Source organism: Ranitomeya imitator, chromosome 2 (genome assembly GCF_032444005.1).
Source record: "Ranitomeya imitator isolate aRanImi1 chromosome 2, aRanImi1.pri, whole genome shotgun sequence".
In the NCBI taxonomy this organism is placed as follows: domain Eukaryota; kingdom Metazoa; phylum Chordata; class Amphibia; order Anura; family Dendrobatidae; genus Ranitomeya; species Ranitomeya imitator.
Window position 1 is genome coordinate 732,146,301 of NC_091283.1, and position 144,179 is coordinate 732,290,479.

At 46.1% G+C, this 144,179-nt stretch overlaps 1 protein-coding gene across 1 annotated transcript; it reads right to left on the bottom strand.

Annotated features, from left to right (window-relative positions):
* Positions 1–19,297: 19,297 nt before the first annotated feature.
* Positions 19,298–76,626, bottom strand: PCBD1 (pterin-4 alpha-carbinolamine dehydratase 1). The gene is made up of 4 exons (XM_069753208.1): positions 76,374–76,626; positions 32,183–32,314; positions 31,874–31,954; positions 19,298–19,788 (listed from the first exon to the last, which is right to left on the bottom strand). Exons 1-4 carry the CDS (start codon positions 76,374–76,376, stop codon positions 19,690–19,692), a joined length of 315 nt encoding a protein of 104 aa, XP_069609309.1. The 5' UTR covers positions 76,377–76,626; the 3' UTR covers positions 19,298–19,689.
* Positions 76,627–144,179: the final 67,553 nt, after the last annotated feature.

The window sequence follows — 144,179 nt, forward strand, 5'->3', positions numbered from 1 at the left end:
CTAGACCGGTTATTATCCCAAAAATTCCCCCTTGGGATCTAAATCTAGTATTGGAGGCTTTAACCAAAAATCCTTTTGAGCCCTTGCAGGACATATCACCTAAATTACTCACCCTGAAAACAGTCCTACTAGTAGCCCTAACATTGGCCCGTAGGGTAGGTGATTTACAAGCTCTATCGATATGCCCTCCTTACACTCAGATTCTTGATGACAGGATAATCCTAAGACCAGATCCAGCGTATCTCCCCAAAGTAGTCCAAAAATTTCATAGGAGTCAGGAGATTACGTTACCTTCATTCTGTAGTAATCCTAAAAATCCAGGGGAACAAAGGTTCCATATGTTAGATGTGAGGAGATCCATGTTACAATACATGACCATGACTACTCAGTGGAGGAAAGATCAAACCCTATTTGTAGCCTTTCAGGGTAATAAAAAGGGATGTGGGGTAGCTAAAAGTACCATTGCTAGATGGATCAGGGAGGCCATTAGTCTATCCTATTCTGCAAGTGGCACTCCGGTTCCTGACGGCATCAAGGCTCACTCCACCAGAGCTATGGCTACCTCCTGGGCAGAGAAGGCTGAGGTATCAATTGACCAAATTTGCAAGGCCGCTACCTGGTCCTCACCCTCGACTTTTTTCAAACACTACCGGCTAGACCTTTCCTCCTCTGCTGACCTAACCTTTGGTAGAAGGGTGCTTCAAGCGGTGGTCCCTCCCTAAGGTTTTTTCTTTCTACAAAAGTCTCTCAGGTGTGCCGTCATGGGGGAAGGGAAAACACCAAGGTTACTTACGGGTAGCCGGTTTTTCCGGAGCCCATGACGGCACCCGTATATTCCCCCCCTTTTATCACCTTTTCGGTGTGCACTATTGTTTTGGGTGCTTTTAGTTATTATAATGTGGTGTTGGATTGCCATGTGTACTAACCAGGGGGGCCTCTCATGCTCTGAAAACCAACTGAAGCGACCGAGAGGTACCGCCCTTTTATTTTCAGTAGGGGTTCCTGTCCTGGCTGGGCGGATCCTCTCTCAGGTGTGCCGTCATGGGCTCCGGAAAAACCGGCTACCCGTAAGTAACCTTGGTGTTTCGTCGTCAAGTGTCCCGCTGTGGCGGCATGATCGCATCGTGTAACAAAGGTGTGCACGATATTGTATACGATGTAATGGGTGGAGGAGCTTGATACGTAGGAGCGCACGACTTCAACATCGCAAATACGTCATGAAATTATCGCTCCAGCGCCGTGCATTGCGAAGTGTGACCGCAGTCTACGACGCTGGAGCGATAATAGAGCGACGCTGGAGCGTCACGGATCGTGCCGTCGTAGCGACCAAAGTGCCACTGTGAGACGTTACCCTTAGTATCTCAAGAACTGCCGTAAATTTTAAAACCACAGTAAATTGCAAAAGGGAAAAAAATATTTTTCATCTGTATTGTCCAAAATATCAGCAGTTAATAAAATTTACCAAAGTCAATTTCCGATGTTAATTATGCAAATTATTTTTTTTATAACTCTTAGACTGGAATAGGTAAGTCTCATCCAAAATACAGAATAAATTAGATTCCTCCCCTCCACAGGCACATTCTGTCCATGTGAATAACATTGATCCGAGTGCTGTATGTGTGAGGTTAGTTTTGGGTTTTTTTTCCACTGGCAGCAGAAAATGTGACCACTTGATTGGCTCTCTATTGCATTTGTGTCTCTTAAATATAACACACATACATCTTCTGATCAGTTACAGATCACTGTCTTCATGTAGGAAGCCATTGTTTTCGACAGCAAAAGGTTCTGTTTACACAGGACAATACACTGCCAAGAACAATGAGCTTTAAGATGCACCAAAAGATCCTTTTACCTGATGAGCCTTTGCTTATCTTTAGGTAGATTTGCTGTCTGTTTACACTGCACGAATAGGAATAGGGAAAAAAGCATTTCTGGGAATCATCATTTCCCATAATCACTTAGTAGGAATGTTTTTACTGTTCAATACATTAGAGAGCAGGAGGTGGAATAAAAAAATGCAGCAGTTTTAAGAAATCTGATCAGACACAGCCAGCGCTTATTGGACGAGGCGGCGTCCGTACAAGGCGTGGGTGCCATCTTTGAAACTGAGTGAACGCAGTCAGCCAGCACTTTTGTGAGGTTCCTCCTCTGAAACTGGCAGACTCAGCCAGTACTTGGCATAGGGAGCAGCAAAAAAGCGTTACATGTAACGTTTTTTGCTCCCGGCGGTCAGCCACAACACGGCGCAACCGTCGCACGACGGATGCAACGTGTCAATGCGTCGCTAATGTTAATCTATGGGGCTAAAACGCATCCTGCAAACAACTTTGCAGGATGCGTTTTTTTCCCATAAACGACGCATTGCGACGTATTGCAAAAAACGCTAGTGTGAAAGTAGCCTTAGCCGTACTCCCAGGGACCGCGATCTTATAGCCACGGGCCAGTCTGTGCATTGCAGGTTCTGCTCATACTGTATTGCATAGACATCTGCATTAGCCCTTACAATTGCAAGATGCCTTTTAAAGACAACCTTAATGCTGATGTGGTCCTCAGTGAAAGAGTGACATCCCTGGACTACACCATGCAGTAAGAAAAGGGCTGAGAGGTCAGATCATGACTTGTTGTTTTCATCATCATGTTTCTGCCCCTGATTTTGTCGCACCATTCTGTACCCTGGTTATAGACACTTATGGGCTATTCAGATTTGCTCAAATCCTATTAGAGGACCAGTAAACTTGCTAACATGTAATTCTCTATATTCATAAGCTCTGTCTAATGCCACCCCCACCACTGATAGCTTTTTTTTTTTTGCCCATGCACAGTGGACACTGAATGCTGTGGGTGGTGTTATACCGAGCTCAGCATTGGCAGAACAGAAGCTGGTAACAATTTAGAACTACAGCAAGCAATCCAGTAGGTGACACAGCTGGAGTCTGCGTCTATGCAGCTACATTATATTCCTCTCAGATGGGGCAACAAAACATGTTGCCAGATTACCTCTAAATATCTGGAAGGCCTTGGCAGGTGCATTGTGTAACACCCCAGGTAACCTGTTAGTGATGTTGCCTTCCTTTCAGGGAGGGTGGTGTCATGCCTGTAAGCAAGGAGGATTCCCTTTAACAGGTAGTACACCTCCATGCAACACATTCTGAATCCAGGCCAGAAGGGGAAACTCTTAACCCGGATTCAGGGGAGCTCCCCCAGATATAGATATTCTGGTCTGGAGGAGGAGTTGGACAGTTGATCCAGGGAGTTGTTGAGCGGAGAGAGGAGTGGGGCCATGCAGCCACGTGTGGTGCTGCAGCTCCAGGACAGAAGAGAAACAGATGGGTTGCATTGATAGCAAGTGTGAGAAGGGAGAAGCAAAGGAGTTTGAAGGGGAATAGTGACCGGGTACCCTCTGAGCTGAAGTGCAGGAACCTGAGGCTGTGTAGTACTTCACGTCCCATAGCAGAAGCGGAGGGCAGAAGACTTTATTTAGTCTGTCCGCACCCACACCCGAAGGTGCAGCAGTACACAGAGCCTAGGTCGTGATAGAGACCCTGTAAAAGGCATGCATTGCCCACCATACGGGTACTGTCCCAGGACAGGAGAGAGGGAGGACCTTATAAGCGAGCCACAGGCGGCAAGGAACTCGCATAAAAACGTGAGAAGGAAGGCTTACGAACCTCACCTGGGAGAGGGATCCACCATTGCCTCCAGGCCGACTTGACCTCACCTCAACTGTTGCTGGTACCATGGACTGTGACTGTCTACAACAGTAAACCAGGTAAAGAGACTTCAACCCTGTGTTCTCCGTTTATTTTCCGGCACTGCACCATCCTTGCCAAACACACCGGGAGCCCTGGGGACCCAGCTTCACCTGGGGGAAGCCATACCAACCCTGCTGCCATAACACCACCCCAGAGAACCCCTTTAAGCAGCGTCGGTCACTCCTGACCGAGTACCACAGGTGGCGTCACAAATTATTTCACAAACCCTTTTAAACACTGTCCCTTTTACTTGGGTGCCCAGGGCCACGGACCGGATCACTGCTGCCGTGACACATCCCTTTAAGTACCGGTACCCCACGGCACTGGCAGGCGTTCCACATTGTACCAAGGAAGTTTGGGAGAGTTTACTTCTGCGCTGCTCTACTTGCTTGACAGATCTTTTTCGGATGTACACACGTGAACGATCATTCAATCACCCGAAGCGGTATGTGGAGAAGCTGAGATGGGACTGCATTGGACTAGTCTAATCTCTCCCTTTGGTCCCCGGCCAGAACATCAAACCATGTTTTTCTCTGAAACAGAGAAAGCTCATCTAGCTCGTATTCATTGTGCCTGTGGTTTCGGCTACACGAACTGACTGACAAATCAATGGATCAGAAGTATTTAAAGGAAAGCTGTCTGCTTATTGTTAAAGAGTTATTCCCTAATCATGGGATAATGGTTAACGTGCCTATTGATCAGGGTCTGACCTCTGGGATCCTGAGAACTGGTCTCTACAGCCTCACACTGAATGGAGTGGATGTGCACATGCCTGGCCTCCGTTCCATTCATTGCCTATGAGACTGCCGAGTACAGCCCTTCGCTATTTTAGGTAGTCTCGTAGAAAATGAATAAAGTGGAACTCAAGTATATGTACATCTGGTTAGTTCAGAGCAGTGCTCTAATCTCGGGATTGCTAAGGGTCACAGTGGATCCACTGCAATCAGCAAGTTATTCCCATCTCATGTTCTAGGTGTGTATATTGTATTAATTATAGGATCAAGTGTTCTCATGAGTGCGCTTTCCCGATAATCGGGTAGTGTAAACAGGCTGCCGATCACCTGACAACAGCAACCTAGAAAAATGATCATTTGTTGGGTCAAATGATCTTTGTTTGCCCAAATAGTCATCATTCTCTCGGCTCTTGCACACTTCCGTGTCTCTTATATGTGACAGTTTTCACACATAGACCCATTCTCTGTGCACATTTCAGTGTGTTTCCGTGGAACATGTGTCCATGGGCAAAGCGCGCTGACAAGTTTCTTTTTTTTACAGTGGGCTGACTTGGGCTGAAAGGTGGCAGATGAGGTTTAACAATGATAAATGTAAGGTTATACACATGGGAAGAAGGAATCGATATCACCATTACACACTGAACGGGAAACCACTGGGTAAATCTGACAGGGAGAAGGACTTGGGGATCCTAGTTAATGATAAACTTACCTGGAGCAGCCAGTGCCAGGCAGCAGCTGCCAAGGCAAACAGGATCATGGGGTGCATTAAAAGAGGTCTGGATACACATGATGAGAGCATTATACTGCCTCTGTACAAATCCCTAGTTAGAACGCACATGGAGTACTGTGTCCAGTTTGGGGCACCGGTGCTCAGGAAGGATATAATGGAACTAGAGAGAGTACAAAGGAGGGCAACAAAATTAATAAAGGGGATGGGAGAACTACAATACCCAGATAGATTAGCGAAATTAGGATTATTTAGTCTAGAAAAAAGACGACTGAGGGGCGATCTAATAACCATGTATAAGTATATAAGGGGACAATACAAATATCTCGCTGAGGATCTGTTTATACCAAGGAAGGTGACGGGCACAAGGGGGCATTTTTTGCGTCTGGAGGAGAGAAGGTTTTTCCACCAACATAGAAGAGGATTCTTTACTGTTAGGGCAGTGAGAATCTGGAATTGCTTGCCTGAGGAGGTGGTGATGGCTAACTCAGTCGAGGGGTTCAAGAGAGGCCTGGATGTCTTCCTGAAGCAGAACAATATTGTATCATACAAGTTTTAGGTTCTGTAGAAGGACGTAGATCTGGGGATTTATTAAGATGGAATATAGGCTGAACTGGATGGACAAATGTCTTTTTTCGGCCTTACTAACTATGTTACTATCTTACAGTCAGCACGGGCCGCAAAACATCCCACACACGTGCACTCGGATGATACACAAGGATATCATCCGTGCGACACGCATCGGCACCAGAGAAGAAGCGGTACAGTAAGTGATGTTCCCTGGCACCGGGTTCTGAAGACTGCTTTCATCATTCTCCCCTGCTCTGCCGGTGATCAGCGCGAGCAGGGGAGAATGATGAGTGTTGCAAACAAGTAAGAACAATAAACAGCAGGAGCGGCTGATAGGAGTATTCCTCACCCGCTGCCTGCGCTATACATAAATAAAAAAATCCTGTGTGGGTTCCCCTATATTTTCTATAACCAGCCAGGCAAAACTCACTGCTGAGGGCCCTATGCTGTTTTTAATTATTTTAAAAAAATCAAAAAAATGTTGTTGGGTCCTCCCCATTTTTGACAACCAGCCTTGCTAAAACTGACAGCTCAGCTGGTATTCTCAGGCTGGTAAGGGGCCATGGATATTGACACCACCCCCCTCCCAGCCTAAAAATAGCAGCCCGCAGCCAATTCTGGTGCTTTGCCCAGCTCTTACCACTTGCCCTGTGACTGTGGCAAGTGGGGTTCATATTTGTGGGGTTGATAACAATTCTGTATTTTCAGCCCACGGCTTAGTAATGGAGAGGTGTCTATAAGGCACCTCTCCATTACTAATCCTATGGTTGTATGGTAAATAAAGACACACAGAATAAAACAATTGTTTTTATTTATTTACAGCGCAGGAGTCGGCTGATGAATACTCCCATCAGCCGCTCCTGCTGTCACTGTTATTAATGGCAGCAAGTGTAGGCTGATGGGACTATTACTCCTATCAGCCACCACCTGCTATTATTCTCACTTGAATATAACTCTCATCATTCTCCCCTGCTCGCACTGATCGCCGACAGAGCAGGGGACAATGATGTAAGCTGTCTTCAGCACCCAGCACTGTGGAAGAGCATTTATTGTAGCGCTTCTTCCCTGGCACCCGTCCGCATGGTACTGATGCAGAACACTGTTGCGACACGTGTGCTGCAAGTATTACACGGACACTGTCATCTCCGGTACCGGTGTAACAGGCCAGTTTAACCCCCCGCCCAGAATATACCCGGGGTTAAAGTGGCCTAGGCCAGATTATACCCCGGGTATATTCTGGCCTAGCCCAAACTATACCCCAGGGTATAAATTGGACTAGTCCAGTTTATACCCCTCTGGGCCAGATTATACCCCGGGTATATTCTGGCCTAGCCCAAACTATACCCCGGGGTATAAATTGGACTAGTCCAGATTATACCCCTCCAGGTCAGAATATACCCCAGCTGCTGAAGATCAGGCAGCGCACAGGGGCCCCAGGCAGCCCACAGGGGCCCCAGGCAGCGCACGGAGCCGCAGGCAGTGCACAGGGGCCCCAGGCAGCGCACAGGACCACAGACAGCCCACAGTGGCCCCAAACAGCGCACAGAACCCCAGGCAGCCCACAGGGGGTCCCAGATAGCGCACAGGGGGCAGAGACAGTGAGCAAGGGGGTAAGAGAGCGTGCAAGGTGGGGAAATGGACAGAGCGCATGTCCCCTGTGCGCTGTCTGGGCCCCCCTGTGCGCTATCTGGGACCCAGTGTACGCTGTCTGGGCCCCCCTGTGCGCTATCTGGGACCCACTGTGTGATGTCTGGGGCCCTGCTCTTGAGTATATCACTCAATCCTAGTTTCACATTTGTGTACAGCCGTGCACATGCGTACGCTCTCAGTGAAGCCTTGACCACTGCTGCGCCCCGCCGGTTAAGCTCCACCGACGTTCTTTTGATGGTGCTGCAACCCGCGGCGAAGGCAACAAGCTGGATTTTCTTGCACTCACCGAATCGTCAAAACAACGCATGCAGACGCAAACGCAAACATCCGCAGGACCTGCGTACCCAATGATAAAGATGGGGTACGCAGGCCGCATGCAAACCTGGGCGGAGCTTAATTGGCGGGCTCGACAATGGGCTGGGCTTCACTGAGAGCGTACACAGCCGTGCGCAAATGTGAAACTAGCCTAAGATGTCTAGGGCCCCTGTGCGATGTGTGATGTCTGGGGCCCCGTTCTTGAGTACATCGCTCAATGGTTCTCATAAGCATGAAAAATCGGATCTTTAATATGCTTTAATCCTTAATATACTCAAGAACGGGGCCACAGACATCACACAGGGGGACCCAAACAGCGCACATGGGATCCCAGACAGTGCATAGGAGGCAGAGACAGCGCACAGGGGCCCTGCACGCTGTCTCTTCCCCCCGTGCACACTGTCGCTTCCCCCTCCTTTGTGCACTGTGTCTGCCACCCTGTGCGCTGCCTGGGGCCCTGTGTGCTGCCTGGATCCCCGTTCACTGTCTCTTCTCCCCTTGCACACTGTCACTTCCCCCTCCCTTGTGCACTGGCTCTGCCTGGGGCCCCTGTGCTCTGCCTGGGGCCCCTGTGCTCTGCCTGGGGCCCCTGTGCTCTGCCTGGGGCCCCTGTGCTCTGCCTGGGACCCCGTGCTCTGCCTGGGGCCCCGTGCGCTGCCTGGGGCCCCTGTGCGCTGCCTGGAGCCCCTGTGTGCAGCCTGGAGCCCCTGTGTGCAGCCTGGGGCCCCTGTGCTCTGCCTGGGGCCCCTGTGCTCTGCCTGGGGCCCCTGTGCTCTGCCTGGGGCCCCTGTGCTCTGCCTGGGGCCCCTGTGCTCTGCCTGGGGCCCCTGTGCTCTGCCTGGGGCCCCTGTGCTCTGCCTGGGGCCCCTGTGCTCTGCCTGGGGCCCCTGTGCTCTGCCTGGGGCCCCTGTGCTCTGCCTGGGGCCCCTGTGCTCTGCCTGGGGCCCCGTGCTCTGCCTGGGGCCCCGTGCTCTGCCTGGGGCCCCGTGTGCTGCCTGGGGCCCCTGTGTGCAGCCTGGGACCCCTGTGTGCAGCCTGGGGCCCCTGTGTGCTGCCTGATCTACAGCAGCTGGGGTATATTCTGACCTGGAGGGGTATAATCTGGACTAGTCCAATTTATACCCTGGGGTATAGTTTGGGCTAGGCCAGAATATACCCGGGTATAATCTGGCCTAGGCCACTTTAACCCCGGGTATATTCTGGACGGGGGGGTTAGTCTGGCCTGTTACACCGGGAATAAACGGATGGAATATATGCTGTCAAAAACAATGGCGGCCTATTTGCAGTGAACAATCTATATAATCATTCTGTGCGCATATTAGTATGTGGGCAACCTGATCTAAACCTGATTGGCTAATATTTACCAATAGGTGGTAATTTAATGCCACGCATCGGCTAACAATCATTCTCATTTTCCAACTATAGTATACTAAAGAAGAGATTGGGGTAGAGTTGAGCGACCTTGACCTTTTTAGAGTCGAGCCGGGTTTCGCGAAACCCGACTATCTCAAAAGTCGAGTCGAGTGGAATCGGCCGATTATCGCGAAAAGTTGGGGATCGACCGACACGAAACCCAATGGAAGTCAATTGGGGGTCATTTGGCTAAAGTTGTGGGGGGTAGGGCTGGTTCAAGCAATTAGTGGGCCCAGGACATCTGGACCACGTCACGGCAGTGGAGAAGGGAGAGGTAAGTATTTCAACTTTGCAAGTGCTGTGATCCTGAGCAAGCAGGGGGGGCCCACTCGTTGGCATTGGCACTGGCACAGGGCCCCTCAAAGTAGAGCGGTGTGTTTGCACGGCGGGGGCGCCTCCCACCGGCAGCAACACTTTTGCGCACTATGAGAGGCCCTGTGCCAGTGACGTCGCCAACGAGTATTCCTCCCCCCACCTGATGAAGGAACCTGCACCTCCCTCTTTGTCCCCGTGTAATGTGGTATGGTATGCGGGAAGGGGGACCTGACTTTCAGCAGGGTCACAATCTTGCAGTGTAGCGTGCACGGGGAATGTTGCGTTATGGGTCAATGTACCAACAGACTCATCTATCACTGGCTGGGCAATGGGCAGGATGAGGGGGAAACAGATATGGGCCCAAAGAATAAAGTGGGCTAAATGCAGTTCAAAATTGGTAACAGGACTAACCAGGGGGCATTGCTTTGTTCAGTGGAGGACAACTGGAATGAGAGGCTGACACAGAGAGTAGTCCCAAATCAGTAAGTATTCTAAATGCAGTTCAAAATTGGCAACAGTAGTAAACCAGCGGCACAGCTTTGTTCACTGTAGGAGAACAGCAAGGAGCGGCAGACACAGATAGAAGGCCCCAACCCAACTAGTAGGCCTAATGCAGTGTTGTTTTCAACAACTACTTAAGAAGAGCCAGAAGATCGAAGCAATGGAGACGAAACCTGGGGAACACCTTGGAGTGGAACACACCGTCTCTACACTCCATACCCAATTTGTAGGCCTAATGCAGTGTAGTTTTCAACAACTACTTAAGAAGAGTCAGAAGATTGAAGCAATGGCAAGGAAACCTGGGGAACACCTTGGAGCGGCAGACACCGTTAGTAGGCCCTACCGAAGTAGTAGCCCCAATGCAGCTCAGCTTTTTTCAAAGGAGTACAGCTGTATTGAGTGTCGCAGACAGACACAGGTAGTAGGCCTTAAACCAAAAATGTGGCTCAATGCAGTTTAAAAAAGGTTACAGGGGTCAGTGGAGGACAATTTCAATTATGGACCGCAGACAGACTTTGTACGCCTACTATTAAAAAAAGGATGCTCTATGCAATTTAAAATAGGTTCCAGGGGTCCACGGGCAGCAGTGGTGTGGTCAGTGGAGGAGTATTGGAAGGAGGGACCGCAGACAGGCGTAGTAGGCCTAACATAACAAAATTGGGCTGTAGGCACTTTAAAATTGGTTCCAGGGGTACACGGGCAGCAGTGGTGTGGTCAGCGGAGGACAATTTGAATTAGGGACTGCAGACAGACTTTGTAGGCTGTCCCCTGTGGACCATGCATCCAACACATTAACCCAGTGCGCCGTAATGGACACGTAACTTTTTGTGGACATGCCTACTGGTCCATGCGTCTCTTGTCAGGTGCACCTTTCTACTGTTTGATTGCCTGAGTGCTATGACAATGCAGACTTTTTCATGCCGGTGGAGGGCTGGGATGGCTTTTCTCGCAAAAGAAGTGTTGACTGGGTAGCTTGAACCGTGGTACAGCGTAGTTCATCTGGGCTTTATAAATATAAAACAAAGAAAAAAAAGTAGGCTCCATGCACTTTCAGCTGGGTTCCAGGGGTACACGGCCAGCATTGGTCTGGTCAGTGGAGAACTATTGGAAGGAGGGACCGCAGACAGGCTTAGAAGGCCTAACATAATAAAATTGGGCTGTAGGCACTTTAAAATTGGTTCCAGGGGTACACGGGCAGCAGTGGTCTGGTCAGTGGAGGACAAATGTAAGGAGGGACCGCAGACAGGCGTAGTAGGCCTAACATAATAAAATATGGCTGTAGGCACTTTAAAATTGGTTCCAGGGGTACACGGGCAGCAGTGGTCTGGTCAGTGGAGGCCTAGTGGAAGGAGGGACCGCAGACAGGCGTAGTAGGCCTAACATAATAAAATATGGCTGTAGGCACTTTAAAATTGGTTCCAGGGGTACACGGGCAGCAGTGGTCTGGTCAGTGGAGGACTAGTGGAAGGAGGGAGTGCAGACAGGCTTCGAAGGCCTAACATAATAAAATTGGGCTGTAGGCACTTTAAAATTGGTTCCAGGGGTACATGGGCAGCAGTGGTCTGGTCAGTGGAGGACTAGTGGAAGGAGGGACCGCAGACAGGCGTAGTAGGCCTAACATAATAAAATTTGGCTGTAGACACTTGGAATTCTCTTGCAGGGGTACACAGGCAGCATTGGTGTTGTCAGCGGAGGCCGATTGTAATGAGTGTCTGCCAGTTAGTAGTCCCAAACAATAAATACAGTGGGGCAAAAAAGTATTTAGTCAGACAGCAATAGTGCAAGTTCCACCACTTAAAAAGATGATAGGCGTCTGTAATTTACATCATAGGTAGACCTCAACTATGGGAGACAAACTGAGAAAAAAAAATCCAGAAAATCACATTGTCTGTTTTTTTTTAACATTTTATTTGCATATTATGATGGAAAATAAGTATTTGGTCAGAAACAAAATTTAATCTCAATACTTTGTAATATATCCTTTGTTGGCAATGACAGAGGTCAAACGTTTTCTGTAAGTCTTCACAAGGTTGCCACACACTGTTGTTGGTATGTTGGCCCATTCCTCCATGCAGATCTCCTCTAGAGCAGTGATGTTTTTGGCTTTTCGCTTGGCAACACGGACTTTCAACTCCCTCCAAAGGTTTTCTATAGGGTTGAGATCTGTAGACTGGCTAGGCCACTCCAGGACCTTGAAATGCTTCTTACGAAGCCACTCCTTCGTTGCCCTGGCGGTGTGCTTTGGATCATTGTCATGTTGAAAGACCCAGCCATGTTTCATCTTCAATGCCCTTGCTGATGGAAGGAGGTTTGCACTCAAAATCTCACGATACATGGCCCCATTCATTCTTTCATGTACCCGGATCAGGCGTCCTGGCCCCTTTGCAGAGAAACAGCCCCAAAGCATGATGTATCCACCACCATGCTTTACAGTAGGTATGGTGTTTGATGGATGCAACTCAGTATTCTTTTTCCTCCAAACACGACAAGTTGTGTTTCTACCAAACAGTTCCAGTTTGGTTTCATCAGACCATAGGACATTCTCCCAAAACTCCTCTGGATCATCCAAATGCTCTCTAGCAAACTTTAGACGGGCCCAGACATGTACTGGCTTAAGCAGCGGGACACGTCTGGCACTGCAGGATCTGAGTCCATGGTGGCGTAGTGTGTTACTTATGGTAGGCCTTGTTACATTGGTCCCAGCTTTCTGCAGTTCATTCACTAGGTTCCCCCGCGTGGTTCTGGGATTTTTGCTCACCGTTCTTGTGATCATTCTGACCCCACGGGGTGGGATTTTGTGTGGAGCCCCAGATCGAGGGAGATTATCAGTGGTCTTGTATGTCTTCCATTTTCCAATTATTGCTCCCACTGTTGATTTCTTCACTCCAAGCTGGTTGGCTATTGCAGATTCAGTCTTCCCAGCCTGGTGCAGGGCTACAATTTTGTTTCTGGTGTCCTTTGACAGCTCTTTGGTCTTCACCATAGTGGAGTTTGGAGTCAGACTGTTTGAGGGTGTGCACAGGTGTCTTTTTATACTGATAACAAGTTTAAACAGGTGCCATTACTACAGGTAATGAGTGAAGGAAAGAGGAGACTCTTAAAGAAGAAGTTACAGGTCTGTGAGAGCCAGAAATCTTGATTGTTTGTTTCTGACCAAATACTTTTTTTCCACCATAATATGCCAAAAAAATGATAAAAAAACAGACAATGTGATTTTCTGGATTTTTTTTTCAGTTTGTCTCCCATAGTTGAGGTCTACCTATGATGTATATTACAGACGCCTCTCATCTTTTTAAGTGGTGGAACTTGCACTATTGCTGACTGACTAAATACTTTTTTGCCCCACTGTACATGTTAATGTCTCGCATTACAACAAAACGAAAACATAAAAGGGTGCAATCATTAGGTACAGGGGTGGGCTCCTCTGCGTAGTTTCAGACCTAGTAATTTGGCGCAAAGTATTTACTTGGGTAAATATAGGACACTGCCCCTGACCATCATACATGTCAACACAATGGTATTGTCAGTGGCAGGAATTTAAGGATGTCAGCGCATAGACTAAACATTGGTGGAACTGTGAGAGATAATTGTGTAAGTGGTAGAGCAATGTTTGAGCTGGGGGTGGGGGAACTCTCTTGTGGCCGGCGGTACAGGCCCAGGGCCCCTCATGTTACAACAGTGTGTCTGACGTTGGGTGCACACCACCACCGCCAGAGACACTTTATTGTACTATGAGGGACCCAATGGCAGTGCCGTCGACCAAAAGCGGGCACACCCACCTCTTCAGACAAACAGCACTCTCACGGGTGCTGGCGCCAAGTGGCGATACCACGGCCCCGTGTGGGGAGTTTGGCCATTTAGGGAGGTGTAAACATGTCGTATGCTGGACAATCATCTGCTGCAAATTACGAGATTGGAAAAGTCATTCAGAGTAGTCCACAGGCAAGACCTTTTCATAGGAAAGCTAGGTGTCGGCCGGGCAAGGTGGGGCAAAAGAATTCGAAATCCAGTTGTGGTTCATTTTAATGAAGTTTAGATCATCAACATTTTGGGTAGCCAGACGAGTCCTTTTTTCGGTTAATATTGAACCTGCAGCACTGTATACTCTTTCTGATAGTACACTAGCTGCCGGGCAAGCAAGCTCCTGCAATGCATATTCTGCCAATTCTGGCCAGGTGTCTAATTTGGATGCCCAGTAATCAAATGGGAATGACGGTTGAGGGAGAACATCGATAAGGGATGAAAAATAGTTAGTAACCATACTGGACAAATGTTGTCTCCTGTCACTTTGAATTGATGCAGCAGTACCTGTCCTGTCTGAGGTCATAGCAAAATCACTCCACAACCTGGTCAGAAAACCCCTCTGTCCAACGCCACTTCTGATTTCTGCACCTCTAACACCTCTGGTCTGCTGCCCCCTGCAGCTCGTGTGAGAACGATCACGGGCGCTGTGTGCTGGGAATGCCTGAAGCAAACGGTCAACAAGAGTTGATTTTTTGGTTGCTAATATTAGTTCCAAGTTCTCATCTGGCATAATATTTTGCAATTTGCCTTTATAGCGAGGATCAAGGAGGCAGGACAACCAGTAATCGTCATCGTTCATCATTTTAGTAATGCGTGTGTCCCTTTTGAGGATACGTAAGGCATAATCCGCCATGTGGGCCAAAGTTCCAGTTGTCAAATCTGCAGTTGTGCTTGGTTGAGGGGCAGTTTCAGACAAATCTACGTCACTTGTGTCCCTCAAAAAACCAGAACCCGGCCTTGCCACGCCACCAATTTCCAGTGGCCCCGGAAAAGCTTCCTCATTAAAAATATACTCATCCCCATCATCCTCCTCGTCCTCCTCTTCCTCTTCGCCCGCTACCTCGTCCTGTACACTGCCCTGACCAGACAATGGCTGACTGTCATCAAGGCTTTCCTCTTCCTCTGCTGCAGACGCCTGATCCTTTATGTGCGTCAAACTTTGCATCAGCAGACGCATTAGGGGGATGCTCATGCTTATTATGGCGTTGTCTGCACTAACCAGCCGTGTGCATTCCTCAAAACACTGAAGGACTTGACACATGTCTTGTATCTTCGACCACTGCACACCTGACAACTCCATGTCTGCCATCCTACTGCCTGCACGTGTATGTGTATCCTCCCACAAAAACATAACAGCCCGCCTCTGTTCGCACAGTCTCTGAAGCATGTGCAGTGCTGAGTTCCACCTTGTTGCAACGTCTATGATTAGGCGATGCTGGGGAAGGTTCAAAGACCGCTGATAGGTCTGCATACGGCTGGAGTGTACGGGCGAACGGCGGATATGTGAGCAAAGTCCGCGCTCTTTGAGGAGCAGGTCGGATAACCCCGGATAACTTTTCAGGAAGCACTGCACCACCAGGTTTAAGGTGTGAGCCAGGCAAGGAATGTGTTTCAGTTGGGAAAGGGAGATGGCAGCCATGAAATTCCTTCCGTTATCACTCACTACCTTGCCTGCCTCAAGATCTACTGTGCCCAGCCACGACTGCGTTTCTTTCTGCAAGAACTCGGACAGAACTTCCGCGGTCTGTCTGTTGTCGCCCAAACACTTCATAGCCAATACAGCCTGCTGACGCTTGCCAGTAGCTGCCCCATAATGGGACAACTGGTGTGCAACAGTGGCAGCTGCGGATGGAGTGGTTGGGCGACTGCGGTCTGTGGACGAGCTCTCGCTTCTGCAGGAGGAGGAGGGGGTGCGAACGCCTACAGCCAACTGTTTCCTAGACCGTGGGCTAGGCAGAACTGTCCCGAAATTGATGTCCCCTGTGGACCCTGCATCCACCACATTCACCCAGTGTGCCGTGATGGACAAGTAACGTCCCTGGCTATGCCTACTGGTCCATGCATCTGTCGTCAGGTGCACCTTTGTACTCACAGATTGCCTGAGTGCATGGACGATGCGCTCTTTAACATGCTGGTGGAGGGCTGGGATGGCTTTTCTCGAAAAGAAGTGTCGACTGGGTAGCTCGAAGCGTGGTTCAGCGTAGTCCATCAGGGCTTTGAAAGCTTCGCTTTCAACTAACCGGTAGGGCATCATCTCTAACGAGATTAGTCTAGCTATGTGGGCGTTCAAACCCTGTGTACACGGATGCGAGGATAAGTACTTCCTTTTTCTAACGAGAGTCTCATGTAGGGTGAGCTGGACTGGAGAGCTGGAGATCGTGGAACTAGCGGGTGTGCCGGTGGACATGGCAGACTGAGAGACGGTATTGTTTCCGCCGGTGCCCTAGATGCAATGTTTCCTACTACGAAACTGGTGATTCCCTGACCCTGACTGCTTTGGCCTGGCAAAGAAACCTGCACAGTTACTGCAGGTGGTGCGGAAAATGGTGGCCTTACAGTGACGGAAGGGATGTAGCGTTGCTGACTAGCTTCATTGGCCGAGGGTGCTACAACCTTAAGGGACGTTTGGTAGTTAGTCCAGGCTTGCAAATGCATGGTGGTTAAATGTCTATGCATGCAACTTGTATTGAGACTTTTCAGATTCTGACCTCTGCTTAAGATAGTTGAACATTTTTGACAGATGACTTTGCGCTGATCAATTGGATGTTGTTTAAAAAAATGCCAGACTGCACTCTTTCGAGCATCGGATCCCTTTTCAGGCATTGCAGACTGAGCTTTAACCGGATGGCCACGCTGTCCTCCAACAGGTTTTGGCTTTGCCACGCGTTTTGTGCCAGATACGGGCCCGGCAGATGGAACCTGTTGCGATGTTAATGCCTGCTGCGGCCCCTCCTCCTCCGTTTCAGAACTACTGCCGCCTGCACCCTGTTCCCCCAATGGCTGCCAATCGGGGTCAACAACTGGGTCATCTATAACCTCCTCTTCTATCTCGTGTGCAACTTCGTCTGTGTCACCGTGTAAGTCGGTGGTATAGCGTTCGTGGCGGGGCACCATAGTCTCATCAGGGTCTGATTCTGGATCAGTACCCTGCGAGGGCAATGTTGTGGTCTGAGTCAAAGGAACAGCATAGTAGTCTGGCTGTGGCTGTGCATCAGTGCACTCCATGTCCGATTCAACTAGTAATGGGCATGGCCTGTTAACTGTTTCACTTTCTAAGCCAGGGACGGTATGTGTAAAGAGCTCCATGGAGTAACCCGTTGTCGCCTGCTGCATCCTTCTCTGTTGTTGTTTTTGCTGAAGAGGACAAGGAAGCGACTTGTCCCTGACCGTGAACATCCACTAACGACGCGCTGCTTTTACATTTACCAGTTTCAAAAGAGGAGGCAAAAGAGCTAGAGGCTGAGTCAGCAAGGTAAGCCAAAACTTGCTCTTGCTGCTCCGGCTTTAAAAGCGGTTTTCCTACTCCCAGAAAAGGGAGCGTTCGAGTCCTTGTGTAGCCAGACGACGAACCTGGCTCCACAGCTTCAGACTTAGGTGCTATATTTTTTTTCCCACGACCACCTGATGCTCCACTACCACTACCATCATTACCAGCTGGCAATGAACGCCCACGGCCACGACCTCTTCCACCAGACTTCCTCATTGTTTTAAAAATGTAACCAAAGTAACGGTATTTGTTGCTGTCAAACAACTTACACGGTGAGCTATAACTTCAGTATGATTTAGATATCCCTTTACAGGTGGGTGAGACCGCAAGGAAAATCAGGCACAATGTTACACACTCTGTTTTCTGTGGCACCAAATGAGAGAGATGCCACACACGCAGGACTGTCACTCAAGCACAAATGTCAATATTAATCTCCCACTCTTTTTTTTTTATTTTTTCAGGGAGAATTTAGAAACCAAATAAAAAAAATAAATAAATAGGCTTTCTATGGCCCACTATTTGAGAGAGAGATGGCACACTCAGGAGTCAGGACTGGCACACAAGCAGAAAGGCCAATATTAATCTCCCACTCTTTTTTTTTTTTTTTTTTTTTCAGGGAGAATTTAGAAACCAAATATAAAAAAAAATAGGCTTTCTATGGCCTACTATTTGAGAGAGAGAGATGGCACACTCAGGAGTCAGGACTGGCACACAAGCAGAAAGGCCAATATTAACCTCCCACGTTTTTTTTTAATTTTTTCAGGGACAATTTAGAAACCAAATTTTAAAAAAATAAATAAATAGGCTTTCTATGGCCCACTATTTGAGAGAGATGGCACACACAGGGATGGCACTCTAGCAGAAATGCCAATCTTAATCTCCCACAACTTATTTTTTTAGGGAGAATTAAAAAAAAAAAAAAAAAAAAAAGGGACTGTGCTACAATTACTATCTCCCTGCAGTAATCTCAGCCAGGTATGGCAGGCAGCAATAAGGAGTGGACTGATGCACAAATTAAATAAAAAGTGTGGACAAACAAAAAAGATAGCTGTGCAGAAAGGAAGGAACAACAGGATTTGTGCTTTGAAAAAAGCAGTTGGTTTGCACAGCGGTGTACACACAGCAATGCAGCTATCAGGGAGCCTTCTAGGGCAGCCCAATGAGCTACAGCGCTGAGGAAAAAAAAATGTAGCTTCCACTGTCCCTGCAAACAAAAGGTGGTGTTGGACAGTGGAAATCGCTACAGCACAAGCGGTTTTGTGGTTAATGGACCCTGCCTAACGCTATCCCTGCTTCTGACGAAGCGGCAGCAACCTCTCCCTAGGCTCAGATCAGCAGCAGTAAGATGGCGGTCGGCGGGAACGCCCCTTTATAGCCCCTGTGACGCCGCAGACAGCAAGCCAATCACTTTAATGCCCTTCTCTAAGATGGTGGGGACCAGGACCTATGTCATCACGCTGCCCACACTCTGCGTCCACCTTCATTGGCTGAGAAATGGCGCTTTTCGCGTCATTGAAACGCGACTTTGGCGCGAAAGTCGCGTACCGCATGGCCGACCCCACACAGGGGTCGGGTTTCATGAAACCCGACTTTGCCAAAAGTCGGCGACTTTTGAAAATGAACGATCCGTTTCGCTCAACCCTAATTGGGGGTAAATGTTCCAATCAAAAATAAAAAAACAACTCCTTTTGGCCATGTTCAGACAAAGCATAATTACTTTACAATGTGTTTAATAGTTTAAGCAAGCTGGATGTGATTTTATGAACATTCTGTGCTTTTAAAGATGCTGTTGAAGTGTGGGTGTCATTTCATTACAGGCTTCTTACACACAAAAAAAAGCAAGAATCACAAAAAAAAGGGGCAAGGACCAACAACAATGCAATGATCAGAGCAGATTGCTATTGCGCGTTTTGTTGCATACACCTACAGAGAAAAACCTGCAGTGGTTTCACATGTGGGGACATGGCCTAACAGCATTGAAAACAGGAAATGTTTCCTGAGGTAGGGGTAATTCATTAACCATGGATAATTACACAGCAGAAAAATAAGACATTTATTAAAATTCTTGTATACTTTACATTGGATAAAATATTACATAATATATTCGCTATAAAATGACTAGTAATACTGTTATACATCAAGAGGTAAAGACTGTGGGAAACATTTTTTTTTTCTTCTCCAGGACATGACATAACTACAGCTTTAATGCACAACGTCGGCTTTGGCAGAATAATAGCATACACTATAACCTGAGCGCTCCTGTCATTAGGGTAGTGATGGCTCAGCCACTGGCCGCACAGCTTGGAGAATGTTTAGGTTTTAAGACTTGCACAAATGTGGGTAGTCACATCACTAACATGTCAGTCAAGGACTTTGGCTTCCTGTGAAAATCTGGTTGCATGGTGGTGCTGCCCCCTCTTGTTAAGACAGAGTGGCTGCAACTTGTTCAATAAAGCTGGCAAGGTTAATGTCTCTCTCCGAAAGACCTCCGCATTCATGGGTGCTCAGTGTGATGTGTACCTGGAAAACAGAGAAAGTGACATTACAATAATTTCTTGCTCATTTAATAATTGATCCTTCTCATACACAATTTTAGTAACACTGATTCCTCAATACGGAATAGTTAAAATAAACTTCTATGTAGTTTTGTTACAGTATGTCACGTTAGAATTGAATTTATACATATACACAAAATAAGAAGTTATGGTAATAAATGAAAACCATAAAGCCTTCTCAGATTTTACTTTATGTGGAAGCCAACTGTTCTGTAGTGCATATTAAAGAATTAATCTCATTAGAGGGAATCTGTCTGTAGAATCAACCCTCCTACGCCGTTCACATGGGCATGCAGGTCATAGGAAGCTGAATAACATGAATACCTTGATATCTGTGATCCGTTGTCTTACTCCTTGAGAAATTTGTGTTTTCCTAAATATGTAAATTAGCCGTTAAGATCTATGGGACGGACAATGATCTGCATGAGCATCTGCCTCCACAGGTTTGTTTTTTTTGTAAATGAAAGAGAACATTACCAGTGTGAGACATGTAATAACTGACCGTATGATCTACATGTCTCACACTGGTAATGCCCCCTTTCATTTAAAGGGACACTGTCACCTGAATTTGGAGGGAACAATCTTCAGCCACGGAAGCGGGGTTTTCGGGTGTTTGATTCACCCTTTCCTTACCCGCTGGCTGCATGCTGGCTGCAATATTGGATTGAAGTTCATTCTCTGTCCTCCATAGTACACGCCTGCGCTGTGCAAGATTGCCTTGTGCAGGCGTGTACTACGGAGGACGGAGAATGAACTTCAATCCAATATTGCAGCCAGCATGCAGCCAGCGGGTAAGGAAAGGGTGAATCAAAAACCCCAAAACCCCGCCTCCATGGCTGAAGATTGTTCCCTCCAAATTCAGGTGACAGTGTCCCTTTAAAATAAGCTCTGGCGCCAGATTCCCAGATCCATGTGCAATATGTGGTTTGTTGCAAACTTAGGCCAGAAAAGCTCCTGTGTGAACTTAACCTTAGGCCGGTTTCACACGTCAGTGGCTCCGGTACGTGAGGTGACAGTTTCCTCACGTACCGGAGCCACTGACACACGTAGACACAGTGAAATCAATGCATCTGTGCAGATGTCATTGATTTTTTTGCGGACCGTGTCTCCGTGTGCCAAACACAGACATGTCAGTGTTCGTGGGAGCGCACGGATTACACGGACCCATTAAAGTCAATGGGTCCGTGTAAAACACGTACCGCACAAGGACGTTGTCCGTGTGCAGTCCGTGTGCCATTCAGGAGACAGCGCTACTGTAAGCGCTGTCCCCCCCCACTGGTGCTGAAGCCGCGATTCATATCTTCCCTGCAGCAGCGTTTGCTGTAGAGAAGATATGAATAATCGTGTTTAAAATAAAGCTCCATGTGCCCACCCCCTGTGCGCCCCCCCCGCTGTTATTAAAATACTCACCCGGCTCCCTCTCTGGCTGGCGCTGCTTCCTGTACTGGCCACACTTTCTACTGTATGAGCGGTCACGTGGGGCCGCCCATTACAATCATGAATATGCGGCTCCACCTCCCATAGGGGTGGAGCCGCATATTCATCACTGTAAATGAGCGGCCCCACGTGACCGCTCATACAGTAGAAGGTGCGGCCAGGACAGGAAGCAGCGCCAGCCAGCGAGGGAGCCGGGTGAGTATTTTAATATCGGGGGGGGGGGGCGCACAGGGGGTGGGAGGGGGGTGGGGTCATGGATCTTTATTTTAAACACGATTATTCATATCTTCTCTACAGCAAACGCTGCTGCAGGGAAGATATGAATCGCGGCTTCAGCACCAGATGCAGGGGACAGCGCTAAACTTTAGCGCTGTCTCCTGCATGGTGCGTGTGGTACCCAGTGGGCACACGGGCAGCACACGTGTGCCACACTGATGTGCCACAGAAACGCACCGGCACACAGACACGGATAATTCCGGTACCGGAATTATCTGGACGTGTGAGACTGCCCTTAGTCATAGTCCCTGTATTGTGCTACAGAACTGCAAACTGATCATGGGATGCCAGATGTTTGTCGCCTAACAACTTCATAGAGGATAGGTCATCAAAATCTACATTCTGGACAAAACCTTTAATACATTTTATCATATTAACCCCTTAACAACCAGAGGTATTTTTGGGGTTTGCATTTTCATTTTTTTGCTCCCCTTCTTCCCAGAGCCATAACTTTTTAATTTTTTCGTCAAAATGGCCATGTGAGGGCTTGTTTTTCTTACGGGACTAGTTGTACTTTTGAACACCACCATTAGTTTTAACATATTGTGTACTGGAAAACTTTTCAAAGTGCGGTGAAATTGCAAAAAAAGTGCAATGCCATAGTTGTTCTTTGTTTTGCTTTTTCACTGTGTTCACTAAATGCTAAAACTGACCTGCCGATAGGAGTCTCCATGTCAGTACAAGTTCATAGCCACCAAACATATCTAGGTTTTTTTTTATCTAAGTGGTGAAAAAAAATGGCCAAACTTTGTAAAAAAAAAATTGCGACATTTTCCAATACCCATAGCATCTCCATTTTTTTATGATCTCGGGTTAGGTGAGGGCTTATTTTCTGAGTGCTGAGCTGACATTCTGATACCATTTTGGTGCACATATGATCTTTTGATTGCCCGTTATTGCATTTTAATTAGTGATGAGCAAGTATACTCGTTGCTCGGGTTTTCCTGAGCACGCTTGGGTGGTCTCCGAGTATTTGTTAGTGTTTGGAGATTCAGTTTTCGTCGTGGCAGCTACTTGATTTAAGGCTGCTAGACAGGCTGAATACATGTAAGGCCGGCGTCACACACAGCGTATGAAAATACGGTCCGTATATTACGGCCGTAATACGCTGAAAAGTCCCGAAAATAGTGGTCCGTAGCTCCTCCGTAGGCAGGGTGTGTCACCATTTTTTGCGCATGGCATCCTCCGTATGTAATCCGTATGGCAGCCGTAATGCGTGTTTTTATCGCAGGCTTGCAAAACCGACATACGGCTATACAAGGGATCCATGTGTAAAAAAAAAAAAAAAAAACCCATATATATATATATATATATATATATATATATATATACTATATATAAACTAGCTGAAGAGCCCGGCGTTGCCTGGGCATAGTAAATATCTGTGGTTAGTTATAGCACCTCACTTCTCTTATTTTCCCATCACGCCTCTCATTTTCCCAATCACATCTTTCATTTCCCCCTCATATCTCTCATTTTCCCCCTCCTCTCATTTTCTCCCTCACGCCTCTCATTCCCCCCTAACACTTGTCATTTCGACCTCACATCTGTCATTTTCCGATCACTCCACTATTTTCCCTCACTCCTCTTTCGACCCCACATCTGTCATTTTCCGATCACTCCACTATTTTCCCTCACTCCTCTCATTTTGCACTCACACCTTTTCATTTTCACCTCAGAATATACATGTTTGTCATCTCCCTTATATATAGTATACACCTGTATGTCATCTCCTGTATATAGAATATACCTGTATGTCATCTCCCCTGTATATATAATATACCTGCTGTGTGTCATCTCCCCTGTATATAGTATATACCTGCTGTGTCATCTCCCCTGTATATAGTATATACCTGTATGTCATCTCCTATATATAGTATATACCTGTATGTCATCTCCTTCTATATATAGTATATACCTGTATGTCATCTCCTCCTGTATATAGTATATACCTGTGTCATCTCCCCTGTATATAGTATATATCTGTGTGTCATCTCCTCCTGTATATAGTATATACCTGTATGTCATCTTCTATATATAGCATATACCTGTATGTCATCTCCTCCTGTATATAGTATATACCTGTAGGTCATCTGCTCCTGTATATAGTATATACCTGTGTGTCATCTCCTCCTGTATATAGTATGTACCTGTATGTCATCTCCTCTATATAGTATATACCTGTGTGTCATCTCTCCTGTATATAGCATATATCTGTGTGTCATCTCCCCTGTATATAGTATATACCTGGGTGTCATCTCCTCCTGTATTAGACCTCGTTCACACATTATTTGCTCAGTATTTTTACCTCAGTATTTGTAAGCTAAATTGGCAGCCTGATAAATCCCCAGCCAACAGGAAGCCCTCCCCCTGGCAGTATATATTAGCTCACACATACACATAATAGACAGGTCATGTGACTGAGAGCTGCCGTATTTCCTATATGGTACATTTGTTGCTCTTGTAGTTTGTCTGCTTATTAATCTAATTTTTATTTTTGAAGGATAATACCAGACTTGTGTGTGTTTTAGGGCGAGTTTCGTTTGTCAAGTTGTGTATGTTGAGTTTTGTGTGGCAACATGCATGTAGCAACTTTTTGTGTGTCGAGTTGCATGTGACAGGTTAGTGTAGCAAGTTGTGTGCAGCAAGTTTTGCGCATGGCGAGTTTTGCGCATGGCGAGTTTTATGTGTGGTGCCTTTTGAGAATGTGCAAGTTGTGTGTGAGGCAACTTTTGCATGTGCTGCAACTTTTGAAAAAGCAAAAAAAGAATATCCAGCTCAACGAGAGTGAAAAGTAAAAACTTGGTACTTTATTCACTTCATGTAGAAGCAGAGGATAAAAACATCAGCACAATAAGGATAAGAACACTATCTATCTACGCGTTTCAGGTGGCAAAGCACCCTTAATCATGATATCTAGTGTCTAGCCTGTTCCGTGCTTTTTATGTAAGAATCCATTGAACACACCGGTGCAATGGTCAGGTGGAAAAGTAATCCACTGAGAATGAAAACACCTGGTGGTAAATGTGAACCAGCAATTGGCCACATGAAACAAAAAGTTCACGGAATAGGCAGAAATAGAAAAAAAGAAACACATATGTACTTTAACTGAACATAATACAAGAATATATGGAACACAACAAATCTTGTCACTAAAATAATGTAACAATAATGATCTTATGCAACGACAAATGTCCAAAATGCATAAATACGCAAACTGCATGATGGTAAATTTTTCTTGAGATGGAGAAAAACAGAACTTGAGCGGAATCCGAAGAGGAAGACTTCATTGGATGATCAGCATGCATGTCACCTTAGTCAGTGTTAGGAGCTGCAACTTTTGTACATGTGGCAATTTTTCCGCGTGTGCAAGTTTTGCGTGTGGCAAGTTTTCCATGAGGTGAGTTTTGCGTGAGCCTAGTTTTTGCATGTGGCGAGTTTTGCGCGTGGCGAGTTTTACGCGTGGCGAGTTTTGAGCGGCGACTTTTGTGTTTTGACTTTTATGTGGCGAGGTTGGTGTATGTGTGGTGAAATGTGTGCTGAGGGTGGTATAGGTGTTCAAGCACGTGGTAGTGTGTGGCGCACTTTGTGTGTGTCCATATCCCCGTGTGTGGTGAGTATCCCATGTCGGGGCCCCACCTTAGCAACTGTACGGTATATACTCTTTGGCGCCATCGCTCTCACTCTAAGTCCCCCTTGTTCACATTTGCCTCCAACACTGGGGTTAAAATTTTGCCTCACAACATAGCCTATGATGCTCTCAGGGACCAGACGTGTGACTGTGCAAAATTTTGTGGCTGTAGCTGCGATGGTGCAGATGCCAATCCCGGACATACATACATACATACACACACACACACACACACACACACACACACACACACACACACACACACACACACACACACACACACACACACACACACATTCAGCTTTATATAGTAGATATATATATATTAATATTTCATCCAGCGCGGTATAGCAGAAAGCCGGTAATTCAATTACCGGCTTTTGCTTTCTCCTTCCTAAAACCCGACATGATATGAGACCTGGTTTACATGCAGTAAACCATCTCATATCCCCATTTTTTTTGCATATTACACACTACTAATGTTAGTAGTGTGTATATGCAAAATTTGGCCGTTCTAGCTAGTAAATTAAGGGGTTAAATGGCGGAAAAAATTGGCGTGGGCTCCCGCACAATTTTCTCCGCCAGAGTGGTAAAGCCAGTGACTGAGGGCAGATATCGAGATCATAAGAGGGCGCCCTCTGCTGGTTGTCCTCATATGAACTCGAGCCAGGGAGCTTTCTAGGAAAGTTCCCACGATCTAGGAACAGCCAGCAGAGGGCGCCTCACCGCAAATTAAGCTAAATATAGGTCATTGACATACTTTACCTTCATTCGCTGGGGTTTTGCAGGCAGGAGTAGCGCTGCATTAACAGAACTCCTGCCTGCAAAATATTTTAACCCCTTCAGATGGATTTACATCGTTGGACCTTACAGATCCTCGGAAGGTATGTATATTCTTGGTTTTTTGTTTTTTTTTTGATTTACAGATCGAGGGTCTTCAGTGAGTGGATTGAGAGTAGAATAAATTAATACAACAACCTTTGTGTTTTTTTTCATTAAATTAATTTTTAATAATGTGTGTGTGTGTGTTTGTTTTTTAACCCTTTACTAGTATTGGATTAATAATGGATAGGTGTCATAATTGACACCTCTCCATTATTAATTTGGCTTAATGTCACCTTACAATAGCAAGGTGGCATTAACCCTTCATTACCCCATATCCCACCGCTACACGGGAATGGGAAGAGAGTGGCCAAGTGCCAGAATAGGCGCATCTTCCAGATGTGCCTTTTCTGGGGTGGCTGGGGGCAGATGTTTTTAGCCAGGGGGGGGGGGGGGGCAATAACCGTGGACCCTCTCCAGGCTATTAATATCTGCCCTCAGTCACTGGCTTTACCACTCTGGCGGAGAAAATTGTGCGGGAGCCCACGCCAATTTTTTCCGCCATTTAACCCCTTAATTTACTAGCTAGAACGGCCAAATTTTGCATATACACACTACTAACATTAGTAGTGTGTAATATGCAAAAAAAATGGGGATATGAGATGGTTTACTGCATGTAAACCAGGTCTCATATCATGTCGGGTTTTAGGAAGGAGAAAGCAAAAGCCGGTAATTGAATTACCGGCTTTCTGCTATATCGCGCAGGATGAAGTATTAATATATATATATACATATATGTGTCTCAATGACATAGATATACTAGCTGAAGAGCCCGGCGTTGCCTGGGCATAGTAAATATCTGTGGTTAGTTATAGCACGTCACTTCTCTTATTTTCCCATCACTCCTCTCATTTTCCCAATCACATCTTTTTAATTTTCCCCCTCACATCTCTCATTTTCTCCCTCACTCCTCATTCCCACCTAACACTTGTCATTTCGACCTCACATCTGTCATTTTCCGATCACTACACTATTTTCCCTCACTCCTCTCATTTTGCACTCACAACTTTTCATTTTCACCTCACACCTCTCATTTTCACCTCAGTATATACATGTTTGTCATCTCCCTTATATATAGTATACACCTGTATGTCATCTCCTGTATATAGTATATACCTGTATGTCATCTCCCCTGTATATAGTATATACCTGCTGTGTCATCTCCCCTGTATATAGTATATACCTGTATGTCATCTCCTCCTATATATAGTAAATACCTGTATGTCATCTCCTCCTATATATAGTATATACCTGTATGTCATCTCCTCCTGTATATAGTATATACCTGTGTGTCATCTCCCCTGTATATAGTATATATCTGTGTGTCATCTCCTCCTGTATATAGTGTATACCTGTATGTCATCTTCTATATATAGCATATACCTGTATGTCATCTCCTCCTGTATATAGTATATACCTGTAGGTAATCTGCTCCTGTATATAGTATATACCTGTATGTCATCTTCTATATATAGCATATACAGGTCCTTCTCAAAAAATTAGCATATAGTGTTAAATTTCATTATTTACCATAATGTAATGATTACAATTAAACTTTCATATATTATATATTCATTATCCACCAACTGAAATTTGTCAGGTCTTTTATTGTTTTAATACTGATGATTTTGGCATACAACTCCTGATAACCCAAAAAACCTGTCTCAATAAATTAGCATATTTCACCCATCCAATCAAATAAAAGTGTTTTTTAATAACAAACAAAAAAACCATCAAATAATAATGCTCAGTTATGCACTCAATACTTGGTCGGGAATCCTTTGGCAGAAATGACTGCTTCAATGCGGCGTGGCATGGAGGCAATCAGCCTGTGACACTGCTGAGATGTTACGGAGGCCCAGGATGCTTCAATAGCGGCTTTAAGCTCATCCAGAGTGTTGGGTCTTGCGTCTCTCAACTTTCTCTTCACAATATCCCACAGATTCTCTATGGGGTTCAGGTCAGGAGAGTTGGCAGGCCAATTGAGCACAGTAATACCATGGTCAGTAAACCATTTACCAGTGGTTTTGGCACTGTGAGCAGGTGCCAGGTCGTGCTGAAAAATGAAATCTTCATCTCCATAAAGCATTTCAGCCGATGGAAGCATGAAGTGCTCCAAAATCTCCTGATAGCTAGCTGCATTGACCCTGCCCTTGATGAAACACAGAGGACCAACACCAGCAGCTGACATGGCACCCCACACCATCACTGACTGTGGGTACTTGACACTGGACTTCAGGCATTTTGGCATTTCCTTCTCCCCAGTCTTCCTCCAGACTCTGGCACCTTGATTTCCGAATGACATGCAAAATTTGCTTTCATCAGAAAAAAGTACTTGGGACCACTTAGCAACAGTCCAGTGCTGCTTCTCTGTAGCCCAGGTCAGGCGCCTCTGCCGCTGTTTATGGTTCAAAAGTGGCTTTACCTGGGGAATGCGGCACCTGTAGCCCATTTCCTGCACACGCCTGTGCACGGTGGCTCTGGATGTTTCCACACCAGACTCGGTCCACTGCTTCCTCAGGTTCCCCAAGGTCTGGAATCGGTCCTTCTCCACAATCTTCCTCAGGGTCCGGTCTCCTCTTCTCGTTGTACAGCGTTTTCTGCCACATTGTTTCCTTCCAACAGACTTACCATTGAGGTGCCTTGATACAGCACTCTGGGAACAGCCTATTTGTTGAGAAATTTCTTTCTGGGTCTTACCCTCTTGCTTGAGGGTGTCAAGGATGGCCTTCTTGACATCTGTCAGGTCGCTAGTCTTACCCATGATGGGGGTTTTGAGTAATGAACCAGGCAGGGAGTTTATAAAAGCCTCAGGTATCTTTTGCATGTGTTTAGAGTTAATTAGTTGATTCAGAAGATTAGGGTAATAGGTCGTTTAGAGAACCTTTTCTTGATATGCTAATTTATTGAGACCGGTTTTTTGGGTTATCAGGAGTTGTATGCCAAAATCATCAGTATTAAAACAATAAAAGACCTGACAAATTTCAGTTGGTGGATAATGAATATATAATATATGAAAGTTTAATTGTAATCATTACATTATGGTAAATAATGAAATTTAACACTATATGCTAATTTTTTGAGAAGGACCTGTACCTGTGTCATCTCCTGTATATAGTATATACCTGTATGTCATCTCCTCCTCTATATAGTATATACCTGTGTGTCATCTCCCCTGTATATAGTATATACCTGTGTGATCTCCTGTATTAGACCTCGTTAACACGTTATTTGCTCAGTATTTTTACCTCAGAATTTGTAAGATAAATTGGCAGCCTGATAAATCCCCAGCCAACAGGAAGCCCTCCCCCTGGCAGTATATATTAGCTCACACATACACATAATAGACAGGTCATGTGACTGACAGCTGCTGTATTTCCTATATGGTACATTTGTTGCTCTTGTAGTTTGTCTGCTTATTAATCAGATTTTTATTTTTGAAGGCTAATACCAGACTTGTGTGTGTTTTAGGGCGAGTTTCGTTTGTCAAGTTGTGTGTGTTGAGTTGTGTGTGGCGACATGCATGTAGCGACTTTTGTGAGAGGAGTTTTGTGTGGCAACATGCGTTTAGCAACTTTTTGTGTGTCGAGTTGCATGTGACAGATTAGTGTAGCAAGTTGTGTGCAGCAAGTTTTGCGCATGGCGAGTTTTGCACGTGGTGAGTTTTATGTCTGGTGCCTTTTGAGTATGTGCAAGTTTTGTGTGAGGCAACTTTTGCATGTGTTGCAAATTTTGTGCATGTGGCAATTTTTCCGCGTGTGCAAGTTTTGCGTGTGGCGAGTTTTCCATGAGGTGAGTTTTGCACTTGTGGCGAGTTTTGCGTGAGCCTAGTTTTTGCATGTGGCGAGTTTTGCGCGTGGTGAGTTTTGAGCGGCGACTTTTGTGTTTCGACTTTTATGTGGCGAGGTTGGTGTATTTGTGGTGAAATGTGTGCTGAGGGTGGTATATGTGTTCAAGCACGTGGTAGTGTGTGGCGCATTTTGTGTGTGTGTTCATATCCCCATGTGTGGTGAGTATCTCATGTCGGGGCCCCACCTTAGCAACTGATCGGTATATACTCTTTGGCGCCATCGCTCTCACTCTTTAAGTCCCCCTTGTTCACATCTGGCAGCTGTCAATTTGCCTCCAACACTTTTCCTTTCACTTTTTTCCCCATTATGTAGATAGGGGCAAAATTGTTTGGTGAATTGGAACGCGCGGGGTTAAAATTTCACCTCACAATGTAGCCTATGACGCTCTCAGGGTCCAGACGTGTGACTGTGCAAAATTTTGTGGCTGTAGCTGCGACGCCTCCAACACTTTTCATTTCACTTTTTCCCCATTATGTAGATAGGGGCAAAATTGTTTGGTGAATTGGAACGCGCAGGGTTAAAATTTCACCTCACAACGTAGCCTATGACGCTCTCGGGGTCCAGACGTGTGACTGTGCAAAATTTTGTGGCTGTAGCTGCGACGGTGCAGATGCCAATCCCGGACATACACACATATACACATACACACACACACACACATACACACATTCAGCTTTATATAGTAGATATATATACACCTTATTCTACCTATTCTACTGTAAGCTGTCAGTGTGATTTTACTGTACACCGCACTGAATTACCGGCTTTTCTCTCTAACAGCGCTGCGTATTCCTCGCAAGTCACACTGCTGGTCCGTGTGTAATCCGTATTTTTGGGGCTTCCATAGACTTTCATTGATGTTTTATTTGTGCAATACGGTGACAAACGCAGCGGCCGTAGAAAGCCATATAATACTGATCAGTTTAATACGGCAGATAGGAGCAGGGGCATAGAGAATAATTGTGCCGTATTTTTTGCGAGTTTTACGGACGTAGTTTCTGCGTTCTTACGTCCGTAAAACTCGCAAGTGTGACGCCGGCCTAAGGAATGCCTGTGTGTTAGCCTGAATACACGTGGGAATTCCCTATCAAACAGCTGAGGCAACTAAATCTCCGAGCACTAACTTATTTTTTCTTCATTTTTTAAATTTTTTTATATAGCGCTAAAATATTCCACAGCGCTTTAGTTTGTAGACATTATCATCACTGTCCTCGATGGGGCTCACAATCTAAATTCTCTATCAGTAAACATGCTCATCACTAATTTTAATGCAATATCGTGGTGTCTAAAAAAAAAACGAAATTCTGGCATTTTGCCTTTTTTTCCCTCACGACTCCGTTTAGAGATCAGATTAATCCTTGTTTTTCTTGATAGATCGGGCGATTTTGAAAGCAGAGATACCAAATATGTGTATGTTTTAGTTTTTTTTTTATTGTTTTCTGTTGAATGGGGTGAAAGGGGGGTGATTTGAACTTTTTTTTGCACTTCTAGTCTCCATGTGAGACTAGAAGCTGCCATAACCCGACTGGCTCTGCTACATACAGGCGATGATCAGATAACCTATATGTAGCAGAATTACTCACTTGCTATGAGCACCAATCAGTGGTCAGCGCTCATAGCAAGCCAGCAGAGACAACCATAGAGGTCTGCAGGAGACCTATGGTTGTCATGCCAACCCATCGGTGACCCACGATCACGTGACGGGGTCACCAATGGGAGGATTTCCGTCACGATTGCCGGAAGCGCACGTTAAATGCCGTTGTCAGCATTTCACAGTGGCTTTTAACGGGTTAATTGCCGCTGGTGGATCACGATTACACCGCTGCTGTTCCAGGCACATGTCAGCTGTTCAAAACAGCTGACATGTGCCGGGAAAGATGTGGGCTCCGCGCCGAAGCCCACATCAAAGGGAGGGCGTCAGACATCAGCGTACTATTACGCCCGATGTCTGGTAGGGGTTAAAATGTCCTTACCTTGTTGTAGATATTAAACCATTCAGGATGGTGATCTAATTTTTCAGCTTGTAATGCAACTCTGGTCATAAATCCAAAAGCCTGAACATAGACCAAGAAAGAAAGAAAATAAAATTATTGTTAAACCTCTTTTTTTTTTTTTTATGGTCAGCATGTAGAACGTCTCTCATAATCCTCATGACAAAGGCAGGCCTTCAACAACCCAAGTCATTTTTTTCTAATAGGTATGTTTTAAAACTTGAGATGCCAAATTGCAAAGGTTCTAAACTTCAAAAATATCATGTCCTTATTGCTTTGTTTCAAGCTTACCCTATTGAAATCCTTGAAGTGGAATTCTTTGCATATAGCATCTCTGCCATCCAATTCATTCCACCCAACTGCTCTGAGGTTGGGCAGGAGCTGTTCTCGTTCTTCTCCACTGAGTCTGTGAGCTTTTCCGGCCTTTCAACAGAGTAAAATATTTATTACTAGAACATGTTAAAACATAGGTACATTGGATTATCATTAACGTGCATAGGTTCAAATTACGATAATTTAGTTTTTCTTGGTAGTGGAAGAGGAAATATTAGTACCTCTACGTGGTGTGACATTAGTGAGAAAAGACTGCCATCTGCTGGCTGGACAAAACCAGGCAGAAACAACTGGCACCAGAAGAATTGCAGGGTGGGGGCAATTCTTGTCCTGGACCTGGTCAGGTGCCTTGCATGACAAAGTTTTTGGATATAAAAGCTCTGAGCTCCAAACTGCAGAGGGATTTGGCACCAAAAAGAGGCGCGGTGCAGACTTGGACCACAGACGACGCTGAAGCCAGTGTGACAGGCAACAGAAGACCGAGTGCACCACCAAGGCAGACAAGGTCCAGATGATGCCTAGCAACCCAATTTACTCCAGTCAAGATACAGAGTCCACACTGCACCAGTCAAGACCAGAACCTTCACCCCATGCCGGATAAGTCCCAGAGGCCAGACGGTTACCCGCCGAGAATCAGGACCCAGTCCTCTCTGCCCAAGGCCTAGGAGACGCCTGCCGCAGACCAGAACAACTGTAGTTACAAAGGGACATCCCTTGTGAGAATGGCCATAACTTCCAGCCATAACATGCGGTACAGAAGTTGGCCTGGGTTAGGACAACAGGTTAGGTTGTGTTCAGTTGGGGCACAGGAGGCTCAACGCTCTTTGATACTTTGTCAGGAGGACTTGCGGCCTAGCGGGAAAATCCGGGAAGCCCTGCTAAGACCTTTGTTGCAGGAAGAGCGAACATGGTAGCTCTCAGAAACGGGTGTAGTACCCTTGTATAAAGAACATTAGCATAATTCTTGAGAGACTTCCCCATTATTATAAATGTACTGTTGTATGGGTTTATTGCTGTTTTGCATTGTTTGATATCATCAACTAACCCCTAACTACTGTAATTTTTCTCTGTATTTGAAAGAATTAAACCGTTCATTGATTGTCCCTGCCTCGTGACTTCTGTGCGTTGCATTCGGTCACCTGCTTACAGTGGAAGGGAGTAGAGGGTGATCTGGTTTGAGGGAGGACATTTCACTGAGACATTGAGGGTATGTGCACACGTCCGGATTTCTTGCAGAAATTTTCCTGACAAAAACCGGACATTTCTGCCAGAAAGCCGCATGCGTTTTTTTCACATTTGACGTGTTTTTCTACGCATTTTTATGCGTTTTTTCCCAAATGCATAGAATTGCGGGAAAAACGCAGAAAATCTGCAAAAATAATGAACATGCTCATTTTTTTACCGCGATGCGTTTTTTTTCGTGGAAAAAAACACATCCATGTGCACAAAACATGCAGAATGCATTCTAAATGATAGAATGCATAATGTATGCGTTTTTAATGAGTTTTTATAGCGTTTTTAGCACAAAAAAACCTGAACGTGTGCACATAGCCTAAAAGATAATCTTTTATTGCATGGCGATTGGGAATTCAGTTTCTGTTACACTTTAGTAACCAACAAACGTAATTCATGTCTAAAGTGGAATGTGTTACGCAACTTGATGTAAAAAGAAGCATACGGGTCCTTTTATTTTCATGGGGAACATCTGGGTTCCCTTATGTGCCTGTTTTTAATTCACATAAACAAAAGTTCCACGTGAAGCGCTTTTTCTTCCATTGGCACATAGCAAAATATAGATGCCATAATAATCAATGGGGCTTTTCAGGTTGCAGATACGTGGTGACTTGATCAATAGGGCATTCGAACAGAAAAGGCATAGCTCTGCATGCACTGCACTCAGCAAATTGTAGGCCAAACCTGGGCAAACGTCGGCCCTCAGGCCACATCCAGCCCTCTGATAGACACAGCCAAAGGCGCAGAAAGGGACTAATCTACTATTCTGAATTTTGTCAGAATTGTCATTTCAGTAGTAGCCCCGCCTCCCGTGGGAGCTGTCTTCATCAGTAGATGCGGGGCAGCTGAGCTGGCTGTTTCAAAGCTGCTCAAACTTCTACAAGAGAGTTCAGGAGGAAAGTTGGGACTACAATACCCATCTGCTGCATGTAATGGGCAAGTAGTCGGCTAACTGGAGAACTATAGTGTAATAAATTTAAAGAAGCACTCACATCAAAGTTTTTATCCTCTTAATATATTGCAATTATTTTGTAGAACAGTGTACTTACAATTGCTCATTTTGCCTTTCTACCCAGCTACTTTGTCTCTCTTCTCTGCTTTATGCAGAAACAGGAAACCTATTTTCCCTGCATGACCCATTCATCTCTTCAACTCCTCACTCAGCTGCTCCACCTCTCTCTATGCTCTACTCTCTTTAGAGACAGCAAGGGAGCGCACAGTCACTGCAGTCAAAGGAATATAATGATGAAGTTCATACTGAGCATGTGTCAGAATTTACAGCCAGCGCATATTCCGCAAAGCAAGGACTAGCCCAGCCCCTGAAACTGTCGGCACTGATGATTCTCTGCTTCAGGGTGGGGACAGCAGCTGCGTCATTTAAGTATCCCAGTATGTAATGTATTGGAATCTCAAAAAAAAGTTATTGTATGTACAAAAAACAAGAAAACAAAGTCATTACTAAGGCTGGGTTCACATTAGCGTTCAGGGGCTTTGCGGAGGGCTGCATACGTCCTCCGCTAAGCCCCACCTACTTCCACATACTTCTGCATGTGTCCTGCGTACCTATCTTTAACATTGGGTACGCAGGACATGCGGATGTGTCATTTTGACGCACCCGCCGTCCGCACAAAACACAAGTTGTTGTGTTCTTGTGCGGTCGGCGGGTGTGTCAAAACAACGCATCTGCATACATCCGCATGTCCTCTTTTTTGTCTTCAATAAATTTTGTACCATATTTTCTATTTTTGTCTATTGGACCACACAGTTTTCTTTCTGGTTACAATGTTAAAGATAGGTACGCAAGACGCATGCAGAAGTATGCGGGGCTTAACGGAGGACGTACGCAGCCCTCCACAAAGCCCCTGAACGCTAATGTGAACTTAGCCCTAGAGGAAACGTTAGAGTATTTTTAATTGACATATATTAGAAAAGACATTTAATTATTAAATTAAATCGATATACATTTAGTATGAAATTCACCTTTGGTTTCTGACCACCCCTTTAAGTTCAGCCAATTGGTTCAGCTTTCTACAGCAGTACCAGTTTCTCATGTGCCCCCATGGGAAAATTAATTGCCCACCCCTGCTCTACGCAAAGAAATTTAAAGGCAGAGCTTTTTTTTTTAATAAAGAATCATTGAGGGGGTCTGCTTGTTGCACTAGACATTTACAGTATTATTGAAGTAAGTGGCCTGTTGAAGGGAAGTGCAAGCTGTGTGTATTTGCCCCAATAATACACCTAGTGCAGTAGCCAGCCATGCATTGAGAGATGAACAGGTGTGATGTTGTTTACTTATAGTTAAGACTTTATCACCTTGTGATTATCACTGCCAGACTACACTAGTCCAACCACGCCTCCTCATGTGATAAGCAGCTCCTTATTAATAGCCATTGTAAATGCAGAGTCTGGTGTGGGTGGGGTTAGCTTTCTCAGCTCTGCTGAATTGTGAAATCTAAAAGCTTTGCGTCAGAACCATTGGACACAGTAAACTAAGTGATACATTGATGGAATCAGGGTCTCTTTTCCTATATCAGGCTGCTCTGAGAGGAGGTAGCAAAAAACTGCTGACAGATTCCCGTTAAAGGATTTTCTTACAAAAACTATTTATCACCTATTCAAAGACAGACATCGATGATTAGGTGCCTCAGTGATTACTAGACTGGAGGTCCTGAGTGACCTGTTCCGCCTCATTTCACAAATGCAGCAAGGAGAATTTCAGAGTAGTGATGAAGCATGGGTAACAGGGCTCCATTCAAAGTAGGACTGATGGAGACCGCTAATTACTTAGCCCCATAGACAGGCCAAACCAATGCTCCATTGGGTCTTGCCCTCACTGTGTTCTGGTTCTTATAAGGGCTCTCAGCAGTAAAGCCCCGAGTGACCAGTCACTGATCACCTATCAAGTGGATAGAGGCAGGTATGGACTGGGGCTGAAATTCAGTCCTGACATTTGAAGTCACACAGGTCCATGTTGTCCCTGTCCCCAAGCACCAGATGGGATATATTACTAATATTACCCTGGATGGAGGAAAGCAAGATTTACTATAAAACCAATATTTCTAATGATAACCATGGCCTGCTGGGGTAAGTGACAGAGTTAGCAACTTTGTGTTCCGTCACAACTCTTAGGCTAGGGTCACATTGCATTAGCAGCAGCCCGTTCAGCACATACGCTAACGGGCTGCTGCTAGCGCAAGTGCCTGCGCTACATCACGCTAGCGCAGATGGAGCTTCTGCTAGCTCCATCTGCGCTAGCAGTGACGGACCCAGAAACGCTGCTGCCCACGTCTCGGGTCCGTCACTCAATGACGGCGCATCACTAGCGCACGCCCATTGTGGGCGTGCGCTAGGCGATGCGTCCGACATTGCATTCAATGGCGGCATTAACGGAGTACGTTACACCGCGTTATGCTGCGGTGTAACGTACTCCGTTTAACGTTGCCCCTGAACGCAATGTCAACCAAGCCTTAACAGTATGGGTGTCTTGAGATCACCGATTCTGAATTGCCAGATGGCCAGTCTGGCCCTGGATAGAGGATTCACTTTCATTGTAGGAAAACCTCATTAATGATTGCTCAAGGTTAGGGACTGAGATGGTGAGGAACATTCTGAGAGCCCAGCCCTGGTCCCAGCCTATGATTAGGCAGCATATCCCTTTGGATGTGACAGTTACTGTATTTTTTCACTATATGGCCAAGCATGAGAGATGTGGCGTATGGTTACAAAAATATGTCTTCTAACCACTATTACAATGACCCAAGAGATCAATAGAAGAAAGTTTTAGAGCAAAAAATAAAGATGGTTAAAAGGATGGACATTCTTTCAGGAGGCAGCAGATGACATGCTAAGCAACCTCAATATTTCTCACTCTCTCTTTATGCTTAGCTATTTCTTCTGTGTCTCTGGTACCGGTGAAACCGCACACAATTCTTAGAAAAATATGGATCCATGTTCTAGTCATAGTTATGAATTCCCCATATAGAATATTACTGTATAAACGTGAGCGATTCCAAGCAGTATGTCATGTTAGTGTAAGCTTTGTCTGCCATAATAAATTAAACTGGAAAAGGTTTCACAATAGTACATTGTTCATTTTACTCCGAGGCTCAATGAAAAAGACAGACGTTTCTGTATCTTGGCAACTAGATGAGAAAATAGATACTGCTCCGTCATCACACCAATGGATGACTATAATGAGGGAGACTGGAGAACAATAAAGGGAACCGGACAGTAGGATTTTGTACCATAAACCAAACACATCTAGGTTGGATCACTGTAATAGATTGCATATATACATTCTTTATTGTAATCTTTCCTTCCACCCCAAATTATTCCCTTATCCAATTGTTATGCACATGAGGCTTGGCCATACACTTACAGCTCTTCATCCTATTTTCATCTTTTCCCACCAGTCGAAGCTCCCCGACTGACCGGTCACTCTTGTGTGAGTGGCTTGCCTTTCCCATTCAAAAACTTGCACAGGCGGTGCCACTCCTGGTGCCAGCCATCTTCTCAGAGGGGGTGGCATATGTGCAGATCCATATTCCTGAACTCTCTGCATCATCAGCATGAACCCCCTACCGGAAATGACGGCACCTACGGGAGATTTCAGACAGGGGAGGCAAATCACTCAGACAAGAGTGGATCTGTCAGTCAGGGAACTTTGGATGGCAACAGGAGGGGAAAGATGAAAATAGGATGGAGAGCTGTAAGCAGGGCCGCCATCAGGGCATTACTGCCCTGACTGGCGTATGGAGCCCGGTCAACAAAGGGGGCCCGCATCGGGCCCCGTCTCTTCTGCTGATCGGGCCCCAGTGGCAGGATTTACTGAACCCTGCGTCCGAGACGGAGGATTCAGTTAAACTACATTGCCGTGCGGGCCCACATGGCAATAGTTAAAGCCGGCAGCCAATAGGAGGCTGGCAGCTGACATCAGCGCGCACGTCACCGGCGTCTGACGACATCGCTATTCGCCGGGGAGTGCGTGCTTTCAGTTTGGAGGGAAAATCACTCGCCGCAGGAGCGCGGCAAGGTAAGAGGAAAGGGTTTTTTTTAATTTATTGAAAGCGGCAAGCCGGCAGGATGGAGACAAGTGTCAATCCTGCCAGGGGCAGAATAGAGACAGGGTAGAATGGAGACAGGGGGAAGTGTGAAAGCTATCGAGGCATGATTGGAGACATGGGGGCAGAATGGAGACATGGGGGCATGATTGGAGACACAGGGGGCATGATTGGAGATGCGGGCCGAATGAATGACATGGTGGCAGGATGAAAGATGGGGGCAGGATTGGAGACGGGGCAGGATGAAAGACATGGGAGCAGGATTGGAGACATGGTGGCAGGATGAAAGACATGGTGGCAGGATGAAAGATGGGTGCAGGATTGGAGACATGGTGGCAGGATGAAAGATGGGTGCAGGATTGGAGATATGGTGGCAGGATGAAAGATGGGTGCAGGATTGGAGACATGGTGGCAGGATGAAAGATGGGTGCAGGATTGGAGACATGGTGGCATAATGAAAGATGGGGGCAGGATTGGAGACATGCTGGCAGAATGAAAGATGGGTGCAGGATTGGAGACATGGTGGCAGGATGAAAGATATGGTGGCAGGATTGGAAACATGGTGGCAGGATGAAAGACATGGGGGCAGGATTGGAGGCATGGGGGCAGGATGAATGATGGGGCAGGATTGGAGACAGGGGGCAGGATTGGAGACATCAGGCGGGATGGAGACAGATGGTGCAGGTTCATGGGGCAGTATAATGGGACATATGCGGCAGGATCATGGGGCAGGATGGATACTCATGAGGGCAGGATGGGAGAACATATGGCTGGAGCCAGGAATGAGACACACGAGGGCCAAGATGGGGAATATTATTACCATAGGGGCTAATTAAGGGATATTATTACTGCAGTGATGTATTTATTTTATTTTTGAGCATACTGTTTTAAAAGGGGAGGCGGTCCTGTTACTGTGCAGAGCAAAACTATGTCGCCTTTTTTCATTTGGTGTAGTGTAGAAGTTGGGAAAAAATAAGTAATGTGTTCTGCAAGTGGTGCTCTAGCTAACTGTGTTATTTCCTGCAGCGACATCGATCTGTGCTGGATGAAGATGAAAGACTTCACCTAGAGGCGTCATTGGTGAGCCAGTGTGTTACTTATACACTGATACTATACACTGTATACTATATACAGAGGTCCTGTGTATAATGTCACCAGTGATCACTGTATTGCCTTTACACTGACACTGCATACTAAGTACAGATCTCCTGTGTATAATGACACGTATGGTGATATTAGTATTGTGTTTTTTTTATTATTGATCAGTGTTGTGGTATTCAGTCACTATGTGGTGGTAATATGTCCGGCCATGGTGTGGTAGTATTTGTTCCTTGTATGTGGTATTATTGGTCACCATGTGGTGGTAATATGGTGTCTGGTCATGGTACGGTGTATTTGTCCCTTGTGTGTGATATCATTGGTCATTTTAAAAATTTAAAAATACCCCTAAATTGTATTGCATATATTACCAAATGTTTAATAGGTTACAGTAGGACCCGGCCAAAAGAGTCTATCGTGTCGTGGTGGCAGCTTAAAAAATCTTTTGGCCAAAACAAAGGCTGCTGGTTACATGTGTGATCTGGTGATAGGAACTGTTAATGTGTGACTGGTGAGAAGTGGAGTTTTTCCCAAGAGAGCAGTGGGGCTGTGGACAGTTCAAGGGGTGGAGGAGGGGCTGTGGTGGAGCCTGGGCAGAGTCTCAAGGGGGCCCCGAAAATTTTGCCAGTATGGGGGCCTGAAATTCCTAGTGGCAGCCCTGGCGGTAAGGGCAGGGCCAAGCCCCCTGCCTTGTGGCTCATCTGCATAACAATTGAATAAGGCAGGGGTGGGCAATTAATTTTCATGAGGGGCCACATGAGAGACCGTGACTGTTGTGGAGGGCCAAACCAATAGGTTGAAATTAAGTCTACTCAATATTAATATTGATATATTACAGATATATTTATTGATAACTATATTAATTGTATCACTTAATATTGAGAAGTATGCTGACATCCCCCTATATATTGTTTCAACCCGAGTACAGCCCCTTCTGTATATCGTATGAGCCCTCCAACAGCCCCTTATATACTGCAAGAGCCTTCACAGCCTCCCTCATAGGCGACAAGAGCCCCACACAGCCTCCCCCATATACAGCATGAGTCCCACATAGCCTCCTATATACTACATGAGGCCCCCATAGCATCTCCATATACTGCTTGAGGCCTCTATAGCCTCCCCATGTGCAGCATGAGACCCCATAGCCTCCCCATATGCAGCATTGTCACACCATGGCCTCGCCATATGCAGCATGTCATCCCCATAGCCTCCCCATGTTGTGCATGTCACCCCCATAGCCTCCCCATGTCCACCCAAACATCTCACATATGAAAAAAAAAACTACATACCTGGGTCCCATTCCCCGCCGCTCTGCTTCTCTTCCTGCCTCCAGTGCACTGACTCTCCGCAGTACACAGCTGACACAATGAAATGACATAATCGCGTCAGCTGTTTCACACACTGATTGGTGGAAGAACCTCTCAGGACTCCCTTCCTCCACCAATGCAGTCAGCGCCTATGGAGTCAGCGAGCGGGTGGGCACAGTGCGGCCCGTGGACCTCTGGTTACCAGCCCCACGGCTGTCTTGGTCTGTGGGCCGGACTGAGAAAGCCAGAGTGCCGGACTTTGCCCAGGTGTAGAATAAGGGATTACTTTGAAATGGAAGCAAGATGTGTTTGTGTACTGTTACAGGAAACCGTGACTTCAGACGTTAACCCATGATTATGAAACCCACATTTTATTTATGTTCTTTTCTAAGTAGAACATATTTACATAAAGCATGACACTGTAAGAAATAAAAAAGCATGAAGAATGGGGCACATTAACTTGACCAAATTCTCCATCCCATTCAAAAATAGAACAGATTTCAAAGGAACTTTTAAAGAGAAACTTTTTTTTTATTATTTAAATTATCCTCCAGACATTGCAAACTTAACCCCTTAAAGTTCAATGTTCACTTTTGTGCTTTTGCATTTTCTTCCCCGTTTCTTCCAAGAGGCATAACTTTTTAAAAATTTGCTGCAAAGTACTGGAAAGAGAAAAAAATAGTCCATTGGCATTGAAATTTATCAAAAACAAAACCCAAAACAAAAATAGTTTACTGGCAAATTTTTCAGTGACCATTGTGGCCTTTTTAGACTCTTCCTTCCCGTTTTTTCAGGAAGAGTTTTGAGAAATGCTCCATATTAACATGGAGCGCCCCCAAGGCCCGTGGGGTACACGGTACCGGGTCCTGCGGTACACAGGGGGATGTCACGGTGGCTGACCCGGTCCATGGCCCTGGGACGTCCTTTTAAAAGGTAAAGGTCTTTAAAGGGGAAATGTTCACGACGCCACCTGTGGTATTCGGTCAGGGTGACCAACGCTGCTTTAGGCCGGTTTCACACGTCAGTGGCTCTGGCACGTGAGGTGACAGTTTCCTCACGTACCGGAGACACTGACTCACGTAGACACATTGAAATCAATGTGTCTCTGCACATGTCAGCGTGTTTTCATGGGCCCTGTGTCCGTGTGCAAAACACGGAGACATGTCAGTGTTCATGGGAGCGCACGGATTACACGGACGCATTAAAGTCAATGGGTCCGTGTAAAACACGTACCGCACACGGACACGGTCAGTGTGCCGTGCAGGAGACAGCGCTACAGTCGTGTTTAAAATAAAGCACTTTTTTCGTGTTTAAAATAAAGATCCCTGTCCCCACCCCCCTCCCACCCCCTGTGCGCCCGCCCGCTGTAAATAAAATACTCACCCGGCTCCCTCGCAGCGTCCTCTCCGCGCCACACCTTCTCCTGTATGAGTGGTCACGTGGTGCCGCCCATTACAGTCATGAATATGTGGCTCCACCTCCCATAGGAGGTTTTTGCCGCGGTTTTTTCCGGACACTTCCCAATGCATTTTGTAGGGGGAAATCCGCAAAAAAAACGCAAAATTAATGAACATGCTGCGGTTTTTACCGCAATGCGTTTTTTTCGCGGAAAAAAACGCATCATGTGCACAAAACATGCAAAATTCATTCTAAATGATGGGATGCTTATTGTATGCAGTTTTTTTGTGGTTTTATAGCGTTTTTATCGGGAAAAAACGTGAAAAAAACGCAAAAAAACGCAACGTGTGCACACAGCCCCCAAAAAAATCATTCAAAATAAAAACCTGATATAAACAATAGGTAATTTTCTTATAATAGCTTTACATTAGGATTTTGTTTGTATTACACATTTACCTTAATTTGCTTCCTTCTCTCTTAAATACTATATTTCAGTGATGCTTCAATGCCATTTCATGCCTTTTAACTGTTTCTTAGCAAGATCCATACACTATATTCAAACAGTCCGTGTATAGGATTTTCCCTGTTTCAGTATTGGGTGAGGAGCAGAGAGGCTCAGACAGGGCCTGCCCCCAGCTCTGACATTTCAGGGAAAATAAATGGTAGGCTACTTTCACACTAGCGTCGGATTCGGCCCGTCGCATTGCGCCGGGCTGAGATTCCAACGCTAGCGTTTGATGCGACGCACAACGGGTGCAGCGGATGCATTTCTCCGGCGCATCCGCTGCCCCATTGTGAGGTGTGGGAAGGTCGGGGCAGAGTTCTGGCCACGCATGCGCGGTCGGAAAAAGCGGTCCGTCGGCAGCAAAAAAACGTTACATTTAAAGTTTTTTGCTCCCGGCGGTCCACCACATCACGGCGTAACCGTCGCACGACGTGTGCCAATACGTCGCAATGCGTCGGTAATGTTACTCTGTGGGGCAAAAACGCATCCTGCAAACAACTTTGCAGGAAGCGTTTTTTCCCCTAAACGACGCATTGCGACGTATTAAAAAAAACGCCAGTGTGAAAGTAGCCGTACTTGAGAAATCTGTCCAGTGACTATCGCCAGTTTAAAAACTTGTCCAACTCTACCCCTGGCAAGCTCTTCTCACTGTTGCTAGAGATGATTGACAGCCAGGTCTTTCCAATAGCGAGAGATCTGTTACTCACTTCTCATCTCTTGGAAAGGCCAACTGAGGGTAGGGCCGGGCTATTCTCATCCCTAACTTTGGATCCCAGTCAGATTTTCAAACTATATCATTATCTCTGAATGGCCGGAGCATTTCAGAATAAACTGTACTTGACTGCAGTTGTGCAGCCAGGATTTGATTCACACTACTGCGGTTTGGGTAGCAAGAATCAGATGACAGGTTCCCTTTATCAGCCTCTTTTGAATCAACTAATAGTAGGAAAAAAACAAACAAATAAATTAGAAAAAAAAGAATATTCACCATCTGGATCGATGCCTTTCCTCACCACTCAGGCCTTCCCCAATCTCCTGGCATCAGTATTCAAAGTTGTCACATGAATGCTGCAGTCAATCAGCTGATGATGATCAGCTGCAGCCTCCATATTTCGTCCAAACATAATAAACCACGATGAGCAGATATACAAGATAATACATTAAATCAAATCTGGATATTGATGTTTTACTGGACTTTCAGGAATAAGGATTTTTTTTTCTTTTTCCTTCTGCATTGATCCATTACTGTTTCCTATGGAATATTATCTACAACTTTAAGGCTGTGGTCAGATAGCTGTATACTCTCATATGTGAGAGAATCAGGTTAAATGTGCTAATGACAAATCTAATCATACTCTGTCACAGCTAGTGATGAGCGAATACGTTCGGCACTAATAGTTACTCATATGAATAGTACAGTATTCGAGCTATTCGTTACTCGGTGAGTAATCAGGTATTCACCTCGGTATATTCGAGTGACCCGCCAGCGTGTTTGGCATTTTATTTTCAGCCATTGAACATGTTGGGCTGGCTTCCCAATCACAGTAACGCCGGCGCCATCTTTAGTGTGGCAATACTGTGATTGGCTGGCCTTCCAGTGCCATAGGGAATATTTAAGGGTATGTGCACACATCTTTTTGAGGTCTGCGGATTTTTCCGCAGCGGATTTGTGAAAACCGCAGGTAAAAGGCACTGCGTTTTACCTGTGGATTTCCTGCGGATTTATTGCGGATTTTGTGCGGATTCCCCTGCGGTTTTACACCTGCGGATTCCCATTGTAAACTGTTGCGGAATCCGCACAAAGAATTGACATGCTGCGGAATGTAAACCGCTGCGTTTCCGCGTGTTTTTTTTCCGCAGCATCTGCACTGCGGATTGCGTTTCCCATAGGTTTACATTGTACTGTAAACGCATGGGAAACTGCTGCGGACCTGCAGCTGCGGAAACGCTGCGGATCCGCAGCAAAATCCGCAGCGTGTGAACATAGCCTAAAGGCTGCCGGCACCATCTTGCGCACATTGCAGTCGGAAACATCATAGGGAGAGTGTATTTTCAGCATAGGGAAAGTGATAGGAGGTTACAGTGAGCTTTATTCCAAAAAGCTCTTTTAAGAGTTGAAAATTGTCAAGATTACTTGTTTGTTAGGAGGGTAATTATTATGGAAAGATTTAATAGGAGGGAGGTTGGGTGAAAGGCAGGCAACTGGGTGTTATCATTGCAAGTACATGCTGCAGCTCTCTGCTATTTTCCATTTAAAATCTACTATATAAAGCTGAATGTGTGTGTGTGTGTGTATGTGTGTATGTGTGTGTGTGTATGTCCGGGATTGGCATCTGCACCGTCGCAGCTACAGCCACACGTCTGGACCCCGAGAGCATCATAGGCTATGTTGTGAGGCGAAATTTTAACCCCGCGCGTTCCAATTCACCAAACAATTTTGCCCCTATCTACATAATGGGGAAAAAAGTGAAAGGAAAAGTGTTAGAGGCGTCGCAGCTACAGCAACAAAATTTTGCACAGTCACATGTCTGGACCCTGAGAGCGTCATAGGCTACGCTGTGAGGTGAAATATTAACCCCGCGCTTTCCAATTCACCAAACAATTTTGCCCCTATCTACATAATGGGGAAAAAGTGAAAGGAAAAGTGTTAGAGGCGTCGCAGCTACAGCCACAAAATTTTGCACAGTCACACGTCTGGACCCCGAGAGCGTCATAGGCTATATTGTGAGGTGAAATTTTAACCCCGCGCGTTCCAATTCACCAAACAATTTTGCCCCTATCTACATAATGGGGAAAAAAGTGAAAGGAAAAGTGTTGGAAGCGTCGCAGCTACAGCAACAAACTTTTGCACAGTCACATGTCTGGACCCCGAGAGCGTCATAGGCTTCGTTGTGAGGTGAAATTTTAACCCCGCGCGTTCCAATTCACCAAACAATTTTGCCCCTATCTACGTAATGGGAAAAAATGAAAGGAAAAGTGTAGGAGGCAAATTGACAGCTGCCAGATGTGAACAAGGGGGACTTAAAGAATGAGAGCGATGGCGCCAAAGAGTATATACCGTACAGTTGCTAAGGTGGGGCCTCGACATGGGATACTCACCACACACGGGGATATGAACACACACAAAATGCGCCACACACTAACACGTGCTTGAACACATATTACCCTCAGCACACATTTCACCACAAATACACCAACCTCGCCACATAAAAGTCAAAACACAAAAGTCGCCACTCAAAACTCGCCACGTGCAGAACTCGCCACATGCAAAAACTAGGCTCTTGCAAAACTCGCCACAAACGCAAAATTCTCCACTTGCACACGCGGAAAAAATGCCACATGCACAAAAGTTGCAACACATGCAAAAGTTGCCTCACACAAAACTTGCACATACTCAAAAGGCACCACACATAATACTCGCAACGCGCAAAACTCGCCATGCGCAAAACTTGCTGCACACAACTTGCTACACTAACCTGTCACATGCAACTCCACACAAAAAGTTGCTACACGCATGTTGCTACACAAAACTCATCTCACAAAAGTCGCTACATGCATGTCGCCACACGCAACTCAACACACACAACTTGACAAACAAAACTCGCCCTAAAACACACACAAGTCTGGTATTATCCTTCAAAAATAAAAATCTGATTAATAAGCAGACAAACTACAACAATTGCACCATATAGGAAATACGGCAGCTGTCAGTCACAAGACCTGTCTATTATGTGGATGTGTGAGCTAATATATACTCCCAGGGGGAGGGCTTCCTGTTGGCTAGGGATTTATCAGGCTGCCAATTTAGCTTACAAATACTGAGGTAAAAATACTGAGCAAATAACGTGTGAACGAGGTCTAATACAGGAGGAGATGACACACAGGTATATACTATATACAGGGGAGATGACACACAGATATATACTATATACAGGAGAGATGACACACAGGTATATACTATATAGAGGAGGAGATGACATATAGGTACATATATATACAGGAGGAGATGACATACAGGTATATACTATATACAGGAGGAGATGACATACAGGTATATGCTATATATAGAAGATGACATGCAGGTATATACTATATGCAGGAGGAGATGACACTCAGATATATACTATATACAGGGGAGATGACACACAGGTATATACTATATACAGGAGGAGATGACATACAGGTATATACTATATATAGAAGGAGATGACATTCAGGTATATACTATATATAGGGGAGATGACACACAGCAGGTATATACTATATACAGGGGAGATGACATACAGGTATATACTATATACAGGAGATGACATACAGATGTATACTATATATAAGTGAGATGACAAACATGTATATACTGAGGTGATGAGGTGAAAATGAGAGGTGTGAGGTGAAAATGAAAAGGTGTGAGTGCAAAATGAGGAGTGAGGAAAAATAGTGGAGTGATCAGAAAATGACAGATGTGAGGTTGAAATGACAAGTGTTAGGGGGGAATGAGAGGAGTGAGGGAGAAAATGAGAGGTGTGAGGGAGAAAATGAGAGATGTGAGGGGGAAAATGAAAGATGTGATTGGGAAAATGAGAGGCGTGATGGGAAAATAAGAGAAGTGAGGTGCTATAACTAACCACAGATATTTACTATGCCCAGGCAACGCCGGGCTCTTCAGCTAGTACCTAATATTTGTATAGTAGTTGTGTGACTGGCACAATCTGGGTAGACATAATTGTACGTGACAATTTAGCAGGGGCGATAATTTTCATTACTCCGCATTTAAGGTGTGTCAGCAAGACTATCTCCCAAAAAATAGCCACACATTGCTAGATACAGTGAATTTGTACATAGGACCTTTGTAAGAGTACTTGTGAAAAAGCATAATGCATTACAGATGAGAAAGGGTGACCGACGTTAAAGGACGTGAATGTGGTGGTGCCTGCCAAGGCCATGTGACAGATCCGAAAGGGACTGTCTCTTATTCTAGCTTACTGTCAAAATTTGGTCAGCATGCTACACCATTAACGGACCCAGACAGGTGCAAGGATGTTGTGGTTTGGATGGCAGACAAAGGCTCCAGTGTGTTGACAAGCAGCACCACAAAGTCTTCCATACAGTCCAGTCTCAGTAACTAAGAGGCTGGGCCTCTGAATCCTCATCTTGGGCCTCTGAATCCTCAACCTGGGCCTTCTTCCTCCCACTATCAAGAGTCCCAGGAGACATATGACCCCCAACTCTAGCCACTCTGAGGAACTGTTTCTGTTCTCTTGTAATTTGTCAGGCCTCTCAACGTGCACCATTAAAGAGGGTCATGAGGAGGTGGAGTGCAGTGATCCCCAAACATTTGAGCACCCATGGCCAGGAGAAAGGCATGTTGGGGAAGGTCAATTGATGTCTGAAGAGGTGTAGAATAATCATGTGGCACAGTCAGGGGTGGATTAAGGGTAGCCAGGGCCCCGGGCTGTTCAGACACTGTGGGCTCCCCCGGTCATGTGACAGGGTCATGTGGCGGGGTCATGCGACGGGGTCATCATATACCTGAACCAGATTATTCCAGAAAAATAGTTGCTGTCTGAAACTATAACCTGTCAAACATCTATTGATCTAGTCAATTTACCCTTCAGTTAAGAAGAAAAAAAATAAAACAGTACTGTCACCATAAGTGCCAGTATTAACAGGAGATCTGTACTTAGAATGCAGTGTTTGTGTAGTGATCACACACAATACAGTGATCACCGGTGACATTATACACAGGACCTCTGTATATAGTATACAGTGTATAGTGTCAGTGTATAGGTAACACTGACTCACCAGTGACGTTTCTAGGTGAAGTGCTTCATCTTTCATCCAGCACAGACCACCATCACTTCATCCAGCCAGGACTTGTCTCTGCAGGAAATAACACAGTTATCTCGAGCTCCGCTTGCAGAACACATTACTTAATTTTTCCCAACTTCTACATGACACCACATGAAGAAAAAGAGGTGACATAGTGTCACTCTATGCACAGTAACAGGACCGCCTCCCATTTAAAACAGTGTCCTCAAAAAATAAAATAAATACATCACTGCAGTAATAATATCCCTTAATTGTATGGTAATTATAATATCCCCCATCCTGACCCCGTGTATCTCATTCCTGGCTTCAGCCACATGTTCTCCCATCCTGCCCTCAAGAGTATCCATCCTGCCCCATATGATCTGCCCATCAGTCTCCATCGTATCCATCGTGTCCCATGATCCTGCACGATCTGTCTCCAATCCTGCCCAATGTCTTTCATTCTGCCCCGTGTCTCCAATCATGGCCCGTATCTACATTCTGCCCATGTCTCCAATCCTGCCCCCAGTGTGTCCAGCATCTTTGCCCCCAGTGTCCAGCATCTCTGCCCCCAGTGTCCAGCATCTCTGCCCCCAGTGTCCAGCATCTCTGCCCCCAGTGTCCAGCATCTCCGCCCCCAGTGTCCAGCATCTATGCCCCCAATGTATCCAGAAAAATGATATATCATACTGGGAACTAGAATAAAGCTTAGTGAACATGAATCCCCTTAAAACAAACTTCATTATAACAATTTATCTAAAAACACACACCGACCCAGTGCTAAATGGCAGCAAAAAGTCTGCCTAAAAAATAGAAAAAGACCAAGGTGTAGCGCATACCCTGCAATAACCTTTCCTGTCCCCTGCCTGGCTGTGGAGGTTGGCACCGTAATAACGATTTTTTGGTGCCCCCACTAAATGTGGACTAACCCTCACTGCCCTATCTCACCCTACCATGCAGGTGGGAAAACAATATTATAAGAACAGAGATGAAGAAAAGCAAAAAAAAGGTTATTGCAGGGTATGCGCTAGACCTTGGTCTTTTTCTACTTTTTAGGCAGACTTTTTGCTGCCATTTAGCACTGGGTCGGTGTGCGTTTCCCCAATGTATCCAGCATGATGCCCCCAGTGTCCAGCATCCTGCCCCCAGTGAGTCCAGCATCCTGCCCCAGTGAGTCCAGCATCCTGCCCCAGTGGGTCCAGCATATTGCCCCCGGTATTTCCAGCATATTGCCCCCAGTGTGTCCAGCATATTGCCCCCAGTGTGTCCAGCATATTGCCCCAGTGTGTCCAGCAATCTGCCCCCAGTTTGTCCAGCATATTGTCCCCAGTGTATCCAGCATATTGCCCCCAGTGTGTCCAGCATTCTGCCCCCAGTTTGTCCAGCATATTGCCCCCAGTGTGTCTAGCATATTGCCCCCAGTGTGTCCAGCAATCTGCCTGAGTGTCTCCAGCATATTGCCCCCAGTGTGTCCAGCATATTGCCCCCAGTTTGTCCAGTATATTGCCCCCAGTGTGTCCAGCATATTGCCCCCAGTGTCTCCAGCATATTGCCCCTAGTGTGTCCAGCATATTGCCCCCAGTGTCTCCAGCATTCTGCCCCCAGTTTGTCCAGCATATTGCCCCCAGTGTGTCTAGCATATTGCCCCCAGTGTGTCCAGCAATCTGCCTGAGTGTCTCCAGCATATTGCCCACAGGGGGGTCCAGCATATTGCCCCCAGTTTGTCCAGTATATTGCCCCCAGTGTGTCCAGCATATTGCCCCCAGTGTCTCCAGCATATTGCCCCCAGTGTGTCCAGCATATTACCCCCAGTGTGTCCAGCATATTGCCCCCAGTGTGTCCAGCATATTGCCCCCAGTGTGTCCAGCATTCTGCCCCAGTGTCTCCAGCATATTGCCCCCAGTGTGTCCAGCATATTGCCCCCAGTGTGTCCAGCATTCTGCCCCCAGTGTGTCCAGCATATTACCCCAGTGTGTCCAGCATATTGTCCCAGTGTGTCCAGCAATCTGCCCCCAGTTTGTCCAGCATATTGTCCCGTGTGTCCAGCATATTGCCCCCAGTGTGTCCAGCATTCTGCCCCCAGTTTGTCCAGCATATTGCCCCCAGTGTGTCTAGCATATTGCCCCCAGTGTGTCCAGCAATCTGCCTGAGTGTCTCCAGCATATTGCCCCCAGTGTGTCCAGCATATTGCCCCCAGTGTCTCCAGCATATTGCCCCTAGTGTGTCCAGCATATTGCCCCCAGTGTCTCCAGCATTCTGCCCCCAGTTTGTCCAGCATATTGCCCCCAGTGTGTCTAGCATATTGCCCCCAGTGTGTCTAGCATATTGCCCCCAGTGTGTCCAGCAATCTGCCTGAGTGTCTCCAGCATATTGCCCACAGGGGGGTCCAGCATATTGCCCCCAGTTTGTCCAGTATATTGCCCCCAGTGTGTCCAGCATATTGCCCCCAGTGTGTCCAGCATATTACCCCCAGTGTGTCCAGCATATTGCCCCCAGTGTGTCCAGCATATTGCCCCCAGTGTGTCCAGCATTCTGCCCCAGTGTCTCCAGCATATTGCCCCCAGTGTGTCCAGCATTCTGCCCCCAGTGTGTCCAGCATATTACCCCAGTGTGTCCAGCATATTGTCCCAGTGTGTCCAGCAATCTGCCACCAGTTTGTCCAGCATATTGTCCCGTGTGTCCAGCATATTGCCCCCAGTGTGTCCAGCATTCTGCCCCCAGTTTGTCCAGCATATTGCCCCCAGTGTGTCTAGCATATTGCCCCCAGTGTGTCCAGCAATCTGCCTGAGTGTCTCCAGCATATTGCCCCCAGTGTGTCCAGCATATTGCCCCCAGTGTCTCCAGCATATTGCCCCTAGTGTGTCCAGCATATTGCCCCCAGTGTGTCCAGCATATTGCCCCCAGTGTGTCCAGCATTCTGCCCCCAGTGTGTCCAGCATATTACCCCCAGTGTGTCCAGCATATTGTCCCAGTGTGTCCAGCAATCTGCCCCCAGTTTGTCCAGCATATTGTCCTCAGTGTGTCCAGCATATTGCCCCCAGTGTGTCTAGCATATTGCCCCCAGTGTGTCCAGCAATCTGCCTGAGTGTCTCCAGCATATTGCCCCCAGTGTGTCCAGCATATTGCCCCCAGTTTGTCCAGTATATTGCCCCCAGTGTGTCCAGCATATTGCCCCCAGTGTCTCCAGCATATTGCCCCCAGTGTGTCCAGCATATTACCCCCAGTGTGTCCAGCATATTGCCCCCAGTGTGTCCAGCATTCTGCCCCAGTGTCTCCAGCATATTGCCCCCAGTGTGTCCAGCATATTGCCCCCAGTGTGTCCAGCATTCTGCCCCCAGTGTGTCCAGCATATTACCCCCAGTGTGTCCAGCATATTGTCCCCAGTGTGTCCAGCATATTGCCCCAGTGTGTTCAGCATATTGCCCCCAGTGTGTCCAGCATATTGCCCCCAGTGTGTCCAGCATATTGCCCCCAGTGTGTCCAGCATATTGCCCCCAGTGTGTCCAGCATATTGCCCCCAGTGTGTCCAGCATATTGCCCCTAGTGTGTCCGGCATTCTGCCCCCAGTGTCTCCGGCATTCTGCCCCCAGTGTGTCCAGCATATTGCCCCCAGTGTGTCCAGCATATTGCCCCCAGTGTGTCCAGCATATTGCCCCTAGTGTGTCCAGCATTCTGCCCCCAGTGTCTCCAGCATATTGCCCCCAGTGTGTCCAGCGTATTGCCCCAAGTGTGTCCAGCATATTGCCCCCAGTGTCCAGCATACTGGCCCGGGCCCCCTGGATTGTCGTTCGCAATAAAAAAAAAAAAGTTCTCCTCACCTGTCAGCGCTCCAGCGACGAAGCTCTCTCCTTGCAGCTGAAGCGCGCACTCGCCGGCGACTGACAATGACATCAGATGCCGATGACGTGCGCGCTGCGGCTGATGTCAGCTTCCAGCCTCCGATTGGCTGGCGGCTGTTAACTATTGACGTGCGGGTGCGCGCCCGCACATCAATAGCGTTTAACTGCCGCAGCGCTGGTAGGGGCCCGGTGAACAGATGAGATGGGGCCCGATGCAGTCCCCTCTGCCCACTGGGCCCATACGACAGTCAGGGCAGTAATGCCCTGATGGCAGCGGGCAATCTGAGCAGTAGCCCAGGGCCCCCCCCACATCACTGGGCCCTGGGCTACCGCCCAGATTGACCCCATTATAATCCACCCCTGGGCACAGTTGCCATCAGGTCAGCCTCAAATTGTAGCTCAGAAGGAGGATAAGATTTAGAAATTAGAAGCCAACGTGGTCGATGATGAGGCCACTGAACCAGCCTGGCACCGTGTCACACCTAGTGAGCATAGCAGTGCAGAGAGGGATGAATCCATAGCACGAGAACAGGCAAGAAGAGGTAGTGGTTTGCTCAGAGGTAGAACTCGGTAAACTGTTCCACAGACCTCCCCCCCCACTCGGCTAGATAAGAGGTCAAGAATGTATTGTTTCCCTCTATGGCAGTTTTCTTCTGAAAGTCCTTCAGATAAAACAACTGTAATTTGCAGCATCTGCCAAACCAAGTTAAGAAGAGGCAAGAACACTGCCAACCTGAGCACCACCAGCATGCAAAAGCAAATGGAAGCCAAGCACCCCAGTAGGTGGGTGGAACGCCTGGGTACCAAATCTGTGTCTAAGGCTGCGTGTCCACGTTCAGGATGGCCGGCGGTATCGTCGGAGCGGCAAACCCGCTCTGCCGTAAGCCCCGCCCCCTTTCTGGGACGCGATGATGCCGGATGTGTTCATAGCACACATCCGGGATCATCGTTCCCCACCATAGGGCCCTGTGCTATATTTTGCGTCGCCGCAAGATATACGGACATGCTGCGATCTGAAAAGACGCACAGCATGTCCGGAGTCGCAAGGCCGCCGTGTGCGTGTTACCACGCATAGTGGAGACGGGATTTCATTAAATCCCCTCCACTATGCTGTAACATCTGGACGCTGCAGCTCTATGCAGCGTCAGACGCGCAGCGTTTCCTGCACGTGGAAACATACCCTTAGGGTGAAATTACTGCCCCTTTCCCAATCTGCTGTCCATGAAGCAGGTACTGATGCCTCCTTCCCACAACAAGCGCTTGCACACACACAACAGTCGGCAACCACATCCACTCTTTTTATCCCAGAGCAGTGTTCAGCTGTCCCTGCCCCAGACATTCACTAGAAAGTAGAAATATCCAGCCACCCACAGGTCTAAATGCTAAACACCCACATTGACAGATTGCTAGCCCTGGACATGTTGCTGGTTCGACTTGAGGGAACGGAGCCTTTCTGCAACCTCTTGGCGGTGGCAGCCAAACCGTACTCGATTTCCAACTGACACTATTTTTCCCGGTGTGCCGTCCCCACGTTATATATAAGGACATGTCACACAAGATCATCTGTGCTCTGGCCAACGCAGATACAGGGAAGGTCCACCTAACCACAGACAAGTTCTTGTGGACAGGGACTATACATCTCCCTGATGGCACACTTGGCTAACCTGGGAGTCTGGGACAGAGTCAGAGGCTGGGACATCGCATATCTTACTCACACCAAAAATAGCGGGCCCAACTTCTATCAGGGTTTCTGTCTCCTGTATTCTATTTCCTGTATCTCATCCTCCTTCTCATCATCCTCAGCGGAATTAGCCTCCCCATCACTCCCCAGATGGGAAATCTCCAGGACTGCCTTGGCGAAGTGGCAGCACGCTCCGCTGAAGCTCATCTGTTTAGGTGATAAAGCTCACAACATAGCCATGCTGTTGAAAGGGATAAAAGAACAGACCAAGGTCTGGTTGTGTCTGATAATTGGCGTAACTTGGTGGAGGCTTTAAAGCTCGGCAAGCTGGTACACGTTCCATGCATGGCCCACGTGCTCAACTTGGTTGTACAGGAATTTTAAAAACATACCCTGACTTGCCTGATCTACTTGCCAAGGTACGCAGTGTCAGGGCACATTTCTGAAAGTTGTCTCAGTCTTTCGCCGATCTAGCTTTGCTGCAGCAGCACTTTAATTTGCCTCATCAACGACTGATTTGTGATCTGCCCACATGCTGGAATTAGACTTTCCATATGTTGGCAAGGCTTAGTGAGCAGCAGAGGGCAGTCTCTAATTCCAGCTTCTCAATCACCATCAGAGTAACACTCAGCCCCCACACATAACTGCCAAGTGGGTGTGGATTGCTAACCTATGTGAGGTTCTTCAAAACTTTGAGTACTGCACCACGATTGTAAGCGCTGATGACACTATTATGAGCGTAAACATCTCACTGCTCTGTCTATTAAAACGTTCGCTGCAGAATCTGAAAGAGGAAGCTTTGAATGGCAAGCAGAGCAAGATTGTACAGTGGATGATACCACACAGCCCAGCCTCACACAATATTCTCAGGCCTCATTGGGTGATGACGAGGAACAGGAGGAGGAGGAACAGGATTTTTTGCTCTGCACTACAGGGGCGACTCCCAATCCCAGCTTCATGCCGGTCCAGCATAGATGGCCTGAAGAGGAGGGGAAGGAGTAGGCGGCTATGCATTGTGAGGAGGAGGAGGATCGGATGCTTAGTGTTGTTCCTGGTGAGTACACTGAACGGTTGTCTTTTTGTAGTCTGCCACACATGGCAGATTATATGTCCAAATGCCTTTCCTAAGACCCTCGTGTGAAAGACATTTTGTCCACCATGAAATACTGGCTGTGCACCTTTCTTGACCCACAGTACAAGGGTTTTTAGTTAGGCAGGTGCAATCATAATGGATAGGAGCACATGGCTGTCTATGGAAGATGCAGACAGGCTGACTCTTCTGAAATTAAACAAGGGCTGGTGGATTTCTTCCGGCTTTGTAAGCCCTATGGATGACAGCAATGTTATGTAAATGCAGGCCAAATGTTTTTTTTTTCCGGAAGTTGTCTTAATGTCCATGCCTTACCATCCAAAACTATTTTGTTAAGGAAATTATCTCCTCGTACTCCTGCTTCTACAACACGTACTTGGTGTTCATTTATTTATAGCCCACGTAGGTATTGTTTTGTACTTTTTGAAATCTTTTCATATTGTGCAATGGTGAAACTTGTACTCTATATCTCTACCTCTTGTAATAACTGATAAGTTTATTGTGATGTCCACAATAGGGTTGAGCGACTTTTACTTTTTCAGGATCGAGTCGGGTTTCTCGAAACCCGACTTTGTCAAAAGTCGGGTCGGGTGAAATCGGCCGATCATTGTGAAAAGTCGGGGGGCCGACTGAAACACGAAACCCAATGCAAGTCAATGGGGAATAAAAGTCGGCAGTGAGTGGAGGACAGAAAAACACCTACAGAGCCCATTTTAATGTCAAAAACATCAATTCTTGTTACTTAAGCTTGTCAATCTTAATTAACCTTATAATAATAGTTAGGTATTGAAAATTGGGGGTCATTTGGTTAAAGTTGTGGGGGGGGGGGGAGGGCTGGCTCAATTTTTTCTTGGGCCCAGGAAATGTGGAATGCGTCACGGTGGTGGAGCAGGGAGAGGTAAGTATTTCAACTTTGCAAGTGCTGTGACCCTGAGCAAGCAGGGGGGCACACTCGTTCGCATTGCCACTGGCACAGGGCCCCTCAAAGTACGGCGTTGTGATTGACGGCGGGGGCGCCTCCCACCGGCAGAGACACTTTTGTGTACTATGAGGGGCCCTGAGCCAGTGACGTCGCCAATGAGTATGCCCCCCCCCACCTGTTGAAGGAACCTGCACTTTCATCTGCACCTTCCTCTTTGTCCCCATGTAAGGTGGTATAGTATGCGGGAAGGGGAACCTGAGTTTCAGCAGGGTCAGATTCAGGCTGTGTAGAGTGCAAGGGGAATGTAGTGGTCTGTGTCAATGTACCAGCAGACTCATCTAGCAGTGGCTGGGCAATGGGCAGGAATGAGGAGGAAACACAGATATAGGCCCGCCCAAAATAAAAAAAAGTAGGCTAAAAGCTGTTAAAAATTGGTAACAGGAGTAAACAGGCGGCATTAGTTTGTTCAGTGGAGGAGAACAAGAATCAGCGGCAGACACCGTTAGTAGGCCCAACCAAACAAGTAGGCCAAATGCAGTTTAATATTTGAAAAGGGACAACAGTTGAAGTTCAGCTTTGTTCAGTGAAGGAAAAAAAAAGATGCAGCGGCAGACACCGTTATTACGCCCAAATAATAAAAAGACAGTGGTAGTAGGCGCAAAGTATTAAATGGAGTCCTGGGCCCCTGTATATTTTAACTATCATCTATCAGTTCAAATAATTCGTATTGGCAGTGCCATTTCAGGTTTTACCCGCACAGACTACACAGTGGTGGAGCTAGGAAAGGTAGTATTGCAAGTGGTAGAGCACAGTTCAATCTGGGGGGGGGGGACACTCTCTCGTGGGCGGCGGTACTGGCACAAGGCCCCTCATATTACGACGGTGTAATATGAGTTGTGGTTCAGTGTCTCCCCCCCAAAAATGAGGAAGTCTGGTGGAAGAGGCCGTGGGCGGGGGTTGCCAGCTGGTACTGATGGTGCTGGTGGTGTTGCATCTCGTGGTAGTGGCAAAAGCACAGTAGCACCTAAGGCTGGAGGTGTTCAGCCTGCGTCATCGTCTGGCTACGCAAGGCCTCGAAGGCTCCCTTACCTGGGAGTAGGAAAACAGCTTTTAAAGCCGGAGAAGCAGGAAAAAGTGTTGTCTTTCCTTGCTGACTCACCCTCTAGCTCTTTCGCCTCCTCTTCCCAAAGTTCTAAATGTAAGAGCAGCCAGTCGTCAGTGGATGCTCCCGGTCAGGAAAAAGACGTTTCCTTCTGTCCTTCTCCCAAACCAAAAGTGAAGGATGCAGCAGGCGACACTACAGGTTACTCCATGAAGCTCTTTACACATACCGTGCCTGGGTTCGAAAGGGAAATTGTACACTGCCAATTACAAGAAGAATAGGACATGGAGTGCACTGATGCACAGCCACAGCTAGATTGTGATGCTGTTCCATTGACTGTGATCACTACATTGCCCTCGCAATTTACTGAGCCAGAATGTGACCCTGATGAGACTATGGTGCCCTGTCCCGAACGCTATAGCACCTTACACGGTGACACTGAGGAAGGTGCACATGACATTGAGGAGGAGGTGATAGATGACCCAGTTGTTGACCCAGATTGGCAGCCATTGGGGGAAGAGGGTGCCGCTGCCACTAGTTCAGAAGCGGAGGAGGATGATCCGCATCAGCCATCTACATTGCAACAGCTGTCATCTGGCAGGCCCGTATCAGGCCAAAACTGTTTGCGAAAAACAAAAACAGTGTTAGGAGAGCGTGGTCATTCGGTGAAAGTAGCACAGCGCACAATGCCTGAAAAGGTTTTCGATAGTAGGAAGAGTGTAGCGTAGCAATTTTTTCACCAAGATCAGAATGATCAGTCAAAAGTTATCTGTAAGAAATGCTCCAAGACCTTTAGCAGAGAGAAGAATCTTCAAAATTTAAATACAACGTGCATGCTTAGACATTTAACCACCATGCACTTGCAAGCCTGGACTAACTACGAAACGTCCCGTACCGTTGGTTCACCTGCTCGGAGTGAAGGTAGTCAGCAATGCTACATTGCTTCCCTCACTGTAAGCCCACCGGTTAGGACACCACCAGCAGCAAATGTGTAGGTATCGTCGTAAGGCCAAAGCAGTCAGGGAATCACAGGGTTATTGGTAGGAAAGACTCTATGTTGGGCAACAACAAGAATACCATAACAAACTCTCTCTCAATCCGCCATGTCCACCACCACCACCACCGCTAGTTCCGCCATATGCAGCTCTCCAGTCCAGCTCACCCTACAAGAGACTCTCAATAGGAAAAGAAAGTACTCATCCTCTCATCCGCATACACAGGATTTGAATGCCCACATTGCTATACTAATCTCATTACAGATAATGCCCTACCGTTTGGTTGAAAGCGTAGCTTTCAAAGACCTGATGGCCCACGCAGTACCACGCTATGACCTACCCAGTCGACATTTCTTTGCGAGAAAAGCCATCCCAGCCCTCCACCAGCATGTCAAAGACCGCATTGTCCATGCCTTGAGGCAATCAGTCAGTGGAAAGGTGCACCTCACAACAGATGCATGGACCAGTAGGCATGGCCGGGGACGTTACGTGTCCATCACGGCGCACTGGGTTAATGTGTAGGATGCAGGGTCCACAGGGGGCAGCCATAGTGTGACAGTTCAGCCTATCCCACAGTCTCAGGAAAAAGTAGGTATACGGCATTCGCAACTCCTCCTCCTCCAGAAGCGAAAGCTCGTGCACAGAGCGCAGTCGCCCTACTACTCCATCCGCATCTGCCAGTGTTGCACACGGGGTGTCCCATTATCGAACAGCTAGTGGTAAGCGTCAGCAGGCTGTGTTGCAAATGAAGTGTTTGGGTGACAACAGACACACCGCAGAAGTACTGGTGGATTACTTGCAGCAACAAACTCATTCATGGCTGGGCAGTGTACATCTTGAGGCAGGCAAGGTATTCAGTGATAACGGAAGGAATTGTATGGCTGCCATAGCCCTTTCAGAACTGAAACACATACCTTGCCTGGCTCACAACTTTAACCTGGTGATGCAGGGCTTCCTCAAAAATTATCCAAAGTTAGCAGCCCTGCTCCTGAAGGTGCAAAGACGTTGCTCGCACATCCGCCGGGTGCCCATACACTCCAGCCGTATGCTGAACCATCAGCAATTGCTGAATCTTCCCCAGCACCGCCTAATAATCGACGTTGCAACAAGGTGGAACTCCACACTGCACATGATTCAGAGGCTGTGCGAACAGAGGCGTGCTGTTATAAATTTGTGGGAGGATACACGGGCAGGCACTTGGATGGCAGACATGGAGTTGTCTGGTGTGCAGTGGTCGACGCCATCATAAGCATTATGCGTCTGCTGATGCAAAGTTTGACGCACATTAAGGAGCAGGTGTCTGCATCCGAGGAGGAGGGAAGCCTTGATGACAGTCAGCCATTGTCTGCTCAGGGAACTGTACAGGACAAATTGGCGGACGAAGAGGATGAGGAGGAGGATGATGGGGATGAATATGTATGGGAGGAGGATGATTCTCAGGTGGCAATAGAAACTGGTGGCATTGCAAGGTCTGGTACAGGTTTATTGTGGGACACTTGTGATGTTGATTTGCAAGAAAGTGGGCCTCAACCCAGCAGAAACAGTTAATTCACACCTGGAACATTGGCCCACATGGCTGAGTATGCCTTGCGTATCCTAAAAAGGGACCCCCGCATTTTTAAAATGATGACCGATGACGACAACCGGTTGGCCTGCCTCCTGGATACAAGATATAAAGGAAAACTGCAAAATATCATGCCACATGAGAACCAAGGTCAAATATTGGCTACCAAACAAGCAACTCTTGTAGACCGTTTGGTTCAGGCATTCCCAGCACACAGCGCCGGTGATGGTTCTCACACGAGCTGCAGGGGGCAACATGGCAGAGGTGCTAGAGGTGCAGAAATCCGAAGTGGCGTTGGACAGAGGGGTTTTACGACAAGGTTGTGGAATGATTTTGCAATGACCGATGACACGACAGGGACAGCTGCATCGATTCAAAGTGATAGGAGACAGCATTTATGCAGTATGGTTACAAACTACTTTTCCGCCCTTATCGATGCTCTCCCTCTCAGGTCATTCCCCTTTGATTACTGGGCATCTAAACTAGACACCTGGCCTTTATTGCCAGAATATGGATTACAGAACCTCGATTGCCCTGCTGTCAGTGTGCTTTCAGAAAGAGTGTGTTCAGTGCTGCTGGTTCAATACTGACCGAAAAAAGGACACGTCTGGCTACCAAAAATGTTGATGATCTAACCTTCATTTAAATTAACCAATCATAGATTTCACATTCTTTTGCCCCACCTTCCCCTGCTGACACGTAGCTTGCCTGAAAGATGACTTGCTTTTGGGGGGAGACACAGAACCCCAACTCTGGCCCTGTGGTATAACACAACACTATGAACGTGGAAGAAAGTGTCTGCCTGATATACGACGCACTAGCAGTACAGCTGAATATACACTGTGTGAGAATTTGAATCTCCTTTTTTTGGGGGGAGACACTGAACCCTAACTCTGGCCCTGTGGGATAACACAACACTATGAACGTGGAAGAAAGTGGCTGCCTGATATACGACGCACTAGCAGTACAGCTGAATATACACTGTGTGAGAATTTGAATCTCCATTTTTTGGGGGGGAGACACTGAACCCTAACTCTGGCCCTGTGGGATAACACAACACTATGAACGTGGAAGAAAGTGTCTGCCTGATATACGACGCACTAGCAGTACAGCTGAATATACACTGTGTGAGAATTTGAATCTCCCTTTTTTGGGGGGGTGGGAGTGGGGGGCACAGAAGCACAACTCTGGCCCAGTGGTATAATAGTAAACTATGAACGTGGCAGAAAGTGGCTGCCTGATATATACGACACACTAGCAGTACAGCAGAATATACACTGTGTGCGAATTTTAATCTCCCTTTTTTGTGGGGGGGGAGGGGGGGAGACACAGAACCACAACTCTGGCCCAGTAGTATAACACAACACTATGAACGTGCCAGAAAGTGGCTGGAATTATTATTTAAAAAAAAAAAAAAAAAAAAAACAACAAGCTCCCTACAATGAGCTCAGGACAAGTATGGCAGCAATAAAAAGGACTGCTTAACACAAAAATGTGGACAAATAAACAAGATAGGTACCGTAACTGTGCAGAAAGGAGCAACAGGAATTTTGCTATTAAAAAAGCAGTTGGTTTTCACAGCACCGTGCACACAGCTATGCAGCTGCTGCACTAAAATACGACCTCCACTGTCCCTGCACAAAAAGGTGGTGTGGGACAGTGAAAATCTCTCCAGCACAAGCGGTTTGGGGGTTTATATTTCCTCCCTAACTCTGTCCCTGCTTCTGACTAACTGCAGCAACACCTCTCCCTATGCTCAGATCAGCAGCAGTAAGATGGCGGTCGGCGTGCACGCCCCTTTATACCCCTTGTGACGCCACAGACAGCAAACCAATCACTGCCATGCCCTTCTCAAAAATGGTGGGGACCGAGTCCTATGTCATCACGCTGCCCACACTCTGCGTCCTCCTTCATTGGATGAAAAATGGCGGTGACAGCGTCATATGAAACGCGACTTTGGCGCTCTGATCGTGTACCGCATGGCCGATCCCACTGTAGGATCGGTTCGGGTTTCATGAAACCCGACTTTGCCTAAAAGTCGCCGATTTATGAAAATGACCGATCCGTTTCGCTCAACCCTAGTCCACATCACTGTCTCTTTTAGCATGTATGATACAGCTGTGGCACCCCTAGGGGTATTTGCCACAAAAATAGTTACTGACAGTAAGTACAAATACTAAAATAGCAAGACTGCACTACCACCTCCGGCCAGAAGGGGGAGCTCCAGAGACTCCCCTTGATCCATTCTGGTCTGATAGAAGAAATGGCAGTTGGGCTAAGGAGCTGAAAGTGAGAGGTCATACAGTTGAATCTCTAACAGCCCTGTGACTGTTACCAGGCCTAAATCACCGGCCTGAGGAGAAGAGGGATAGAGAAAAAGGACATTGTGAGAACCGGGTAGCATTAATCACTACCCAGAACAGGCGCAAAGATGGATACCGGATCCGTGGCTGTATTCATTATATATAATACAGCAACCGGAAAAACGTGAGGTGATATCAGCTTCACTAGGGCCGGACGCAGCAACAGACACAGAGTTCAGCGGTACTCCTGGAGGGGGTAAGCCGATAAAAGGACTCGGGTTGCCCGTCGAACCAGGACCCGGAGGGGACAGATTGGGCCGGCAGCCAGTTCACATACAGCAGCAGGGCCACACAGAAATTGCGTACAATAAGAGGCGAAGACCCCGGCAGGGTCAAAGTAACTCAGAGTTCCCATACAGACTCCGGTGACAGGACTGGTTGTAAATCGTTTTATGTTAAAGTAAACTGGTTAAACGTTTCAGTGCCTCAGTCTTTCATTTGGACAATAGCCATCTATCCAGGATCGGGATTATCGCCGCTGGGAGAACCTGCTGCTGATCAAGTAAGTGCCTGTCCCCTCACGATACCCCTTACACTGTGCATTGCCTTAGGCCACAGCACCGGGTCAAGCCACCCGTGACATCCCCCTCAAGAGACAGACTCCATTGGTCCGGTGCTGGGTATCCCGGTCTCCTGGGCGTCACAATTGGCGTCACGAACAGGATCTAGCCAGCCCGTATACCGGGTATTGTGTGCCGTGATTGGAGCCCAAAACTGTGAAAACTGGGATGAAAAATCTTGAAAATTGACTTTATTAAAGAAAAATCCATTCCCCATTGAAAACTATTGAAAGTGACTTTTCCCCATTGGTTATAATGGAGTAAAGATGGCCGCCATCCCCTGAGGTAATCACTTCATAACCGTTAGGCACGAGACTGTTAATTGAGCTACGCCATCACCTGAGCCCCAGTCTAACTGAAAAACTTCAGAATCCGCCATTACAGAGCGCGGTGGGTGGGAGCAGCAGGGGGCGTGTCATTGTGGGCGGCACCAAGCTGAGCGCTCTGACATCAGAGCAAGGGGAAAATCGATCCTGCTGCACAGCGGAACGAATCTACACTATCCTGACGGAAGCGGAGGACCGAAGGGTCCGGATTAACTAAGGGGGCACAGTATGTCGCAGCACGGAGACGCCGCAGCACCCGGCAACGCTAATGCAGCTGAAAGACAGAGTGTCAATAGAGAGTCCGGCAGCGCAGCGGTGCAAGGAGTGGCGCCCATCATGCCGGTGCTGATGCCATATACCCCGGGTGGCCCATGGCTTCCAATGTATGAAGGTGAGCCTAATACCCTTGACGATTTCAGAGAAAAGATGCTGGCCCATTTTGACATGTTCCCTGTGGGTGAAGTTCAGCGTGTTAGTCTCCTGATGATGCAGTTAAGTGGCCATGCTAAGCGAGAAGTCACAGCATGGGCAGCTGATCTAAAAGGCACTGTTGAACGCATATTTGCTGGATTAAAAGCTACATTTGAAACCACGGCCAGCAGCAAAGCTAAAATACGATTCTTTAATTGCAAACAAAAAGCTAATGAGGGCGTGAGAGACTTTGCCTTAAACCTGCAGGAAGCCCTTAAATCACTTACACTGGCTGAACCCATTTTTAACACCGGAGCGGATAAACTGCTAAGGGATCAATTTATTGAGGGACTCTACACCCCTTCTCACCGGGGGCATGTGAGCATGCTTGTTTTTAAGAACCCTGAATTGACATTTGCCCAATTAAAGGAGAGCGCTATACGTCTCCAGCTGGCAGAGGCACCTCGGGATCAGGATCCTGCGCAACCCATGGCAGAGGCACCTCAACAACAGGGAGTGCCAGTGACATCAGCTATGTCTGGGGCCATTGCTAAGCCCCTGGGGCCCAGTACTAATGAGGCTCTTCAACAAAAGCTTGACTCTTTAGCTGATGTTGTTGCTTCAATGGCTAAAACCATGCAGGACATGAGAGGACACAAGATGGAGTTGGCAAACTGTAGAGAGGATGTTCCATGGATGAGACCCCGGAGATACCCGACATGGAGAGGACGACCCCGCGACCGCTACCAACCGGATGGACAGCCCATTTGCCGCCGTTGCCAGCAGCCGGGCCACTTTGCACGAGATTGTGATTTAAACGGGAATCCCCTGGGAATGCGGGCCGCTTCGCAGGAATGAACTTTCAAGGCCCAACACCCTGGCACGACAGGTACATCGGAGGACGACCCATTATCCCTATCGTGCTGGACGGAATTCCCCTCAACGCTTTGCTGGACACAGGTTCCCAGATTTCATCTATACCGTATATCCTTTATAAGAGGTACTGGGCTGATGCAGATATTGATAAAGGGCCCTCTGATGTTGAACTAGATATATGGGCCAGTAATGGTAAGTTGGTACTGAAACTAGGATTCAGGGAGATGACCATAAAGATTGGTAAAGTAGAACTGAAGAAACAGGGTATAATTGTTGTTGATGTTGACCGGCGGAACTGTGAACCAACTGTATTGATAGGAATGAATGTGTTAGAGAACTGCTTTTCCGAAGTCATTTCTGTCTTACAGCAAATTGCTGAAACTGCCCAATCCTGCCAGCAGAGAGTTCTCCGGAGGGAAATAAAAGTATTGATGTTAAGGCAACAGGTAGAAGTTGCAGGTGGAGAAATCGGCAGTGTGAGGGTAAGTGATCCAACGTCTATTGTAATCCCACCAAAAACAGAAATGCTGGTATGGTGTAGAGCAGCCATTGGTACTAAGGGACGAGATTATCAAGCCTTAATAGAACCAGTGTACACCGACAGCAGGCCCACTATACTCACAGCACGAGGGATAGTCGAGGTACACCGGGGACGAGTGCCGGTACGACTTTTGAACTGTGGAGAGGAAGAGGTCACTTTGCCAAGGTATGCTACAATGGCAAAGCTATATACTGTTGACAACAATGCCATCACAACCATTGAGCCCTTAGAACCAAACTGTCAGGTGGAAGGCAATGGCTCAGATGGAGAAATTGAGGATTGGTGCCAACAGCTACACGTGGGCATAAATTCAACACCTACCCATCAAAAACAAGGGGTGTATAGGCTAGTGACGGAATATGAACAAGTCTTCAGTAAACACCCATTGGACTTCGGACGGATAGAAGGGGTAGAACACACAATCCCCACAGGTGACCATCCCCCAATAAAAGAAAGATATAGACCCATACCGCCCGCTCACTATCAATGTGCAAAAGATATGCTGAGGGAAATGAAACAGGCCGGGGTAATAAGAGACAGCTGTAGCCCCTGGGCGGCCCCTCTAGTGATTGTCAAAAAAAAGGACGGAACCATGAGAATGTGCGTAGACTACCGGAAGATTAATAACATCACCCATAAAGACGCCTACCCCTTGCCTAGGATAGAAGAGTCCTTAACTGCTTTGAAATCTGCTAATTATTTTTCCACCTTAGACTTAACAAGCGGGTATTGGCAAGTCCCTGTGGCTGAGAGAGATAAGGAAAAGACGGCATTCACCACACCAATGGGTCTATGTGAATTTAATCGCATGCCGTTCGGACTCTGCAACGCATCCGGTACCTTCCAGCGGCTGATGGAATGCTGCCTCGGACACAAGAACTTCGAGACCGTCCTCCTGTACCTAGATGATGTGATCGTCTACTCAAAGACTTACGAACAACACTTAATAGACCTGGCAGAAGTGTTCGAAGCCTTATCCAGGTATGGCATGAAAGTCAAGCCATCCAAATGTCACCTTCTCAAGCCAAAGGTACAGTACCTGGGACACATCGTGAGTTCGGAGGGAGTAGCACCAGATCCCGAGAAAATAAGCGCCATAAGGGATTGGCCAAGACCTACCAGCGCAAAAGAAGTGAGACAATTCCTGGGATTGGTGGGTTACTATCGCAGATTTATAAAAGGATTTACCAAGTTGGCAGCACCCTTGCAAGACACCTTGGTAGGGCAGACGAAGAAACCTTCAAACCGAAACCCTCCTTTTCAGTGGAACGACAAAAGGGAAGACTCCTTTGAACAACTAAAGAAGGCACTAACCGGAGAAGAGGTTCTGGCATACCCAGATTACCATAAACCTTTCATCCTCTACACCGATGCCAGTAATGTGGGACTAGGAGCGGTGCTGTCACAAAAGCAAGAAGGTCGGGAGAAAGTCATCGCCTTTGCAAGTAGAAAGCTCCGGCCTACTGAAAGAAATTCAGAAAATTACAGCTCCTTCAAATTGGAACTATTGGCAGTAGTTTGGGCTGTGACGGAGCGTTTCAAACACTATCTGGCCGCTGCAGAATTTATTGTCTATACTGACAACAATCCGTTGACCCACCTGGACACAGCCAAATTAGGTGCGTTAGAACAGCGATGGATAGCCCGGTTATCTAATTACAACTTCATAATCAAGTATCGAGCAGGTCGCAAGAATGGAAATGCCGATGCCCTATCCCGGATGCCACACTTGAGAGATGTAGAAGAGGAAACGGGGGAGCTTGAAGAAATTGAACTACCAGCCTTCCATCGTCCCAAGGCAAAACATCATCAGTCAAGTACCTATCAGAAACAACAAGAGGTGAATTTTAATCCGTTAGCACACCATAGATGGGCTGACACCCAAGACAGCAATCCGGCTGTGAAGTTGGTGAAGGAACTGTTGACTGAGCAAAGTGCATATCCCGATGAGTATGCCCCAGAAGAGACGCATCAACTCTGGAAAGAGAGAGGCAAAATGTTCCTGTATCAAGGGAAGCTCTGTAGAAGGTACACCAATCCAAAAACACATGAATTGGTTTGGCAGATTATTGTGCCTAAACAAGATGTGAAGATGGTCCTCGAAGCTTACCATAATGGTGCTGGTCACTTCGGTTGGAAAAAGTTAGAAGTACTTCTAAGAGAAAGATTTTATTGGGTCAGGATGAGAAAATCAATCGAACAGTGGTGCAGAAATTGTGGCCCGTGCAACCTCAGAAGAAACGATCAAAAGAACCAAAGAGCACCACTGCAGCCCATAATCACCAAACAACCACTTGAACTTGTAGCCATGGACCACGTGAAGTTGACACCAAGCCGGTCCGGCTATGTCTATGCCTTGACCATCGTGGACCATTATTCACGTTTCTTGGTAGTAGTACCCGTAAAAGATCTGACAGCAAAAACAGCAGCCAAAGCGTTCCAAACGTACTTTTGTAGACCCCATGGATATCCGGAACAGGTTCTCACCGACCAAGGTACAGCCTTTGAATCAGAGATCTTCAGAGAATTCTGTAATATGTATGGTTGCAAAAAGATCCGGACGACGGCCTATCATCCACAAACAAACGGCTTATGCGAGAAGATGAACCATATTGTAATAGACCTACTAAAGACTTTACCTGAGACAGAAAGGAATCAATGGCCAGAGAAATTGCCTGACTTGGTGGATCTGTATAATCATGTCCCGGTGAGCTCCACCAACTGCACCCCAGCTTACCTTATGCGTGCAAGACCCGGCCAATTACCAATCGATCTAGAAATGGGAATTCTGAAACCAGACGCAGAAGTTCAAGACTCCAATTGGGATATCATACGGCAAAAGCAGTATCGCCAAGTGCAAGAGAGTGTGGAAAGAAGCCTTCAGCAAACTAGAGAAAGACAAGAGCGAACTTTCAACCAGAATGCTCTAGCGACCCCATTAAGACCGGGTGACCAAGTGCTCAAGAGAAATCGTCGAACCAATAAACTGGACAATCAGTGGGAAGCCGTACCCTACACAGTTTTACCAACAAGAGTGGATAATCCGAAAATGTGTCTCATTAGCAAAAACGGAGGCTTAACATCTGTACTAGTGTCAAGAGACAATCTTAAATTATGTCCGGAAGCATTGAAAGAGCCAGACGTTGTCCAGCCAGAACCAGAAGTTATTCAACCCATACAGGTTCAACCAGTAAAGGAAAAAGAAGAGGAAGTGTATCATACCTGTATAGGAGACTTTCCCAAAACCCTACTAACATACCATGGTGCAGTAGTGGTTCCCATGGTGGCCTTTTACCCAACACCGAACCCAATACCAGAAGTCCCAAGACAGGAAGAGGCTGACCCCGTACTACAGGAGGTTCCAGGCCAGGAAGAACAGATTGCTGGTCAGAGTAATCTCATTCACGGTGGACTTGCCAACTCCATAGTCGTGGAATTATCTTTAGCAGAGCGGGCAGATACTACATCCGCAGTAGACAGTAGTACACCACATGAAGAGACACCGCTATTACGTAGATCACAGCGTAGTACCCAGGGTCAATTACCGGCCAGGTATGCAGATTACCAACTATAAAGCTCATAATGTGAATTGTATATATGTTATGCCGTATATAGTTAAACAGAAAATGTAGTATAGTCATTGTTATCAGTCTGCAACGTTTAAGCCCAGTGCCTACAGAGACTTGTCTGTATGAACTTCTTGCATATTCTTGAACTTTTTATCAGCTCGGAGGCACTAAATCAAAGCTCCGGAAAGACTGCTTTTTGAACTTTGCTTTTTGCTCTTTTTGAACTTTCTATAGACTTTATATTGATAACTCCGTTGGAAAAATGGAACTAAATTCCTGGACACTAAGTACAGTGCCTTTCCTAATACCTTCAAGGATAGAACTGTATTAATGGACGCTATTTGAAGTGACTTTTTACAGAACTCTATTTTTGTTTCCTTGAGTGGTTTTTGTAACTTTTCATTTTTAAGACTCTGTACATATTAATTGTTATTTCAAAATGTTATTGTCCCACAGTCCCGGAGTACTGTTCTTAACTAAGGGGGAATGTGGCACCCCTAGGGGTATTTGCCACAAAAATAGTTACTGACAGTAAGTACAAATACTAAAATAGCAAGACTGCACTACCACCTCCGGCCAGAAGGGGGAGCTCCAGAGACTCCCCTTGATCCATTCTGGTCTGAGAGAAGAAATGGCAGTTGGGCTAAGGAGCTGAAAGTGAGAGGTCATACAGTTGAATCTCTAACAGCCCTGTGACTGTTACCAGGCCTAAATCACCGGCCTGAGGAGAAGAGGGATAGAGAAAAAGGACATTGTGAGAACCGGGTAGCATTAATCACTACCCAGAACAGGCGCAAAGACGGATACCGGATCCGTGGCTGTATTCATTATATATAATACAGCAACCGGAAAAACGTGAGGTGATATCAGCTTCACTAGGGCCGGACGCAGCAACAGACACAGAGTTCAGCGGTACTCCTGGAGGGGGTAAGCCGATAAAAGGACTCGGGTTGCCCGTCAAACCAGGACCCGGAGGGGACAGATTGGGCCGGCAGCCAGTTCACATACAGCAGCAGGGCCACACAGAAAATGCGTACAATAAGAGGCGAAGACCCCGGCAGGGTCAAAGTAACTCAGAGTTCCCATACAGACTCCGGTGACAGGACTGGTTGTAAATCCTTTTATGTTAAAGTAAACTGGTTAAACGTTTCAGTGCCTCAGTCTTTCATTTGGACAATAGCCATCTATCCAGGATCGGGATTATCGCCGCTGGGAGAGCCTGCTGCTGATCAAGTAAGTGCCTGTCCCCTCACGATACCCCTTACACTGTGCATTGCCTTAGGCCACAGCACCGGGTCAAGCCACCCGTGACATCCCCCTCAAGAGACAGACTCCATTGGTCCGGTGCTGGGTATCCCGGTCTCCTGGGCGTCACACAGCCTTCTTGGGGTAATTTTTTAAACCTTTGTACATTGTGCAATGATCAAATTTCTACTCTCAATCTCTACATTTACTATTAATTATTATTATTATTTTTGTTTTGTTTTATTTGTTTATTTTTTTTTATAGTGTTGCCCTTCACACGGTCTCTTTAAGCGTGTATCTGGTAGCCTGATGTTTTTTGGGTCGGCACTTGGACATCTTTGAACATAAATGCATTAATGTGCTCCACACAGTTCTTCAGGTTTCAGTCTTACACAGAATAATAATATGAGTAATGAAACATGCTCTATATACAGTGGGTATGGAAAGTATTCATACCCCTTTACATTTTCACTCTTTGTTTCATTGCAGCCATTTGGAAAATTCAAAAAAGTTATTTTTTATACATTAATGTACACTGCACCCCATCTTGACTGAAAACCCCCCAGAAATGTAGGAATTACTGCAAATTTAATAAAAAAGAAAAATTGAAATATCATATGGTCGTAAGTATTCAGAACCTTTGCTCAGACACTCATATTTAAGTCACATGCTGTCCATTTCCTTGTGATCCTCCTTGAGATGATTCTACTCCTCCATTGGAATCCAGCTGTGTTTAATTAAACTGATAGGACTTGATTTGGAAAGGCACACATCTGTCTCTATAAAGGTACCGTCACACTAGACGATATCGCTAGCGATCCGTGACGTTGCAGCGTCCTGGCTAGCGATATCGTCCAGTGTGACAGGCAGCAGCGATCAGGCCCCTGCTGTGCTGTCGCTGGTCGGGGAAGAAAGTCCAGAACTTTGTTTCGTCGCTGGACTCCCCGCAGACATCGCTGAATCGGCGTGTGTGACACCGATTCAGCGATGTCTTCGCTGGTAACCAGGGTAAACATCGGGTTACTAAGCGCAGGGCCGCGCTTAGTAACCCGATGTTTACCCTGGTTACCATCCTAAAAGTAAAAAAACAAACGCTACATACTTACCTACCGCTGTCTGTCCCCGGCGCTCTGCTTCTCTGCACTCCTCCTGCACTGGCTGTGAGCACAGCGGCCGGAAAGCAGAGCGGTGACGTCACCGCTCTGCTTTCCGGCTGCCCGGCGCTCACAGCCAGAGCAGAGAAGCAGAGCGCCGAGGACAGACAGCGGTAGGTAAGTATGTAGCGTTTGTTTTTTTACTTTTAGGATGGTAACCAGGGTAAACATCGGGTTACTAAGCGCAGCCCTGCGCTTAGTAACCCGATGTTTACCCTGGTTACCGGCATCGTTGGTCGCTGGAGAGCGGTCTGTGTGACAGCTCTCCAGCGACCAAACAGCGACGCTGCAGCGATCCGGATCGTTGTCGGTATCACTGCAGCGTCGCTTAGTGTGACGGTACCTTTAGACCTCACAGCGCATGTCAGACCAACTGAGAATCATGAGATCAAAGGAACTGGCCAAAGAGCTCAGAGAAACAATTGTTGTAAGGCACAGATCTGGCCAAAGTTACAACAGAATTTCTGCAGTACTCAAGGTTCCTAAGAGCACTGTGGCCTCCATAATCCTTAATTGGAAGAAGTTTGGGACCACTAGAAGCCTTCCTAGACCAGGCCGTCCAGCCAAACTGAGCAATCATGGGAGAAGAGCCTTGGTGAGAGAGGGAAACAATAACCCCAAGATCACTGTGGCTGAGCTTCAGAGATGGAGATGGGACAAAGTTCCACAAAGTCAACTATCACTGCAGCCCTCCACCAGTCAGGCCTTCATGGCAGAGTGGCCCAACAAAAGCCTCTCCTCAGCGCAAGACATATGACAGCCCGCATAGAGTTTGCTAAAAAAAAAAAAAAAAACAATATGAAGGACTCCCAGTCTATGAGAAATAAAATTCTCTGGTCCGATGAGACGAAGATAGACCTTTTTGGTGATAAGTCTAAGCGGTATGTGTGGCGAAAACCAGGCACTGCTCATAACCTGCCCAATACAATCCAAACAGTGAAACATGGAGTGGGTGTGTTTTTCTGCTGCAGGGACAGTACGACTGCTTGTCATTGAAGGACACATGAATGCGGCCAAGTACAAAGTTATCCTGGATAAAAACCTCTTTCAGAGTGCTCTGGACCTTTAGACTTGGCCAAAGGTTCGCCTTCCAACAAGACAATGACCCTAAGCACACAGCTAAAATAACAAAGGAGTGGCTTCAGAACAACTCTGTGACCATTCTTAACTGTCCCAGCCAGATCCCTGACCTAAACCCAATTGAACATCTCTGGAGAGACCTGAAAATGGCTGTCCACCAACGTTCACCATGCAACCTGATAGAACTGGAGAGGATCTGCAAGGAAGAATGACAGAGGATCCCCAAATCCAGTTGTGAAAAGCTTGTTGCATCATTCCCAAGAAGATTCATGGCTGCACTAGCTCAAAAGGGTACTTTTACTCAATACTGAGCAAAGGGTCTGAATACTTATGACCATGCGGTATTTCAGTTTTTCTTTTTTAATAAATTTGCAAAAAATACTACACTTATATTTTTTTTCAGTCAAGATGGGGTGCAGAGTGTACATTAATGAAAAAAGGGAACCTTTTTGAATTTACCAGAAGGCTGCACTGAAACAATAAGTGAAAAATTGAAGATTGTATGAATACTTTCCGTACCCACTGTATATGCTTCTAGTTCTAAAATCTTACCCACACATCCCTTTCTAAAGGGAAATTTGTCATAATACCTCTGTAAGCATGCGCAATATACTCCTCATATATGCAGCACCCCAGTAGATGGGCGGAACACCTGGGTACAAAATCTGTGTCTGACGGTGAAACCACTGGCACTACCCCTGTGTCATGTCATTCCCACTCTGCTGTCCAGGAAGGAGCACTGAGGCCTCCTTTCTACAACCTGCAGATGCACAGACACAACAGTCAGCAACCACGTCCAGTTCGTTGTCTCAGCACAGCGTTCAGTTGTCCCTTGTCAGCATATGTGTCTGTTCACAAATTGTTAGTTAGATAGGGTATATATATTCGTTAGCAATTTACATTATCCAGTGCTGGACAAAGACCATTACTGACTTTTCCAGGTTCCTAAATGAGACTTATGTCTCTTTATTAACATTTGCTTCCCATACATTTTCTAAATTTGGTGGTGGTGGGGTATTGGCCAGTTTTTGTGTATGTTATGTATGTCTAAGAAACTGGGTTAAAACGCTCCACAGACCTATTCAGGCCGCAGCTTTACACATATTGGAACATTGACATTGCCACACTAAGGCCTTTACCTGAGCTCTGCAGTACTGTCTGTCACCTGAGTAATACACTCCACAGACCTCAACACTCTCTGGGACATATCCTGCCATTACTCCATTGTTGCTCAAAACCATGCAGAAGAAACATTCTGCCTAGTTGGGTAGTTTCTAGAAGTGCTTGGTATTGTGCACATTGGTCATTGGCACTCCTGTCTCTTTCCCTTGAGGAGGCTACTTCCAAGTCAAATGAGGCTTGTACATGTTCCTGCCATGGGTTTCAGGCCTGACAGACCGACCACAATACAGGCCCTCGCTTGCATACGCTGTATTCCGAATTTAATTCTAATTCTTTTGCTGTCTGGTAGAATCCAATTTACTGACATTGATCATACAGTTCACCCAACTCCTGTATTATATTCACCTTACAGCAGCTTCACTCGCTATGACAGTGGTAGCATTGGGACCTGGTGGCAAAAATGAACCATGAACCTTACAAAACGCACCTGGTGGCCCTCTGTTAATTAAAAGTGAAGGCCGCATAATAACATGGTGGTGTTGGGCATGTTTGAAATGGCGTTATATAAAGGGATGGGGAATATGTATTCCACTATCTTGCTATTTGGCATGAGGGAGGGTCCTCCTGAATGTAGGAGTGAGAGCTCTCCCAAATGTATGATACAGGGTCACCTGAGGGCCCTTATCAAACTCAGGTTTCACGGCACCTGCTGGCACTCTGCTAGTCAAAAACGCTCTGTGCAAACATATGCTAAGGGGGAGGTTTCATTTTTTTTAAAATTTTGCATTATTTACATGTAATTATGAAGGAAATAATTTTAGCATTTTTCCCTTTTAAAAACATTTTTTTGGTTTGGTAGGTCTTTTAAAAAAGCCGTAAAACCAGCGCAATAGTCTGACAACATTATTCCCAGATACCATATGTGAGTCAGAAAGCCAAGCGGGCATCTTCTCCATGCTGTCCCCATTTAGTTTTAGCTCTTTCCCATCCATTTCAGCTTTTTTCTCAGGCCCCCAGATCAGTTTGTTGGGTCCAGCAGAAAAATATTCGGATTTCCCAATGCATTGGATTCATTATGCGGTACGAATACACGGATATTAGAAATTATTCGTGCCGATTTTCCCAAATCCGAATATTTCACTATTCGATCTTCACTAGTCACAGCGTGAGCCGAGTGTCATCTTACTGTGATCCGATTCTCCCACATGAGAGAATGGCAGCACAGGTGTGGAGAAGACAGAGAACTTAATTTCTTCATTGTCTATGTCGGCAGTAATCAGACTGCACGTGGATGGCATCAGAGTGCAGTCTGATGTTTCACTCTCACCCATAGACTTGTATAGGTGCACGTGTTCTGATGATCGCATGCATCCGCAGCATGCTGAGAATATTTTGTCATCTCGAATCAGCATGAGTAAAAAAAAAAGCATTGCACTGCCCCATAGTATAACATTGGGCTGAGTGTTATCCGATAAAACATCACATAGCACTAGGCTGTGTTATACGCCTGTGTGAGTGAGTCCTAAGGCTGCCGTCACACTAGCAGTATTTGGTCAGTATTTACATCAGTATTTCTCAGCCAAAACCAGGAGTGGGTGATAAATACAGAAGTGGTGCATATGTTTCTATTATACTTTTCCTCTATTTGTTCCACTCCTGGTTTTGGCTTACAAATACTGATGTAAAATACTAACCACATACTGCTAGTGTGATTGCAGCCTAAATGTTGCTGCTATAAATTCAAACCGTCGTGATTTTCTTTTCCATCGTGGTCTCTACAATGACTTCCAGACTTTTTTCCTGCGGTTTCAAATTGTATTTGCATTGAGCAATGTTAATTAAACCATGCAGAGCAAACTGGTTCTCATCTCATGATCGACTCTGTGCTTTATCGGTCACATGCATGTCCATTGCACTGTTTTTTTGTACAGACCGTTTTTTTTTTATTTTGATTGACCTGGAAACATAAAAATGTAAGTTGTGTGTAGTAACCAACACTTCACTGACTTTTCAGGGTTTCCTTTATTTCCATTTTGATGGGAGGATCTACAACTATGCAATCTGCAATTTTTTTTTTCAGTTTTTTTTTAAAGTCATGTGTCAACTAGTGCATAGAAAGAAGTCGATGAGAAGCAAGAGGAATCCTAACAGCGTACATATTGCACATTGTCAAGATACTGTATGTCTATAGTCACGTACAGCCGAAATTTATGTTGAGCCACTACATCCCATTTAGAGTGAACCAAACATCTGATACATGCGGCACAATCCATGGATGAGACAAGAGATTTTCACTTTAATTCTAAAGTGCTGCCGAATGTGTTGGCGGTATAAATAAAATTATTAATATTTTAGTCGTTTCAAGTTTTTACCATCTGTATTTTGTCAGTGATTTTTACTGATGACAAAAAAAATATATTACAAAGCTTCTCCGATCCATTGCAAAATTATTCACGGACAGCACCCTGATGTCACCCATGTGCTATCCCTGATTTGCACTGAACCATTGACTTGTATAGGTGATTTTGATTTAAAAAAAATGGACCCGTTCCCTTGATTTTCTGCAAACGACTTAATTCCACAAAAATCCATGGACATATCAACGACACCATAGACTATAATGGGTACATGTTCTGTGAAATCCATGAAAAGAACATGGTCACGAAACATGGACATCTGAATTAGCCCTTTGGCTTTGTTTCAGGCTGGAGCTCCATGTAGACTCATCTATTTACCTAAAAATCTTGATTTACTTGCCTCAATTACTGTCCTCTAGACTGTACAAAGCCCCAGCCACTAAATATGGCCACTAGTGATGAGCGAACGTGCTCGGATGAGGTTATCTGAGCATGCTCGGGTGCTATTCGAGTGACTTTGGCATGTTCGTGTCCATGTGCCTGCATGCCTTGCGGGTGTTCCACAGCTACAACCCATGCAGGCGTGGGGACCTGAACGTAGTATTCGAGCATGTCGGTTAGCACCAGAGCCATAGTGTATATTTATACTGCAAGAAGACACAATGTGTATTCTCATCATTTAGATACAAGTAACAAAACAATCATACAAAATAGATTCATCATCCAATCTGATTGGCAAAACAATGTAACAAGACCAGAAAAGGAAGAGTCAGGTGAGGTTTCTGTAGCCAGCCTTATCTTGCATCAATGCTCTGTGAGCTGATCATTAACTAATGCTCTGTGACTTGTGTCCCTTCCTCTCCTTCCGCAACTGCCCAAGAATCAAAATCCCCTTGCTAATATAAAGTGCAATATGGCAATAAAAGCAAAAACATCTCCTTACCATGTCTGCACCAGGGATTATCAACCGGTGGCTGAGCCGCTGCGTCTGTCACTTGCTGGAGCTTCTGCCTCTAATTCTGGGAGTTCAGAGGAGGGGGTGGATGAGGAATCCGCCCATTGCAAACAACCAGGGCTGAGCCTCACTCAATGCTCTGATGGACAGGGTGATTCAGCACCAGGGCTTGTGTGGATGGAGTTGGTGGCCATGTTCTGTGGAAAGGACTTGCACTTGTCTGCTGTGCTTATCAGTGACCTGGTTAATGATTGCTGAGCTACATGAATACAGGACTATAGTGCTCACATGTGATCGGTGCGGCACAATAGACAGCTCTGTGTTCAGCTTTGACTTGAGTTGAGTGGATTGGGAACAATCTTTGTTAGACCACGTTCACACATTCAGTATTTGGTGAGTTTTTTTACCTCAGTATTTGTAAGTGTAAAACAGGAGTGGAACAGTCAGAGGAAAAGTATAATAGAAACACGTTGCCACTTTCGGATTTATCACCCACTCCTGGTTTTGGCTCACAAATACTGAGGTAAAATGCTCAACTTCTTGTCCTGGTTTTGGCTCACAAATACTGAGTTAAAATGCTGAACTTCTTGTCTAAAACTGTAAGGCTGTGTGCACACGTGTTTTTTTCGCTATAAACCGCTATAAAAACGCATATAAAAAGCACACATTATGCATCCCATCATTTAGAATGCATTCCGCAATTTTTGTGCACATGATGCGTTTTTTCCGCAAAAAAAGCATGGCGGTAAAAAGCGCAGCATGTTCATTAATTTTGCGGATTTTTGCCTTTTTCCCGCTATTTAATGCATTGGGAAGCTCCGGAAAAAAAACACGTCACAAACGCACAAAAAACGTGTCAAAAACTATATAAGTGATATGTGGATGCATCCACATATCATTGCCTCCTGATGATCCGTAGAGGTGAAACGCGTTGAGGCGCAATAATCAGCATATATGATGAGTATCGATCCTCACTCTCTGGTATCATTTATACATATGTAATATCAGCAAATAACTAGGGCTGAATATTGCTGTTGATTTTTTTCCCGTCTTACATTTATGATGTGGCTACTAAATGTGAGCTTACCATTTAAACATGTTTAAGTAAACTAATATCCATAGGGTATCCAAGGGTCAGCCACCACTGAGTGGGGGCGCCATATCCACTGACAAGTAGGGCGCCAACCCCCACAGTCAGGCAGGTTTTGTTACCAGCAGAATTAGTGAGGTTGTTTTTATTCACGAGCACTTTTTGCACTTTGTTTTTGTCCGTGTCTTTCACCCTGCCACAATCTAACCTTCAGTCAATATCGGCTTTTATAAATCCCTATCTAAATTTCCGGTCATGCATATCTGATGGTCCAAATGAGACACTAAACTAGGGAGCGTGTAGAAGATATAGGGTCAGCCAACGTTGAGCGGGGGCGCCAATCTCGTGTATATATATATAGGATGCCAACCTCCGCTGATGGGTAGGATTTATTAGGATGATGTGGTAGGGATTATCTATTCGGGTTACCAAAGGTTTACAAGGTTATTTGTTTTTTTTTATTAAGTTTTTTGACCTTGAATTTAGCTATCAGCTTTCTTGTATTTGGTTTGGCCAACATTAGTCTGAGTATGGGGGGGCTTTAGATTAGGGCTACAAGAAGATCTTGTGGTCCCGAGTTGCATATAACTGCCTCCGCAGACTTCCATACAACTGCAGATTGCATGTAACTTCTCCGCAATTTGACTTTTTTTTAAATTTGAGTTTGTTTTATAGCTCTAAAATACTTGTATTAAGGGCGCAGTCAGACGGTCATATAACACGGGCGACGATCAAATCGCAATGCTCAGACTGGCCGTCGGCACGAGCGTGACAGCTGCAGAATTTCAACAAATTGTAACAAATTTGCCACTATGGCTCTATTCTGGAGATAGGATTCAATCTCCAAAGCCCCTATACACCATCTGGAAATTGTGTGTAAACTTTGCTCCCCCATTAATTCCAGAACTTAATAGAAAATAGTACAAACAGCCCTCACACAGTAATTGATCTTCTATGTGTATGAGATGGAGCTGCAATACCAGTCCTAGCCTTTTGGCAAGAGTAATGCTTCTGGGGGAAAAAAAATGAAAACACTGATAACATTTTTTGTTTAGGAAGCAAAGTTGCATATAAAACCATAGAAGTTGGTTGCAAGTCACATTTCATCATGAATTAATTTTATCAGGAATTGCAGAAGAGACACGTAAAAAGGCTCCACAATCTACTGCTAGCACAGTACCATAATCACAATGCGCATAAGGCTGCAACTTCTACGGGAAGATTGTCAGAATTGCTGGGGATGACAGGCACATTGGCTATATTTGAAGTGTAGTACCAGTAGAGTTTAATTAAGCTAGTCAAAAATATCTGTCATGTATATACTTTAAATACTGTATGCTACCTGCAACAGAGGCTCATAGTGGTGATTTTTAGCTAAAGGGGTTGTCCACTACTGCACAACAAACATAAGGAGCACATAATACATACTTGTTGTTCTTGGTGGGATTTGAACCCAGGACCCCTGCTGTTCAAGGCTACAGCGCTAACCACCATGCTACCCTATTTCTGCTTTGAATGCTACCACTTATTGGAGAAGACTAAAGCATTTTTCCATTTTTAAGTATCTGTTCTTCAACATTCTCATATACATTATTTATATGACAATTCCTAACCATTTTGAAAAATACATATTCTTTTATTGAATGGAAATTTTAATGTTTACATCTAAAAACATAAAATCCGTCTGATATAGGTGCAAACTAGAGATGAGCAGATCTTGTGAAAATCGAATTTGTGGACTTTGCCTAATTTCCCAACATAATTACGGTAAATATGCTGCAAATAAATTTGCGTGAATCTCAATACTATAAAGCTTATAATTGCTCGAAAAATGCACGTAGGAAAAAGGAGAGGGAGAACCTTGTTGGCCATAGTATCTTACACTCTACAGGCAAGAGAAAGTGAGAGAGAGAGAGGTCACCGCTGAGCACTCTACAAGACAGAGAAGGAGCATCATATGAGACTGCACATTTGTCTGGAATGGTTTCAGGGTGCCATGTTACTTTGGCAGAGCCTCTGAGATGTCAGGACAGCAGTACCCCCATAAGTGACCCCATTTTACAAGCTACACCTCTTAATTAATTCATTTAGGGGTACAGTGATCATGTTGAAACCACATATTTCACAACATTTTAAACCATTGAGCAGTGAAGAAAAAAAATTACATTTTTACCACTATAATGTTATTTTAGCCCCAGATTTTACATTTACACAAGGGTAAATAGGTAAAAATGACCACAAAATTTGCTACACAATTTCTTCCTGAATGTGGCAATACCCAATATGTGGCTGTACAGTACTGCTTAGCCACACGGCAAGACTCTTGGTGAAAAAATTATCATAGAATAGTTTGCAGACTTCATATACAGAGCCCCAAATTGCTAGAAGAGCAGAATAACCCCCTCAAGTGACCCCAATTTGGAAATTACACCCCTCTGGGATTGATCTACAGGTGATTTTGCTAGCAATAGATGTTGGTATGTGAAAATGCAAATATGCCATTGTAGTGCCCAGAACAGTGAACCCTGCTTGTGCTTCTGAAGACACGCACCCCCTAAATTAAATGGGCTTTCCTTCCTACAGTAATGCTAAAAATGTGGATGATGCTAAATTTAGTTTAGACCCACTGTAGGGCTCAGGATGAGGGAGGCATTTGGATTTGGAAGCACAGATTTAGGTGGATTTCTTTTGGTGGGAGCCACGTCGCTTTTCCAGAGCCTTTGTGCTACCAGTAATGTGGACACCCCATGTATATATACAGTTAACTGATGACAGACCTGAGTGAGGACTTGTTTTTTGTGGGTGGAGTAGAAGCTTTTATTAGTGGCATTATGGGGTAAAGAAAATGTTGGCATTGGGGTTTCCATCTAAATCTACAAAATATGTGATTCTGATGAAACCCCGAGGCATTCATTCACTAATGAGACAGCACATATACTCTGGACTCTTTCTGGCTTTTGTTCAGTGGTATCTGGATTTTCAGAGGTGCACAAAACTGTGGCTTGACCACGCTTTATGCACACCTAAAAAGACGGCAATGGCCAGACCATAGACAAAACAGAGTCCACAATGCCTCCATCAGCCTCATTATAATGAATCTTCCACCAGGGGTTCCATCTGAATCACATATTTCTGAGATTTACACTGAAACCTTGGTGTAAGTGCTTAGCGTAGGGTGCAGGATAAATGTGAGCCAAGCCTTACTGCGATCTTTGGGAGGCATAACAAACAAATCAACAGCAGGTCAAGAATTGGTTATATTTATTTTTTATGCCTATGCGTAATATCTGCCAGACGTTGGCTGTTGGGCTCACATATATTGGCCAATCTATGCGCTAAGTACCTTCTTTTTACTATATTTTTCCTGTTATGATTAGGCAACTCAGTACCACAGTGAACATAGAGGTCAGAGCACATACAGTGATCTGACAATAATCCAAAAACATAGAACGAGCTCTGAGACGTGGGAACTCTGTTGACCGCAATCCCTAATCCTATCCAACAACACTAGAGGCAGCCGTGGATTGCGCCTAACGCTACCTATGCAACTCGGCACAGCCTGAGAAACTAGCTAGCCTGAAGATAGAAAATAAGCCTACCTTGCCTCAGAGAAATACCCCAAAGGAAAAGGCAGCCCCCCACATATAATGACTGTGAGTAAGATGAAAAGACAAACGTAGAGATGAAATAGATTTAGCAAAGTGAGGCCCGACTTTCTGAACAGAGCGAGGATAGGAAAGGTAACTTTGCGGTCAACACAAAACCCTAAAAACCACGCAAAGGGGGCAAAAAGACCCTCCGTACCAAACTAACGGCACGGAGGTACACCCTCTGCGTCCCAGAGCTTCCAGCAAACAAATAGATAAGCTGGACAGAAGAAAAGCAAACAAAATAGCAAAGGAAAACTTAGCTATGCAGAGCAGCAGGCCACAGGAACGATCCAGGAGGAAAACAAGTCCAATACTGGAACATTGCCAGGAAGCCAGGATCAAAGCACTAGGTGGAGTTAAGTAGAGCAGCACCTAACGACCTCACCACATCACCTGAGGGAGGAAACTCAGAAGCCGCAGTACCACTTCCCTCCACCAACGGAAGCTTACAGAGAGAATCAGCCAAAGTACCACTTGTGACCACAGGAGGGAGCTCTGCCACAGAATTCACAACAGTACCCCACCCTTGAGGAGGGGTCACCGAACCCTCACCAGAGCCCCCAGGCCGACCAGGATGAGCCACATGAAAGGCACGAACAAGATCGGGAGCATGGACATCAGAGGCAAAGACCCAGGAATTATCTTCCTGAGCATAACCCTTCCACTTAACCAGATACTGGAGTTTCCGTCTTGAAACAGGAGAATCCAAAATCTTCTCCACAATATACTCCAACTCCCCCTCCACCAAAACCGGGGCAGGAGGGTCAACAGAAGGAACCATAGGTGCCACGTATCTCCGCAACAATGACCTATGGAATACGTTATGTATGGAAAAAGAATCTGGAAGGGTCAGACGAAAAGACACAGGATTAAGAACCTCAGAAATCCTATACGGACCAATGAAACGAGGTTTAAACTTAGGAGAGGAAACCTTCATAGGAATATGACGAGAAGATAACCAAACCAGATCCCCAACACGAAGTCGGGGACCCACACAGCGTCTGCGATTAGCAAAACGTTGAGCCTTCTCCTGGGACAAGGTCAAATTGTCCACTACCTGAGTCCAAATCTGCTGCAACCTGTCCACCACAGTATCCACACCAGGACAGTCCGAAGACTCAACCTGTCCTGACGAGAAACGAGGATGGAACCCAGAGTTGCAGAAAAATGGCGAAACCAAGGTAGCCGAGCTAGCCCGATTATTAAGGGCAAACTCAGCCAAAGGCAAAAAGGACACCCAGTCATCCTGATCAGCAGAAACAAAACATCTCAGATATGTTTCCAAGGTCTGATTGGTTCGTTCGGTCTGGCCATTAGTCTGAGGATGGAAAGCCGAGGAAAAAGACAAGTCAATGCCCATCCTACCACAAAAGGCTCGCCAAAACCTCGAAACAAACTGGGAACCTCTGTCAGAAACGATATTCTCTGGAATGCCATGTAAACGAACCACATGCTGGAAGAACAATGGCACCAAATCAGAGGAGGAAGGCAATTTAGACAAGGGTACCAAATGGACCATCTTAGAAAAGCGATCACAGACCACCCAAATGACTGACATCTTTTGAGAAACGGGAAGATCTGAAATAAAATCCATAGAGATATATGTCCAAGGCCTCTTCGGGACTGGCAAGGGCAAAAGCAACCCACTGGCACGAGAACAGCAGGGCTTAGCCCGAGCACAAATCCCACAGGACTGCACAAAAGTACGCACATCCCGCAACAGAGATGGCCACCAAAAGGATCTAGCCACTAACTCTCTGGTACCAAAGATTCCAGGATGACCAGCCAAGACCGAACAATGAACCTCAGAGATAACTTTATTCGTCCACCTATCAGGGACAAACAGTTTCTCCGCTGGACAACGATCAGGTTTATTAGCCTGAAATTTTTGCAGCACTCGCCGCAAATCAGGGGAGATGGCAGATACAATTACTCCCTCTTTGAGGATACCCGCCGGCTCAGATACACCCGGAGAGTCGGGCACAAAACTCCTAGACAGAGCATCCGCCTTCACATTTTTAGAGCCCGGAAGGTATGAGATCACAAAGTCAAAACGGGCAAAAAACAACGACCAACGAGCTTGTCTAGGATTCAACCGCTTGGCGGACTCGAGATAAGTCAAGTTCTTATGGTCAGTCAAGACCACCACGCGATGCTTAGCTCCTTCAAGCCAATGACGCCACTCCTCGAATGCCCACTTCATGGCCAGCAACTCTCGGTTGCCCACATCATAATTTCGCTCAGCAGGCAAAAACTTCCTGGAAAAGAAGGCGCACGGTTTCATCACTGAGCAATCAGAACCTCTCTGCGACAAAACAGCCCCTGCTCCAATCTCAGAAGCATCAACCTCGACCTGGAACGGAAGCGAAACATCTGGTTGACACAACACAGGGGCAGAAGAAAAACGACGCTTCAACTCTTGAAAAGCTTCCACAGCAGCAGAAGACCAATTGACCACATCAGCACCCTTCTTGGTCAAATCGGTCAATGGTTTAGCAATACTAGAAAAATTGCAGATGAAGCGACGATAAAAATTAGCAAAGCCCAGGAACTTTTGCAGACTTTTCAGAGATGTCGGCTGAGTCCAATCATGGATGGCTTGGACCTTAACAGGATCCATCTCGATAGTAGAAGGGGAAAAGATGAACCCCAAAAATGAAATTTTCTGCACACCAAAGAGACACTTTGATCCCTTCACAAACAAAGAATTAGCACGCAGGACCTGAAAAACCGTTCTGACCTGCTTCACATGAGACTCCCAATCATCCGAGAAGATCAAAATGTCATCCAAGTACACAATCAGGAATTTATCCAGGTACTCTCGGAAGATGTCATGCATAATGGACTGAAACACTGATGGAGCATTGGCAAGTCCGAATGGCATTACTAGATACTCAAAATGACCCTCGGGCATATTAAATGCAGTTTTCCATTCATCGCCTCGCTTAATTCGCACAAGATTAAATGCACCACGAAGATCTATCTTGGTGAACCAACTAGCCCCCTTAATCCGAGCAAACAAATCAGATAACAACGGCAAGGGGTACTGAAATTTAACCGTGATCTTATTTAGAAGGCGGTAATCTATACAAGGTCTCAGCGAACCATCCTTCTTGGCTACAAAAAAGAACCCTGCTCCTAATGGCGACGATGACGGGCGAATATGCCCCTTCTTCAGGGACTCCTTCACATAACTGCGCATAGCGGCGTGCTCAGGCACAGATAAATTAAACAATCGACCTTTTGGGAACTTACTACCAGGAATCAAATTGATAGCACAATCACAATCCCTATGCGGAGGTAGGGCATCGGACTTGGGCTCATCAAATACATCCCGGTAATCAGACAAGAACTCTGGAACCTCAGAAGGGGTGGATGACGAAATTGACAGAAATGGAACATCACCATGTACCCCCTGACAACCCCAGCTGGACACCGACATGGATTTCCAATCTAATACTGGATTATGGACTTGTAGCCATGGCAACCCCAACACGACCACATCATGCAGATTATGCAACACCAGAAAGCGAATAACCTCCTTATGTGCAGGAGCCATGCACATGGTCAGCTGGGTCCAGTACTGAGGCTTATTCTTGGCCAAAGGCGTAGCATCAATTCCTCTCAATGGAATAGGACACTGCAAGGGCTCCAAAAAACCCCCACAATGCTTAGCATACTCCAAGTCCATCAAATTCAGGGCAGCGCCTGAATCCACAAACGCCATGACAGAATACAATGACAAAGAGCAGATCAAGGTAACGGACAGAAGAAATTTTGACTGTACTGTACCAATGGTGGCAGACCTAGCGAACCGCTTAGTGCGCTTAGGACAATCAGAGATAGCATGAGTGGAATCACCACAGTAGAAACACAGCCCATTCAGACGTCTGTGTTCTTGCCGTTCAACTCTGGTCAAAGTCCTATCGCACTGCATAGGCTCAGGTTTAAGCTCAGGTAATACCGCCAAATGGTGCACAGATTTACGCTCACGCAAGCGTCGACCAATCTGAATGGCCAAAGACATAGACTCATTCAAACCAGCAGGCATAGGAAATCCCACCATGACATCCTTAAGGGCTTCAGAGAGACCCTTTCTGAACATAGCTGCCAGCGCAGATTCATTCCATTGAGTGAGCACGGACCACTTTCTAAATTTCTGACAATATAACTCTATCTCATCCTGACCCTGACAAAGAGCCAGCAAATTTTTTTCTGCCTGATCCACAGAATTAGGCTCATCGTACAGCAATCCGAGCGCCAGGAAAAACGCATCGATATTACTTAATGCAGGATCCCCTGGCACAAGAGAAAATGCCCAGTCCTGAGGGTCGCCACGCAAAAAAGAAATAATGATCAAAACCTGTTGAACTGGATCACCAGAGGAGCGAGGTTTCAAGGCCAGAAATAGTTTACAATTATTTTTGAAACTCAGAAACTTAGTTCTATCACCAAAAAACAAATCAGGAATAGGAATTCTTGGTTCTAACATAGATTTCTGATCAATAGTGTCTTGAATCTTTTGTACTCTTGCCGAGAGCTGATCCACACATGAAGACAGACTTCTAATGTCCATTGCTACACCTGCGTCCTGAACCACCCAAATGTCTAGGGGAAAAAAAAAGGCAAAACACAGTGCAGAGAAAAAAAAATGGTCTCAGAACTTCTTTTTTCCCTCTATTGAGAATCAGTAGTACTTTGGCTTCCTGTACTGTTATGATTAGGCAACTCAGTACCACAGTGAACATAGAGGTCAGAGCACATACAGTGATCTGACAATAATCCAAAAACATAGAACGAGCTCTGAGACGTGGGAACTCTGTTGACCGCAATCCCTAATCCTATCCAACAACACTAGAGGCAGCCGTGGATTGCGCCTAACGCTACCTATGCAACTCGGCACAGCCTGAGAAACTAGCTAGCCTGAAGATAGAAAATAAGCCTACCTTGCCTCAGAGAAATACCCCAAAGGAAAAGGCAGCCCCCCACATATAATGACTGTGAGTAAGATGAAAAGACAAACGTAGAGATGAAATAGATTTAGCAAAGTGAGGCCCGACTTTCTGAACAGAGCGAGGATAGGAAAGGCAACTTTGCGGTCAACACAAAACCCTAAAAACCACGCAAAGGGGGCAAAAAGACCCTCCGTACCGAACTAACGGCACGGAGGTACACCCTCTGCGTCCCAGAGCTTCCAGCAAACAAATAGATAAGCTGGACAGAAGAAAAGCAAACAAAATAGCAAAGGAAAACTTAGCTATGCAGAGCAGCAGGCCACAGGAACGATCCAGGAGGAAAACAAGTCCAATACTGGAACATTGCCAGGAAGCCAGGATCAAAGCACTAGGTGGAGTTAAGTAGAGCAGCACCTAACGACCTCACCACATCACCTGAGGGAGGAAACTCAGAAGCCGCAGTACCACTTCCCTCCACCAACGGAAGCTTACAGAGAGAATCAGCCGAAGTACCACTTGTGACCACAGGAGGGAGCTCTGCCACAGAATTCACAACAATTTCCTAGGAATTATGCAGATGAATATTTCATATATACATTTTATAGCTTTTTTTCCCCATTTTCTATAGCACTAATGCAGTTTCAATGTTCTAGAGTAATCATTCTTAGTAATTCATTGTGCAACCATACTGTATAGTTTTTCAAGTTATACATTTTTTGGTTGTCACCTGTTCACACTAGCTTAGATGTGCTTGTCCTTTTTCTCTATTTGTACTAATTTAATGTGTTCATGATGACCTATGAATAACTATCTTAAATTGTTGTAGTAAAAACTTGCATTCCTCATAAAAACGTCAGTTCTGGAAGAATGCTACTATGTGTTTTTCCTTTGTTATTTCTTCCGATTTAATAGGAATAAATAACAGCCAGCTCTTCCCTCTCCTAGTGTATCCTCACCCACCCCCTGCAGACTGTGAGCCCTCGCGGGCAGGGCCCTCCCTCCTTATGTACTCGTGTGCCTTGTTATCTGCTCATGTTTAATGTATTTGTCTATACTTGCCCCGTATTCACATGTAAAGCGCCATGGAATAAATGGCGCTATAAAAATGTATAATAATAATAATAATAACATATTTACAGTATGTCACTGGTATCCCCCCATTCAGATACTGGTCTGTCAGTACTGACAGTGTTACGTTGTCCATATATCTTATATGGCTATCAGCCAAATGATACTCAGGCTGATCTTTCAGCTGACAGCTATCTCAGTTAACTCTACCATGCACAGGTGAACTCAGCCAAAAGAGGGTGCTTACGTTCTCCTTAAGAAAGTAATCGACTGACACATAATTCGGTGGCTTATTTCTGGGCAATGGCATACCACTAATGGCATCAAGCCACTTGACTACTATAGGGACCATGAGTTCAGGGGGCCCAATGCCAGCGCCAGCACCAGGTCCCTCCTGCTCGGTATCATATTTTCAACCTTATCGGAATCCTTGTCCTGGATGCCAATACAGTTGAAAACAATGATGGGAGAGTGAGCTGTCAGCTAACTCTCCATTTCCTATCCTCCCCCTGTGCGTCTGACATCTCAGGGCAAAAGGCATGATGATATTGCTACAGTGCGCCTTCTATGTCAAGCAGTGCAGAGAGTCAGAAGATATGCTGCAGAGATTGGAGAAATATGAGTATTTATGTATTTTCATGTGTGACCTATTATACTGTATGGAGGACAACAAAGGACCTATAAAAATGTATGGAGGACTATATAGGATACATACTAATGTATAGAGGACTGTATTCGGCGCGTAGTACTGTATGGAGGACTATATGGGTCTCATAATACTGTATGGAGGACTATCTAGGGCACATTATATTGTATGGAGGAATATGTGAGGTCCATTATACTGTATGGAGGAATATATAGAGCCCATTATACTATATGGAGGGCTATGTGAGGCCCTTTTTTACTATTTGGAGGGCAATGTGAGGCCATTATACTATTTGTGGGGCTATCTGAGGTTCATTACACTATTTGGAGGGCTATTTGGGGGTCATTATACTATTTTGAGGGCTATGTGGGGGTCATTATACTGTTTGCAGGACTATTTAGGGGCCATTATACTGGTTGTAGGACTACGTGGGGGCTACTATACTGTTTGCAAGACTATTTGGAGGCCATTATACTGTTTGCAGTACTATGTGGGGGGAATTATACTGTTTGCAGGAATACATGGCCTGGCTATTATACTGTTTGTAGGACTATTTGGGAGCCATTATACTGTTTGCAGGACTACGTGGGGGGACATTATATTGTTTGTTGTACTACATGGGCGGGGAATATACTGTTTGCAGGTCTATAGGTACCGTCACACTTAGCGACGCTGCAGCGATACCGACAACGATCCGGATCGCTGCAGCGTCGCTGTTTGGTCGCTGGAGAGCTGTCACACAGACCGCTCTCCAGCGACCAACAATGCCGGTAACCAGGGTAAACATCGGGTAACTAAGCGCAGGGCCGCGCTTAGTAACCCGATGTTTACCCTGGTTACCATCCTAAAAGTAAAAAAAAAACAAACACTACATACTTACCTACAGCCGTCTGTCCTCCAGCGCTGTGCTCGGCACTCCTCCTGTACTGTCTGTGTGAGCACAGCGGCCGGAAAGCAGAGCGGTGACGTCACCGCTCTGCTTTCCAGGCTGACCGACGCTCACAGCCAGTGCAGGAGGAGAGCAGAGCACAGCGCTGGAGGACAGACGGCTGTAGGTAAGTATGTAGTGTTTGTTTTTTTTTACTTTTAGGATGGTAACCAGGGTAAACATCGGGTTACTAAGCGCGGCCCTGCGCTTAGTTACCCGATGTTTACCCTGGTTACCAGTGAAGACATCGCTGAATCGGTGTCACACACGCCGATCCAGCGATGTCTACGGGGAGTCCAGCGACCAAATAAAGTTCTGGACTTTCTTCCCCGACCAGCGACAGCACAGCAGGGGCCTGATAGCTGCTGCCTGTCACACTGGACGATATCGCTAGCGAGGACGCTGCAACGTCACGGATCGCTAGCGATATCGTCTAGTGTGACGGTACCTTATGTCGGGGGTATTATACTGTTTGAAAGTCTGTGTGAAGGGCCAATATATGGTTTGGAGGGCTATGTGGGGACCATTATACTGTTTGGAGGACTACGTGGGGCCATTGTACTGTTTGGAGGGCTATGTGGGCCATTATACTGTTTGGAGGGCTATGTGGGGGCCATTATACTGTTTGGAGGACTGTGTGGGGGCTATTATACTGTTTGCAAACAACTATACAGTGTGAAGGCTTTTATAAGGTCCATCATGCTATGTAGAGGGCTGTTTAGGGGCCAATATGCTGTTTGGTTGGCTAGGTTGGAGCATTTATACTGATTGGGGGGCTGGTGGGGGCCATTATAGAGTGTGGATGGTTGTGTAGGGGCCATCGTATTCAGTGTAGGGGTGTGGTTGCCATTATACTGTATGGAGGCCCATTATACTGTATGGAGGGCAGTGTGGTGATCACAGTTGTAAGGACTGCAAGGTTGTGAGATAAGCTCGTCTGTGCCCCCGGCAAAATATATATATATATTTTTTTTTTTGAGGGAGTCCAAAATCAGACATGCACAATCGACATTTCCCCTGACCATCAATCAGCTGGCCAGTGCTCCCATACAATAATGTATATGCAGTTTTCAAATATTCATATATTCAGAAGATTAGTAATAGATGAGCGAAAATACTTCAGAATTATATTTATGGCCTGATGTCATGAGTCACAGACAATGTTCATCTAATTTATAGGGGAAACTTAAAGTGTAACATTAATTTTCTAACCAAATGAGAAGAAATGCTCCCTTGTACGCTGTGCTCTTTTGTTTATTATTGACCATGCTCTCGTTATTGAGCTTTGCAAGCCATGGGCTCATAGAAGGGCTATGAGTTTGCATATCTCTTGCTCTGCGTGTGAGAGCCAAGCACAACTGAGAATGGGGCACTTCAGCTCTTTATCTTTTGTAATCAGTCAAGGTCTCTGCACCAAGAGCCCCACTGATCGAAACTCCTAACGTGTCACTATGACATATCCGAAATTTACTAAAAAAAATGGTCGCAGTATAAAATACCATATTGTCTATACATAGATATAATTAAGAATCAACTAGCCAGGTTTATTGATCCCATTACTGTGAGGGCCTGTGGAGAACAAAGGCTCTGTTTAAATGGAGACATAATTGATTGGCCTTAAGACTCCATCCACCCACACAAACTTCCCACACAATAGGAGAAAACTTCTTTCAAGTATCATACATTGTTTTGTCAGGAAGAGTTATAGGTGCAGTTTGTCTTGAGCCCACAGGAGGTTCCTGTGAACTTTTTACAGTTGAGTAGTTTTCTTGTTTTTTTTTTTTTTTTTTTTTTTACTATTCGCTGACAAACTGAAATACTTTGCTCTGCAAATATTGTCTTACCTTATCTTATGGGCTGTCGAAAGCACCCTTGATTTAGAAATTTTAAAGGGACGTTTACAAAAAAGTCATGCTGTGCAGCTACAGTGACGATCATTACTAAACCAAAACATTACAAAATTACAAATTACGACCAACAGTTATGGGCAGCACAATGGCTCAGTGATTATCACTGCTGATTTGCAGTCATGGATTCCAATCCCACCAAGGACAGCATCTCCAAGGACTTTAAATGCTATCCCCGTATTTGCGTAGATTTCCTTCAAGCACTCTGGTTTCCTCCCAAACTTCAAAGACATACTGATAGAGAATATGAAATATGATCCCTAAAGAGGACTGTAATGATTATGTATGTAAAGCATTGAGGAATATCATGGTGCAACTCATAATAAATAAATAAAATTACCTTAATGGCTTCAGTTGTAACAAATGTTAAACAACAAATAAAAAAAACTGAACTGGAAACATGCTGTATGTAATTGTCCTGATACTGAAAAACAATCTGTCACTGGGCTTTTGCTACATACGGTAATCTGATAGCTGCATAATGTAGCGGTAGAAGCCTTAATTCCAGTGATGTATCTTGTATTTTGATGTGAGGGATATTGTTTTTTTATTTTAGTTTTATTACAGGAGAACAAGGGCTTCAGTGGAATGTGCATTTGGTGAGTATAACTGTGTTTGTTATTTTTAAATAAAAAAGTAAACATGTGTTTTGTTTTATTTCTAATAAAGGACTTTATTCTGGCTGTGTCTTTATTTACCAAACAACTATAGGATTAGTAATTGATAGGTGTCTTATAGACATCTCTCCATTACTAAGCTGTGGGCTTGATGTCACCTGACAATACAAAGGTGACATCAACCCCACAATTATGAACCCCACTTGCCACCACTACTGGGCAAGTGGGAAGAGCCGTGCATAGTGCCAGAATTGGTGCATATAATAGATGTGTCTTTTCTGGGCAGCTGCGGGCTGCAATATTCATGGCCTCTTCCCAGCCTGAGAATACCAGCCCCCAGTTGTCTGCTTTAGCAAGACTGGTTGTCAAAAATGGGAGGACCCATGTTGTTTTTTCAATTATTTAAATAATTTAATTAAATTGAGTGGGGGAACCCTCTTTCTCTAGCAGCCTTCCACGACAGCCACAGGAGGTTGTCTCCATACCCTAATGGGGGACAGGAAGCACAAGAGGTTAAAAACCCCTCCCACCTCCCATTAACCAGTGTCTTTCCTGCTCCCCATGGGGCATGGAGAGGTTCCTGGTGCGCTGCGCGGCCGGCTCTGCAGTGTACCTTTTATATTTCCTTGCCGGGCATTGGTGGTCGGGCCCCCGGGGCTTCCTCCTCCGTTATGCTCCCTGTCTCTTCTGGATTTGGGGCCGCATTCCTGGTCCTCCTGCGCTCCCCTTGCGGGGTAAAGCGGACCGGTGAGGCCATCCTGGAGGCCTCCCTGAGCTCTCCGGCGTCTCCCCCTCCTGTGCACGCTGTTCGGCGACCCGGAAGTCACGTGGTGTTTCTACTTCCGGGTCGGCGCTCCTGCATAGGAGGGATATCCTGTCCAGCGTTATGGACTACCGAACGGCGTGTGAGGCACGCTGCACCCTCGCACGCCTGCCTAGGACCGCGGAGGGGGAGGGGTGGCTAAGTGCCACGCGCTGGTGCAGTTTTATTTTTCTATATAAGCTGCAAAGACGTCTCAGTTAAGCCTGCTGTAAGCATGGATTCATCTTGCCCTGCAGCTGCAGAGCCCAGTGCTCCTCAAGCCCCAGTAAGTGCGGCAGAGATGAGTCCCGTTTAAAGGTAGTTTTAAGTATACCTTCTTACACTGCTTCCTCTCTCATTTCAGGGAGTCAAGCCTGAACCGTTACTAAACGTAAATGTGCTACCTGTAATGTGAAAATGCCCTTAAATTGGGAGACAAAGTTGTGCCAACCTTGTACGGATAAACTAGTCCGGGCGGAACACCCTTCTTTAATTGAAGAAATTCGCTCCCTGGTTAGACAAGAGGTCCAAACCTCTTTGGCCACACTCGCCCCCCCTCCACCACCACCACCGTCCTCACCTGTTCCATCACTTCCCAAAAAGAGGAAAATCCAGGAATATTCTGGGTCAGAGTCTGAAGGGTCTTATACGTCATCTTCAGTCAGATGGGAAGATGTGTTACCCCATAAATCTGCGGAAATTAGAAAATATCTTTTCTCCTCTGAATACATTAAGGAATTGGTGTCTGCAGTGAGGAATACTATGGGGCTGAAGGAGGAACCCGTTCCTCAGTCTATACAAGACGAATTATTCGGTATACATACCGAAAAACAACCTGGGTTTCCCGTACATAAAAGTATCATAGACATGATCAATAATGAGTGGGAACTGCCTGAGAAACGGCTAACTACTCCTTCAGACTTTAAACATCGGTTTCCTCTAGATGAGGATTCAATCAAATGGAACATCCCCAAAATAGATGTTCAGGTGGCAAGAGTGGCTAAGAAGACGGCTCTGCCGTTCGAGGATTCTTCCCAGTTAAAGGACCCCTTAGATAGGAAGATTGAGAGCCTTCTCAAAAAATCCTGCAAAACTTCTACCTCGGCCCTCGGCCCTCAGATTCAACATTGCGTCCACCTGCGTGGCCCGCTCTCTTCCGCTGGATAGAAGAGCTAGAAAACCACATCTCTCAGGGTACCCCCAGAGAAGAAGTGTTGGACTCCTTGCCTATTTTACATAGAGCAACTGGGTTCCTTGCAGACTCGTCACTAGAATCCATCCGTGTGTCCGCCAGATCTCTAGTCCAGACAAATTCAGCCAGAAGAGCTCTCTGGCTAAAAATGTGGAGTGGGGATGTCACTTCAAAGATAAAACTTTGTTCCATTCCCTTTAAGGGTGACTATGTGTTTGGGCCCTCATTAGATTACATCCTGGAAAAAGCCACGGACAGAAAGAAAACTCTTCCTGAACAAAGACCTCAAGGATGCCTATTTCCATATTCCAATGCATCCTCGCCACAGGAAATACCTAAGATTTGCGGTCCAATTCAATCAAAAAATCTTACATTTCTAGTACAATGTTCTTCCCTTCGGGATCTCCTCGGCCCCAAGGGTTTTTTCCAGAGTCATGGCGGAAGCTGTAGCTCATATCAGGAACCAAGATGTCGCTATAGTGCCGTACTTGGATGACCTTTTAATAATTGGTCCTTCCGCCGAAATTCTCAATCAGAGAATTTCCAAAACTCTGAACATCTTACAGCTTTTGGGTTGGATACCCAATCTAGTTCAATCATTTGAGAGCAATATCAAACAGAATTTTTTGCTGGGCAGAGAAACATCTCCTCTCACTATCAGCAATACACCTCAAAGGGTCAGTAAACATTCATGCGGATTTCCTAAGTCGTCACGATTTACATCCAGGAGAATGGAGCCTGAAGACAGACGTTTTCAGAATGTTGACAGACAGATGGGGACTCCCCGACATAGATCTTCTAGCGTCAAGCCAGAATGCACAGGTCGAGAACTACTTCTCTCTAGACCCCAAAGACAGGTCTCAAGGAGTAGACGCCTTTGCTCATACATGGAGGTTCCATCTAGCGTACGTGTTTCCTCCAATACCTTTGCTTGCAAAGACCCTCCGGAAGATCCGAGATGATCAGGTCCCGACTATCCTAGTAGCTCCGGCATGGCCAAAGAGGAGCTGGTATCACCTCATCGGAGAACTGAAGGTGGATGGTCCAGTCTTTCTTCAAACATCAGAGGATCTACTCTGCCAGGGCCCCTTTTACCTTCCGGAACCGCAAAAATTCAAGCTGGCAGCCTGGCTATTGAAGCCCAGGTACTAAGAGCTAAAGGTCTTTCAGAGTCAGTAATCTCTACTTTACAGAAATCTAGAAAACCTATCACCGATGCTATATATAGCAAAATTTGGAAGAGATTTTCCTCGTGGTGTCATCCTCATAATCCTGACCCTTTCCTTCCTAATATCTCACAAATATTAGATTTTCTACAAAAAGTATTGGAGTTGGGGCTGAAGCCAAGTACCTTAAAGGTCCAAGTGTCAGCTTTGAGTTCTGTCTTCGACCAAGACCTTGCAGGTCACCGTTGGATAAAACGGTTTATGGTCTCAGCATCAAGACATTGTCCAAGAAAACAAATCTTTGTACCATCATGGGACTTAAACATAGTTCTAAAGGGTCTTATGGCTCCTCCATTTGAGCCGTTATCATCTTGTTCCTCACAGCTTCTGTCCTGCAAGACTGCTTTCTTAGTTGCAATTTCTACTGCGAGACGAGTGGGGGATATACAAGCCCTTTCAATTAGAGAACCTTATCTTACCATAAGAGATGATTCCATTGTGTTCCGACCAGATCCATGTTTTCTTCCAAAAGTAGTGTCAGAATTTCATCGATCAAAGGATATAGTCCTCCCATCGTTCTGTCACAATCCTTCAAATCCGGAAGAACACAGATTTCATACCTTGGATGTACGGCGTATAGTGTTATACTACTTGGAACAAACTAAATCCTTCAGAATCGACAAAAATCTCTTCTTTCATCTATCTGGCCGAAACAAGGGCAAGAAGGTAGCGAAGAGTACCATTGCCAACTGGATAAAGCAGGCCATTACTGAAGCATACCTAGCTCAGAACATTGCGATTCCTGTTGGCCTAAAGGCTCATTCCACCAGATCTACTTCCGTCTCCTGGGCTGAAAGGGCTGGTGCTTCTACAGAGCAGATTTGCAGGGCTGCAACATGGTCTTCTCTACACACATTTACTAAGCATTATAGATTGGACTTCTGGTCCAACCGGGATCTTGCCTTTGGCCGAAAGGTTCTTCAGGCTGTGGTCCCTCCCTAAATACAGAATTGGTTTGCATTCCTCCTGTGGCTGTCGTGGAAGGGTGCTAAAGAAAATAGAATTATTCTTACCGTTAATTCGGTAAACAGCTGTCTGTGGATGGATACCATGCTTGGCATAGGTGGCTTTCCTTCATAGGATGCTGCCCTTCCCGTGGTTGTTCCTTCCCGGGGAAAGGCCTGGCTATTCACTGCTTGCGTCGAGAAACACGTGATGGTGTCTCCGCAGCTTCTTTACTTGCATTTGCATATTTCCCATAAGGGATGGGGGCAGTGTTCTGGAATCACTGCGTTGAGAAACACGTGATGGTGTCTCCGCAGTGTTGGATGTTTTGGTCTCCCCGAGGCCAATCATCTGTGCCTTTATAGCCTTTTTACTAGGCACTGCTCCTAATAGCCAGATTCCTACTCCACACTGATGAGGGGCAAACACCCCGAAACAGCTGTCTGGAGTGAGGTTTTCTGGAGCAATCCAGACCCTTTTGCAGAGAATTCTGTTTTTTTCTGTGGTCGTTTGTACCGACAGCTTTGAAGATGAGTTATGTGAAGAACACCATCCGAGTGACGTTGGAGCCATCTATCCGGGCAAGGAACAGCGTGGTCTTTATTGTACGTGACCTTATTGAGGAAAAGGCTGGAGGAAAGCGGGAGAACATCTATAGCATCAATGAGTTCCCTAATCAAGGTAACTACGATGTTACTTTTATGTCGGAGCATTATTGCCTGAATGTCTATGAGTGGTTTCGGAATCATGCCGGAGATCCCTGTTTGAAGGGAGTCAAATGTGAACCACTGTTTGGTCTTCAGGAAAGGCAGGTGACTATCACTGTCTATAACCCCTTTACTGAACCTGCATTGTTGGAGAGCTTCCTCTCACAGTATTGTGACTTTGTTTCAAAGGGAGAGAAGCAAGTGAACTGTTTAGGAATCTTCAATTGTCGATACAAATATCGTGTAAAGTTCAGAAGAGATCCTGGCAGTGTGGGTGGGTTCAGACACCCTCCGGCGAACTTCTCTGTGGCAGGGCATAGGGGTTTCCTCACGTACCCTGGGCAGCCTCTGTTTTGCAGGAGATGTTTCTCTTTTGGACATGTCCAGGCAGACTGCCAGAAGGGGCAGTGTTGCCGAAACTGCAAGAAGGAGGGGCATATGGCTGGTGATTGCCCGATGGCTAAGACCTGTGACGTGTGTGGTAGTAGTGACCACATGTATAAGGATTGTCCGTGGAGGGCGCCTAGACGCTCAGAGAGTGAATGGAGAGAGGAGGAGGAGAGAAGGAGGAGGTTGGCGACTATCAGGAAGGAAACTGAAAGAATGGAGAGAGAGGAAAGGAGGGAGAGGGAGAGGGAAAGACGCTCTGTGACTCCAGATGACATTGTGCTAGCACCCCGTGGTACTATGAGTGATGCACAGAAGGAAGATAAGGAGTTTTGGTTGGCGGCAAAAAAAGTAGAGAAGGGGTTTAAGAAGAAGGAAGAAGATCAGGAAGAAGATGAGGAAGAAGATGATGACTCTACTGTGCCTGAAATGTTTTCTCTTGAGGAAGCAATGGATGCAACGGAGGAAGACGTGCGTATTTCTGAAGCTGAGAGCCCTGTGCACCCCTCAGATCCTCAGAATATTAGAGGGCTTTCTTCAGATCAGGACAGGGGTGCGAATAAGTGTCAGAGGGAGGAGGATGGGGAAAGTGATGAGGCATGCAGTAGTATGCCTAAGAGGAAAATTGGGCCAGCTAAAAAAAAATGGAGTGAGCACGAAGGGGCTAGTGGTTCAGAGACTTGCTGTTCAGTCCGAATGGCAGAGGAGGACAATGGTGATACTGGGTAAAATGAAAGCTCAGTGGATCTGTTGTTTTTTTTTCTCTCCTTTCTGTGAGTCTTGACCTTTGTCAAGGGCTTTTTGTGTAATGTGTGTAGTTTTGTGGTAATTTTTGCATTGTTTTTTTGTTTTTATAGTATGGGTTTTTCTATAGTTTCTCAAAATGTGAGAGTTTTTAAGAGAGCGAGGAGGAGAGCAGCAATTTTGGATTTTTTAGCTATGCAGAGTGCATCTATTTTTTGTTTGCAAGAATGTGGGATTGTGGATGGTGTGAAAGGGGATGAGTGGTCTTATGGTGCGTCTGTGTGGTCTGGTAGTGCAAATAATAGAAATGATGGTGTGGGTATTTTAGTTAAGGGGCAGGAGGTGGTTTTGAATAATTATTTGGTGGTGGAGGTGGGGAGGTGTATCTTAGCAAATTTTGAATATAAAAATGCTAAGTTTTGTGTTATCAATATTTATGCGCCAGTAGAAAAAAATGAGCGTAAGTTATTATTTGAAAAAGTGAAGCTTTTTGTTCCAGGAAGAGTGCCTGTGGTGATTGTGGGTGATATGAATTGTGATGTGGGGGGAGTGAATGTGGATGTGTCTGGAAAAGTTTTGCTGGAGTTAGTTACTGACTTTGATTTGAGTGATATGCAGCGTGTGTGTAAGGTTAACCCTTTGTTAGATACCTTTTTTTCTGATAGTGGAAGAGCACAGTCCAGGTTGGATTATTGTTTTATTTCTAAAAATATTATTCCTGTTGGATATAAGCAGGATAGAGTCGTTTTTTCGGACCATGTTTGTGTGTTATGCGAGTTAGATATTAATGTTAGTGGTGTGTTTGGAAAGGGTTTGTGGAAATTAAATGTGAAATTGTTGGAAAATGAAGCTGTGAGGAAGGAGTATGTGAGAAAGTATGAACAGTGGTGTAAAAGTAAGGAAAGTTTTGGGAATGTTTGTGAGTGGTGGGATTGGGTTAAGAGGCAGACAAAAAAGTTTTTTAAAAGTGTGGGGTATGAATTTGCGGCAATTAAGAGGGAAAAGTTTGTTAAGTTGAATGCCCGTTTATGTTTATTGTATAAATTGAGGGAAGGAGGAATGGAGGTGGAGGAGGGGATAAAAAAGGTTAAAAAAGAAATTAAAGAGTTTTTGGAAGAGAAAGGGAAGAGTATTATTTTTAGGGCAAAAATTGATAGAATGGAGCAAGATGAAAGGTGTTCGAGGTTTTTCTTTAAAAAGGTTTTTGGGAAAAAGCAGAGTATGGGTGTTTTGAATGCAGAGGATGGAAGAGAGGTAAGTGGGGAGGATATGTGTGAACATGTGGCTAAGTTTTATGAGGAGCTGTATGCAGTGAAGTGGAGGGATGAGGCTTTGGAGGAGGATGTACTAAGCGTATTAGAAAATAAATTGAGTGAGATGGAGAGAGAGAGAGTGATGGGTGAGGTGACAGGTGATGAGGTATGGAAGGTAATGAATAGCATGGCGTTAAATAAGACTCCAGGAGAGGATGGACTTCCTATAGAGTTTTATAGGGTGATGTGGCATGTGATTGGTAAGGATTTTGTGGATATGTGTAAGTATATGTGGTCTAGTATGGAGGTGGCTGAGAGTATGCGTGCAGGGATGGTTGTGTTAATACCTAAAAAAGGAGATTTGAAGAGTTTAAAAAATTGGAGACCGATAACGTTGTTGAATTGCGATTATAAGATCTATGCGAAAGTAATGGCGAATAGGATGCGTGATGTGATAGAGAGTGTGATTGGGGATGAACAGTGTTGTGCGGTGCCTGGGAGACGTATACATGAGTGTGTGTGTATGTTGAGAGATTGTTTGTGGGACTGTATGAGTCGGAAGAAGAGTGTATTTGTTTTGAGTTTGGACTTTGAAAAGGCGTATGATCGGTTATCACATAGTTTTTTGTTCCGGGTATTATTGAGAATGGGGTTTCCGCCTGATTTTGTTTGGAGGGTGAGGAGCTTATATAAAGACATTTATAGTTGTGTTTTGATGAATGGTTCTGTGGGTAGAAGAGTGAATGTTTTTTCAGGTGTGCGACAAGGTTGTCCTTTGTCTCCTGTGGTTTTTATTTGTGCGATTGAACCGTTGCTTTGTATGTTGAGGAAAGATAAAGTGATTAGAGGAGTACAAGTGCCAGGAGGTGGAGGGAGGGAATGGAAGGTTAGTGCTTATATGGATGACGTGTGTGTGTTGTGTGATTCAGAGTATTCTGTGAGGCGGGTGAAGTTATTAGCGTCTATTTTTTGTGGTGCGTCAGCATTTAAGGTGAATTGGGAGAAGAGTGAGTGTAAGGTTTTTGGGGGAGGGGTTTTAAGTAAGGATGTAGGAGTGAATGAGGTGACTGGGTCTATTAAGGTTTTGGGGGTGAAATTTTCAGAGAGTTTGGATGGGAAAGAAAGTTGGGATGATGCAAAAGGAAAGGTTGAGCGGAAGTTATGTTTTTGGAAGATGAGAAGTCTTTCGTTTTTTGGAAAAATCTTAGTTATTAAAAGTGTGATTTTGCCTATTTTCTTATATATTGCAGTGGTCTTTCCGCCGAGGTATATGTGTATGAGAGGGTTAAATAGGATTCTGTTTGTGTTTTTGTGGAATTCTAGAATGGAGAGGGCTAGGAGGGAGGTTTTGGTGAAACGTTTAGAAAAAGGTGGGTTGGGTTTTCCAAACCTTGAGGTGTTTCTTGGTGTAAATATTGTGGTTTTTGTGTTGAGGGTGATTAGGATGGATGGCAAGTTTTCTTGTCTGTGTAGGTTTTTGTTTGGGGCGTATTTATTTCGTTTGAAGTGGCGAGAGAGGGATCTGAGGTATCCGGTTGCTTTTGACGTGCCTACATGGTATGTGTGGGTTTATAAATTTTTGGTGAAGTATGAGTTATGTGATGTGGATGTTAGGTTGTTGAGTAATAAGAAGGCTGTATATAGGATGATTGAATGTAGAGAGACAGAGTGTGGAATAAACATGGTAAGAGGGAATGATATAGAAAAAGTATGGAAGAAAGTGCGGTTAGACGGTATGACGAATAGGCAGAGTGAGATTGTGTGGCAGTCTTTGCATGGAGTGTTACCAGTTAGAGAATTTCAGAAGAATCGTGGGTTGGGGAGAAATGATATGTGTCCGAGAGGTGGGTGTGGTGGAAGGGAAAGTGTAATACATGTGTTTTGGAATTGTCATTATGCTAGGGAGGTGATTGGAAGAATGGGACCGTTGTGTAAAGAATTGTGTGGTGTGAGCTTGTTATCATTCGAGTTGTTCATGTTTGGCTTGGGAATGTGTGATGGAGTGAAGGAGAGAGTGTTGTGGTTAATAGTTGCATGTATAAAAGAAGTATTATGGGATGTGAGGAATGTGTATGTTTTTAAGAGAAAGGAAATTGTAGTAAAGAATAGTCTAAAAGTGATTTTGGGGAAGATGTATGTGTGTTTTCTATGGGATAAAAGAAGAAGGGGGGAGGTGGATGCCGAAGGGATTTGGAAGGTGAAGAAGTGGAGATACCTTGTAAATATGTCTTGACTTGCTTTTTCTGATGTTGTATTAAACTGAAATTTTCCGATGATGATGGGAACAGCTTTTGTGTTTTGGATTTGACGCAGCTGTTTGGGATTTTTCTTTGGTCTTGGATTTCTGGACCGTGGATTTTCCCATCTGAGGGAAAATAAAAAAAAAAAAAAAAAAGAAACAGCTGTCTGTGGATGGATACCATGCTTGGCATAGGTGGCTTTCCTTCATAGGATGCTGCCCTTCCCGTGGTTGTTCCTTCCCGGGGAAAGGCCTGGCTATTCACTGATTGCGTCGAGAAACACGTGATGGTGTCTCCGCAGCTTCTTTACTTGCATTTGCATATTTCCCATAAGGGATGGGGGCAGTGTTCTGGAATCACTGCGTTGAGAAACACGTGATGGTGTCTCCGCAGTGTTGGATGTTTTGGTCTCCCCGAGGCCAATCATCTGTGCCTTTATAGCCTTTTTACTAGGCACTGCTCCTAATAGCCAGATTCCTACTCCACACTGATGAGGGGCAAAAATCCCGAAACAGCTGTCTGTGGATGGATACCATGCTTGGCATAGGTGGCTTTCCTTCATAGGATGCTGCCCTTCCCGTGGTTGTTCCTTCCCGGGGAAAGGCCTGGCTATTCACTGCTTGCGTCGAGAAACACGTGATGGTGTCTCCGCAGCTTCTTTACTTGCATTTGCATATTTCCCATAAGGGATGGGGGCAGTGTTCTGGAATCACTGCGTTGAGAAACACGTGATGGTGTCTCCGCAGTGTTGGATGTTTTGGTCTCCCCGAGGCCAATCATCTGTGCCTTTATAGCCTTTTTACTAGGCACTGCTCCTAATAGCCAGATTCCTACTCCACACTGATGAGGAGCAAAAACCCCGAAACAGCTGTCTGTGGATGGATACCATGCTTGGCATAGCTGGCTTTCCTTCATAGGATGCTGCCCTTCCCGTGGTTGTTCCTTCCCGGGGAAAGGCCTGGCTATTCACTGCTTGCGTCGAGAAACACGTGATGGTGTCTCCGCAGCTTCTTTACTTGCATTTGCATATTTCCCATAAGGGATGGGGGCAGTGTTCTGGAATCACTGCGTTGAGAAACACGTGATGGTGTCTCCGCAGTGTTGGATGTTTTGGTCTCCCCAAGGCCAATCATCTGTGCCTTTATAGCCTTTTTACTAGGCACTGCTCCTAATAGCCAGATTCCTACTCCACACTGATGAGGGGCAAAAACCCCGAAACAGCTGTCTGTGGATGGATACCATGCTTGGCATAGGTGGCTTTCCTTCATAGGATGCTGCCCTTCCCGTGGTTGTTCCTTCCCGGGGAAAGGCCTGGCTGTTCACTGCTTGCGTCGAGAAACACGTGATGGTGTCTCCGCAGCTTCTTTACTTGCATTTGCATATTTCCCATAAGGGATGGGGCAGTGTTCTGGAATCACTGCGTTGAGAAACACGTGATGGTGTCTCCGCAGTGTTGGATGTTTTGGTCTCCCCGAGGCCAATCATCTGTGCCTTTATAGCCTTTTTACTAGGCACTGCTCCTAATAGCCAGATTCCTACTCCACACTGATGAGGGGCAAAAACCCCGAAACAGCTGTCTGTGGATGGATACCATGCTTGGCATAGGTGGCTTTCCTTCATAGGATGCTGCCCTTCCCGTGGTTGTTCCTTCCCGGGGAAAGGCCTGGCTATTCACTGATTGCGTCGAGAAACACGTGATGGTGTCTCCGCAGCTTCTTTACTTGCATTTGCATATTTCCCATAAGGGATGGGGGCAGTGTTCTGGAATCACTGCGTTGAGAAACACGTGATGGTGTCTCCGCAGTGTTGGATGTTTTGGTCTCCCCGAGGCCAATCATCTGTGCCTTTATAGCCTTTTTACTAGGCACTGCTCCTAATAGCCAAATTCCTACTCCACACTGATGAGGGGCAAAAATCCCGAAACAGCTGTCTGTGGATGGATACCATGCTTGGCATAGGTGGCTTTCCTTCATAGGATGCTGCCCTTCCCGTGGTTGTTCCTTCCCGGGGAAAGGCCTGGCTATTCACTGCTTGCGTCGAGAAACACGTGATGGTGTCTCCGCAGCTTCTTTACTTGCATTTGCATATTTCCCATAAGGGATGGGGGCAGTGTTCTGGAATCACTGCGTTGAGAAACACGTGATGGTGTCTCCGCAGTGTTGGATGTTTTGGTCTCCCCGAGGCCAATCATCTGTGCCTTTATAGCCTTTTTACTAGGCACTGCTCCTAATAGCCAGATTCCTACTCCACACTGATGAGGAGCAAAAACCCCGAAACAGCTGTCTGTGGATGGATACCATGCTTGGCATAGCTGGCTTTCCTTCATAGGATGCTGCCCTTCCCGTGGTTGTTCCTTCCCGGGGAAAGGCCTGGCTATTCACTGCTTGCGTCGAGAAACACGTGATGGTGTCTCCGCAGCTTCTTTACTTGCATTTGCATATTTCCCATAAGGGATGGGGGCAGTGTTCTGGAATCACTGCGTTGAGAAACACGTGATGGTGTCTCCGCAGTGTTGGATGTTTTGGTCTCCCCAAGGCCAATCATCTGTGCCTTTATAGCCTTTTTACTAGGCACTGCTCCTAATAGCCAGATTCCTACTCCACACTGATGAGGGGCAAAAACCCCGAAACAGCTGTCTGTGGATGGATACCATGCTTGGCATAGGTGGCTTTCCTTCATAGGATGCTGCCCTTCCCGTGGTTGTTCCTTCCCGGGGAAAGGCCTGGCTATTCACTGCTTGCGTCGAGAAACACGTGATGGTGTCTCCGCAGCTTCTTTACTTGCATTTGCATATTTCCCATAAGGGATGGGGCAGTGTTCTGGAATCACTGCGTTGAGAAACACGTGATGGTGTCTCCGCAGTGTTGGATGTTTTGGTCTCCCCGAGGCCAATCATCTGTGCCTTTATAGCCTTTTTACTAGGCACTGCTCCTAATAGCCAGATTCCTACTCCACACTGATGAGGGGCAAAAACCCCGAAACAGCTGTCTGTGGATGGATACCATGCTTGGCATAGGTGGCTTTCCTTCATAGGATGCTGCCCTTCCCGTGGTTGTTACTTCCCGGGGAAAGGCCTGGCTATTCACTGCTTGCGTCGAGAAACACGTGATGGTGTCTCCGCAGCTTCTTTACTTGCATTTGCATATTTCCCATAAGGGATGGGGGCAGTGTTCTGGAATCACTGCGTTGAGAAACACGTGATGGTGTCTCCGCAGTGTTGGATGTTTTGGTCTCCCCGAGGCCAATCATCTGTGCCTTTATAGCCTTTTTACTAGGCACTGCTCCTAATAGCCAGATTCCTACTCCACACTGATGAGGGGCAAAAACCCCGAAACAGCTGTCTGTGGATGGATACCATGCTTGGCATAGGTGGCTTTCCTTCATAGGATGCTGCCCTTCCCGTGGTTGTTCCTTCCCGGGGAAAGGCCTGGCTATTCACTGCTTGCGTCGAGAAACACGTGATGGTGTCTCCGCAGCTTCTTTACTTGCATTTGCATATTTCCCATAAGGGATGGGGGCAGTGTTCTGGAATCACTGCGTTGAGAAACACGTGATGGTGTCTCCGCAGTGTTGGATGTTTTGGTCTCCCCGAGGCCAATCATCTGTGCCTTTATAGCCTTTTTACTAGGCACTGCTCCTAATAGCCAGATTCCTACTCCACACTGATGAGGGGCAAAAACCCCGAAACAGCTGTCTGTGGATGGATACCATGCTTGGCATAGGTGGCTTTCCTTCATAGGATGCTGCCCTTCCCGTGGTTGTTCCTTCCCGGGGAAAGGCCTGGCTATTCACTGCTTGCGTCGAGAAACACGTGATGGTGTCTCCGCAGCTTCTTTACTTGCATTTGCATATTTCCCATAAGGGATGGGGGCAGTGTTCTGGAATCACTGCGTTGAGAAACACGTGATGGTGTCTCCGCAGTGTTGGATGTTTTGGTCTCCCCGAGGCCAATCATCTGTGCCTTTATAGCCTTTTTACTAGGCACTGCTCCTAATAGCCAGATTCCTACTCCACACTGATGAGGGGCAAAAACCCCGAAACAGCTGTCTGTGGATGGATACCATGCTTGGCATAGGTGGCTTTCCTTCATAGCATGCTGCCCTTCCCGTGGTTGTTCCTTCCCGGGGAAAGGCCTGGCTATTCACTGCTTGCGTCGAGAAACACGTGATGGTGTCTCCGCAGCTTCTTTACTTGCATTTGCATATTTCCCATAAGGGATGGGGGCAGTGTTCTGGAATCACTGCGTTGAGAAACACGTGATGGTGTCTCCGCAGTGTTGGATGTTTTGGTCTCCCCGAGGCCAATCATCTGTGCCTTTATAGCCTTTTTACTAGGCACTGCTCCTAATAGCCAGATTCCTACTCCACACTGATGAGGGGCAAAAACCCCGAAACAGCTGTCTGTGGATAGATACCATGCTTGGCATAGGTGGCTTTCCTTCATAGGATGCTGCCCTTCCCGTGGTTGTTCCTTCCCGGGGAAAGGCCTGGCTATTCACTGCTTGCGTCGAGAAACACGTGATGGTGTCTCCGCAGCTTCTTTACTTGCATTTGCATATTTCCCATAAGGGATGGGGGCAGTGTTCTGGAATCACTGCGTTGAGAAACACGTGATGGTGTCTCCGCAGTGTTGGATGTTTTGGTCTCCCCGAGGCCAATCATCTGTGCCTTTATAGCCTTTTTACAAGGCACTGCTCCTAATAGCCAGATTCCTACTCCACACTGATGAGGGGCAAAAACCCCGAAACAGCTGTCTGTGGATGGATACCATGCTTGGCATAGGTGGCTTTCCTTCATAGGATGCTGCCCTTCCCGTGGTTGTTCCTTCCCGGGGAAAGGCCTGGCTATTCACTGCTTGCGTCGAGAAACACGTGATGGTGTCTCCGCAGCTTCTTTACTTGCATTTGCATATTTCCCATAAGGGATGGGGGCAGTGTTCTGGAATCACTGCGTTGAGAAACACGTGATGGTGTCTCCACAGTGTTGGATGTTTTGGTCTCCTCGAGGCCAATCATCTGTGCCTTTATAGCCTTTTTACTAGGCACTGCTCCTAATAGCCAGATTCCTACTCCACACTGATGAGGGGCAAAAACCCCGGAACAGCTGTCTGTGGATGGATACCATGCTTGGCATAGGTGGCTTTCCTTCATAGGATGCTGCCCTTCCCGTGGTTGTTCCTTCCCGGGGAAAGGCCTGGCTATTCACTGCTTGCATCGAGAAACACGTGATGGTGTCTCCGCAGCTTCTTTACTTGCATTTGCATATTTCCCATAAGGGATGGGGGCAGTGTTCTGGAATCACTGCGTTGAGAAACACGTGATGGTGTCTCCGCAGTGTTGGATGTTTTGGTCTCCCCGAGGCCAATCATCTGTGCCTTTATAGCCTTTTTACTAGGCACTGCTCCTAATAGCCAGATTCCTACTCCACACTGATGAGGGGCAAAAACCCCGAAACAGCTGTCTGTGGATGGATACCATGCTTGGCATAGGTGGCTTTCCTTCATAGGATACTGCCCTTCCCGTAGTTGTTCCTTCCCGGGGAAAGGCCTGGCTATTCACTGCTTGCGTCGAGAAACACGTGATGGTGTCTCCGCAGCTTCTTTACTTGCATTTGCATATTTCCCATAAGGGATGGGGGCAGTGTTCTGGAATCACTGCGTTGAGAAACACGTGATGGTGTCTCCGCAGTGTTGGATGTTTTGGTCTCCCCGAGGCCAATCATCTGTGCCTTTATAGCCTTTTTACTAGGCACTGCTCCTAATAGCCAGATTCCTACTCCACACTGATGAGGGGCAAAAACCCCGAAACAGCTGTCTGTGGATGGATACCATGCTTGGCATAGGTGGCTTTCCTTCATAGGATGCTGCCCTTCCCGTGGTTGTTCCTTCCCGGGGAAAGGCCTGGCTATTCACTGCTTGCGTCGAGAAACACGTGATGGTGTATCCGCAGCTTCTTTACTTGCATTTGCATATTTCCCATAAGGGATGGGGGCAGTGTTCTGGAATCACTGCGTTGAGAAACACGTGATGGTGTCTCCGCAGTGTTGGATGTTTTGGTCTCCCCGAGGCCAATCATCTGTGCCTTTATAGCCTTTTTACTAGGCACTGCTCCTAATAGCCAGATTCCTACTCCACACTGATGAGGGGCAAAAACCCCGAAACAGCTGTCTGTGGATGGATACCATGCTTGGCATAGGTGGCTTTCCTTCATAGGATGCTGCCCTTCCCGTGGTTGTTCCTTCCCGGGGAAAGGCCTGGCTATTCACTGCTTGTGTCGAGAAACACGTGATGGTGTCTCCGCAGCTTCTTTACTTGCATTTGCATATTTCCCATAAGGGATGGGGGCAGTGTTCTGGAATCACTGCGTTGAGAAACACGTGATGGTGTCTCCGCAGTGTTGGATGTTTTGGTCTCCCCGAGGCCAATCATCTGTGCCTTTATAGCCTTTTTACTAGGCACTGCTCCTAATAGCCAGATTCCTACTCCACACTGATGAGGAGCAAAAACCCCGAAACAGCTGTCTGTGGATGGATACCATGCTTGGCATAGGTGGCTTTCCTTCATAGGATGCTGCCCTTCCCGTGGTTGTTCCTTCCCGGGGAAAGGCCTGGCTATTCACTGCTTGCGTCGAGAAACACGTGATGGTGTCTTCGCAGCTTCTTTACTTGCATTTGCATATTTCCCATAAGGGATGGGGGCAGTGTTCTGGAATCACTGCGTTGAGAAACACGTGATGGTGTCTCCACAGTGTTGGATGTTTTGGTCTCCCCGAGGCCAATCATCTGTGCCTTTATAGCCTTTTTACGAGGCACTGCTCCTAATAGCCAGATTCCTACTCCACACTGATGAGGGGCAAAAACCCCGAAACAGCTGTCTGTGGATGGATACCATGCTTGGCATAGGTGGCTTTCCTTCATAGGATGCTGCCCTTCCCGTGGTTGTTCCTTCCCGGGGAAAGGCCTGGCTATTCACTGCTTGCGTCGAGAAACACGTGATGGTGTCTCCGCAGCTTCTTTACTTGCATTTGCATATTTCCCATAAGGGATGGGGGCAGTGTTCTGGAATCACTGCGTTGAGAAACACGTGATGGTGTCTCCGCAGTGTTGGATGTTTTGGTCTCCCCGAGGCCAATCATCTGTGCCTTTATAGCCTTTTTACTAGGCACTGCTCCTAATAGCCAGATTCCTACTCCACACTGATGAGGGGCAAAAACCCCGAAACAGCTGTCTGTGGATGGATACCATGCTTGGCATAGGTGGCTTTCCTTCATAGGATGCTGCCCTTCCCGTGGTTGTTCCTTCCCGGGGAAAGGCCTGGCTATTCACTGCTTGCGTCGAGAAACACGTGATGGTGTCTCCGCAGCTTCTTTACTTGCATTTGCATATTTCCCATAAGGGATGGGGGCAGTGTTCTGGAATCACTGCGTTGAGAAACACGTGATGGTGTCTCCGCAGTGTTGGATGTTTTGGTCTCCCCGAGGCCAATCATCTGTGCCTTTATAGCCTTTTTACTAGGCACTGCTCCTAATAGCCAGATTCCTACTCCACACTGATGAGGGGCAAAAACCCCGAAACAGCTGTCTGTGGATGGATACCATGCTTGGCATAGGTGGCTTTCCTTCATAGGATGCTGCCCTTCCCGTGGTTGTTCCTTCCCGGGGAAAGGCCTGGCTATTCACTGCTTGCGTCGAGAAACACGTGATGGTGTCTCCGCAGCTTCTTTACTTGTATCCTAGTAGCTCCGGCATGGCCAAAGAGGAGCTGGTATCACCTCATCGGAGAACTGAAGGTGGATGGTCCAGTCTTTCTTCAAACATCAGAGGATCTACTCTGCCAGGGCCCCTTTTACCTTCCGGAACCGCAAAAATTCAAGCTGGCAGCCTGGCTATTGAAGCCCAGGTACTAAGAGCTAAAGGTCTTTCAGAGTCAGTAATCTCTACTTTACAGAAATCTAGAAAACCTATCACCGATGCTATATATAGCAAAATTTGGAAGAGATTTTCCTCGTGGTGTCATCCTCATAATCCTGACCCTTTCCTTCCTAATATCTCACAAATATTAGATTTTCTACAAAAAGTATTGGAGTTGGGGCTGAAGCCAAGTACCTTAAAGGTCCAAGTGTCAGCTTTGAGTTCTGTCTTCGACCAAGACCTTGCAGGTCACCGTTGGATAAAACGGTTTATGGTCTCAGCATCAAGACATTGTCCAAGAAAACAAATCTTTGTACCATCATGGGACTTAAACATAGTTCTAAAGGGTCTTATGGCTCCTCCATTTGAGCCGTTATCATCTTGTTCCTCACAGCTTCTGTCCTGCAAGACTGCTTTCTTAGTTGCAATTTCTACTGCGAGACGAGTGGGGGATATACAAGCCCTTTCAATTAGAGAACCTTATCTTACCATAAGAGATGATTCCATTGTGTTCCGACCAGATCCATGTTTTCTTCCAAAAGTAGTGTCAGAATTTCATCGATCAAAGGATATAGTCCTCCCATCGTTCTGTCACAATCCTTCAAATCCGGAAGAACACAGATTTCATACCTTGGATGTACGGCGTATAGTGTTATACTACTTGGAACAAACTAAATCCTTCAGAATCGACAAAAATCTCTTCTTTCATCTATCTGGCCGAAACAAGGGCAAGAAGGTAGCGAAGAGTACCATTGCCAACTGGATAAAGCAGGCCATTACTGAAGCATACCTAGCTCAGAACATTGCGATTCCTGTTGGCCTAAAGGCTCATTCCACCAGATCTACTTCCGTCTCCTGGGCTGAAAGGGCTGGTGCTTCTACAGAGCAGATTTGCAGGGCTGCAACATGGTCTTCTCTACACACATTTACTAAGCATTATAGATTGGACTTCTGGTCCAACCGGGATCTTGCCTTTGGCCGAAAGGTTCTTCAGGCTGTGGTCCCTCCCTAAATACAGAATTGGTTTGCATTCCTCCTGTGGCTGTCGTGGAAGGGTGCTAAAGAAAATAGAATTATTCTTACCGTTAATTCGGTTTCTAGGAGCCTTCCACGACAGCATTAATTCCCTCCCGATGTTCTTGGATATTTATTCTGAGAACCTAAAGGTAACCGGTGCTATGGGTTCAGTTGTAAGTCACTGGTTAATGGGAGGTGGGAGGGGTTTTTAACCTCTTGTGCTTCCTGTCCCCCATTAGGGTATGGAGACAACCTCCTGTGGCTGTCGTGGAAGGCTCCTAGAAACCGAATTAACGGTAAGAATAATTCTATTTTTCTTGATAACCAGCCTTGTTGAAGCTGACAGCTCAGGGTTGCAGCCCCTTGCTGTGAGTTTTTCCTGGCTAGTTATCAAAAATATAGGAGAACCCACATTTTTTTAAAATTATTGATTTACAGTGCAGGAGCCAAATAATGAATACTCGCATCTGTTGCTCCTGCTCTCGCTGTTATTAGCGGCAGCAGTTGTCAGATGATGGGAGCTTTAGTCCCATCAGCTGACACCAGTGACCGGAGGCACACTTTATACCTCTGATCATAACTGAGTGCTCATGCTGTCTTTTGATAGCGGGGGAACGATTAGAAGCAGTGGTTGCCATGGTGTCATGCACATGACAGTGCAACAAACACCCAGTGTTCAGGCTGCCGAATCTGAACAGTAAGGCTGGGGTCACACATACGAATGCACTGCGAGAAACTCGCATGAGTCTCTCACATCAATACCCGGCACTACCGCCGGCACTTGGGAGTGTGCAGCTGGATGTATTTCTATGCAGCTGAATGCTCCAGTCAGTACTGCTGTCGGCATTGTCAGGAATTGATGAGACTCGCACAAGTTTCTTGGATTGCATGCGCAAGTGTGACACCAGCCTAACATGGATTTTCTGGTGAAGTCCATGATCTATGTCCATGCCCGAACAGTAGGTGTTCGGTACGGACACCGAACTTTACTGTTTGGGTTCGCCCGTCTCTAGTCATTAACAAATAGAACTGTGGTATGTTAGGCATCGAGTTCCTGTCGCTGCACAGGGGGAATCTTGAGCCATGTCCGCTGTGGTCTCCCATTCTTCTCCAGCCGCAGTGGAGCCTGCTCAGCGAAGATGTCGGTCCCAGCATCTGGCTCAACCTGATACTGTGAATGGTTACTGTTGCCTTTCCAGACTCTGCCCTTGTTGCCAGCACTGGTCAGTGGTGAGCAGGCTTTTCTGGGACTAAGTCCTGCTTTTCATGCACTGAGCATGCCCATGGGAGGACCTCTCATTGGAGGTCAGGGGTCACACGCTCAGGCCCTGTTGCAGCTCCTATTGGTCCACCAGGAAGGTCCTGTAGAGCTGCAACTATAAAAGGTTCGCATGGCCACATGGCCATGCGCTAGTATCAAATTTGTTTTGCTTATGCCAGTGGATACTATACCACTCTATACATATGTGGTGTGAGGATGTAGCTTTGGGACTGTACACTCAGGCAGGCAGCTAGCATCAGTGGGGAAATTAGCCCTGGCTTAGCATCTGGTTCCTTCATGTGTGTGGTTAGCACAGAAGAGTTCCAGAGCAAGCACAACCCTTAGATAGGGTAATAGTTTTGTGTACAGCGCGACTCTGAGTCAACAGAGATCGCTTCCAGTTCACACGGGGTGAAGCTTAAACCATGTGTGAGCTCAGAGGTTATGCGCTGTTACTTTGCAGCAGATATCTCTGCACCTATCTATACTTGGTGCATTCTGCTAGCCCTAACAGTATACTACTGCCAGGGTCTGTCTAAGTAATGGCGGACAAACAGCGATAACAGGGGTACATCCAGCAGCTGGAGGGCAGGTTGGCGGCTCTTCAGCTGTGGATGTTACCGCAATAGCTGTTCAGGCTGCTAGCGTGGCTGCAGCAACTTTAACCACTGCCACCCCTGTTCCAACCTTATCCCACCTTCCGCTGCCAGAGAAATACTCTGGTGACAGTAAATCATGTAGGGGTTTCGTGAGCTAGTGCGGTATACACCTCGAGCTACTGGCTGCACGTTTTCCCACAGAGCGGGCAAAGGTGGGATTCATTATTTCTCTTCTGTCGGACAGGGCGTTGGAGTGGGCTACGCCGCTGTGGGAGTGCGACGATCATGTGGTTCAGAGTGCTCCTCGGTTTTTGAGCACTCTGAAACAGGTCTTTTTAAGACCTCAAGTCACCCATTATACGGCGCTCCAACTGCTGGCATTGACTCAGGGTTTGTCCATGATCAGCCATTTTGCCGCCCATTTTTTGACTTTAGCATCCGAGCTGGAGTGGCCGGATAAAGCCCTCATCCCGGTATTTTGGAGGGGGCTGGCTGACCATGTGAAGGATGCTTTGGCCACTAGGGAGATTCCCGCCACACTGGAGGAGCTCATAGCAGTATCAACTTGCATCGACCTTCATTTTAACGAGCGAAGGTTGGAGTGAGCCCAGTGTAGGCAGAGGTTTCTTTGGAATATTCGGTCCAGGCATCCGAGTCACATGAGGCCATGGAGGTGTCACGAGCGGGATCTAAGAAATGGACCGCCCGTGCAGTTAAGGTCTGTCATGTTTGTCGGCAGTCAGGACACCTTGCCTCCAGGTGCTCTCAGCGGTCGGGAGAATGTCAGCATCTAGTGGTAGTCGGAGGAGGTACACTAGACACGGCGATGTTTTCCTCCAAATTGTCCTTCAAGGGGACAATTACCATAGGCCCATCCACTCTTATGGTAGAGCTTTGCGTGGACTCCGGGGCGGAGAGCAATTTTATGTCATCTGCTTTCACCCAACGACACGCAATACCCCTGGTGATGCTCGCCAAACCTGTGACCGTTCGAGTGGTAAATGGGTAGACACTACCCTCACAGATTACACACTAAACCATTCCATTCACTCTTTCCATGTCTCCATCTCATCAGGAGATTATTTCCTTACTAGTCATTCTTGAGGGAATTGATGAGGTCTTGTTGGGGATACCATGGCTACGCTACCACTCTCCTGATATAGAGTGGTGCTCAGGGAGAATTGTGGGATGGAGTAAATCCTGTGAGGGTAGATGTCAGAGGGAGTGCGTTCAGGTTGCTGCAACTGAGGTACCCGCAGATCTTTCCACCTCACCGCCCCTATGACTGTCCTATTGACCTCTTGCCTGGTGCAGAGCCTCCCCGGGGTCGAGTCTATCCGTTATCTCTTCTGGAGATGGAGGCAATGTCCCAGTACATCCGAGAGAATCTGGCAAGAGGATTCATTAGGAAGTCAGTGTCACCTGCAGGGACTGGGTTCTTCTTCGTGCAGAAGAAGAGTGGAGAACTACGTCCATGCATAGACTACAGGGGTCTTAACGCCATCACCATTAAGAATAAGTACCCACTACCTTTGATATCTGAGCTCTTTGATAGGCTATGGGGAGCAAGGGTATTTACTAAATTAGATCTGCGGGGTGCTTACAATCTGATTCGCATCTGTGCGGGGGACAAATGGTAGACGGCTTTTAACACCAGGGATGGGCACTATGAATATCTGGTGATGCCCTTCGGGCTCTGTAATGCCCCAGCTGTTTTCCAAGACTTTGTGAACGACATCTTCCGGGATATGCTCACCACCTCAGTCGAAGTCTATCTGGATGATATTCTCATCTACTCTCCAGATATTGACTCCCACCAGAGAGATGTTTGCATAGTCTTCGACCTCTTACGGGCAAACTCCCTCTATGCCACGTTGGAGAAGTGTGTGTTTGAGCAGGAGTCCTTGCCTTTCCTTGGCTATATCATCTCTGCCCAGGGATTGGCTATGGATCCTGCCAAGCTACAGGCAGTGATGGACTGGCAGGAACCTCATTCTCTTAAAGCGGTGCAGCACTTTATGGGGTTTATTATTTACTATAGCCAGTTCATTCCCCACTTCTCAACTTTGTTAGCTCCCTTGGTTGCCCTCACCAAGAAGGGAGCAAATCCCAAATTGTGGTCGGAGGAGGTCTCCAAGGCCTTTCTCGCTATTAAGTCACACATCAGTCAGTGATCCAGAAGCTGCAAACACTGCTGAAGCACGGCAAGGGTGGCTGAAGTTGTAGCTGACTTTCTAAAATGGGGACACAGGCTGCATACTTTCACAAGCAGATTCGCAGCTCTGGGTAGCTTTTGAGAATCAATTGAATGATGAGGTTAAGCACATGGGCCAGTCATGGAATGTGTGTGAGCTCACCTCGCCTCAGAGTTGCCACCAGGTTCCCGCCATTGTCACACATGACCATGCCTGGATGTAGGTTCAGCAGTGTCAGCCACAAATCTGACTGCTCTTTTAGAGCTGTCTAGATCTCTTCAGCATTGTGCGGTTTGTCACTTAAGCAGATTAGCTTCAGCACAGCCTGTTGCCACTTGACTGAGGCAGTGCGGCGGTGCTTCCAGCTTCTGACTGATGTGCTCATTTCAGAGATGGAGGCTGAAAAGCAGGAGGTGCAGGATCTGTAGACTGTGGGGGCAAACCTGATTGACGTACAGCCCCCAATCCTCGACGTCATGAGAATGTGTTCCATCCCAAAGTCTGACTGGGTCCTGGCTTCCACTATGTTAACCCAGTGTGCCGTCAGTGAGATGTACCATCCCAGCCCAAATGCACTTGTCCACGTGTCGGTGGTTAGGTTGACTTTTCCAGTAACAGCATTGTTGAGGTCATGGGTAATGTTGTGGGACATGTGCTGGTGTAATGCCAGTATGGCACACTGGGAGAAATAGTGGCGGCTGGGGGCCGCCACCATCAGGTTGTGGAAAGCTTCTGTCTCCATGAGCCTAAAAATCAACATTTCGAGTGCAAGCAGGCAAGAAATGTGTGAATTTAGTACTGTGGCAGGTGGGGCGTTGGCTGCATATTTCCGCTTGCCTTCCAATGACTTGGGTATGGACAAATAACGGCTGCGCTGGGACAAGTATGAGGACGTGCTTGATGATGGTGCTGTTTGATTGTGGGCAATGAAAGGTGCAGGGCACGAGTCATCTTCTCATGTACCATGTTCATGGGATTGGCTTGCACGAAAACAGTAGAAGACACAGTGGTGTCACCTGCAGACACTGTTCTTGGAGCCTGGGGTTCGGTCGACAAAGTTGGGAGCTTTGCTGCCATGTGCCTGATCATGCTGGTGGTGGTCAGGCTGGTAGTTTTGCTACCCCTGCTGATGCGGGCATGGCAGTTGGTGCAAATGGCCTGTTTGGGGTTATCGGCAATGTCCTTAAAAAACAACCAGACTCGGGAAGACCTACAAGTTGGAATGGCAATTTGCGTCATATTGGTGTTACGGGGAACTGATGCACACCTTCTGTCTGCGGCCACCACACTGCTTCTTCCTGCCTGTTGGGGTGTTATGCCTCCTTCCCCATGTGTGCTGCTGTCCTCATTCTGCATGTCCTCCTGCCAGTTTGGGTTAGTTGCTATATCATCTACCACCTCGTCTTCCACATCTGCACCCTGGCCCTCTTCCTGACTTTCTGGCAATTGTGTCTCATCATCGTCCGCCTCTTGTGACACTTTCCCACCTTCAACTTCGTGTGAGTGTAGCTGCTCAAATATTTGGGCATCTCTACATGTGATCTCATCTTGCCTTGCTTTAAGTTGACCGGCCGAGAGTCCCGAATCTATAAATGAAAAAGTGAACAGCTCTTCGTAGTGTCCAAGTGTTGGATCAGTTGCCTCTGGGCACTCACCATGGTGGGAGGAAGGTGGATCAGGGTAAGTAATATGCGGTCCAGACTCGAAGGCTGCTCAGGCTTGAATGTGTGGAAGATATGGTGATGGTGGCAAAGTGACTGGAAGCATTTTCCGTTATCCAAGCAACAATTTTTTTTACACTGCGCTGGGTTCCATAGTTGTGTGCTGCGGTCCTCTAGTAATTGGGACAGGGAGGTCGAGTGAGAAGATGTGGGTGTTTGTTGTGACCCACTTTCAACTTGCCCAAGGCCTCGGCCTCTGCATGCATCAGCATCACGTCCACTTCCCTGTCCCTTGCCACACACTGTGCCCATTTTAAATGGACCAGTAAAATATTTTCCACGTTCACTACAAATGGCTGAATTTGGAGCAAACTTATATGTGATCAGTGTGCGTAAAAACCAAAGTTTAAATTATCTGGAATGTAGGTACATTTTTTTTTTAAATTGTTGTTAATAACTAGGGTAAGACACAGCAAAAGCAGTTCAAAGGAGACTTCAAATGCCACAATTTTTAGTCCACCGATAGAGGAGGCGTTTGATAGAGATACCACACTGTTCAATATGTGGCCTGTATATTTTTAATTTAAACAGAAAAACACTATATAGCACTTTATAACACTTTTTAGCACCTTTTTCACATTCACACTTTTTTTTAGTGTGAATGTAAGCCTGAAATGCCCAAATTAGAAGCCCACAGATAGATCAGCCATCTGACAGAGGTACCACACTGTTCAATCTGTGGCCTCTATTTTTGTATTTTTTACCCCAAAATACTGTATAGAACGAGGGTAGCAGACAGCAAATTCAGTGGAATGGAGGCGTTAAATGCCCAAATTTGTAGCCCACATAGATTTGGCATCTGACAGAGAAACCACAATGTTCAATATGTGGCCTGTATTTTTGTATTTTTTACCCCAAAATACTGCATAGAACGAGGGTAACAGACAGGAAATACTGTGGAATGTGGGCCTGAAATGCCCAAATTTGTAGCCCACAGATAGATCATTCATCTGACAGAGATACCACAATGCTCAATATGTGGCCTGTATTTTTGCATTTTTTACCCCAAAATACTGTATAGAACAAGGGTAACAGACAGCAAATGCCATGGAATGGAGGTCTGAAATGCCCAAATTTGTAGTCCACAGACAGATCATGCATCTGACAGAGGTACCACACTGTTCAATATGTGGCCTAGTGATATGTTTGGCGATACCAAAGGTGACAAATGTTGATTTCTAATTTTGTTTCAAACTTTCCTTGTATACACAGTATGGTATTCCGTTTTGTCTATTCTGTCAGAAGTCCATGTGATAAATGTAGGAGGATGGGTAAGAAGCAGGTTGGTGACATTTGCTGTTCGAACATGGTTAGTGCATAATTTGATGTACGATGTATCCAATGATGGATGATTTAGGCTAAGGCTGCAAAGTTATAAATTCTGATGTTGAGGAAATTAATCCCCCCATCTACTTTCTGTTATTGTAATCAATTGTTGATTTTTTCTTTATATATAAATGTACAGTATGGATAGTTTAGAAGTCCCTCATCTTTTGGGTTTAGAAAGATAGGAAAAAAGTGAAGAAGATCTAGCAAGCTTGGAAACATCCTAAGTATTTTTACTCGTTTAAATTTTTTTATAGTTCCTATTGAATACTTAATAATTTTTTGTTCTTCTTTACACTGAATACAGTTCTTAATGACATTGTATGTTTGGAATCATTGTCTTGCTTGAGAATAAATTTGGAGTCCATAATGGTATTGCATCTTGGATAAATTTCTGCCTGTGTTTTTAGCATCGAGGACATCTAGAAATGGGCAGCACTGAGGACCGTATACATTGCAGACGAAAGACACATCACGCTTGCTTCCCTTCGTTATTGTAAGATGGACATCCGCTTAAGTATTGACAGCAAGTGAGACCCAGCTACACCCATCCTTCAGAAATTGTGTACAAGTACCGTATTTTTCGCTTTGTAAGACGCTCCGGATTATAAGACGCACCCCAAATTTTGAGGAGAAAAATAGGAAAAAACTATTTTTTAATAAATTGGTGGGGCGTCTTATAATCCATGCGTCTTATTACTTACCGGGGGTTGTGGTTGTGGTGGATCAGGGTCCCAGGCTCGTTGCCGGAGGCAGGAGTGGAGCATTGCTGCAGGCTGGGATGAGGGGGTCTGCAGGGGGCTCCTGTGCTGCAGGGGGGCTCCTGTGCTGCAGGCTGGGATGAGGGGTCTGCAGGGGGCTCCTTTGCTGCAGGCTGGGATGAGGGGTCTGCAGGGGGCTCCTTTGCTGCAGGCTGGGATGAGGGGTCTGCAGGGGGCTCCTGTGCTGTAGGGCTGTCTCCGGTGCTGCGGGGGGCTCTGGCGACATTTTGTGAAAGACCAGAGCCCCCCGGGAGTTCTTCCATGCGTTCCAGTATGACTAATTCCGGGAAAATGGCCGCCGGAATCTCGAGAGATGAGATCTCAGCGCTGAAATCTCATCTCCCGAGATTCCGGCGGCCATTTTCCCGGAGTCAGTCATACTGGAACTAACTCCGGGAAAATGGCCGCCGGAATCTCGAGAGATGAGATCTCAGCGCTGAAATCTCATCTCCCGAGATTCCGGCGGCCATTTTCCCGGAATTAGTCATACTGGAACGCATGGAAGAACTGCCGGGGGGCTCTGGTCTTTCACAATATGTCGCCAGAGCCCCCCGCAGCACCGGAACCTTCAGCATCACCCGGGGCAGCAGCGGACAACCCCGGCAGTGGCGGCGGACGACAGCGGCGGCAGGCGGTAGCGGCGGCGGACACCCCCTCCTCCCAGCCTGTAATGGTAAGCGGTATATCCGCTTTGTTAGACGCACCCACATTTCCCCCCCAAATTTGGGGGAAATAAAGTGCGTCTTACAAAGCGGAAAATACGGTACCTAAAAGAATTGATGCTGCATTGAAGGCAAAGGACGGTCGCATGAAACATTGATTTGGTTTAGATTTATCCTTCTGTTCAATCACATTGAAATTTGTTAAATTACAAAAATAAACTATTAAAAGTTCTATTTTTGGAAGCATTTTTTTCAACACTTGCCACAGTATTTTACATACATTGTAAAAGATGGGTATACCCACACACATGTGGCAGATCCATCTTTGAACAACGAACAGTGTCTTTTGCATAACATTGAGGTTAGTTGACCTTAGGTGTCCTATTAATTGTCATTACCCCTATGGTGAAGCAGATGTCTATAAGATGTCCTTACTTTCATTGTACAAGTTTGGATTTACATCTCAAAGATCTTTTTACATTTGCAAATTAGGAGAGCATTACACAGCAACCAATGATCCTCTCAATCCAGAAGTATTCTTCTAGAGTTGTCTATTCAGTCCTCATTTATAGCTATTATTAATTTCTCACTAAACATGTCCGAAAGTGTAAAAGTCCTGTGAACGCTCACAATAATTTATGTTTTGTAGTTATCCTTTTTCTTAACCAGAAAAAAAATAGCATGAGAAAAGCTCCATGTACGGTGACTCAGTGGTTAGCACTGCATCTTTGCAGCGCTGGGATAATGGTTAGAGATGAGCTAACTTGTTCGGAAAACGTTCGCCAATCTCAAATTTGGCACATTTGGACTCGTGTTTGGTTTCATGAGCATTTTTTTCTCAAAGTCGGCAAAATTCAGACACAGTTTGGTAAATAATCACGTTTCCACCAATGCTTTTGTATGACCATGGCTAGGAGAGTGGTGATGTATGATGAGAGGAGGAGATGCGGCGATGTGCTTGAAGCCCCCCTGTGTCTATGTCAGAGAAGCTGCGGAGTGTAATTTTTTTTCTTTAATAATTTACTGTGTGTACATTCCGGCAGCCAATTAGAGCACAGAAACCAACCACAACGTCATGACACAAGATCTTCTATAATTGGCTGCCAAAGTCACATGTCCCTGTCAAAATGAAAAGTGGACATCTTGTATTGCTGGCGCCATTTTCTTAGTGTCATGGTGCAGAGAAAATGCTCCTGCTAGTGCTGCTGCTGCTGCTAACTTAACTAATTTAACTAGATTGTGCTAAAACTGTGTTGCAGTCTCAGGAGACCCCATTTGCTAATCCAAATCATTTGTGATAAAACTGTGATGCAGTGAGAAATTAGAAGGCCACATTTCCACTTAAAAATCATTAAGCCTAATATTGAGGTTTATCCAGGAGGCCTAATTTTCTAATCCAAATAATTTGTGGCAAAACTGTGTTGCAGTGAGAAATCAGAATGCCACATTTTCACTTAAAAATCTTTAGTCTGAAAATTGAAGTTCAGTCAGGAGGCCCTATTTGGTAATCCAAATAGTTTGGGATAAAACTGGGTAGCAGTGATGAATCAGAAGGCCACATCTCCTACTCAAAATCATCTAGGCTAATACACTGGTGCAGTTACTAGTCCTCTTTTTATGATCCAAATAGTTTGGGGGTAATACTATGGTGCAGGCATCAGTCTTCATTTCATTATCCAAATTGTTTGGGATAATTGTCTGGTACAGGCACCATGCCTCATTTCATAATCCAAATCATTTAGGTTAATAGTCTGGTACAGGCAAAGGCCTCATTTCATAATCAAGATCATGTGGGATAATAGTCTGGTAGGAAAGAGAAGGAGATCCAGCTCAACGAAATAGTGAAAAATCCCTTAGTCACCGGAAACGCGTTGACCTTGGTTTTAATTTTTTTGTATGCTGATGTTTTGTCCTTTCACTATATTTTAAGTGAAATAAATTATGGATTTTTCACTATTTCGTTGAGCTGGATCTCCTTCTCTTTCCTGTTCGTCCACGCCCTGACACAGCGGTTCCGTGCTCCGAGCTCTTGGGAATGTCGGTATGGTGAGCTGGATTTTGTTTTTTCCTATAATAGTCTGGTGCAGGCACCAGACCTCATTTCATGGTCAAAATTTTTTGTGTTAATTCTGTGGTCTAGCTACACTATAACAGTCAATAAATACTGATTATTAATTTAGTGACAGGTGACTGACAGGTCTGGGTCTAGAGTTGTGAAACAGCTGGTTAAAAGAAGGGAAGGGTACATACAATATCAGTGGGAAAAAGAGAGGTCATGTTGGAAGGGGGAATAGGATTGGTGTTTGACGTGTATGTGGGTTAAGTGTTAATGTTAATGAAAGCTCAAGTGAACAAACACTGTCTCGTCCTATCCAATGATCACTGATAACATCTGTTACTGGATGGGCTACTCAACTCCCTTTCTTTGGCAGTTGCTCAGCAGTCCGCCTTGTAGATGAGGCTTAGCAAGAGCATGTGCCCCAGTGGATGGCAAGCACTGCATTAAGTGGCCTCTCCTCCTCTTCCTCCATCTTAACATCACACACAGTACAATCCTCACAGGTGGCACTCCAATCTGCCTTGTTTCCTACAGCATCACAAATTTCCAAATGCCCAACTGACTGTGGGGAACCACAGATGGGCCGTTCTGAGGGCTGTTCACATATCCTATTACATGTGTATCAGAGGTCTGCTGCAAAGATTCACAGAATCCAGGAGAGGAAAGCATCTGCACTGATGCCCAAAATCTTTTCACGTGGGATCCGAGGTCAAACAAAGTTGGGTTCGAGCAGATTCAGACCCTTGTCACCAGATGTTAACCAACATGATGCAACCATGACAAGCACTGCATCCTCAGCCACAACTCTGGCAGTGGCTAGCACTGGTCACGAGTGTGCAGTTTGCCGGGACAGCAAGGGTTGCCTAGCCTATGCATTTTTTGAGACCGCAAATGATTACCCAACTCACAATATCTGCCGCAATTGCAAAAAAAAACTCAGTAGATGCAAAAATTGCAATAATTTGACAACTGCATGCTTGAACCGGTACATGCGCGAACAGCATGCCTTATTCTGGGAATCTCACTGTGCTAAAATGCCGACTAGTGGGCCTGGCCATCCCATTAACCACATCTGCTGCTTCTTCCTCCTTCATCACCGTGCCATGAGTTCTCATACAGGTCTTCGGCTGCAAAAAATCCACTTGTTTTCCCACTTCAGTCAGGGAGAGTGAGAGCCCGTCAGCTGTTTCGGAAGTGGACATACCTGCTATTTTTGAGTCACCTAGCACAACACATCTTTCTCAATTTACCATAACATTTCCACTTACACCTCACTTACGGTCCAGCAGTTTGTTCTGTTTTCACTACTACATCCTCTCCAAGGCCGGTTTTAGGCAAAGTGGGGCCCGAGGCAAAGTTTAAAATGGGGCCCCAAATGCTAACATATTGCACATCACACAGAAGCATTTCGGTTGTATTTACATGCACTGAGTTCAGGCCGCTAAATGAGTGTGATTGACAATATTGAAATTATTCAACGCTTGTTTCCTGGCCTCTTTCCACCCGAAAGAAAGATGGGGACAGAATGATCACTAATAGATCACTAAGGCTACGTTCACATTAGCGTTGCGCGCCGCTGCGTCGGCGACGCAACGCACGACGCACAAAAAAACGCGCGCAAACGCACGCAAAAACGCTGCGTTTTGCGACGCGTGCGTCGTTTTTTGACGAAAATCGGATGCACGAAAAATGCAACTTGTTGCATTTTCTTGCGTCCGACACTAGCGTCGGAAACGACGCACGTGTCGGTAAAACGCAACAAACAAAACGCACGCGTCCCCCATGTTAAACATAGGGGCGCGTCGCCGCTGCGTCGCCGACGCAACAGCGACGCACATTAGCGGAACGCTAATGTGAACGTAGCCTAACAGATCACCATACAGTATCATGTTATCAGCAGCACGTCTACAGTTTACACAGGTGATGTGCTGCTGAGAACAATGATTTCTGTTCCGGCATAAACAATCCAATTACTCGATGAATAGGCAGCATTTTGCTTGTTTAGTATAATACACCCCATAGTCCTCCATATATTATAATGTGCACCATAGTCCTCCATATTGTAAAATGCACACCTCATAGTCCTCCATATAATATAATATGCTCCATAGTCCTCCATATAGTATAATGCACTCCTCAGTTCTCCATATAATATTATACACTTCCCATAGTCCTCCATATATTAAAATAACACTGCTCAGTCCTCCACACAGTATAATACACTCTTCATAGTGCTCCATATAGTATAATGCACCGCCATAGTCATCCATGTAGATCTATTCACTTCCCATAGTATAATGCACCCCATAGTTCTTCATATAGTATAATGTATAACCCATAGTCCTCGATACAGTATAATACAGCCCACATATAGTATAATGCAGCCACCACACATAGCATAATGCAACTACCCCACAGAGTATAATGCAACCACCCCACAAAGTATAATGCAGCCACCCCAGCGTATAATGCAGCCACCCTCATATAGTATAATGTAGCCACCCCACAGAGTATAATGCAACCACCCCACAGAGTATAATGTAAACCCCCATAAAATATAATGAAGCACCCCTCATATAGTATTATGTAGCCCCCTCATAGAGTATGATGCAATCACCCTTCATAGAATATAAATATAATACAGCCCCCATAGAACATAATGTAGCCCCGAATAGAATATAATACAGCCCACTTCGTCATAGAATATAATGTAGCCCCATCAAAGAGTTTGATGCAATCCTCCCTCATAAAATCTAATTCAGCCCCACATAGAATATAACGTAGCCCCCATAGAATATAATACAGCCCACCTCCCCATAGTATACACAATGTTCCAAATTATTACGCAAATTATATTTTTCTCGGATTTTCCTAAATAGTCGGTGCAAATGACAGTCAGTCTAATAAAAGTCATCACCCGTTAGAGTATACATCAAATTTTATAGAAGAAATCTCACAATAATCTCCAAAATGAATAAAAACTCCAAATGCACTGTTCCAAATTATTAGACACAGTAGATTTTCTAAACATTTGATATGTTTTAAAAGAAATGAAAATGCTCATTTGTTGAATTTGCAGCACTAGGAGGTCACATTCACTGAACAAAAAAGTTATTTAACTCCAAAACATCATAACAGGCCAAGTTACATGTTAACATAGGAAACCTTCTTTGATATCACCTTCACAATTCTTGCATCCATTGAACTTGTGAGTTTTTGGAGAGTTTCTGCTTGTATTTCTTTGCATGAAGTCAGAATAGCCTCCCAGAGCTGCCGTTTTGATGTGAACTGCCTCCCACCTTCATAGATCTTTTGCTTGATGATACTCCAAAGGTTCTCTATGGGGTTGAGGTCAGGGGAAGATGGTGGCCACACCACGAGTTTATCTCCTTTTATGCCCATAGCAGCCAATGACTCAGATGTATTCTTTGCAGCATGGGATGGTGCATTGTCATGCATGAACATGATTTTGCTCCCAAAGGCACGTTTCTGCTTTTTATACCATAGAAGACAGTTGTCAGTCAGAAACTCTATATACTTTGCGTAGGTCATTTTCACACCTTCAGGAACCTTAAAGGGCCCTACCAGCTGTTTCCCCATAATTCCGGCCCAAAACATGACAACTCCACCTCCTTGCTGACGTTGCAGACTTGTTGGAACATGGTGGCCATCCACCAACCATCCACTACTCCATCCGTCTGGACCATCCAGGATTGCTCGACACTCATCAGTAAACAAGACTGTTTGAAAATTAGTCTTCATGTACAGTAGAGACCAAAAGTTTGGACACACCTCATTTAAAGATTTTTCTGTTTTTTCATGACTATGAAAACTGTACATTCACACTGAAGGCATCAAAACTATGAATTAACACATGTGGAATTTTATACTTAACAAAAAAGTGTGAAACAACTGAAAATATGTCTTATATTCTAGGTTTTTCAAAGTAGCCACCTTTTGCTTTGATGATTGCTTTGCACGCTCTTGGCATTCTCTTGATGAGCTTCAAGAGGTAGTCACCGGGAATGGTTTTCACTTCACAGGTGTGCCCTGTCAGTTTTAATAAGTGGGATTTCTTGCCTTATAAATGGGGTTGGGACCATCAGTTGTGTTGTGCAGAAGTCTGGTGGATACACAGCTGATAGTCTGACTGAATAGACTGTTAGAATTTGTATTATGGCAAAAAAAAAAGCAGCTAAGTAAAGAAAAACGAGTGGCCATCATTACTTTAAGAAGTGAAGGCCAGTCAGTCCGAAAAATTGGGAAAAATTTGAAAGTGTCCCCAAGTGCAGTGGCAAAAACCATCAAGCACTACAAAGAAACTGACTCACATGAGGACCGCCCCAGGAAAGGAAGACCAAGTGTCACCTCTGCTTCTGAGGATAAGTTTATCCGAGTCACCAGCCTCAAAAATCGCAGGTTAACAGCAGCTCAGATTAGAGACCAGGTCAATGCAACACAGAGTTCTAGCAGCAGACACATCTCTACAACAACTGTTAAGAGGAGACTATGTGCAGCAGTCCTTCATGGTAAAATAGCTGCTCGGAAACCACTGCTAAGGACAGGCAACAAGCAGAAGAGACTTGTTTGGGCTAAAGAACACAAGGAATGGAAATTAGACCAGTGGAAATCTGTGCTTTGGTCTGATGAGTCCAAAGCACACAAGGAATGGAAATTAGACCAGTGGAAATCTGTGCTTTGGTCTGATGAGTCCAAATTTGAGATCTTTGGTTCCAACTACCGTGTCTTTGTGCGACGCAGAAAAGGTGAACGGATGGACTCTACATGCCTGGTTCCCACCATGAAACATGAAGGAGGAGGTGTGATGGTGTGCAGGTGCTTTGCTGGTGACATTGTTGGGGATTTATTCAAAATTGAAGGCATACTGAACCAGCATGGCTACCACAGCATCTTGCAGCTGCATGCTATTCCAACCGGTTTGCGCTTAGTTGGACCATCATTTATTTTTCAACAGGACAATGACCCCAAACACACCTCCAGGCTGTGTAAGGGCTATTTGACTAAGAAGGAGAGCGATCGGGTGCTATGCCAGATGACCTGGCCACCACAGTCACCCGACCTGAACCCAATCGAGATGGTTTGGGGTGAACTGGACCGCAGAATGAAGGCAAAAGGGCCAACAAGTGCTAAGCATCTCTGGGAACTCCTTCAAGATTGTTGGAAGACCATTCCCGGTGATTATCTCTTGAAGCTCATCAAGAGAATGCCAAGAGTGTGCAAAGAGTCATCAAAGCAAAAGGTGGCTACTTTGAAAAACCTAGATAATAAGACATAATTTCAGTTGTTTCACACTTTTTTGTTAATTATATAATTCCACATGTGTTAATTCATAGTTTTGATGCCTTCAGTGTGAATGTACAATTTTCATAGTCATGAAAATCTATTCATAGCTGGGAGAGTGTGGAAAGGAGCTGTTGTGAGCAGGGATAGACTATCCTTGCTCACAACAGCTCTCATCCTCACTCTCCCGGCCATGAATTTTAAATGAAGATGTCACAATAAAGAGTTGGAAGTTTCAGATTGGTGAGTGCCTTCTTCTTTTCTTCACAAATAGAATTGCAATACATTGTTGTTTTCTGGAAGAGCACCCTGTTCATGCAGCATGGCTGATAATAATTTTGTTGTAAAACTCCTGAGAGAATAATTTTTTGGATGTCTCAGCAATTCAGATAGTGCCGTCTATTTTCATCTTGCTGGCATTTTATAGTCATGAAAATACAGAAAAATCTTTAAATGAGAAGGTGTGTCCAAACTTTTGGTCTGTACTGTATATCTGGGTCCACTGCAACCATTTCTGCTTATGAATACTGTTTAGGGGTGGCCGAATAGTAGATTTATGCACCACAGCAAGCCTTTGAAGGATTCTACACCTTGAGGTTCGAGGGACTCCAGAGGCACCAGCAGCTTCAAATAAATGCTGCTTTGTAATGGTATTTTGGCGGCTGCTCTTTTAATCCAATGAATTTGTCTGGCAGAAACCTTCCTCATTATGCCTTTATCAGCACGAACACGTCTGTGCTCAGAATCAGCCACAAATCTCTTAACAGTACGATGATCACGCTTAAGTTTTTGGGAAAATCTAATGTTTTCATCTATTGACCAAGGCATTGCACTATTTGATGCTTTTTGGCAGCAGAGAGATCCTTTTTCTTTCCCATGTTATTCAAAAACTGTGGCCTGCTTAATAATGTGGAGCATCATTTTAAGTAGTTTTCCTTTAATTAGAATCACCTGGAAAACTAATTATCACGTGTTTAAGATTAATTTCAGTGATCCATTGAGCCCTGAGACACAATACCATCCATATGCAGGTAAAGAAGCTGCGGAGACACCATCACGTGTTTCTCGACGCAAGCAGTGAATAGCCAGGCCTTTCCCCGGGAAGGAACAACCACGGGAAGGGCAGCATCCTATGAAGGAAAGCCACCTATGCCAAGCATGGTATCCATCCACAGACAGCTGTTTCGGGGTGTTTGCCCCTCATCAGTGTGGAGTAGGAATCTGGCTATTAGGAGCAGTGCCTAGTAAAAAGGCTATAAAGGCACAGATGATTGGCCTCGGGGAGACCAAAACATCCAACACTGCGGAGACACCATCACGTGTTTCTCAACGCAGTGATTCCAGAACACTGCCCACATCCCTTATGGGAAATATGCAGATGCAGGTAAAGAAGCTGCGGAGACACCATCACGTGTTTCTCGACGCAAGCAGTGAATAGCCAGGCCTTTCCCCGGGATGGAACAACCACGGGAAGGGCAGCATCCTATGAAGGAAAGCCACCTATGCCAAGCATGGTATCCATCCACAGACAGCTGTTTCGGGGTGTTTGCCCCTCATCAGTGTGGAGTAGGAATCTGGCTATTAGGAGCAGTGCCTAGTAAAAAGGCTATAAAGGCACAGATGATTGGCCTCGGGGAGACCAAAACATCCAACACTGCGGAGACACCATCACGTGTTTCTCAACGCAGTGATTCCAGAACACTGCCCCCATCCCTTATGGGATCCACAGACAGCTGTTTTGGGCATAGGTGGCTTTCCTTCATAGGATGCTGCCCTTCCCGTGGTTGTTCCTTCCCGGGGAAAGGCCTGGCTATTCACTGCTTGCGTCGAGAAACACGTGATGGTGTCTCCGCAGCTTCTTTACTTGCATCTGCATATTTCCCATAAGGGATGGGGGCAGTGTTCTGGAATCACTGCGTTGAGAAACACGTGATGGTGTCTCCGCAGTGTTGGATGTTTTGGTCTCCCCGAGGCCAATCATCTGTGCCTTTATAGCCTTTTTACTAGGCACTGCTCCTAATAGCCAGATTCCTACTCCACACTGATGAGGGGCAAACACCCCGAAACAGCTGTCTGTGGATGGATACCATGCTTGGCATAGGTGGCTTTCCTTCATAGGATGCTGCCCTTCCCGTGGTTGTTCCTTCCCGGGGAAAGGCCTGGCTATTCACTGCTTGCGTCGAGAAACACGTGATGGTGTCTCCGCAGCTTCTTTACCTGCATCTGCATATTTCCCATAAGGGATGGGGGCAGTGTTCTGGAATCACTGCGTTGAGAAACACGTGATGGTGTCTCCGCAGTGTTGGATGTTTTGGTCTCCCCGAGGCCAATCATCTGTGCCTTTATAGCCTTTTTACTAGGCACTGCTCCTAATAGCCAGATTCCTACTCCACACTGATGAGGGGCAAACACCCCGAAACAGCTGTCTGTGGATGGATACCATGCTTGGCATAGGTGGCTTTCCTTCATAGGATGCTGCCCTTCCCGTGGTTGTTCCTTCCCGGGGAAAGGCCTGGCTATTCACTGCTTGCGTCGAGAAACACGTGATGGTGTCTCCGCAGCTTCTTTACCTGCATCTGCATATTTCCCATAAGGGATGGGGGCAGTGTTCTGGAATCACTGCGTTGAGAAACACGTGATGGTGTCTCCGCAGTGTTGGATGTTTTGGTCTCCCCGAGGCCAATCATCTGTGCCTTTATAGCCTTTTTACTAGGCACTGCTCCTAATAGCCAAATTCCTACTCCACACTGATGAGGGGCAAACACCCCGAAACAGCTGTCTGTGGATGGATACCATGCTTGGCATAGGTGGCTTTCCTTCATAGGATGCTGCCCTTCCCGTGGTTGTTCCTTCCCGGGGAAAGGCCTGGCTATTCACTGCTTGCATCGAGAAACACGTGATGGTGTCTCCGCAGCTTCTTTACCTGCATCTGCATATTTCCCATAAGGGATGGGGGCAGTGTTCTGGAATCACTGCGTTGAGAAACACGTGATGGTGTCTCCGCAGTGTTGGATGTTTTGGTCTCCCCGAGGCCAATCATCTGTGCCTTTATAGCCTTTTTACTAGGCACTGCTCCTAATAGCCAGATTCCTACTCCACACTGATGAGGGGCAAACACCCCGAAACAGCTGTCTGTGGATGGATACCATGCTTGGCATAGGTGGCTTTCCTTCATAGGATGCTGCCCTTCCCGTGGTTGTTCCTTCCCGGGGAAAGGCCTGGCTATTCACTGCTTGCGTCGAGAAACACGTGATGGTGTCTCCGCAGCTTCTTTACCTGCATCTGCATATTTCCCATAAGGGATGGGGGCAGTGTTCTGGAATCACTGCGTTGAGAAACACGTGATGGTGTCTCCGCAGTGTTGGATGTTTTGGTCTCCCCGAGGCCAATCATCTGTGCCTTTACAATACCATCCATGAGTTTATTTGAAAAACAAAACCATTAAACTTAATGACACTTAAATCCAATTTGCATAATAATTTGGAACACTGTGTATAATGTAGCCCCCCATAGAATATAATGCAGCCCCTCATAGTATATAACTAGTATACAACACAGCCTCCCACATAGAATATAATGTACCCCCATAGTATATAACACAGCCTCCCCCATAGAATTTAACCCCTTAATGACCGCCAATACGTCTTTTAACTGACCTGAGATATAAGAGAATAGCCTCCCCATACAGATGACAATCCAGCATCTGTTGGTTGTACACTATAGCTGACAACTTGCTGTATCAGCCACGATCAGTATTTGCACCTTCTAAATCTGTTTAACCCCTTAGATGCTGCTGTCAATAGTGACTACATCATTATAAATGGTTAACAGAGTGTGGGGGCTTCTTCTTTATCCCAATTGGTGCCCTCAGATCGTGATTTTGTTGTCCTGATGTTTGCGATGGCAATTCATGACCAAATAGTGGCCTTAGAGTCTGACGGCTGTAGTAATCTGTTCAGAAGTTAGCAACATTTAGGTGGTAAAAATTCACATTTTCATTTCTGTCATACCATTTTGCATTAATTCCTGTAAAGCACCTGAAGGGTTAATAAACTACCTGACAGCAGTTTTCAATATGTCAGGGGGTGCTGTTTTTAAAATGGTATCACGTTTGTGGGTTTCCCAATATATGGGACCCCTAAAGTCACTTCAAACATGGATAAGTCCCTAAAAAAATAAATGTGGTAAATTTCTTTGAAAAAATGAAAAATTGCTGCTACATTTTTAAACCTCCTAAAATGCTAACAAAATAAAAGAACATTTTACAAATGATGCTGATGTAAAGCCGACATGTGGGAAATGTTATTTATTAATGGTTTGCTGTTGTATGACTATCTGGATTAAAGGGATAATCATTCAAATTTAAAAAATTGCTAATTTTTTAACATTTTTCTCAAATTTTTTATATTTTTTATAAATAAACACAAAAAATGTTGAACTAAATTTACCATTATCATAAAGTATAATGTGTCACGAAAAAACAATCTCAAAATCACTGGGATTTGTTGAAGCGTTGCAGAGTTATTACCACATAAAGTGACACTGGTCAGATTTCAAAAATTTGGCTCGGTCACTAAGGGGTTAATGTACCCCCATAGTATATAACACAGACTCCCCCATAGAATATAATAAACCCCCAATAGTTTATAACACAGCCACATAGTATATAGCACAGCCTCCCTCATAGAATATAACATACCCCCATGGTATATAACACAGCCTACATAGTATATAACACAGCCTGTATAGTATATACAACAGCCCACTTAGTATATAGCACAGCCCACATAGTATATAGCACAGCCCACATAGTATATAGCACAGCCCACATAGTATAAAGCACAGCCCACATAGTATATAACACAGCCCACATGGTATATAGCACAGCCCGCATAGTATATAGCACAGCCCGCATAGTATATAGCACAGCCCGCATAGTATATAAAACACAGCCTACATAGTATATTGCACAGCCCGCATAGTATATAGCACAGCCCGCATATTATATAGCACAGCACTAATCTTCCCTTCCCCCCTTCCTCCGAGAATGACCCATAGTCCAGTACTCACTGTTATAGTAAAAAAAAACACACAATCCTCACCTCTCCTCGTGCCTGCGCTGCTCCCTACTTCTGTCTCAGCGGCTGCACTGCCTGGCACACAGTGAGTGCGCGATGACATCATCCCATAGTGTCAGATGCAGAGCGGGGAATGATGGGAGAGGAAGCATCAGCTGATGCTCTCTCCCCCATCATTGCTTTGAACTGTAGCGGCAGACGCGGCGGCGGGGGAGTTGGCACTGGTGGCATTCGGGCCCCCCTGCCTCACAGGGGCCTCTTAGCGGCTGTGTGATGTGCCACTAGCTGGGGGCCTCTGGGGAGCAGGGGACGTAGGCAGCTGCCTGGTCTGCTTGCTCCTAACGCCGGCCCTGACTCTCTCTCAGTACAGCAGCCAACCCTCTGTACCATAGTTGTGGTCACGTAAAAGAAGGTTTCCTCATACACATGCCAAAGCTAAGAGCTTGAACTGCACCATCTCCAGCCTGTTGGCAACGGAAATGCTGTCTTTCCAACTGGTGGATACAGATAGTTTGTGAAAGTTGATGGCAGTTGCAGTCACCCAGTACCAGTTGCCCAGTCGCCATTACTTCTCTGAGAACGCTGTGCCTGCGCTATACCAGCATCACCTGTTCCCTGAATATCACCACCAGGGGCGGATTATAATAGGGTCAATCTGGGCGGTAGCCCTGGGCCCAGTGGTGTGGGGGGGGCCCTGGGCTACCGCTCAGATTGCCCACCGCCATCAGGGCATAACTGCCCTGACTGGCGTATGAGCCCGGTGGGTAGAGTGGGCCCCCGTCTCATCTGCTCACCGGGCCCCTACCAGCGCTGCGACAGTTAAACACTATTGATGTGCGGGTGCGCACCCACACGTCAATAGTTAACAGCCGCCAGCCAATCGGAGGCTGGCAGCTGAAATCAGCCGCAGCGCACACGTTGCTGGCGTCTGATGTCATTTTCAGTCGCCGGCAAGTGCGCACTTCAGCTGCGAGGAGAGAGCTTCGCCAAAGGAGCGCAGACTGGTGAGGAGAACTTTTTTTTATTGCGAACTTCAATCCTGGGGGCCCGGGCCAGTATGCTGGACACTGGGGGCAGAGATGCTGGACACACTGGGGGCAATATGCTGGTCACACTGGGGGCAATATGCTGGACAAACTGGGGACAATATGCTGGACACGCTGAGGGCAGGATGCTGGACACAATGGGGGCAATATGCTAGACACACAGGGTGCAATATGCTGGACACACTGGAGCAGAATGCTGGACACACTGTGGGCAATATGCTGGACACACTGGGGCAGAATGCTGGACAAACTGTGGGCAATATGGTGGGCAAACTGGGGGCAATATACTGGACACACTGGGGGCAGGATGCTGGACACACTGGAGGCAATATGCTGGAGACACTGGGTCAGATTGCTGGACACACTGGGGGCAATATGCTGGAAACACTGGGGGCAATATGCCTGACACACTGGAGGCAATATGCTGGACAAATTTGTGGTAATATGCTGGACACACTGGGGGCAGGATGCTGGACACCATGGGGGCAATATACTGGAGACACTGGGGCAGATTGCTGGACACACTGGGGGCAATATGCTGGAGACACTGGGGCAAAATGCTGGACAAACTGGGGGCAATATGCTGGACACACTGAGGGTAATATGCTGGACACACTGGGGGCAATATGCTGGACACACTGGGGGCAATATGCTGGAGACACTGAGGCAGATTGCTGGACACACTGGGGGCAATATGCTGGACACACTGGGGGCAATATGCTGGACAAACTGGGGGCAGGATGCTGGACACACTGGGGGCAGGATGCTGGACACACTTGGGGCAGGATGCTGGACACACTGGGGGGCAGGATGCTGGACACACTGGGGGCAGGATGCTAGACACATTGGGGCAGAGATGCTGGACACTGGGGGCAGAGATGCTGGACACTGGGGGCAGAGATCCTGGACACTGGGGGCAGAGATGTTGGACACACTGGGGGCAGGATGTTGGACACACTGGGGGCAGGATGCTGGACACATTGGGGGCAGAGATGCTGGACACTGAGGGCAGAGATGCTGGACATTGGGGGCAGAGATGCTGGACACACTGGGGGCAGAGCTGGAGACAGATGGGGCAGGATTGGAGACATGGGCAGAATGTAGATACGGGGCATGATTGGAGATACAGGGCAGAATGAAAGACATGGGGCAGGATTGGAGACAGATCGTGCAGGATCATGGGGCAGGATGAATACGATGGAGACTGATGGGGCAGGATTGGGAGATCATATGGGCCAGAATGGATACTCATGAGGGCAGGATGGGAGAACATATGGCTGAAGCCAGGAATGAGATGCACGGGGCCAGGATGTGGCTAATCAAGGGATATTATTACTGCAGTGATGTATTTATTTTATTTTTTTAGGTCACTGTTTTAAATGGGGGGTGGTCCTGTTACTGTGTAGAGTGACACTATGTCGCCTCTTTTTCTTCGTGTGGTGTAATGTACAAGTTGGGAAAAATTAAGTAATTTGTTCTGCAAGCGGAGCTCAAGATAACTGTGTTATTTCCTGCAGAGACAAGTCCTGGTTGGATGAAGTGATGGCGGTCTGTGCTGGATGAAAGATGAAGGACTTCACCTAGAGACATCACTGGTGAGTCAGTGTTACCTATACACTGACACTATACACTGTATACTATATACAGAGGTCCTGTGTATAATGTCACTGGTGATCACTGTATTACCTCTACACAGACACTGTGAAGTGACCGAGGGCAATGTCGCCCATGTATATCTATGATCTGGCCCAGCAAAACTTCCACACTCAGATTCCATTTTAACAATCGTATCTTTACTGTTATACATTTTTCCTTAACACGGCGGAACACAATAATAGACAATACAAAATATGCCTATTCACAGAGATAACGTGTAATAACAAACTGTCCCTCACTTTCCCTATCCACACGTTACCAGTTCCTTTGCTCCAAGAGGCTATCTTCCCACGTCGCAGGCCTGTCTGTCACTGCAGGGGGACGCTCCAGCCGAAGAGAAAAACAACAGGGATTAAACAAAACTCCGTCTCTCAGGTCCAGACTGTAGTCCTTGGGGTTCAACAGGTAAGGGTGGAAGGTTCGGCCTCTCAACAGAGGACCCGCTTACAGTTCATGGGCTCCAGGATCTGTGAGGATGTCACCGTTGAGTGCTCCGCAGTGTGGGAGCTCGGAACAATCTGGATGTCAGCTTTCAAGAGAGTGAGGTCATCCAGGCAATCTTCTATATCGCCTCTACAGGAGGACGCCAGCACACACCGACCTCTCTCTGCACACACCAGTTTCCCGGGCTTCCTCTTTCCCTCCCCTTCCTGTTCACATGACACCCCAGGGGAAAGTTTTGCCAATACAGTTTGTCCCTCTGTAATCACATTTGGCATAGGTATAACTTCTGGCCACACGGGGGCAGTGTCTGTCACAGATTCTATGTCAATGATAACAGAACAGTCACAGCCGGCCAGCTCACTACACGCCCCCCCGCTTAAAGGTTGGCGGTCCCTGTCAACGACTGTCTCCAGGGCGGCAATGGCTGTGGAGGCTGTAGGACCCGGCTGCGAAAAGGGCCACACATATTGGTCTCTGTAGGACTGTCCCGGGGGCACTCCTGTGGTGGTCCTCGTTGTCCGCCTAACGGGTGCTAACCTCTCTTCCCGATCAGTCACCCCACTCTCTGCCCCAGTCGGTAAGTCAGTCGAGGAGGTAAGGGGTTCAGACGCTTCAGTCAGGCGAGCAGGGGTAGGGATGTCTTCCACCTCTACATCCCCGGTATCGGTGTCTCCCACAGTATTAGTGATATCCATCTCTCTAGGTATCACAGGAGGGGAGTCAGGCTGAGAACGACAGGGGCACAACATGTTGCGGTGCAGGGTGCGGAGGCTGCTGCTGTCTTCGCCTTGCACTTGGTAGACGGGGCCACCAGGGTACGGGTGTCCAATTATTCGATAGACTTCGGTCTCCCACTTGGGCCGGAGTTTTCCTTGCTGTTTGTTTATACGAACTAGTACTAGTTGACCCACACTCAGTAGGTCTTCTTGTTCTAGAAGTGGATCAGCGTGGACCTGGTCCTGGATCTGCTGTTCCACCAGCCGGTAGACAGTTTCCATCCTTTGACGGTGTGCTTGTAGCCAGGAAGGATAGGTACGACAGGTGTCTTCATCAGGGTTAGACAGGTGTAGCTCATGGATGCCTTTGCCTGGGCGGCCAAAAAGGAGGGTGTAAGGCGTGTATCCGGTGACAGAATGGACTTGATTGTTATAGGCCCACAGCAGTTCTGGGAGGAATCGAGGCCAGTCGGGCTTTTTGTCTTCTGCTAAGGTTCGGATCAGTTGTAAGAGGGTCCGGTTGAAACGTTCACACGCGCCATTCCCTTGTGGATGATACGGGGTGGTCCTGGACTTCTTGATTCCATACATCTGCTGAAGTTCTTCAATGACTCGCCCTTCGAAGCACGCCCCCTGAACGGAGTGCAGCCGCTCCGGACACCCGTAAACCCGAACGAAGTGTTGACAGATGGCCTGTGCAGCTGACTCGGCAGTCTGATCTTTGGTAGCAACAGCGACGGCGAATTTCGTGAAGTGGTCCACCATCACCAGACAGTACTGGTAGCCACTATTCGCCGTTCCAATCAATAGATAGTCCACCATCAACAATTCGAGGGGCCTGGATGTGCTAATAGTCTGGACGGGTGCACGCTGCTCAGTAGACTTGTGGAATTCACATGTACAACACCTTAGGCAGACGTTTTCAACCAGCTTACGGAGTCCTGGGAAAAAAAATGAATTGCTGGGTCCACCGGAGGGTCTTGTCTATGCCGAAGTGGCCGTTCCTTCTGTGGGCTTCAGCAACCATCTCATGGGCCAGCTGCTCCGGGACGACAATCTGCAAACATTCTTCCAGCATATGGGATAACAGGGCCCTGCGATACAAGACTCCATCCTTCACAATCAGCCGATCCCATTGGGCAAGTAGGGCGGAGGTCCTGGTTGATAGTCGGGCTCTTACTTCGGAGGGTGGTTTCTCTTGTGTCTTCACGTACTGTTTCAGTAAGACGTGTTCAGGGTCTCGATCTTGAAGCTTGGCCCATTCTTGTTGGGACAGGGGGGACCCCACTATGGCTTCAACCCCGCCTACAGCATATTGGCGGCTATCTTCTATTTGTTTAGCTAGCCGGGCAAAGTCAGGCAATTCATCTTCCTCCAACTCTTCATCCCGGTTCCCCACTGGCGGGGATGATGTCACTCTGGAAAGGCTGTCAGCATTCTGATTCTCCGTCCCCGCTCTGTATTTAATTTTGTATTGGAATCTAGAGAGCCTTGCCATCCAGTGCTGTTCCATTGCCCCTAGTTTGGCATTTTCTAGGTGGGCAAGAGGATTATTGTCTGTTACGACCAGCATCTCCGCCCCTGTCAGGTAGCCAGCAAATTTCTCTGTCATAGCCCAGGTCAGGGCCAGGAGTTCCAGGCGGAAAGAGCTGTAGTTGACGGGGTTTTTTTCGGTGTCACGGAGGGATCTACTGGCATAGGCTATTACGCGTTCCTTGTTATCTTGGACTTGGGAGAGGACCGCCCCGAGACCTTGAAGGCTGGCGTTGGTGTATAACTGGAACGGCAACGTGTAATCTGCAAATGCCAGAATAGGGGGTGATGTCAGAGCAGCTTGAAGCGCCCGGAAGGATTTTTCTTGGTCGGGCCCCCAGCTGATGCGTCGTCCTCTGGGACTGTTCGCGGTCCCTCGGAGAGTTTCATGCAGTGGTTCCGCAAGCTGGTCAAAGTCCTTGACAAATCGGCGGTAATAGCCCGCTAGCCCCAGGAAAGCCTGGACTTCTTTGATGGTAGTTGGTTGTGGCCACTCTCGGACAGCTGCTATCTTCTCTGGAGAGGGTTGGACACCTTCGGCCGAGATCCGGTGTCCCAGGTAATCGATCTCCTGCTGGAATAGACGGCACTTGCTGGGCTTCAACTTCAAGCCGTGTCTCTTCAAGCGCTGGAACACCTTGCCAAGCTTGTGAAGATGATCCTCAAAGGTGGCGGAGTATACCACGATGTCATCAAGGTATATCAGCGTGAATTCGAAGTTCCGGGTGCGTTACTCAAGCCGAATGGCATCCGGTCAAACTCGTACAGGCCCATGGGAAGGATGAAGGCGGTCTTTTGTCTGTCCTTCTCACTCATGGGGACCTGCCAATATCCACTGGCCAAGTCTAGAGACGAAAAATATTTGGCCTTTTTCAGGGCGGTCAGTGACTCTTCGATCCGGGGGAGTGGATAGGAGTCCTGGATCGTGCAAGCGTTCAGCCGACGGTAGTCTACGCAAAATCTCAGGGATCCATCTTTCTTTTTGACTATCACCATGGGTGCAGCCCATGGGCTCTGGCTCTCCCGCACCACTCCGGCGTGTAGCATAGATTCTAAGAGGCTTTTCACCTCCTGGTATTGTTGAGGTGGTATTTACATACATAGTTATTAAGGTTGAAGGAAGACTATATGTCCATCTAGTTCAACCCATAGCCTAACCTAACATGCCCTAACATGTTGATCCAGAGGAAGGCAAAAAAAACCCATGTGCAAAGAGTAAGCTCCACATTGGGGAAAAAAATTCCTTCCCGACTCCACATACGGCAATCAGACTAGTTCCCTGGATCAACGCCCTATCAAGGAATCTAGTGTATATACCCTGTAACATTATACTTTTCCAGAAAGGTATCCAGTCCCCTCTTAAATTTAAGTAATGAATCACTCATTACAACATCACACGGCAGAGAGTTCCATAGTCTCACTGCTCTTACAGTAAAGAATCCGTGTCTGTTATTATGCTTAAACCTTTTTTCCTCCAACCGCAGAGGATGCCCCCTTGTCCCTGTTTCAGGTCTATGATTAAAAAGATCATCAGAAAGGTCTTTGTACTGTCCCCTCATATATTTATACATTAAAATGAGATCACCCCTTAGTCTTCGTTTTTCCAAACTAAATAGCCCCAAGTGTAATAACCTATCTTGGTATTGCAGACCCCCCAGTCCTCTAATAACCTTGGTCGCTCTTCTCTGCACCCGCTCCAGTTCAGCTATGTCTTTCTTATACACCGGAGACCAGAACTGTGCACAGTATTCTAAGTGTGGTCGAACTAGTGACTTGTATAGAGGTAAAATTATATTCTCCTCATGAGCATCTATGCCTCTTTTAATGCATCCCATTATTTTATTTGCCTTTGTAGCAGCTGCCTGACACTGGCCACTGAATTTAAGTTTGTCATCCACCCATACACCCAGGTCTTTTTCATTGACGGTTTTGCCCAGAGTTTTAGAATTAAGCACATAATTATACATCTTATTACTTCTACCCAAGTGCATGACCTTACATTTATCCCCATTAAAGCTCATTTGCCATTTATCAGCCCAAGCTTCTAGTTTACATAAATCATCCTGTAATATAAAATTGTCCTCCTCTGTATTGATTACCCTGCAGAGTTTAGTGTCATCTGCAAATATTGAAATTCTACTCTGAATGCCCCCTACAAGGTCATTAATAAATATGTTAAAAAGAAGAGGGCCCAATACTGACCCCTGTGGTACCCCACTGCTAACCGCTACCCAGTCCGAGTGTGCTCCATTAATAACCACCCTTTGTTTCCTATCCCTGAGCCAGCTCTCAACCCACTTGCACATATTTTCCCCTATCCCCATTATTCTCATTTTATGTATCAACCTTTTGTGTGGCACCGTATCAAAAGCTTTTGAAAAGTCCATATACACTACATCCACTGGGTTCCCTTGGTCCAATCCGGAACTTACCTCTTCATAGAAACTGATCAAATTAGTCTGACATGAACGGTCCCTAGTAAACCCGTGCTGATACTGGGTCATGAGGTTATTCCTCTTCAGATACTCCAGTATAGCGTCCCTTAGAATGCCCTCCAGGATTTTACCCACAGTAGAGGTTAAGCTTACTGGCCTATAGTTTCCGAGTTCAGTTTTTGTTCCCTTTTTGAATATTGGCACCACATTTGCTATACGCCAGTCCTGTGGCACAGACCCTGTTATTATGGAGTCTTTAAAGATTAAAAATAATGGTCTATCAATGACTGTACTTAATTCCTGCAGTACTCGAGGGTGTATCCCATCCGGGCCCGGAGATTTGTCAATTTTAGTGATTTTTAGACGCCGCCGCACTTCCTGCTGGGTTAAGCAGGTGACATTTAATTGGGAATTTTTATCACTAGACATTTTGTCTGCCATGGGATTTTCTTGTGTAAATACTGATGAAAAAAAGTCATTTAGCATATTGGCTTTTTCCTCATCCTCATCCACCATCTCACCCAGACTATTTTTAAGGGGGCCAACACTATCATTTTTTAGTTTCTTACTATTTATGTAGTTAAAGAATATTTTAGGATTATTTTTACTCTCTCTGGCAATGAGTCTCTCTGTCTCTATCTTTGCTGCCTTGATTTGCTTTTTACAGAATTTATTTTATTTTCTGTATTTATTTAATGCCTCCTCACTACCTACTTCCTTTAATTCTCTAAATGCTTTCTTTTTGTCCCTTATTGCGCCCCTTACAGCTCTATTTAGCCATATTGGTTTCCTCCTATTTCTAATATGTTTATTCCCATACGGTATATACTGTGCACAGGTCCTATCCAGGATGCTAATAAACGTATCCCATTTTCTCTGTGTATTTTTGTGTCTCAGGATATCGTCCCAGTTAATTGCACCAAGATCCTCTCTCATCCGTTGGAAATTTGCCCTCCTGAAGTTTAGTGTCCTTGTAACCCCTCTACTACACATCTTTTTAAAGGATACATGAAAACTTATTATTTTGTGATCGCTATTTCCCAAGTAACCCCCAACCCTTATATTTGATATGCGGTCTGGCCTGTTGGTTAATATTAGGTCTAGCAGTGCCCCCCTTCTTGTTGGGTCCTGAACCAGTTGTGAAAGGTAATTGTCTCTCATAATTGTCAAAAACCGATTACCTTTGCTGGAACTGCAGGTTTCTGTTCCCCAATCTATTTCAGGGTAGTTGAAGTCCCCCATAATAATGACTTCTCCTTGAGTCGCAGCTTCATCTATTTGCTTTACGAGGATATTCTCCATTGCTTCCATTATTTTTGGAGATTTATAACAAACCCCTATCAGTAATTTATTATTTTTTCCCCCTCCCCTTATCTCCACCCACAGGGATTCTACATTTTCATTAAATTCACCTATATTATCGCGCAGGATGGGTTTTAAGGATGATTTTACATATAGACACACCCCTCCCCCTCGCTTATCTGTACGGTCATTTCTGAACAGGCTATAGCCCTGCAAGTTAACAGCCCAGTCATGGCTCTCATCCAGCCACGTTTCAGATATCCCCACCATGTCATAATTATGCTCCAACAACATTAGTTCTAATTCGTCCATTTTGTTGGCGAGGCTTCTGGCATTAGTATACATGCACTTTATGTTCCTCTCTGTACTTCTATTTCTTAAATTATTAACTGTTCTGACCCCACCCCCCATGCCACCGCCACCCCCAACTTCCTTATTTGTGCCCAGGACTCTGTCTGCACTATCTTCCCCTCCTATAAAATGAATACCCTCCCCCCCAATTCCTAGATTAAACACTCCTCCAACCTTCTAGCCATTCTCTCCCCCAGCACAGCTGCACCCTCCCCATTGAGGTGCAGCCCGTCCCTAGCGTAGAGCCTGTAGCCAACTGAGAAGTCGGCCCAGTTCTGCAGGAACCCAAACCCCTCTTTCCTACACCAATTCTTGAGCCACTTATTAACCTCCCTAATCTCCCGTTGCCTCTCTGGCGTGGCACGTGGTACCGGCAGTATTTCGGAAAATACCACGTTGGAGGTCCTTGCTTTCAGCTTGCAGCCTAATTCCCTGAAATCATCTTTAAGGACCTTCCACCTACCTCTAACTTTGTCATTAGTGCCAATGTGCACCATGACCGCTGGGTCCTCACCAGCCCCTCCCAATAATCTGTCCACCCGATCAGCGATGTGTCGGACTCGAGCGCCAGGTAGGCAGCACACCGTTCGACGATCCCTGTCTTTGTGACAGATTGCCCTATCTGTTCCCCTAATAATTGAGTCGCCCACTACCAGCACCTGTCTGGCCTGCCCTGCTCTCCTATTTCCCTCCTTACTGGAGCAGTCACTCCTCCGGCTTTCAGAGGACATGCCTGGCTGCAGCAGTGCTACCCCTGTACTGGCACCCCCCTCATCTGCCAACTTAGCAAACTTATTGGGGTGTTCCAGATCAGGACTAGCCTCCCTGGCACTCTTCCCTCTATCCCGCTTCCTAACTGTCACCCAGCTTGCTACTTCATTGTCCTGCAGCTCCATCCCACCATCCCCCCCCTCATCTGTCCCATTGAGCGTCTGCTCCGTGAGCAGAAGACTCCTCTCCATGTTGTCTATGGATCTCAGTGTTGCCAGCTGCACATTTAGAGTCAGAATCTGGGTTTCCAAATGCACAACGTGCTCACATCTCGCACAGCAGTATGCACCCTCGATCGGCTGCTCAAGGACTGCATACATGTGGCAAGATGTGCACTGGATGGCATTAACAATCGTGGAGCACATTTCCTAATGGGGATTGCACCAGACAGAACAGTTCAATAAAAAAAAAAAATAAATACAAAGTATTAATAAAAATCAGACAGCAATTCAGTAATTCCTCCCCTGAAAACTCCCTGACTCCAAAGTCACTGAATCACAAGTCACACTTACCGCCGTCCACACTTACACTCAGGCCACACTCAGCTCGCTCACACTCGCTCTGCTGAAGATTTATAGAGATTTTTTTTTTTTTTTTTCTCGCGAATAGGGGCAGTATCGCCCGTGGGAATCTCGTGCTGGATACTGGTGGTGTACCCGAAGTCGGTGTCATGCTTTGCAAAGGAGTCTTGGTGTTCTCGCAGTAGTCTCTCCACTTGAGACACTTCCTGTTTGGTGTACTGGGACGGGTCCAGTTGCACTTTTTCCAGTAGTTTTCGCCCAATGTCTTCATCATCTGCTTGAGCATTTATGGCTGAGACAGTTACCGTCCAGCCATCTTCTGTAGACGGGGTGAATTGTAAGGGCCCCATGGGGTTCACTTCTGTGGGTAGGGCATATATTCTGGCAAGTTGCGTGCCAGCTTCAAGGGCTACACCTACATCTGCGGTGTTGTTCAGCCGGACAGGGACTCTTCCGTTCCTCATGACGGCTAGGGTGCGGGCGACTAGTGGGTTTAGCTTACCCCCACTTGGAGCCCTCGGCTCGATTAACACTTCAACTCCTTCAAGCTGTCGGTTGGTGTTAAGAGGCAGGGAAATGACTGTCTCTTTTTCAGCGGGCAAAGTGATCCGGGTACAGCGGGGCACTTTAATGGCTGCTAGGGGTAACATAGTAACATAGTAACATAGTAACATAGTTAGTAAGGCCGAAAAAAGACATTTGTCCATCCAGTTCAGCCTATATTCCATCATAATAAATCCCCAGATCTACGTCCTTCTACAGAACCTAATTGTATGATACAATATTGTTCTGCTCCAGGAAGACATCCAGGCCTCTCTTGAACCCCTCGACTGAGTTCGCCATCACCACCTCCTCAGGCAAACAATTCCAGATTCTCACTGCCCTAACAGTAAAAAATCCTCTTCTATGTTGGTGGAAAAACCTTCTCTCCTCCAGACGCAAAGAATGCCCCCTTGTGCCCGTCACCTTCCTTGGTATAAACAGATCCTCAGTGAGATATTTGTATTGTCCCCTTATATACTTATACATGGTTATTAGATCGCCCCTCAGTCGTCTTTTTTCTAGACTAAATAATCCTAATTTCGCTAATCTATCTGGGTATTGTAGTTCTCCCATCCCCTTTATTAATTTTGTTGCCCTCCTTTGTACTCTCTCTAGTTCCATTATATCCTTCCTGAGCATCGGTGACCAAAACTGGACACAGTACTCCATGTGCGGTCTAACTAGGGATTTGTACAGAGGCAGTATAATGCTCTCATCATGTGTATCCAGACCTCTTTTAATGCACCCCATGATCCTGTTTGCCTTGGCAGCTGCTGCCTGGCACTGGCTGCTCCAGGTAAGTTTATCATTAACTTGGATCCCCAAGTCCTTCTCCCTGTCAGATTTACCCAGTGGTTTCCCATTCAGTGTGTAATGGTGATATTGATTCCTTCTTCCCATGTGTATAACCTTACATTTATCATTGTTAAACCTCATCTGCCACCTTTCAGCCCAAGTTTCCAACTTATCCAGATCCATCTGTAGCAGAATACTATCTTCTCTTGTATTAACTGCTTTACATAGTTTTGTATCATCTGCAAATATCGATATTTTACTGTGTAAACCTTCTACCAGATCATTAATGAATATGTTGAAGAGAACAGGTCCCAATACTGACCCCTGCGGTACCCCACTGGTCACAGCGACACAGTTAGAGACTATACCATTTATAACCACCCTCTGCTTTCTATCACTAAGCCAGTTACTAACCCATTTACACACAATTTCCCCCAGACCAAGCATTCTCATTTTGTGTACCAACCTCTTGTGCGGCACGGTATCAAACGCTTTGGAAAAATCGAGATATACCACGTCCAATGACTCACCGTGGTCCAGCCTATAGCTTACCTCTTCATAAAAACTGATTAGATTGGTTTGACAGGAGCGATTTCTCATAAACCCATGCTGATATGGAGTTAAACAGTTATTCTCATTGAGATAATCCAGAATAACATCCCTCAGAAACCCTTCAAATATTTTACCAACAATAGAGGTTAGACTTACTGGCCTATAATTTCCAGGTTCACTTTTAGAGCCCTTTTTGAATATTGGCACCACATTTGCTATGTGCCAATCCTGCGGAACAGACCCTGTCGCTATAGAGTCCCTAAAAATAAGAAATAATGGTTTATCTATTACATTACTTAGTTCTCTTAGTACTCGTGGGTGTATGCCATCCGGACCCGGAGATTTATCTATTTTAATCTTATTTAGCCGGTTTCGCACCTCTTCTTGGGTTAGATTGGTGACCCTTAATATAGGGTTTTCATTGTTTCTTGGGATTTCACCTAGCATTTCATTTTCCATCGTGAATACCGTGGAGAAGAAGGTGTTTAATATGTTAGCTTTTTCCTCGTCATCTACAACCATTCTTTCCTCACTATTTTTTAAGGGGCCTACATTTTCAGTTTTTATTCTTTTACTATTGATATAGTTGAAGAACAGTTTGGGATTAGTTTTACTCTCCTTAGCAATGTGCTTCTCTGTTTCCATTTTGGCAGCTTTAATTAGTTTTTTAGATAAAGTATTTTTCTCCCTATAGTTTTTTAGAGCTTCAATGGTGCCATCCTGCTTTAGTAGTGCAAATGCTTTCTTTTTACTGTTAATTGCCTGTCTTACTTCTTTGTTTAGCCACATTAGGTTTTTCCTATTTCTAGTCCTTTTATTCCCACAAGGTATAAACCGCTTACACTGCCTATTTAGGATGTTCTTAAACATTTCCCATTTATTATCT

Excerpts from the sequence above, each read along its gene's own strand:
- PCBD1 (XM_069753208.1), bottom strand. Across the intron at positions 31,955-32,182 it reads ACTTCAAGGATTTCAATAGG|GCTTTTGGATTTATGACCAG; the intron begins GTAAGCTTGAAA and ends GTCTATGTTCAG. Across the intron at positions 19,789-31,873 it reads GGTTTAATATCTACAACAAG|GTACACATCACACTGAGCAC; the intron begins GTAAGGACATTT and ends TCTGTTTTCCAG.